Below are 144,179 nucleotides of genomic sequence, written 5' to 3' on the forward strand. Positions count from 1 at the left end.
AACTAATGTCTCTGTCTGCTTAATCAGATCAAATAAAAGATAATTTATATTTCTAAGCTCTATCAGGTGCTTCCCAGACTGCTTATATTTAGAAATGCCTCTTCCTGACAGGGCTTTTTTATAAGACTCAGCAAGTAAAATACTCACCTAATCATTTACTTTGAGGATTAGTAATTTGTTAGTTTCATCATAACAGGTTTTGTGAACCAGAAGCTTCAGAATCACTTGAGGCCTTGAAAACATTTTTGTAGCCATTGAGAGCAAAATCTCGATTACTTGGGAGTATTTTAATTTAAATAAATAAATAAATAATTAGGAAGTTGCAAAACATAAATTTCAATCAGTAAAATAATAATAAATATTGGGACTGGGCTAATTATTCAGAAGGGTGTTTTTAAACCCACTGCTTGATGCACGTTCTCTTGTTTAAGGCTCAGCCTGGCTTCTGTTGAAGGCCCAGCGTGGGCTTGCATTCCTTTGTTTCAGTAACAACCCTAGAATTGCTATCTGTGCACATACACATGCTCTGAAATGGTGTGAATGCCCAGAAGAAGGCCCTACTGAGTTATTGACAGGATATGGCCCTAGTGTTACAGTAAGAGTCAAATTTAAATGTTTCTTATATCCTCAGAAGTGGTCAGAAGTCATTCTTTATATCAATATTTTTTTCTTTTTAATATATCTTTCTGCACTTCCCCCCTTCTTTATTTTTCTCTCTGATTGTTAACAATAAACATCAGTTTCTGGCAAAAATGTAAATTGCAGTCACGTGACCATAGAAAGCTACAAACAGCTGTAAATGTGGGCCGGTTGCCAAGCGCCCAAGATGCAGTCACATGACTGCTAGGGAAGGGGAATGTCACAACTTTGAATCCAGGTTGTAAGTCTCCTTTTTCAGGGTCCATCGTAAGTTTGTACGATCACTAAGCCACTGGTCATAAGCCTAGGACAAGGGTAGGCAACCTTGGCTCTTTTATGACTTGTGGACTTTATGACTTGTGACTCAGGAATTCTGGGAGTTGAAGTCCACAAGTCATAAAAGAGCCAAGGTTGCCTACCCCTGGCCTAGGACTACTTGTATATTCTGTAAAAAAGTATTAAAGTGATTAATAATAGGATATGACCCCATGAAGCTTCAGTCAGAGGGTTTAAAAGGTCTTCAGTCCCCTGGAAAGCCTTACAGGACCCTAAGAGATTCAAAAACAAAGAAACAGAATCTGTTTTCTAGTATTTAAAATAAGAAATATATAGTATGGGATTTCTATTTTAAGCCTTTAAAAGAATTTTTGGAAAATAAAATAAAATCCAAAGACTACCCTACCCACTGCCACCAAAAAGGGGGGAAAACCCCTCCACACACAAAAACAAAAACATAAAGTTCTAGTTCCATTCACTTTACATTATTTTTAAAGAATGATTTCACAGGTGTCTTGGAGGTTGTAATTTGCAATATAACAGTTGTTTGTAAATAATAACATACCATTTTAACAGACTGAAAATCACTAGTAAACTTTTAAAATAAATATAACAACCGTGCAAGAGTAAAATCAATACATAAAATTATAACCTATAATAATTTCAAGATCTATTAGTAAAAATCTGATCTGCTTTTGATATTCTGTGAAATTAAAATACAGACTCTGAACCTAGAGGAACATAAATTGTAATGCGGAACAAATCCATATCATAAATTGTAATTTAGAAATGTTTTCCATTTTGAATTGAATTCTATGTCAGGTTTGCTGTTATGATATGAAGCTATTCTAGAGGTTGATATGATATTCCCACAACTCAACTATTCCGTTATTAAGAGAATCAAACAACCTTTGTATTATTGCTTAGCTAGCTACAGCTAACTCCCTTCAAAATGTTAAACATTGTATGCCCCCAGCCACCAAAAGGTCACCCATTCCTGCTTTAGGAAGTGAAGATACAATAACTAGTTGTTGGTGTTCATCAAAATCATGTCACAATAATATATTTTGATGTATTCTGGAATATGAACTCTACCCGGAAGCAGAGACTGAAATTTTCATCAGAATATGGGAATCCCAAAGATGCTTTTTCATGAGGCAACTGGACTTTCTTTTTTATTTTTTCAAGACGTTTAGCTTCTCATCCAAGAAGCTTCTTCAGCTCTAACTGGATGGTAGAGAATGGAAGGATTTATACTCCTTGCAGACAGCTGGTCATTTGCATTCTTCTGGAGAGTCATTGAGACCACCTGGAGGTTTATCTGTGTTGTCAAGGTCACCTGAGTAGTGCAAATGGAATTTCTTGGAACTGTGTTGTAGACTGAAGATAGATGATGTTATATTCCTCCTCTCTGTCGAGAGAGGGCTGTTCAATTTTGACATAGATGGCGTCTTTGACTCTTCTTTCAAAGCAGCAATCCTCTCTGTCCAAAATGTGGACTTTGCTGTTTACAAAAGAGTGGCCTTTCTCTTTTAAATGCAGATGGACTGCTGAATCGTTTTCCTGATGGGTTTGTTCTGCTATGTTGTGCCATGCATTTATGACATGGTTGTTTTGTTTCCCCAATGTATAGATCTGCACATGGCTCACTGCATTGTCTATCTCCAGTCTACAACACAGTCCTTTCAAAGTTCCAAGAAGGCTCCACACCCATTTGCACTACTCAGGTGACCCTGATGACACAGATAAACCTCCAGGTGCCCTCAACGACTCTCTAAAAGAATGCAAATGACCAGCCATCTGCAAGGAATATAAATCCTTCCATTCCCCACCATCCATTTAGAGCTGAAGAAGCTTCATGGATGAGAAGCTAAAAAAAAATCCATTTGCCTCGTGAAAAAGCATCTTTGGACAACTATGACCTGGATGTTTAAGAATCTCCATAGACAGAATATGGGAACCACATTCTAATCCCCATTCCATTATGAAGCTCATCAAGTGATAATGGTCAAATTAATTGGCTGGTACACATAGTCACCCATTTCCTTCACATGACATGGTGACTCAGTTCACTGTATTCCTTAACAAGGCAGATTATACACAAAGTTATCCATTATTGTGACAATGAGCAAAATATAGTAACATAATGCTTATAAAAGGGTTGTTGTTCCTGGAACCACTATGGCAAAAATGAAACTCTGAAGTTTATGGAACCTTATTCCTTAAGAAAGCTAATTACTGTCTTCCTAGTATTTGAATTAAACATGATTTTACTGCCCTCTTTTGGAAAAGATTTACACAGCAAAGGAACTGGCAGGTTGCTAGATGCCTCTGGACTGGAAGGCATTAAATATCTAATTCCACAATGATGACAAATGAGAAAATGCTGATGACTAGAACAATAGAGGAAAACGTTTAAGGTGACCATGCTAAGTTTAAGGTGACTACTGCTAAGCTTGTAAGCCACCCTGAGTCTTCGGAGAAGGGCGGGATATAAATGGAATTAAAATAAAAAAATAAAAAATAAATGATGAATGCAGAAATTCTGTAGGAACAATTAGATCTAAGAAACATGATTCTTCTCCTCTGTTGTACTGTAGCAGTAGCCTTGATTAACATTAATAGATTTCTTTACTAGTCTAAGGACAAGATCTTTATAAGAAATACACAAAAATAAAAACATTTTTATAAAACCTAGATGGAGTCGTAAAATTAGCTAGAATTAGGGATAGTATTTTGTTAATTTCCTTGGGACTTTTTAAAAAAAAAATCGGGGACAAATAATATTTGAGAATAATTTTCAGAATGAAAACACTTACTGTGCCTGCCAGAGTTCCTATTCTTGTGCAAATACCACCCAACCCACTTTGTGTTCAAATTCTCAGCTCTTACAAAAAGAGCCCAGGGCTTTTTCTGTCAGGCTAGTTAGGAAACTCAGCTATGCTTATCTGGATTCTGAGCATGTACCAGGAAAAAAAAATCAAAGCCCATATTCCTGTTAACTACCATGGGGCCAAAAGAGGATAATATTTTCAAAAACCTGTAAATGAATAGATATGCTAAACACCTTAGAAATCCATGTGGGAGATTCAGAACAACTTTTGGAGCTGTATATATGTTAACATTTGAATCTTATTTTAGCTTTTGACTAGAATGGAACATTTGTAGGCAAGTTTGACTGCTATTAAGAGATGATGAATAAGACCTTTTACAGATCATCCTCACCTTACAACTATTCATTTAGAAACTGTTCGAAGTTATATTACTGAAAAGAGTGACTTACAATTGGTCCTCACACTTATAACCAGTGGTGGGATTCAGCCCGTTCACACCAGTTGGACAGAACCAGTAGCTATTTTTTTGTTGCCCAGGCCCAGAATGGACTTCCGGAAGTGGCATCCACACAGAGAACCAGTTGTTCACATATTTGAATCCCACCACCGCTTATACCCATTGCAGCATCTCCATGGCCTTGTAATCAGAATTCGGATGCTTGGCAACTGGCATGTATTTACAACAGTTGCAGCTTGTGATTGTTAGGATGCCGCAATAGTCAGAAATGTGAAAAATGGTCGTAAGTCACTTTTTTCAGTGCTATTGTAACTTTGAATGGTCACTAAATAAACCAGGGCTTTTTTTCCTCATAGGAAACACTCAGAACGGAGTTCCGGCACCTTTTTTGGGGTGGAACCTTGTAGGGTAGGCAAGGTGGGTTGTATGACATGTGTGAGTTCCGGCACCTTTTTCTTTTACAAAAAAAGCACTGAAATAAACTGTTGTAAGTCGTAGACTACCTGTACTTTCAGATGTTGCAAAAGAAGGGTCAGTGTTGTTTGTTTCAAACAACATATGGAAATTTGAGCTCTTGTTCCTTTTTTACCCTCCTCCCAAAAAAATTTGCATGCTGAGGAGTTTTGAGCATCAACTGATTATAGCATGTTCCCTCATATTGAGTGTCTCACACTTTTCCCCCACCAAATAGATCAGGGTTAAGGTTATCAATTCATAGTTAATAGTTTCCTCTGCAAATTTATGTACTCATGCTACCATCGTAACATTAATATTGCACCAATAGATTCTTTTGCAGCAGACCAAAACTTTTGGGGCATGAAATTGTCACCCCAGTGGTGGACTATACAAGAACAAAAGCCAAATTGGCAAGGAATCCTACAGTTAGCAGTATCTGTAACAAATTCCAGGAAATAGAATTACAGCTTTTTATGCATAGGGAAAGTTAGTCACAAAGAATAATTATGCAGCGCACTTCCTGAAGATAATTCAGCTGACTGTGAGGGATGGAGGGAGGGGAGAAGCATAAATAATATTTAACTAGGTCATACATCTGTATCTTACAGTACTTTAGGCTGCCAAGTATAACATCTGACTTCAGTCCTGAAACATTATTTTAGTGCATATCTTTTATAGGTCACTCCCTCCCTTAACAGCTAACTTGCAACTTGGTAATTTTATGAAGTTGTGTCATTAAATTCATATTAAGATCCTTCTAAAATTAGCAGGGCGCTGTGCCTGCAGTATAATAAAGACTTTACTTAGCTGTCTTGAAATGATCTAATCAGCAGAGGAACCTGGGAGTTGGGGGAGGTTGTCTTGCAAACCTCCTTCCTTATTTTCTTATGAATGATGAATGGCTAAAATATACAGAGTTCATTACTAAATCAGAAAAGGTGTAAGTCAGAGCGCTGCCTGGGGACTTTCTAGGGTAAGAAGCAGTCAGTTACTTTGTCTTATCTGAAGAACTAATAACATGGCAATATTCAGCGTTTGAGTTTCTCACTGCACGTAAAAGAAAAAGAAAAGAAAATCCATAGCTGGCAGTTTTTCCTGCCTATCTCTGCATTGAGAGTGTGTTCCAGAGGCAGGAGAATAAGAGCTGAACAGAAGACATGCCAGCTTCAGAACAACACAGGTATTTTGTAAGTTTCCACAGGGGTACTGAAAAAAGTGACTTATGACCATTTTTCACACTTAGGACTGTTGCAGCATCCCCATGGTCATGGCCAAGCCTTATTATAAAAAACGTTATGCCCTCTCAGAAAGAGGAGGTCACAGGGTTGCTAGGCTATCTGAGAAGCCACCTTGTTCTGCCTGATGGAGTATTAACCTTGTTGGAATTAGGTGCCAATAGGAAGAGAATTCTCTGTTTCTCAACAGTCTCTGTTGGGAAGGAGATTTTTAGTACATACCTGTGTTGATTTTTAATTCCACCTTTAATTTCAGTCAAGATTTTTAGTACATACCTGTGTTGATTTATTAGTTTATATGTTAATTCCACCTTTAATTTCGGTCAGCTCAAGGCAATATACATATCTAAGGCTCTTTTCTCCACAACAAACCTGTGAGGTGGGATGGGCTGAGACAGAGAGAGGGAATGGTCCAAACTCACCCAGCCAACTTTCCCTACTAAAGGAAGATTAGAACTCAGTCTTCCACTTCGTAGCCCAACACCTTACTAAGATAAGCTGAAACTACCAAGATAAAGTGAACCTTTTTTTCTTCCACAATTGCCCTATTGTTATCTAATTTTTACTGAAAACTGACCAAGCCAATGAATTAATTCTACCAATCTTGTCTTCCAGAAATATAGCTGTAATACTGTTAAGAGGTTTTTTTTTAAAGCTCATTGAGGGGATGGGGCAGGCAGACAGGACCAAAGTGAGAATTAGATTCCTTGATTCTTGCAGACAACTTTTAAAAGTTGCTGTTTTCCTTTAGTTTATAAATCAGTTTATTTTTAACACCATGGCAATGGCCTTGGATATTGCAGTTATTACCATAGTAACTAGGGTAAGAACAAAGGGTTTGCTTCAGGATTAATAGAGCATGACTTATAATTCATTGTTTAAATAAATGATAATAAAAGTCTAAGTGGTCCAGTAACTACGGCAGCAGCATAGAAAATCTCAAAATCAATTTATTCCCAATAGCAGGTTTGTTGTTGTGGGGAAAATAGGAGGAGGACGGTATATTATGTGTGTCCACTGCCTTGATATACTTATAAAGTAAATAAAGGCAGGATAAAGATCTAATAAATCAATTGATCAATTAAACTTGCAGTGTTGACATAAAGCTAATTATATTTTAAATATTTTAATATTGATTAAAAATGCACACGTCTGCCTCATACGTTGTGCACTGACAACCTATCTGTTACGAAATGTTTCTAAATGAAGGTGGGATACTAATTTATTTAATAAGTAAGCAAATATTGCCTATTCTCCCTTGTCTTAAGGCAGATGATCAGCCTGTACATCTCTTAAGGCAGAGACGGAAATCAGACTCCGAATGACCACTAGACGGCAGAATAGAATTACTGTAGAAATTTATGTACATTTTTCTCTACAAACTCCTTCAGCCTCAAATGGTAGTTTCTAATTTTGCACCTCGGTGCTAATTTTTGTATAATTTCACATTTCCCTGTAAAAATACTAGAAAGAACATACAGGTGGATTTCAAAATTGTGTTTTAGCATCATGAAGCTCCCTTGGGATCAATACATATCTCTATCAATTTTAACCGTTACTCATATCTTGTTTGACCCAGAAGGATGCAGCTCTTATATATATATAGAAAGAGTAAACTTTATCAGAAAAGAAAATTCATATATGCACTTTTATTTTGAATACTAGTTTGAGTTGAAGAAACTAGAAGTTTTCCTAATATGTACATTTCATATGTTAATGTCAGCACAAAGTCCAGGTAGACCCACAAATAGAAAATTTAAACATATCTGACTTTAGAACTCAAAGTATATTTGGTATGATGGAGGGGATTGTGTCATCTTACAAAAGCTTACATGGCAGTAAATATGTTAGTCTTTGTCACGAGATGCAATTTTTGCATTACCCACACTATTTTGAGTTACCATTAGAGTTATAAAACTTCAACAAAAAACTTCAAAGGAAGACACTGGCAGTTTAACTAAATCTATTTAGCCAAGGTGATTTCATTTCCATTTAAAATTGAGGTTAGTTTCAAACTGACAATAGCTATTCTTGAGCTGTTAATTAAAGCTATTTTTCATGCTAATTAATTGGTATAACTATTTCTTCCCCCCTGAGGAAGGGGGGTGCATTAGGATTCCAGGAGTCAACATCTTGGCTACCTTTCTTGTCAGTTATAGATGAGAAGCAGTGGTGACTTTTTTTTTTTACATTGTGACATCTTGTGAATTTGAGGATTCCTCCACCTCTAATGTGCTTCATTAGGGCTGCACATCTCCCTAGTAAACAGTAGGATGCCTCAACTGTTTGTCAGGGCTTTGAAAATGATTTTTGACTGATCATCAAGGACAATCCAGGTCTAACCCACCGATAATGAGCTTGGCCTTGTAAAAGGGATCCACTGACAAGCCAGTGGCTTTTTCTTTCACAGAAAATGTGCCAGTAGACATTTATAAAATGAGCAGCTGTTGTGTATTTTCAGACACTTGGCAAAAAACTATGAAAGAATTACAAATAGGTTGGCTGCAATTCACCTTGTGACTAAATTAATGCTCAGTATGTTTTTAAAGTACACCGAACTGTTTCTTCTAGCTGTCTTAGAGCAAGATAAAGATTTTGAAATAGAAATGAGAAACAACAAAAATCTAATATAAGATACTTTCTATCTTTTGTCTCCCTTTTCCACATTTTTTATTATTATTTTCTTTCTTTAATTTGCATCCTGCTTTTATTATTTTTAGAAATAACTCAAGAAGGCAAACATATATAAACACATGTTCCTCCTCCTACTTTCCCTACAACAACAGCCCTGTGAGGTGAGTTGGGCTGAGAGAGTAACTGGCCCAAAGTCACCCAGCCAAGTTTCAAGGATTAGGTGGGACTTGAACTCATAGTCTCCTGCTTTCTAGTCTGGTGCCTCAACCACTAGACCAAACTCGCTTTATTTATAAAAACCTGTCTGTTTCCATTAAGTAGGTATGAGGACTATTTATTAAACCTTGTAGGTTTTATGCTCCAGGTATTATTGTATTTATTTTCTTTTTCTGCTGTTTACAAAAAAAAGCCCCTTGAGTCTTGGGCAGCATATAAAGTGTTGCAATAAATAAATACATGAAAATCTCACTTTTCATACCAAAAAAATCTTTCCTTGATTCTATCCTTTGGCATTCCATGGTGGTGCAGTGAACCACAGCAAGGAGTTCGTTCCTGACCAGCTCAGGATTGACTCAGCCTTCCATCCTTCCAAGGTCGGTAAAATGAGGACCCACATTGTTGGGAGGGGAGGAGAATATGCTGACTCTGTAAACTGCTTAGAGAGTGTTGTAAAGCACTATGAAGCAGTATATAAGTCTAAGCGCTATTGCTAATACTTGGAACCTGGAATCTGCCTCTCCTAATAGACAAATAGATGTAATTGGGGAGATGTAGTTGCTCAAATAAACTGGTTCCACAGCATGAAGGGCTTTCTAGGTCATTATCAGCACCTTAAATTGAACTTGTAAGCATACTATAACCAATACAGCTTACAGAACAAAGGTAGAATAGGCGCTGATCAAGGAGTGTACATGACTGCCCACACTGTTGCATTCTGTACCAGCAGTTGCTTATAAATGTTCTTTAACGGCAGCTCCACATGAAGTATAGTACAATAATTTGGGAGATGACAAAAGCATCAGTGACTACGAGTAGAGCCTGACACATAACACAAAATTGTGCAAAGATCCTCCTGGCTTCGGCTACTATCTGCTCTTTGAACAGGATCCAGGAGAAAACCCAAATTGTACACAGGTAGTCCTTGTCTCATTTAGTGGTAGTCTGAAGTTACAATGGCACTAAAAAAGTGACATGATCGTTTTTTAAACTTACAACCGTTGTAGCATCCCCATAGTTACATGATCAAAATGTTTGGACAGATGCTTGACAACTGTCATGTATATATGATTATTGTAACTGTTAAGCATTTATGATGCAGATGGTCACCTTTTGCGACCTTCTGACAAAAAAGTTAACTGGGAACCCAGATTCACTTAACAACCATGTTACTAACTTCACAGCTGCAGTAATTCACTTGACTGTATCTTCACTTTTGCTACAACTATGGCAAGAAAGGTGGTAAAATGGAGTGAAACTCACTTAACAACTGTCTTGCTTAGCAACAGAAATTTTGGGCTCAGTTGTGGACATAAGTCAAGGACTACATTTACAGGTTCTTTTGGGGGTAGTGCAATGCCATCCAAAAGAGATGGAACGATCCCAGAACCAGGGGACCTCAATACCCAAAACCACTTGTATATTTTTAACTATAGTTTATTCAGTATACTATGGCCAAATAAGTGACAATGTTGCATATTACACTGTCATTGTTTAGAAACTTTTTATAAGCTACAGTGCCTCTGTTCATCCAGTACACAAAACTAAGGCTACTTCATAAAAATTTGGACTACAGCTAGAAGGCAGCAGAGATAATGAAAACTGTAGTAGGTCAAAATCAAACAAACAAACAAATTATGGGTTGGCGCAAGATACGATTCAAGCATATTTCTTAAAAAGTAGGGTGGCACTTGAGAGCAAGAAATCTGAAGAACTTTCACTTATCCCAAACACATACAAAGAAAATCTAACTGAAAAGGATTGCATTTCTAGTCGATGTGCATTTCCACATCAAGCTTTTTAAAATCAATATTCAAATAATTCTTGAAATGGAGAGCTGCAGCGACACCTGAAAAATGAATAGAGATATGAGAATCTGTGGGTGAAATTGAGGACAACCCAATATGGAGGGTGAGAAAAACCAACTTTGTCTCTATACCAGGGGTAGGCAACCTCGGCTCTTTTATGACTCATGGACTTCAACTCCCAGAATTCCTGAGCCAGCTGTGCTGGCTCAGGAATTCTGGGAGTTGAAGTCCATGAGTCATAAAAGAGCCGAGGCTGCCTACCCCTGGTCTATACTTTTAAACCCCGTCTTCTTCCACATTAAGAAAGGCAAAGAGGAACTCTCATACGAAACCCAGAAGCAACATACTCTGCACTACTCTAAGCAATTGGTCCTGAAAAGAGACCGATGAACGGTCCCAAAGATCTTCCCTTTTGCCATTGGCTGAAGCTCGCTATTGGTAAGCTAAACGTTGCAGGGCAGCCAATCCCGGCAGAAAGGGCGGGCCAAAGGAAGCCTGCTGTTTTCCCGCAGCCAGAGACTGAGTATGGACGTGAGCCGCGGGCTGGAGCCTCTGCCAGTATCCGTGCAGCCGCGGCTGGAGGAACTCCCGGCGTTCCAGGTGAGAGAGATGCTGAGCAAACCCAGCAGCTGCCTGGGGGCAGGGACTGATAGAAAGCTATGCTTTGTGCGCACCCGCCGACGGGAATGTAGGGCTTTTTAAAACTGCGTCGGTTTCATCGCAAGGGACGCTGGGAATTAGAGTTTTCTGTGGGGGCGGTTCCTAGCTGCAGCGGAAAGCTTAAGCTTCTGAGAACTGCAGTGTCTAGTATTCAGTGGTCCTGAGGCGGGGCCGTAGAATGGAACGGAAGCGCTATGCTCAGAGTGGGATGGTGTAAACCAGGGGTCTTCAAACTTGGCCCTTTATGACTTGTGGACTTCAACTCCCAGAATTCCTCAGCCAGCAAAGCTGGCTGAGGAATTCTGGGAATTGAAGTCCACAAGTCATAAGAGGGCCAAGTTTGAAGACCCCTGGTGTAAACAGAAAGCAGACCGTGTTTCAAAAAAATAATAATCCTCTAGGACAGGGGGTAGGCAACCTTGGCTCTTTTATGACTCGTGGACTTCAACTCCCAGAATTCCTGAGCCAGCATGACTCCATATAGAAACCTCTCCCTTTCCCCTCAGCATGGCTGGCTGAGGAATTCTGGGAGTTGAAGTTCACAAGTCATAAGAGGGCCAAGTTTGAAGACCCCTGGTGTAAACAGAAAGCAGACCGTGTTTCAAAAAAATAATAATCCTCTAGGACAGGGGGTAGGCAACCTTTGCTCTTTTATGACTCGTGGACTTCAACTCCCAGAATTCCTGAGCCAGCATGACTCCATATAGAAGCCTCTCCCTTTCCCCTCAGCATGGCTGGCTCAGGAATTCTGGGAGTTGAAGTCCATGAGTCATAAAAGAGCCGAGGTTGCCTACCCTTGGTCTAGGACATGGTTTCATTTTGGATGAAACACTCCCACCGCCACACCCCCCGTTTACGTTTCCGAGGTTCGGTTATCCACGTTTTCCCCTTGCTCCAATTATCACTCCTATGCAGAAAACGTAAGATATATGTGTGTGTGTTTCAAATATCGATCCGTATGACGAACAGGAAGAAACAGGACTGGTTTTCACACTTCTGGATACTATTGGAGAAATGCATAGGTTTTGGGAAACCGGCACTTGGCAAAAAAACCCCATCTTTTAAAAACTATCAGTTGATGAGGTGGTTCTGAAACTTCTTTCTAAGCAGCTTGATCCTGATGGATCAAACCCCATTAATATCAGTAGATTTCTGATGTCCGTTGGTCAAGTGTAGATTGGGTTACATGTATCTATAGAGCTTAGATTATTTTTTTTCTTGGATTAAAATATTTTTAAAATGTTTGAAAACACTTTTAAAGAAAGCCTATACTCAAAATAATTACCTCAGCTTTTTTTTTAAAAAAATCCCATTTATATCCCGCCCTTCTCTGAAGACTCAGGGCGGCTTACAATCTAAGCACAAATCAATGTGCTTAGCAATAGCCTTCATTCTAGGTATATGCCTGCTTATTAGGGCTTTCGCCCCCCCCCCAAGCGGCATTATTACAAAGTCAGCTTATTGCCCCCAACAATCTGGGTCCTCATTTTACCTACCTCGGAAGGATGGAAGGCTGAGTCAACCTTGAGCCTGATGGGACTCGAACCTGCACTAATTGCAGGCAGCTGGTGTTACTTAAGGAGGCATTAGCCCACTGCTCCACCAAGGCTTTAATCCTTAAATGTGCAGTTCAGTTCCATTCTTCAGTTTTTTATTAATTAGATCTATGATTTGCTTTTTGTACAGAGTTTTTTCTCCCAACAACAACCCTGTGAGGTGTTAGGGTTGAGAGTGAGTGAGTGAGTGACTGGTTCAACCAGCTTTCATGCCTAAAGTGAACTGGAAGGCATCTGTCTTATTTCTAACCTAGTGCTTTAACTACAGATTGAACTGGTTGTCTTAATGGTCGTATGAGAGACATAAATTCATTATATCTCTAGTTTAATGTATACTTTTGATGCAGATGATAGACTTTATACCACCCTTTGTGAAAAAAGTCAGTTTTGCTTTCCTTCAAGTTAGCCTAAGTTGAGGAATCAGTAATGTCCATTAGAGGTCACTCTTGTTCTGGCAAAAGTATGCTATTACTTCAAGAAATGGTTTTTTTTTAAAGATCATTGCAAGTTTCTATTTTTTGAAATAAATACTGTACAAAGTATTTTAACATAAGATTTTTAATGTGACTAAATGTTCTTAATATAAAAGAAAAAAAAACCCTTGATTTTGCAGTTGTGTAGCTGACCATGACTGGGCTGAAACTAATAAAGGCATAGTCTGTATTTGGATGAGAGAAATATTACAACTGAGTATTGAGTATCATCAGCGTATTGATGATGTCTGACCATATCTCATCAGATGATCTCACACAGCATCTTCATGTCAGGGTTAAAAAGGAAGGGGAAAGTGTTGAACACCAAGGAACCCTAGTGCAGTGCCCTAGAATTATATATTGCCTCCACTTGACTCCTAACACTGGATGGAACTAGTCCCAGGAAAGGGAGCAATATCTCCAATTTTCAGTATCTACAGCTGGTTAGAAAAGAGATTATTCCAGGTAGTTTTGAAAAAGGCAAAGAGGTCAAGGGTACCACTCTCATTCTGGATCTACCAGAAGTAATCCACAAGTGTCATCATCACTGCTATCTCAATTCTACAAGGGCAATTTGGAAATAAACCTCCGTTTGAGCATGTGCGAGAAATAGGCGAGGATAGCGACGCCCGTCCTATGGCGCCATGTACAGTAGTTCAATAGGCAGTGAGGAGTGGAAGGAGAAGGCTGTGTTTTAGTTAACTTGTCTGCTAGATCAGTTGAAAATGAACCCTGCCATAGAAAATCCCTCCAAATGTGAAGTGTGTTCAGTAATACAATTCTGTGTGCGAAAAAAAAACTTTTGGCAGCTGTGATTCATTGCGAACTGTGTAATGTTTATGGACCAAACATGATGAGTGAAGGTGTTGTACGTCAATGGTGTCACATGTTTGACGTCCATGATGAGGGAAGAAGTGGCCGCCCATCTGTAGTCAGCGATAAACTCATGCAGGAAATTGACAAAAAGGTCTGTGAACTCCGTCACTTCACGATAACTGCACTTTCTTTACACTTTCCCCAAATTTCTTGGACGGTTTTGTACAAGGTAGTGACAGAAAATTTGGGATACCATAAGTTCTGTGCTCGTTGGGTACCATAACTCCTTTCTGAGGAGCACAAAACACACCAAATGTGTTCTCGATGCCGTTACAGGGTGGCTTCATACCCTGCTCACTTTTTCAATACTTATAGGGTCAAGTTCTTCTAGAAAACAGAAGATCTGCCCAGATAGCATCCAATTGAGAACAGATGCGGTAGGAGCACTTTTGTCCCTTGATTGCTTAGAATGGTTTTTACAATATTCAAGTTCAACGTCAAGTGTTCTTCTGACCCTTGCCTCCTAAACATGACTGCTGGTTAACATGGATGCAAACAAAGCCAATTTAGGCTTCTCTTATTGTCACAACATAGTCCTTAGTGCAGGCTTTTATATGTGTTGGGTTGGCCTCATCTTTCTGTAGCAGGTACTTTAGGTGTGTCTTCTGATATTTCATCTACCAGAGCTCCTTTGTGCATCAAGAAAGCCCCTAGGATAGACGTATAAGGGAGAGGATATAAAGTGCAACTAATTAAAGTCTCATTCCAGGTGGCGACTACAGCTTCAGTTGATCAGAGTCTTGGAATGTACCAAAGCTGCTTTTGAAACCTAACTGGACTCATCAGGTGTCAAATGAATAGATCCTTACATATCATAAAATGCTGGGCACTTTTTAATCTTTATTTCTTTCTGTGACAGCAGAAAGAGTTTAGTTTTTGGAAACTAAGATTCACTATATCACAAACGTAACTTCTTCCTTTAATGTCCTTGATTGTTATTTTCAATCCATCACCTAGTCTAAATGCACAGGACTGCTTTAATGTTCACTTCAGTTATAGTAGATCAGGAGTGTCAAACTGCTGGCCCACAGGCGGGTGGCATCACGCGGAGGCCGTGCCCTCTCCAGCTCTGGCAACGAAAAAAAAGTCACGCTACATCGTAACATGTCATGTGATGCGGCGAGTTTGACATCCGTGCAGTAGATCAGGGGGAGGTCCTTCTCTGTGGGCGCCCCGGAGCTATGGAATCGGTTGCCGGTTGAGCTCCGGATGGCGCCCGACCTTCGCTCCTTCCGTCGCGATCTGAAGACACATTTATTTGAACAAGCCGGCTTGGGGGATGGGTTGGGTTTTTATTGTCATTTTTAATATATGTATTTACTGTTTTTAGCTTGGGCATATGTTTAATTCTTTTTAACTTTTGTATTTTTTTATTTTTTATATGTCTGCCCTGTTCACCGCCCTGAGTCCTTCGGGAGAAGGGCGGTATATAAATAAAATTATTATTATTATCATTTAGAATCCTTCATTGAAGAAATGGTCAGTTAGTGGAAGCCTGATAAAACAGTGCATTCTTGGATTACTGTTTTCATGCACATTAAATCAGACGTAATTTTGTCTTATATCTCCCCATTTGTGGTTTCATTTCAATATGTGGAATAACAACTTTTTCCAAGTTTTCCTTTCTGTAATTAAAGGATATATTTGTTATCTAAAATGTTCCAAACCAGGGCTTGTCCCATCAGATAAAATTAGAAACGAGATTTGGTAGACTGGCAAGATAATGTTATTCTTGCTTCAGCTAATAAGCTGCTTTAGAGGAATTAAATTATGAGTGCATCCTCAATTGAGCCCTGTGGGTAAACATCTGAGGAAAAATGGTAAAATGACAATTATTTAGTTTTCCTTATATCACTGCTATCTAGATTTTCAAGTAGCAAGCTGATATTGGTTCAAAAAGATGAACATTTTCTTCTATGATTACTGAACATAATTTGTTATTTTTTAAAAAATAAAATACTGTTCCTCTCTGATTAATGTTTCTTTACAACCCCCTCTTATTCCTCATGTTTTTCTGTCTTTTATACATGTTCATTCAGAAAATAAAACTATTGCAAGATGTAATTCATTTGTAAACTAGAAATTGAAAGCATGAATCAGCCTTTTAAAAGGAGTATACGCTGACCCCTTTTGTGGCCTCACGTGAATTATTTCCCAGAGTCTGAATGAAAGTACTGGTGCAGTTGAATCATGAATATCACCAAAAATTTGTTCTCAACGTAGACACGTACTCAGTTTCTCCATATAAGTTGCCCTAATAAAGTAGATAGCATTGTATATAAGCACAACAGAGATGTTGATAGACTATCTAGCAACAGATGTTCTCTTAAAATATTTCATTTCTAATTAAATCTTTTTTTTTCATGTATATGTTTTCATCCTTTTCGAACAATGCATGTAAATTGCCAAAGTACATTACAGTACATGGCATTTTATACGAGTAAAACAGACGCTCATAGGTCTAATAGGGATAGATGGTCCCTTAAGACATTTCTGTTTTTTCCACTTTTTAAATCAAATGTATATAATCACTAATCCTAAACAGCGGCACGTGCTGATAGGTATTTCAGCAAAGGAAGGGACAATCTTTGTAGGCATTAATGAAAACAAGAACTAGGGGTGACATCATAGCAGTGCTCCAACATTAAAGGGACTGCCATAAAGAAGAAGGTGTCAACCTATTTTCCAAAGTACTAGAAAGCAAGACAAGAAGCAACTGGTGGAAACTAATTAAGGAGAATAGCAGCCTAGAACTAAGAATTTTTTTAACAGTGAGAACAATCAACTAGGAGAACGGCTTGCTTTGAGAAGTTGTGGATGCTTCATCACCAGAGGCTTTTAAGAAGAAATTGGACAGCCACTTTTTCTGAAATGGTATAGGGCAGGGGTAGGCAACCTCGGCTCTTTTATGACTCATGGACTTCAACTCCCAGAATTCCTGAGTCAGCTATGCTGACTCAGGAATTCTGGGAGTTGAAGTCCATGAGTCATAAAAGAGCCGAGGTTGCCTACCCCTGGTATAGGATGTCCTGCTTGAGCAAGGGGTTGAACTATAAGACCTCCAAGGTCCCTTCCAACTCTAGTATTCTGTCTTCTTTTGCGTTTTTACACAATATTATTATGCCAACCTCTTCAGCTATGAGTATATAGCCCTCAAGATTATTTCTGGTTTTTTTGTTTTTTTTCCAGTATAGTCCCGATCACGTGCCTGGACCTGGAGGCAAACCAGACCCGTCTGAGATCTCCTTCTCTGGCTGCAGCTGTCACTCTGCTTCCTGTCTGGCCCCAACATGTTCATGTCTTCACTATGGAGAAAATTATAGGAACATGTCCATTGAGACGGATGGATGTGAACTGGGATTTTCAAAGCCTATTTTTGAATGCAACACTATGTGCCACTGTGGAGAGAGGTGTCAAAATAGAGTAGTTCAGCGGGGCTTACAATTCCAACTTGAAGTATTCAAGACCGCTGAAAAAGGGTGGGGTCTTCGTACCCTGGAATTCATACCCAAAGGACGATTTGTGTGTGAATATGCTGGGGAAGTTATAGACGTTCAGGAAGCGCGGAAAAGGATTCAGTTGCAGACATCGTGCGATTCAAATTACATGATAGCAATTAGGGAACACTTGTACGATGGGACGACAATAGAGACTTTTGTAGACCCCACATATATTGGCAATGTTGGTAGATTCCTGAACCACTCCTGTGAGCCCAATCTCTTTATGGTGCCCATCCGAATAGATTCAATGGTGCCTAAGTTAGCACTTTTTGCTGACCGTGATATCTGTGCCGATGAAGAGCTTACATACGATTATTCCGGAAGATACCATAATTTTCTGCCCATAGAAGAGGAAAGCAGCAAGCGAGAAGGGGAAGAATCAAAGAAACCTTGCTTTTGCCGAACTAAATCATGTGCAGGTTTCTTGCCTTACGACAGTTCTTTATTCCAGGAAGATGCTAAGAGAGAGTAATCCTGAAGAAAAAGTCTGAAAATGGGAGACAGCAGCCATGTGCCTTTTTTAAAGCTGCTTGTAGGAATGTCCAGAGGTGATAAAATTAGCCACACACACACACACACACACACACACACACACGGTCAAAACACAGTGATGCTTGTTAAGGTGGCTGAATGTATTTAATTATGCACAGAAGAAGTGTCTTTCCATTCAGAACATCAGTTGTAACATGAAAGATGTCAGGGTCAGAGTTGTAAATACCATATCAAGCAGATTGAAATCTTGCCCTGAAGAAAAGTCCAAGAAGTGATAATGGAATATCAAAAGATATTACAATGGGACAAGGGTGAGCTGCCTTTTTCCTTTCAAGCCATATTCGCTACCTTGTGGTGGGTCGTGATCATTAAATCGACCTGTACCAATTCTTCCTGGGATACTGCTAAGGAGGATCCATCCTCATGTGTTCTTTTTCTCAGTAGGATGATGTTCCCAGTCTTCACCAAATAATTTCAGGACAAGGCAATATCGTACTAGGCTACATTTGTGCTTTTTTGTCCCACAATATAATTCCACAATACAGAGAGGGAATGATTTTTATGTGGGGAGGGGGAAGGAGAGCCAATATAGACTTTCTAGTTGCCCATTTCTTTTCTTGATATTTACGGTTATGCACAAGCATTGTTAATTAATAAAAGTTATTGGCTGCATATGGTTCCTTTTTTTGTATTGGCATTAAAAATTAACAAAGGAAAAGGGTCAGATTAGTGAATGAATGTACAGTAACAGTTTGCTAGATTGTTTACTGGGGAAAAAATACTATATGGACTAACATACATCAATGGCCACCTGGTATGGTCTTTTACTCTGTGTTTAAAAATATTTTCCCTCTAATGTTTCTCTGGATCAAAAATTCAGTTATTACCCTGTAAATTTTTAAAAAGAGAAGAAGGTAGGATTCTTCCATGCTCTGTCTGCCATTTCATGCTTTCATTAGTTGTGATGTTTGACAGCTCTATATTGACCTACCGTACTCATCTTCAGTGCCTTATAAACTGGAAAAAATAGTGTTGCTAAGCATAAAAATTTAAACAAGTATTTATTTTTATAAGTTAAATGTTCCTAATATGTGCAAACACTATTTCTATGACCATTCAATCTTATCTTCAATATCAAGAGGTGGTTCTGTTTGTTGTTGTTTTTTGGGGATGGGGTGGGGTGGTTGGTGTGTATGTGTATTTTGTGTCGAATTGAAAGCAGCATAAATCAAAGTTTGTTCCATCCCAAATATGAATGTTTCCAGCATTTTATAATAGTATTTTTTCTCTTATTCATGATCAAACAGATCAATTTGTATTCTTTTGTTTTACAAAGTATTCTGGCAGTATTCATTTTTAAGTTTATATTAAGATATTGTCGTAAGGCCTGATCCTCTGGCTGACAAAGTGCACAAATACACTTTGTACATTTAACTTCCCATTTCTTTTATTGACTCTCTACATCTGACTCACTTCTGCATCCATATGTTCATCGTCCCATTCTATTTTTTTAAGCCTTCAGCAACTCTTCTTACTATCTTGGCCAGATTGTTCTATAGCTACTTTTAATCAAGTAAAATTCTTTTTTTTTAAATTCAGTAGTGTTACATTGTCTATAGCTTCTTCATCTATTAGTTTAATGTTCATATTTTTAATTCATCTATTCCCCCTATAAATGTAATCAAATCTCTCTAAAAAGATACATTTCTTTTTTCTCTTTAGTTTATAATCCAGAAAAATGGAACTAAAAGAGTGGCTTCCCCAGTTCTCTGAGATGTGAGGAATGTAATTATATAATGATATCTATATTACAGTTGTCATTGGGAATTAGGTGGCATACAAGTTTAATAAGTTGTTTGAAAAAAAATGGTACAATTAATAACTTGAAACCAAGTTTATATCCATAATTAGACTAGTGAGTTCATAAAATTTAAATTATTTCTTTCAAATTCCAAATATGAATTAATAGCCATTGCTCTCCATCAAGCCTCAGAAGTCAATCCATCTTTTTTCTGGTATGGAATAGCAGATATTTGAAATACAATATCAGATTCTGAAAAAGCTTGATGTCATATTTATGCAACAATTAAGAGGAAAAGAACCAAGTATTTATCCTTCAATTTGTGGCTGTGAAAATAGTATTGACTTTGTTTCTGTTCAACTGTATCATGGTTAAACGCTTAAAATTTAAAGGGCATTTGATACTGTAAAGCAGAAAATATTAAACCACATAGGATACAGAATTTAAAAATGCAGTGCAAATTCAGATATTGCCACCACCTGTAATAAGAGATAAGCATAAAGTTTCATTTAGAAGAATATGACTCTTAATTATAAAGGGACGTGAGCAAAAGTTCATATTCTACTTCTGAACTTTCCATAAACTTCCATTACGGATTATATATTTTGCCATTCTCTAGTATATTCTTTACTAAAGAATATCAACTGAAACTGAGCCAAAACAACTAAGTGTTTGTATGCTTGAGGAATCCTAAAACAGATGGCAAAATATGAAATATTTGAGAAAATTGCCTCAAAGCTGAATGTGTTCAATTATCACTAAATTACCTACTTAGAAACTTGGCAAAGACAAATGTTAAGGTAGGAGGATTTGTTGCAAGTCCTACGTATGTAGTTTGTGACATCTATGCAACAGATAGGCAGATAGTATTGATAGGATAAATCTTTGAAGTGCTTTTCTCACTCTGAGCAAACTGATTGCCATCTGTATTTTATTTTCTCTTTTAGCCGTGTTTCACATTTTTGCTTGGGAAAAAATGTGTTTGCCCAGCAGCAGAATTTTAAAATGTCATTTACATCTCCTGCAAAATATTTACAAAGCCACCCATTCCAAGTTGAAAAGGAAAGGCCCATAAGAGAGAATTTCAGTTTGTACAAATAAAATCATTGATAGATGAGAATACAAGGATATCCACGATGCCAGGATTTCCTGGATGTCGCTCTTACTTTCAGGGCTCGTGATTTGATCATTTTACCTAGCACTCTCTTGGCAAAGCAGGTCTGGGAAAGCCACCAACTGTAACTTAACAGATGAAGACATAAGCTAATCCTATCATCAGTGCTGCCACCATTGCCTTTTCAGGCTTCATGCGACTGCCTTGGAGTTCCATACCCTATAACAGGGGTAGGCAACCTCGGCTCTTTTATGACTCGTGGACTTCAACTCCCAGAATTCCTGAGTCAGCTATGCTGACTCAGGAATTCTGGGAGTTGAAGTCCACGAGTCATAAAAGAGCCGAGGTTGCCTACCCCTGCCCTATAAGGTGTTTTCCTTTCCCTCACAGTCTTGCAGTTGGCAAAAGGATGGAACGCTGGGTCCCCATTTTTCCCTTTTTCTCAAGATTTCTGACCATGTAGATACTTAATTAGCACTTCTTGCCTTGCCTTTCCTTGCCTTTCCCTTCACCTGAGACTAGTGAGAGCTGAAGAGTTCATCAAGCAACTTTCTCTACAAATATGGAAGCGTACAGTGTTTTCCAAAGCATAAGTTCTTTACCCAAAATGCATTCTTTTCCTGCACAAGAGTGCCCCTTGCCTCCCCACCACAATCAAATTTCAATTTAAATTCCTCTTATCAGTCAACACGTACAAACTTGACTAGCTAAAGTTTGCATGCTTATTGGTGGGTTGGGGTTTGTCAAGGGAAACGCCTTTAGAGATCATAGTATTGCTTGACTATTTTTCTGTGTAGCGCAGGAGTCCCCAACCCCCAGTCCGTGGACCAGTACCGGGCCACGGCATGCCAGCAACCGGTCTGCACAAACAAGCAAAGCCCAATCCATGGGAGGCAGGCAGCATACAAAACCACACACTTTCCAGTCCGTGGAAAAGCCTTTCTCCACCATGGAACCAGTCCCTGGTGCCCAAAAGATTGGGGACCTCTGGTGTAGTGTGAAGATTATCTGTGCCTCTTTCAAGAGCTTTAAACATTCATCGATAAAATTCCAGGTCTTCTCTCATAGTGAGGATTTGCTGTTGGCAAACTATTACTCTATTTTAAAAACCCCTGCTTTCATTGCTTTGAGATAAAGTTTAGGTGAGCTTACCGGTACTTCTAAAACTGTTTTGGTCTGGGGGATGTCAATAGCTAGTTCACAGAATAAGATTAGGGGCATGGAAACGCAGCCAGAGTTACCACATAACACATAAAATCAAGTATCTAAATACTGTAAAAATTTGTTTATTTTGGTCATGGATGTGACATACATGTCGATAATGAATCATTTGTTTTTAAATGACATTGAAGTATTTGGAAAGCTGATTATGTTTGGATGTAAAACCCGATATTTAATGCAAAAACAATAAGCTTGGGTAAGTTTTAATCATTGACCTTTTCCCCAGTTAGACACATAAATTTTGCTCTGCTTTCACTTAAGCTGAAAGTTAAAGTCTGAAGCTGGTTGGCTGCCTGAAAACCCTAGGGTGATTGATTCACCCAATTGATTAATCAAAAACTAACAAAGGCAGTTGAATTTCTCTTAGGATTGTTCCAGAGAAGGAATGGAAGTTTGTACAAACTGCTTAGTTTTGTGCAATGCAATGTCCAGGTGTAGCCATTCTATTACAGAACAGAAACTACAGCACAGTGCTGTACTGGATTTTTCTCCTCATAAATATTCTTTAAACTGGAAGTAACATTTAATGTTTTCAGAAAGAGGGAGACTAATTGGGAGTGTTTAATATTATTCAAAATAAATAGGCCCTGTCCTATTTTAAACTATGAAATCAGCGAATAGTCCTAACACTACTCAATTATGATAAATATTGTTTCATCTAAATCTGTATTCTGAATTTCTGCTTCTTTCATTTCCTAGACTTATGAACATAATTTACCAAACATTTTTTTAAATGAGTCATCTGTAGTAATCTTGAATACTAATCTCTGATTTAGCACTGTAGAATTGGATTTAATCTAAGATACTAATTAACTAATAATTAAAAAGTGATTGAACTTTCCTAATAGCATTATGACTCTGGCTAAGTCACGTAAATATGACATAGGCATATAACTAAGCTGTATAAATATGACTCAAATAGAGAAAATATAAATCATGCATATATGTTAGGTTACATATATTGGGGGCTCTCGCAATGGAAGTGGCATTGCTCCGTGATTTCTACCAATCTGTTTGAGATGATTAGTGAATATTCTCTAGCAAATTTGACAGAAATGCAAAGAGAGAGGAAGAAAAAGAAGGCTGTTATGTTCTGTGAAACCATTTTTTTCTCAGCACCTGGAAAACAAGGAAATAAATCTTCACTGGGGTTAGGAGGATTATGGGACTCTGCTCCATCTTTTTTTGAGCAACTTTAATAGATTATTTCCCCAAATAAGATCTCTTTTCAGGTCTTTTTCTGACATTTCCTTCTTCCCCGTCTTTTAAAAGAACAATACATTTTACACTGAACTCTACTATTGCTAATAATTCATAAGGTGCACAAGAGAGGATTCAGAAAGATGGAAATGGATTGGGCTTAAAGATGTTTGTACATGATGAATTTGTGAACAGAAATATATACTAGCTGCCAAAATTGCTTTGAGTCAATATGGACATCTGTTTTTATTTTTTATCAATCTTCTTTCTAAGGAAGAATGTTCTAATTGCAAAGTGGGACTGTCTTGTGAAACACTGGAGTGCTGCATAGGTGAAAAATATTTATTCCATGTCTCATATATTCCATTAAGCCAAGGAGGTAAAAATTATAATCAAAGAAGTAGCTGTGAAGATACACAAAGTTTTACATCTAAATCCAGATAATTTTTCCATCTGCGAATTAGACACCCATTCTGCCATGTTTTCTAGTAATAAAATAAAATGCTTCCAGTATTAGAAACTGACCCTCTGATTTTAGGAAGCAACTTACTTACTTTATTTACAATTTTGGTTGATTAAATATAAATTTGTGCAAGAGACCAGCATCTAATTTATCATCCTAATATACTTTTAAGACAAAAGTCCAACTATCTCATTAAGCTGTGACATGATCTAATATTTACCAATATTGTACACTATAATGCAATTGCAATGGTCAAGTGTACCATCATGAGACTGGCTGTGCTGGGATTTGCAGATGTGTCGTTGGACTGGAAAGCAAAGTATTCAGAACTGTTGAATATATTTGAACTTCAGCCCCACTGAAGAGATTTATTCAATCCTCTTAAGAAACTTGAACATTTTGTCACATATGGATGGAATATTAAATAGCAAAATCACCAGGAAGCCAGTATTTTCAGCTGCCCGCAAATGTTCTGGAAAGAAATAGTGGCAATTGAAGTAAACCCTCCTGCCTCCCTGTAATCTAAAGATTTCGTTCAGACTGCCTAGGCCAGACATGTCAAACACAAGGCCCGGGGGCCAGATCCGGCCTGTGAAGTGGTTTCATGTGGCCCACGAAGCCATCCTGGAAACAAGGAGGGAACGGCCCCCACTGCCTTGGCCCTGGCCCAGAGACCCTCCTTCTGCCAGAGACCCTCATATCTGTCCCACTCCTGCCCAGGCCGCCATAGGCACCCTTGATGCGAACGATGTAGAGCTGGCCATGCCCACCCAGTAGGCCGTATGCACTCTAGCCACGCCCACCCAGTAGGCCACGCCCACCAAGGCCATACCCACCCGGCCCCCTGAGGGCAACCGCAATGCTGATGCGGCCCTCAATGAAATTGAGTTTGACACCCCTGGCCTAGGCTGATAAAAAGTCAGCATTTATTCTTAATGGTTCATAATATGAGATATATGTGGTACAGTATTTACTGTTGTGTAGATATTGATTAACTAGCAATGCAAACATTGCAGGCTGAATATGAACGAGCCATGTGGTGTGGCCGCAGTCTGATGCTACACGGAAGAACTATTATCTCCAAATTACTGAAAGAGCAATTCCATTATTGCACTAGAGACAGGCCACATTCTCCAGTACTGTGCTCGATTCCAATTAATTGAAGGGAGGATTCACATAAAATGGAACTACTGAGAGAGGAACTCTTATAGAGGAGGAGGAAGAAAAGCAGCATGATGTCACTTATTATGTATCAGAGGGATTGCTTACAGTTGGTATTGGTTTTGTACCATGCCAGCTGGTGTCAAAGACAATAACAGCTAAGTTTCAGGAAAGCAAATTTAAGTAAATTGTATACCGGGGGGGGGGGGAAAGTTTTCAGTGCTGCGAGTAGTTTAATAGTGGAACATAACTGGATGGGAAAATGGTCAGCTCTTCTTGCTGGATGGGTTGAAACAAATGGATGTTCCCCACTATGGCAAGTACAGCAAGGATCTGCTGCTGTTCAGTTGACTGCTGTTCAAATCTAGATATCCCAAATTCAGACGTGAACTGGACGGGGAACAATATGAAGACTTCTAATTGATTATTATATGCCATCATTATATGACCACACAGAGATTTCCTCCAGGGGGATTTGTTCCCAATCTGATCTTTCGGTAGCGATGAAAGATTTTACAATCTGCAGAAATGCCATACTACCAGTACTATGTCTCACACTCACGTCCTGAAACCTTACAATTTTTCAACTCTAAAAATTGGGATGGGAGGATTGTTTTTTTTTTTCAGTCAGACATTCATTTGCATATAGATGTGCAGCATTAGCTGTCTATGTTTCTTCTCCTATTTCACACGTAGCTTAGTGTCAGTCAACAGAAATATCAGTTAAAGCTACAAATTTAAGCAGGTTTCAGATATACAGATGAACAATGTAAATAACTGAAATTGCGGCATTTCAGTTGTTTTTGTAAAACCTTCTCTTCCCTGCAGTATCCTGAGATAGGAGAAGAAGAATGCTTTGATAATAACTTCACAGTGCAAAGAAAAACCACAATATTTGTATTATAATAATAACAGAAGATGTCAACCACAGCTGTTGGTGAAACATCAGGACAAAAAACACTAGCCCTTGGCATACAACATGAGAGCTCATTGCTGCTTCAAAGAGCATAATATCCTTTCTGCATTAAGATTCTGATTACTTGTGACATAAACTAATACAGATTTTGTAGGAGAAGTTGTAATTTACTTAGTTCCCATCAAAAAATTTTTGGATGAGCAGGCAGTTAAGAATTACACAAATTACACAGAGCTTCTAATGGGCCTGTATTCAAAGGCCAAGCAGTTAGAGTACATATTTTTTAATGTGGAAACATTAATGAATAGATTGGTTTCATTTTGATGAATTAAAAGACAGAAAGTTCACCACATAATTAAATGAGAAGCCTTCAGTGGGCCAGTTGTTATTCCTGACAAATGTTTACTTTCAGATAATTAGAGAGCTTCAAGTAGCTCTGGTATTCACTAGAATTTTACAAAAATCTATTGGAGGAATAGGGCAAACATCCACTCTCATTCATTCCTAACTTGAAATTCCAGCATCAAAAGTGATCCATGTTCAGGAATGGCTCTATGAATCTGCCCATAGGAGGCATCATTTAAGCTTCTTATATTCAAGTCAGTTTCTCAAAAGCTTTGCAGGGCCAGTGTGAGCTTTTCCTTCCCTTTGTTTTCTTCCCTTTAAGGCAGCCTGAAGAGCACTGCACCATACCTAGTTTTCAATTATAAAAGGAAAACAGGGATAAGCGCCTGAGTGTGTGTTGAAGGATGGCTTGTGTTGTCAGAGACAGCAGAGTGGAAGAATGTGCAGTTGAGGGAGTGGAGCAGCCATTAGCTCAAATGGGTTACATTCAGTGGTGGGATTCAAATATGTAAACAACCGGTTCTCTGTGTGGATGCTGCTTCCAAAAGTCCATTCTGGGCCTGGGCAACAAAAAAATTAGCTACCGGTTTTGCCGAACTGGCTGAATGCCACCACTGGTTACGTTCATTTGTTCAAAACTGCTTAGTATCATGATGGCAGTGAAAATAATGGAGTTAAAGACTAGTCCTCAAAAATTCTGGCTGTCCCAGCATTCCTGGGATCAGCCCAAATTTGACTAGCCTGCTGCTGCTGTCCATGTGCCCTGGGGCCCGCTTGTGCTCTCTAGCATCCCCCTGCAGGACTCACTCTCCTATGGCACCTAGCGTTCCCCCCCTTCACACACACACAATAGGTTTCACTCACTGGCTTGCTTGCATGGGACTCCCGTCTCTTCCCACTTAAAGACCCACATAGTCATGGAGATATGACAGCAGCTACCACTGCTAGGATTATTGTTGCTAAGTGAAGCAATCATATGACATCATGCTTTATGACCATATTGCTTAGCAATGGAAATCTCAAGTGCCGTTATAACACGAGAACTAGCTATACACCAAACTGCCCCCCAAGTGTTAAGGGAGGAGTTTGGAAAATAAGTAAATTTGTTAAATTGTATAAAATGAAAGCTTCCCTGGAAACACTGGAAAGTTAACAGCCTATAAGTTGGCAATTTGTAGTATTTCCCAAAGGACTTCCTACATACTTGAAACAGAAATTTTCCTTTTGGTGCCAAGAAGGTTACCTAAACTCTTTATCTGTCAAGAGCTATGAGACAAATACATCTACACAGTTCACAATATTAACGCTTTCTAGTATTCATTTTCTCCCAGCTCAAAATACCTTTTGTTTTGTGGTGTAGAAAAATGTTACAATCTGAAAAGGTAGGTAACTGGAGAGAGCTTCTTAAAAAGTAAAGTTCAAAAGTTGTATTCAATGAAAGAATTATATAGATGTTTTTCTCTAGGGAAAGGCTAAATGGCTCTTTGTCTATATCCGTGGTGGCGAACCTATGGCACGGGTGCCACAGGGGGGGCACGCAGAGCCCTCTCTGTGGGCACATGAGCCGTCGCCCCAGTCCTAGACCTTCAGCTGGGTTTTATAAAACCTTTTTGCTTTAGGCCTCTGCCGAGTGCAAAAACAGGAAAAAAGGTTCAATCAATCAATTTCAACTTCTCACAGGGAAAAAAAGTTCTTGCAAAGTTGGAATTGATTGATTGAACTTTTTAGTCCCACCCAGTCTGCTGTTACCGTTGCAGCCACACCAACCCAATTGGCCACACCCACCCAATGGGCCACACCCACCTGGCACCCGATGATACATAAGTGGGTTTTGGGTTGCAGTTTGGGCACTCGGTCTCTAAAAGGTTCGCCATCACTGGTCTATATGTTTCTAGCGTGTGTTCCTAGTCCTAGTCGAAGATGAGGGGGGCAAACTATTTTCCAAAACACCTGAAGGCAGGACAAGAACTAATGGATGGAAGAGAAGCAACCTAGAACTAAGGAAAAATTTCAGAATGGTGAGAACAACTAACCAGTGGAACAGCTTGCCTTCACAAGTTGTGAGCGCCCTATCACCGGAGGCTTTCCAGAACAGACTGGCAACCAGTTGTCTGAAATGGTAGACTCTCCTACTTGAACTGGGGGTTGGACTAGATGACCTCCAAGGTCCCTTCCAACTCTATTATTCTATTTTAAATATGTTAAAAAACATATTCATTATGTCCTCAAGGAAATGGAGAAAAGTTTGAAAGCAGCATTTGCTGAAAGTTCTCAAAACATTAAGCCAGGATTTGGGCTGCATCATATTATTTACTATACATACTGCTTGCTTCATTTTGTCATCCAATGTTTTATATGTCCTTTCAAGTAACCACATTTAGCCAAAGTGTTCCAAAATTTTATTAGCTATCTCCCACAGCTCTACAAGGGTCTGCTGAAAAATGTCAACAGCACACTTCCCTAATAAGGGGTGTAAGAAAAAGTCATTCAAATATAACCTGAAATGTCTACCTTTATGCACATTTTCCATATTTGCATAATACAGATAATTTATCTCAGGATTGTCATAGTGTTTCCTTGAAAAGTTATTGGCAGCTATTTCCATTTATAACCCGCAAGTTCTTTCAATACAGAATCACACACTGTAGTTAAAAGGAGCCATTTAGGGGGTGGGAATACATTTTTCCTTACATCAGCTGGTAAAAAAATAAAAATCCATTGTATGGAATGAGACACCTGCAGCATAGAGGACCCTAAAATAACTGTCCTCTGCCAATGAGAGAGACAAGATGGGATTCAGTGACAAGGAGTCAGAAGTAACTTGTCCCCAGAGGTTGTTCACTGGAAGTTTTCGGAGAAGCAAAGATTTGAAGAGTCTATTTCCTGATTGAGCCTGGGATTTAGCTCCAGAGCATCATGACTATTGGAACTAATCGAATCAAGGTGGCAGGTATAGGCAAGCCACACCAGGGTTGCTGTCCCTTTCCTTTTACATACACATCTAGCCTCCTGGTACAACTTCCTTATTCCCCAAGGATTTATTTCCCATGTCAGTGGCCTCCAAAACTCCAGAGAGCCAGCACAACCACAGGCCTCTAGGCCAGGGGTCCTCAACCTTGGCAACTGGAAGACTTGTGGACTTCAATTTTCAGAATTCTAAGAGTTGAAGTCCACAAGTCTTAAAGATGCCAAGGTTGGAGACCCCTGCTCTAGGCAACACACACCCAGGCACTCAAAGCTAGTACTACCTGTTTATTCTACCACTTTCCCCCAATTCTATACAACTCCAGTTCTTCCATTACTTTTCTTTGTGAGCTCTACTTCTGAGGAACAGTAACTCTTCTATTTGCCATAGGCTGCTTCAGACGTCCGCAATTCCTCAAACACAAACCAGGTCACCCTCTCATACCAATATTGGCACTAGCTGACTCTCTGCTCAGCTTTTATAGCCACAAGTTGCCGGGCTATCTAGGGAGAGGCCTTAAAGGGGCAGGGCAACAGCAGCCCAGGTGCTGGCTATTTTGCAGGCAGCCTGTCCTGCAGATTTATTTTATGTTAAATAAAAATCATTTATTTTCTATTATTTCTGGTAGGGAAGGAGATAAGGTTCAACTGTTTGGGCCCTATAATCTGATTAAAAGAGAAAAATGGAGGCCATCTAATACAAATCTTAATCCTTGTGAAGAGGGAGCTTTTTTGCTGCCCCACATACATTCCAGGTGCCCACAGGAGGCAGTTGCCTATAAAAAAACAACACTTACTGTAAATATTTGCCCCATGGAAGTCTTTCAGTGGGGAGGGGGGCAAGAAAAGGTGACCCTCAAAATTTGGATACTGAGGCATGAAAAATGGAGGTCCTTGGAAGTTATCTGTAAAGACTTGGATCAGGAACGTTTTCTCCTATAGCTGCCGAACAAATTATTAATTATCAAAAAATAATCTTCATGAAAAGCAAAAATAAATCATACTAATTCAAACATAAATTACATCAGTATATTACAGAAAACAGGGACGCGGTGGCTCAGTGGGTTAGGACGCTGAACTTGTTGATCGGAAGGTCGGCAGTTTGGCGGGTCGAATCCCGAGTGCCGCGTAGCAGAGTGAGCGCCTGTTACTCGTCCCAGCTTCTGCCCACCTAGCAGTTCGAAAGCACGTAAAAATGCAAGTAGAAAAATAGGGACCACTACGGTGGGAAGGTAACAGCGTTCCGTGCGCCTTTGGCGTCTAGTCATGCCGGCCACATGACCACGGAGACGTCCTCGGACAAGCACTGGCTCTTCAGCTATGAAACGGAGATGAGCACCGGCCCCTAGAGTCGGAAACGACTAGCACGCATGTGCGGGGGAACCTTTACCTTTACCTTTATTACAGAAAACAGGATAATGGCTTATTTTTAAAATTACTGATCTTGAACATAAATTGGATTGAAAACCCACTGAAACCAATGGAACAAGAAAGACAGTTGCAACATAAATATGTTGCAAATATGATTACAAACAGCTTTGAAATTTCTTTGGATCACAGTAATTGTGTTTTTTTTTCTCTCCCTACAACCACTGTGTGCTATTCCATCTTAATTAGATATATTATTAAATTAAATATAATATACTTAATTACTTCTGTAAATTGATCTATCATTTGAATGATAGTAATGTCTTTTGTTAAAAACACAAAACCATGACTGATATGATTTAGTTCTTCATTTAAATTTAAAGTAGTTCAATAATCAAATGTACAGTGGCGTAGCGTGGGTTGTCAGCACCCGGGGCAAGGCAACCGGAAGCGGAAATAGAGGGGCGGGCGGGCGGTGACGTCACGGCACTGCTGAAAAGACGCGCCCCGCAGCGGCGTAGACTTTCCAAGAAGAGTCGCGCGCATGCGGGATGCTTCCGGGTCCCTCTCGAGGGTGGCTGGGCGGGGCTCCGACCTGCAAGAGCCGCTGCATTCAAGCTCGCACATGAGCCCCGCTAAATAAAGCCACGCATGCGCACGAAACTAGGCCGGCCGGCCAGCGGGTCCGTCTTCACTCGGCCAAACCTGCCAGGGCGCCTGCGGGGCGCTTGCGGTTGGCCTGAGCCTGGGCGGAGAGTTGGCCGCTTCTATTTATTTTATTCAGTTTATGTGGCCGCCCATCTCACCTGCCGGACTCATTTCGCTTTGCAAGAAAGAGCAGCTCGAGAGCGGAGCCAAGCCAAATCTGTGCAGCCCTTGGGGCTCCCTGAGCAGCTCAGTGCGAGCGCGCCCCCCCCAAATGTTGCGCCCGGTGCGGCTGGCCCCCCCTGCACCCCCCACGCTACGCCACTGCAAATGTATTTCACATTACGCGCATTAAATGGAAATGCAACCTAGGTTCTTTACAAACCGGGGATCAAAGAAAACAAAAGCTGCTGGCTGAAATACTCAGAATTTCCAGAGTCTTCTGTTTTGGCAAGACAAATGTAGAATCTTCGGGCTGCATCCTTTTTTTTTTTGCAAAACCTGGTGAGATCTCTCTGTCCTCCCGAGCTGTCAAGCTTTGTCACTTTAAGTAGTCTGGCAGACTGTCAGCAGCGCAGCGGAACCCCAGATTGGAAGCTGAGCTGTCAGGCGTATTTTGGCTTCGGGCTGCACATCTATATCTATAGCAATAGGACTAGGAAGGAGAATGAGTGGATTATCACAAGTGTTCCCATGGATGAAACGTATCATAGCAGCTTTGCCAAGATGGCAATGCAATAGCTGCCAGGAGGACTGTTAGTCTTTGAAGGGAGTCATTTTCTTTCTAGATTTCACTGAACAGGAAGAGGTCTCCAGAATGGTGCTTCCCATCGTGACAGAAACAGGTGGCAGCCAAAGATAATTTGATTCTTACCAGTTGGAAAATACAGGTTAATTTCTTTTTAACTTCCTCCCCACTTTTTAAACACTTCTTTTAATTTTATTCCATGACTCCTCGTGCCCTCCCAGTAACCACTTTAGTTTCCTTGGAAAAAGAAACCACTTTGTTATTCGAGAATTGCAGCTGTAGGCAAATAAGAAGATCTTTGTTGCCATAGTGATTTCAGTGTCTTGTCACAGTGAAGTGTCACAGTGTCTATGCCAGACAGGGAGTATATTAGTGGTGATATACTGAGATGAAAAAAATGATAGAGAAATGTATTCTGTCTCCATTCTTAAGGCCTCCAATCTCCAAGTTAATCATAATCCTGGGGTTATTGGGCTAATGAATCATACGGAATCATTGCTTCTTAAAACAGCAGCTTTTTATAGGGACTAGCTATATATTTTATTTATTTATTTATTTATTTATTTATTTATTTATTTATTTATTTATTATATTTTTATACCGCCCTTCTCCCGAAGGACTCAGGGCACTGTACAGGGCAATAAATATAAAAAACAGAATACAAAAAACATATTGAAACCCCAACCCTAACCCATCAGACCAGGTCAGATTGCTCAAATAAATACGTTTTTAGATCGCGCCGGAAGGAGCGAAGGTCGGGGGCCATCCGGAGCTCAACCGGCAAGCGGTTCCACAGGTCTGGCGCGCCCACAGAGAACGCCCTCCCCCTGGGGGCCACCAATCGGCATTCTTTCATCGGAGGCACCCTGAGGAGGCCCTCTCTGTGGGAGCGCACTGGACGGAGGGAAGTTGACGCCGGCCGCAGGTGTTGCCATAGGTAATCCGGACCCATGCCATGTAGGGCTTTGTAAGTCATTACCAACACCTTGAATTTCACCCGGAGGGCAACCGGCAGCCAATGCAGCTCGTGGAGCAAAGGTGTAACATGGGAGTATCGGGAAACTCCCAGTACAACTCGCACGGCTGCATTCTGCACCAGTTGAAGCCTCTGAGTGGACTTCAAGGGCAGCCCCATGTAGAGAGCATTACAGTAGTCCAGACGAGAGGTCACGAGCATAAGTGACTGTATGTAAGGCATCCCGGTCCAGATAGGGTCGCAACTGGCGCACCAGGCGAACCTGGGTAAAGGCCCCCCTAGTCACAGCTCCAATATGCTCTTTGCCAGGAATTTTTCCTGGTGCCAGGAATACAAACTGTTTGCAGTGTCAAAAAACTTCTGATTTGAGTGTTGCCTAGGGACATAAAGTTTTAGTGTATATGTATGTGTGTGTGTATGTATGTATGTATGTGTGTGTATGTATGTATCTATTTCAGTGGGTAGACATTTATTACTTATTATTTACAAGTTTACATATTAAAATTCATATGTGAACTTTATCTAAAAAGTGCTGTACTATCCTACACTGCGTACACATTTTTTGAATTTTTATAATTTAGATTTTAAAGGTTCCCAAAGTATACCTTCTTGTGCCATTCTTTTCCCCCAAAGAAATGTAAGGTTTCTGATATGGCTTACCAGAAATTTGCCTGTAATGAATCACAAGTTATTTTTGTTATTTTTTTTATATATGATACATTTCTCTATTGCAGTGAAGTTATAAATAATGGGCACAATCAGCAAAAAAAAAACAACACTTTATATATGTTCTTCTGTGTAATATTTGTATCTTTTATAACATCATTTTGACAAAGAAAACCTATGCTTATACCCAATACTTGTCCCAATAAAATAATTTAATCTTATGTCATATAAACATAAAGAAAAATGTAGCTTTAAATTTATATAATTTTGCATTTCATACATTTGGGTTTCTTTTTTCAATTCTCAAGAGAGAATTTCAAATGGCTGCATATTTGGGGTTGGTGAAAATATAGGAAACTTCAGAGAAAAAGGAATATTGTGTTTGTATGATGACTGTGGAATCCAAAAATGAAGCGGAAATGGCTTTTCATCATACCAATACTATGCAGCCAATAAATATGTTTTTTAAAGAAACCTCTTGCCTTGGACTTCTGCTTTGCTAGTCTCATCTATCAGAACAATGACAGCCTGCTTCTCTTAAGCAGAACATTTTAATGCAAATATGAAATACATACATTTGTACAGCACAAAATGATTTTTTTGTATAAATGTTTCCTTAAATAATACTTTGCCACAGTTTGTCTGACTGAGGTTCTATTTTCACAATAAGCATTTGCTGGCAGGCAACATAACAAAAATAAGCCAGCATTTAATAACTCTGAATTTAGAAGTTTTACTTTATCTCTCATCAACTGTTCTTAAAGTGTTATATAAAATAAATTAGAATATGATCAAAACCTTTTTTTAAAAAAAATTCTAACAAAATTTATGTATTTGTGCTTTTCTGATAAAATAGTATAGTAAAAAGAGCAAATTGCAGGAACTTATTACAACTAAAAAAACAGGGAAAAGATTCACGGATTTTCCTTTTTATATTTAAGGAAAAATGATTCACATAATTGTAATGCAGATAAGAAATATTGACTATCTTTGATTTGTATTTAGCTTTATTATGTCTATGCACTCAAAATGGCGGAGACTGGGGACCAATCATTTCTCATAAATATTATGTACTATTTAACTATGCTTTCAAGTTTTGAAAGTAGCAGGAACTTTTAGCAGCCTTAATAAAGAAAATTTATCTTGTATATTATAGACTAAAATGGGCCATATTACTTATCTCTAAAGAAAAAAATTTTCCTGTTAATTTAATCAAATCTGCTAATTAATGTGTGACATTAATTTCACCTCCAAATAAGATCAAGTAGAATATTTGATCTCAGAGTAGAAAATGGCAGCTCTTTTACGCAGGTTTTTTAAATGATTATTAAATAAGTTTTTTAAACACTACAGAAGAAAAAGTACATTATTTTTAATTAGAATAAATTATCAGGGAACATTATTTTGCTTTGCATGGGATTTTTCAAAAACTTTGGCAATCATTGCATGGGGAATTAGCCAAATGGGTGAATAGGCACATGGATACCTTCCCATTTATAAAATTTGTTTAGGACATTTTTTAAATCAGTTTCTTAGTGCTAAGAGTAAATACTTTCAAAATAGATTTATCCCCAATTTTCAAAGTGTTCTCTTTTTAGGCAACACTTTCACGACTTTCTATATGCTGATAAATACACTATAAGAGGAACTGCCTTCAGTGCAATTCTTTCCCTTTTGTGCACCATGGGAGATGTGTGTGCCCTTTGAGGGAGGCGTGAGGGCTGCAGCCCAAGAAATGAGCAAGACAAAGAAAAGGGCAAGGCCAGGACAACAATTGGACTAGATTCAATTTGAATTATATTTTAAAGAGATGCATCATTTTCACTGAAACCAATTTAATGTAATTAAATGCAATTAAAATGATTACCTGTCATATTTTTGATTCATTTTCCCTTACGTCATTTTAAAAATTACAATTTGGCAGGAACTGTTGGAGGGACAGATGGCAACTATAATGAGCAAACCTTTGCACAGTTCATCCTGTGCTCAAGTTGTACCCCTTCCTGGCCTGGGGAGGGAAGAGTCCTTCAGATGCCCTAGTCATCTAACAACTGGACTACTGCAACATGTACTACCAGACTGCCCTTGTAGGCCCTCTGGAATCTACCATTACTGATTGTCATCTATAAAGCCCTTCATGGCAAAGAGCCTAGTTATCTGAGGGACTGCCTGTCTCCATTGGTTCCAGCCTGTCTCATAGGATCAGGTAGAGTGAGATGCTCCAAATTCACTCAAACAATTAAATACATTGCCTGGAAATTCATCTGCCTCTGACTCTATAAGAGTCCTACAAGATTTTAAAACATGGTTTTACTAAGCTTGTAAGCCGCCCTGAGTCTTCGGAGAAAAATGGAATTAAAATAAAATAAATAAAATTTCCAGATCTGGAATAAGATTGTTTGTTGAGCCCCAGACAAATTTTGTATAGTATGTTTTTTGTTTTGCTTTTTTTGCTGGTTTGGTGATTATTTTTATTCAAGCATATATATTGGTGATGTGGTGGCGCAGTGGTTAGAATGCAGTACGGCAGGCTACTTCTGCTGACTCCTGGCTGCCAGCAATTCGTCAGTTCGAGACTCACTGGCTCAAGATTGACTCCATCCTTCTGAGGTTGGTAAAATGAGGACCCAGACTGTTGGGGGGAGGGCAATATGCTGACTCTGTAAACCACTTAGAGACGGCTGTAAAGCACTGTGAAGCGGTATATAAGTCTAAGTGCTATTGCTATTGTTTTTTCTTTTTTTTTCTTTTCAACTTTGTAAGTTGCCCAGAGTATAAGCGGACATCTTTCTAAATCTACTACAACAAGCAAGCAAGCAAAATGTTTGTGACAATCTTGTGACTGCCAAAGATGCAGCTTTGGGGCCTCAATTAAATGAAGCCTCCAAAGGGCTGAATGGCTAGTTCAGTTCTAAAGAATTCTACATGGGTTGCCTGAGATCCTATTATTCTAATTGTTTGTGGCTAAAGGTAGTAGGGATGTGAAGAGCCAAATTGATCCTCAGCGATAGAACTCACTGGAATGACTTTGGAGCAGTCACCATTTTTCTATCCTGCCAATTCCATAGGGTTATTGTGGAGAAAAATCAGAGTAGTATTCAATAACAGATAGCAAAATGAAAGCAGAGCTTAGCTTCTTCATTTTCTCTTAGGCTAAATTGATTTTAACATGCTGTTAGCTGTGACCCAAAGCAGGGACCACTAAGATGCCATTCAATTATATTGCTCTTGCAGTATCTGCCTTCATCTTTTATATCACACAGTAATGATTCTGGAAATCTAAGAAGAATAGCATCCCTGGACTGAGTAATGGAAAGCCCTGGAGACAAAAACTAGATGAAAAATCAGTCTGCAACCCTAGAGCTCCACCGAAAATTAGCTTGTGGTCCAATGTTTGTTATATTTGTGATGGCCATAATGTTTTTTCTTTGTCTCAAAAAGGCACTTTGATGTTCTTTAAAAACTCTAAACCCACAAGCTAGCAGTTTTACAGGTTGGTTGCTGAAGCAAAAAGAAGATTGCCAAGTTCATTGTTGTCTTAAGAAGGTGTGACAGCTAAATTGCCATCAAGCTAAAATTAGAGGACAATTGACATTTTATCTCAGCTCAAATAAACTCCCAACTAGACCTTGCTTATTCATCGAGTTATTTCTATTTGACGTACCACTTCCAATAGGCTTCTGTCTTCAAATATTCACAATTTATTTTGTATTAGCTTTTCGTGGATACACAAATAAAAACTGCAGATACTATCAAGCAAATAATGTAGGCTTTTTATCATTACCTTATGGCACATATAGGATCCACCTTTCTTCACTCGGTCAGACCCATCTGAAGGTCCTTTCTGGAGACAAAGGGATATTTATTATTGTTGATCTATGCATGACTAACTGTAAGTAACAGTCAAAGAAATTCAGAGAGATTTTTTGGAGGTCTGAGTGTGTCATTGTTTGCAAGCAACTATAGCTAGTTTTTATAGCAAGAAATAACAATTACATTGTTTCAGGAAGGATGACTGAAAGATAATTTGGTATAATTGCTCTAGCCTCAATACAACAGCTATTTCAGTTTTAAACAGTAGTTCTTGTGTCAAGTCTGCATGTAGCATTCTATTTTAGTTTAGCGTGTAATGCATAGCTAGAACTTGATGACAAGATTGAACCTGTGATGATGGATGGAAAAGGAAAAGAGATTAACAAAAATTTATCCCCTTTTTATGAAGTTGTACTATTTATGCTGATTTAAGAGCTGAAGATCACTGGTTAATTTGTCTATTACTGAAAACTAGTCCAATGATGGATTTGATCAACATTCTGGTACAGTATGTTTCTTGAAGCTCAGCATTATGGAAGTCTCATTCTTCACACTAGTTTAGAAGACAAATTCCCTAAGTCTAACATTCCATAATTAGATTATTTCTGCTGGGAATTTGTTTTTTTGTTTTTCAAATAAATGGATAGCAAATTAATTAATTAATTAATTAATTAATTAATTAATTAAAACTCCTGGACAGTCCCCATCTCTTCCCCTGCAAAATCCTATGAGCTACTTGGCCTCACCTATTCAGTGTAATTAGGAACAGTGGCTAAGTTTGTAATGTTTCAATTACCTCATATCGAAAATTTTCTGGGCAAATAGGTGCTTTGAACCTGTTTGCCCCTTTCTAACATACATTTAAAACACCCAAACATCTCTCTATATGGAAAAGTAACAGAGCAAGGTTGATATCTGACAACAATTCTGAATTTGTTACTGAGATTTTAGCATGTTCATGGTTGGTGTAAACAACAGAGTTAAGTAAAAAATTAACTACTTTTAGTTCTCCTTATATGCATATGTTATTTAAAAACTGCTCTAAGAACTCTTCTTGGCCACACAAAAGCAAACATTAATTTAAAATCCCATAATTCTTAACATATCAGGATGGTACACTTTTATGCTCCATGTATAGGATTTTATATGAAGTCTACCCTTTCTGTTTGGAACAGACAGGATATTTGTTTAGAGCGAGTACGTCCCTTCTAGGTAAGGCAGGGCCTGGAGAAGGGACCCTTGCACGACCACCGTAAGGAATTTTCTAGGCTTTTGTTGGATACAGGTAGTCCTTGTTTTGTGACTGCAATTGCCACCAAGTGACAGGATCACTGAGTGAAACGTATGACAAAGAGAGATGATGTGAAGCTTGCTGATTGTTGTAGAGCAGGGGTCCCCAACCCCTGGTCCGTGGACCGGTACTAGGCCGCAGCATGCCAGCAACCAGGCCGTAGAAACAAGCAAAGCCCCATGTGTGGGATGCAGGCAGCACACAAAACCACGCTCTCCCCAATCCCTGGAAAAACCTCTCTCCATGGGACTGGTCCCTAGTGCCCAAAAGGCTGGAGACCTCTGTTGTAGAGAACTCATTCAGATAAAGTTTTCTCAAGCAGTGGCCTATGCTGGATCCATTTCCTTCCCCCCCCCTTTTTTTTTTTGTCCACGCACAGGGTGGAGAGATGCTTAAACAAGCGATCTCTTCTTGAGCTGCTTTTCTCCTCAGTGCAAAAAAAATACAAGCTGCAAGTGACCCTGGTGACAATGTTCTCACCAGCTGGAAGCTGCTGCCTGAAACTCACCAGACCTTAATCAGTTTTACACTGAAGGCTTTTGTTGTTGTAAATGCGTGCATTAGTCAGCAAATTTATTTTTTTATTACCATTATTACCATCATATTTGTGAAAGTTTGCTATCTAAAGCAATTGTTATATAAGGGCTACATGTACATTGGGATTTGCTCAGAATTGGCTTCTGTCTATGCAGGTCTCATGTAGTTGACTGAGACATAGTTTGTGCTTGGCCATCTTGGAAAAACTCAAGTCAGTTAGTCCTGAGGTTGTGAAAGGTTTGTTGGGATTCTAAGTTCTACTCTTGTGTTCCAACTGGCTAATGGAGGATGTTACATGGTCATACTCCATGTATAGGATTTTACATGAAGTCTACCTTTTCTCTTTGGAGCAGAGGGGATCTTTCTCTATTTTACGTGATCTATATTAGGGGTGTCAAATTTGCAACGTCACATGACATGTCGTGATGTATCGGGGATTTTTTGCCATTGCCAGCAATGGGGTGGGCGCGGTTTCGCTATGATGCATCCGGCCTGCAGGCCGGCAGTTTGACACCCCTGATCTATATCCTGTGTGGTGCTTTCAGTTAGATTGGTACTATATGACTGGAATCACCCTATTTTTCACCTTGTTAGACATGGGTAGCCAGATGTTATTCTATGGAATTTCTCTCTGTTTTGAGAGCTTATGTAAAGGTGGATTACAGATGCCATTCTCACAGATTCTATATATATATCTCTTCTGGGAATCACAGAGGACCAGGACTTGGTTAGCTCCTGAAAAATAATCGCATACATGAGTTCAATTCCCAGTAAAGGTTTGAATCCCATAGAATAACATCTCACTATAACCGCTTGATGAGTGCGAAATAGGATGGAACAGGTCATATTATGTTCCAGGTGGTGATTGTAACTTCTTCCTCCAAGGACAGCTCTACTCGGTGTTGGTAAAAAGGGAGAGGTCTGGCCCTAGATCCCTGGATTGTTAAATAATTTAGGGACTGACTTATCTATTTTAATATCTACATAAGCTTCTGGCACCAATTTTCTATTTGCATGGAATGAATTAAGCAGCTGTAGCTTTCTGTTCTCAGCTGCCCAGTTGATGCCATGGTAGTTTACAGTGCCTGGAGGCTATGGGAATCTGGCTGGGGAAGACTTTGACTCAACCACAGCAAGACTGAATAGCTGGGTTTTACAGCTCCCTGATCCCAGAGATTTTCCATGACTGAGTCTGGTAGGATTGCACTTCGTCAGAAAAGTACAGTTTGGGAATCCTTCTGGACTTATGGTTGGAGATCAGGTGGCACCCCTGCTCATTAGGACTTTTGTACAAATCCATCTTGCACATCAGTTGTGCCTGTTCGCATAAGAGGAGGTTCTCCTCCTGATAACTTATGTCTTTGTCACTTCTTGGTTGGTCAAAAGTCATACTCACCATCACACCCCCATCCCCACAAGCAAGACCAGAGCAAAAAGATATATATCAAGATGTAGTTGACTGTCAAATAAGCTAACCCACTTGTAAAATTGATTTCCCATCTGCACATACCAATGTTTTTCTTCAGCAAACTCAAATGCCTTTCACAGAGAAACATAGAGGCATGCCTATGGATACAGTTTTCATCTTACGATCTAAATCTTAAGGCCTAAATCTTGATTGTTGCGCAAAATGGTTAAGAGTAACACCTTCACTCAACAACTGCAATCCTAGCATTCCTGGTTGCAGTCATTAAGTGATCGAGTGAATGGAGTCTCAGGGAAGTAGTGCAGGATGCCTGGGAAGATACTGCCTGGGAGGCTCAACTTTGAAGCTGGAAATCCTCCGTGCTGAAATCCAAGGAGGATTTTCAGCCCCTAAAGGAGAGACATTTGCGCACAGCCTCATCGGGCCTCTTCGGGTCTCCCCCCATCCATCTGAGGCACCCAATAAGTACCTTATTACACTGTCTCTCTACTCTCTGCTTGCATTTTGGCTCCCTCTCATTTCTAGGGGATGGCTGAAAGAGCTACCTGTCAAAGGATATCATCTCTCCCCGTTGCATGGAGTAACCCCAGCAAAGGAATTGGCAAGCAGCTCTTTCAGCCAATCCCCAAAGATGAGAGGGAGGCAGTCAGCTGCAGCTTGCAATCTTCCCTGCCAGTTTCCCTTCTGACTTTCTTTGGAAGCCGGCAGAGAAAATTGCAAATGGCGATCACAGTATCATGGGGTGCTTGGCAACTGATCAGAAGTCCGAACAGGTTGCCAAGCACCCAGATTGTGATCATGTGACTGCAGGGGGGGGAGGGGGAGCAAAAGGCAGAGAAGCACAATTCTCCTTACAGCATCTGTAAAAGCTTGTTGTCCAGCTTTTTTTCTTTAAAAAAAATTAAATAACCTACACATCATTTAAACTCGTAGAACAATTGAAAATGATTCTAAACGATTCTAAACTTCCGTTTGTAAAAAAGGAGCTGTGATGCATAGACTGAAATAGATACTGAATAGATCTGTTCAGCAACCATCTATTTTCAAAAGCAGAAAGGCTAAAATTACAGCCATCTCTAAGTTAAGGAGGAGCACTTATCATATTCATGCTTGAATGCATCTTGACAACCTGATAATTTTCAGTTAACAAAACACCATCATTCATCAGGTCATCATTCTCTTCTTCTTTTTCACATACATTCAGACATAATGGCACCATTAACCATTTTTCATTACTATTCGCAGCAAAATCTTATTGGCTTTCTACTAGTAACTGAAAGAAACGCTGTTAATAGAACAAGTTGCCAACATGATTAAGAAAATTAAACAGAACAATATTACATCAAAAACTAGTATATGTGTGTGTGTGTGTGTGTGTGTATCTATACATATACGTATGTATATGTATATTATGAAGACAAATTATTACTAAGTTAACCATCATCTAATTTGAATTTAATTGTAACACAGTTTTGAAAAGAATACAAGAAACAGCCTGGCTAGATAAATAAAAAATGCTTTTCCAATTGCCCACAAGCAGCCAACGCTCGGTAATATATTATTCTCATAACCAGCAGTCTTTAATAATTTCACCCCTCACATAACTTTGTCTACATCACAGCCACCCATATTTTATCCTGCTAAATTTATGCACTGTGAGAAAGAGTATTAACTATTATCTACCTTGAATGCCCAGAGCATTGTGGTAGACCAGACCCTGAGTTTGGAAGGCTCCATAGAAGAAAAATGGATAAAAAATCCTAAAGCTGTCATAGATGATGACTCTTACTACAGATAGAATTCCAAGCATGTATGAATAATTCAAACAGATTTATTCAATTCAATAAATCAACATTAGTCTTAGTAGACTATCACTTAAATGAGAGCCAGCAGTGTGCTACAGCTGCCAAAAAAGCCAACACAGGCCTTGGCTGCATTAACAGAGGAATAGAATCAACACCATGTGAAATGTTAGTACCACTTTATAATGTCTTGGTAAATCCACACGTGGAATATATTGCATCCATTTCTGATCACCATTGTATAAAAAAAAGATGTTGAGACTCTAGAAAAAGAGCAGAGAAGAGCAACAAAGTTGATTAGGGGACTGGAGGCTAAAACCTACGAAGATCAGTTGCAGGAATTGGGCATATGTAGTTTAATAAAAAGAAGGACTAGGGGTGACATGAGAGCAGTGTTCCAATATTTGAGGGGCTGCCACAAACAATAGGAGGGCAACCTGTTCTCCAAAGCACCTGAAGGCAGGACAAGAAACAATGGATGGAAAGTAATCAAGGAGAGAACCAATCTAGAACTAAGGAGAACAACAGATGCCTCATTAGGCAAGGGAAATATTTCCTAATACGATGCTGAAGCATTGCCAAGTATCCTGAAGGGAGCATGGTGGTTTAGGAAAGCCTCAGATAGAAGGAAATGCAAAAAAAAGTTGCAAAAGGAATAGTATTAATGAGAAATTAATTATCTACAAGGAGAAGATATCTTTGAATGTACATTTGGAAAGATATGCCTGCATTTGCATAGTCCCACATTTATTATACTTACACATCTGCATAAAGGCAAAGTGTCTGTTTCAGAAAATGCAAACGGACACAAGTACTTTAAATTCTAATCTCAAATTGATACACCAACTATAGCATAAAAATAGAAGCTATTACAAAAAAAAGAAATCTTACTTAACAGAAGCCTTAGTTGCAGTAACAAAGCATTCTGCTTGTTTGTTTGTGCAATCTGGAAGAATTTGTATTTATTGCCTCAGAAGAATTGATTTATTTTATATCCTGCCTTAATTATGTTTATAAATGATTCAGAGCAGCAAACACACACAATACTCCTTCCTCTTCTTATCCTCCCCAGAGCAACAACACAGTGAGGTGACTTGGGCTGAGAGAAAGTGACTGGCACAAAATTATGATGCTTTGGAGGTCTAAACAACAAATGCAAAATAAACAGTGACTGCATTTTTCATTCAATACCTAATTAAACAAGCAGCCCCATTTTGCCAGTTACTTAAGCTTGCTGTTTTGAAATGCCCCCTTACATGGTTAATAGAATCCTGGAGAGAGAAAAAGACTCTTATTTCACTGAATAAAATTGGCAATGGTTTATTTCATCATGTTTTATTGAGTAAATCACAAAATTTCCAAAACAGCATGCAAACCAAAACCTTACCATTCAAATCTGAGAGAAGAGCATGAAAAAAAATATCACATGAGTTTTGAGCCAGAGAAGGCGGTTTGTCAAAACAAACCAAAGGCCTAGCTATAGCAACCTCATGCACAGTGATTAACCATCTGCCTCCTGGAAAACCCATAAAAGATATGTGGGCAACTTACGACAATCTTCCTAAGCCTGCTGCCCTGCAACTTATATTGAATGGTGTTGTTTGAGATTATGAGCTGGAGTTCTAAAATGATTTAGCTTGAAAGAATAATGAACCCTCTTTCAAATTTAGCCCTTGGAAGTAACGGGCAGGGAGTTCCTTCCAGAGAGACAGTCATTCTATTTTACAGGAAGGGTTTTTTTGTTGTTGTTTTTTTGAGGCAGAGAGAGAGGGAGGGAGGGAGAGAAGAGGGCTTCAGATCTAACAAGCACTCAACAATTGTAAGCCGCCCAGAGTCACCTGGTTGAGTTGGGTGGTTATAGAAGTTGAGTAAATACATCACAGTCATCCTGAACAGATGACCTCAAGGCCAAGGTGATCAGTCTTCGGAAGGACACTGCTAGTATGAGATTGCTGACAGAGATCCCACCAGCAGTTACAAGAAAGAGGTCATTGATTTCTTGCGACAACTACTGAAGGACAATGCCATTGACAAGCCACAACACTACCGTCTTTACCCTGGGGAAGCCACCCCATGCATATATAGATTCCCCAAAATCCACAAAGAGGGAACACCATTCAGACCAATTGTCAGCAGCATCAGCTCTGTCACCTACAACACTGCAAAACATCGAACCACCTTATTAACTCCTCTAGTTGGCAACACCACCCATCACATCAACAATTCACAGGACTTTGCCAGCAAGGTTTGGAAACTAAAACTGGACCCAGATGACACCATGGTTTCCTATGATGTGACTTTCCTCTTCACCTGCATTCCAACAACAGAAGCTGTCACGGTAGTGAAGAAACAACTGCGATTAAGACAGCACTTTAGGTGACAGAACCAACTCAGCCCAGAGCACACGTATCTGCCATGCTGAACCTCTGCCTGACCACTACCTATTTTAAATACAATAAAGGTTTCTACAGACAAAAACACAGCTGCGCCATGAGTACACCCATGTCCCCCTCGTGGCCAATCTCTACATGGAAGAGATAGAAACCTAAGCCCTAAACTCCTTCACAGAAATTCACCAGTATAGGTATTTGGATGACACTTGGGTCAAGATCAAAACCCAGGAATTGGAAGCGTTCACCAAACATATCAACTCTATGGACAGATAAATCAAATTCACATGGGATGATGTTAAGGAAAATAGTCTAACCGTCCTGGACTGTGCAGTACACATCAAGGAAGACAGAAGTCTTAACACTGAAGCTTACAGAAACCTCCCATACACACACACACAAACATAGATCATTTACATTTCCATTCTCACCTCTCACTGGAGCACAAAATGGGAGTTATCAGAAGACTAGACCACCAAACTGAAGACTTCCCTACCAGCAAAAATGGGAAAGAAAAAAACCCTAAAACACATTAACAAAGCCCTGAGAATGTTGTGGCTATCCTAAGTGTCCTTCATCAAATCCCCAAAAAGACCCAGCAGGAGCTCCTTCGTAACAGACAAAGAAGAGAACAATAAAGAAAGCAATGTTATCATTCCATATGTTGCAGGAGTATCTGAAAAGCTCAAGAGAATCTTCAGCCAACACAACATACGTGCATACTTTAAACCCAAGAATGCACTAAGGCAGAAGCTTGTCCACCACAAGGATAAAACACCCAGACACAAACTGAGCAATGTGTTATATGCAGTACAATGCAGTGAGCCATGTGCAGATTTATACATTGGCGAAACAAAACAACCACTTCATAAACACATGGAACAACGTAGGAGAACAAAACCCATCAGGACCAGATTCAGCAGTCCATCTGCATTTAAAACACAAAGGTCACTCTTTCAAAGACAGAAAAATCCACATTTTAGACAGAGAGGACCGATGGTTTGAAAGAGAGGTCAAAGAGGCCATCTATGTCAAAACTGAACAGCCCTCTCTCAACAGAGAGGGAGGGATATGACATCATCTATCTTCAGTCTACAACAGTCCTTTCAGCAATTTTAAGAAGGCTTCACACCCAATTGCACTACTCAGGTGACCCTGACAACACAGATAAACTTCCAGGGGGCTTCAGTGACTCTCTAAAAGAATGCAAATGACCAGCTGTCTGCATGAAGCATGAATCCTTCCATTCCCCACCACCCAGGCAGAGCTGTAAAGGCTTCTTGGATGAGAACTGAAATGTCTTCAAAGAAAAACAAGGAAGTCCAATTGCCTCTTGAAAAAGCACCTTTGGGACAGCCATGACCTGGATGACTGAGAAACTCCACAGACAATAAATACATCAATTAAAAAAGAGATAGAAAGCCCACAATAACAACGGTCAGTTGAAATTTTTCCACCTTGATAAAAAGCCAGCAAGGAGAATTAATGGAGACAGTGAACCACTGGAAAATTAAAGCTTAAGCCAGTAAGAGAGTTGGCAAACACAAACTCCTGCCTCCATCAGAATCATACTAGTTTCTGATTCATTTGAAAAACAACATCTGTAACTGCTCTAAGAATGGCCATAGCACAACTGTCAGGATTGCCATGCTGTTGCGCCAGCCATGCTTCGCCAGATGCCAATCTGCCATACACAACAATGGGAGGGAGCTGCAGTGGGGGATGTGGGGGAGGAGGCATCATAAGGGGAATCGAAACTGTTCGTCCCGTGAGAGCCATTGACCGTTTCATGGTCACACCTTCTAGCCTACAAGTCAGGGACCGTTACTAGTAACAGTCTGGTAAATTAAGTTAGCTTCCTCTATTTTAAGTTACTGTGTAGGTTGGACCCAGGAGCAATTCATAGCTGATGAGTAATCAGGATTTAGAGAGGGCAGTGTGCCATCTTAAAATTACTAATAAAAATAGATACAGGGACAAAACTACCCTTTATGTATTGCCTTGACTGACTGAAAATCAACCCTTGAACTATTAGTTATGAAAATATTTGTACTTGACAAAGAGGAAGTAATTTATATATACATATATAGTATATTCCTTTTATTCTTTTACACATTTTTCTTCCTTTTTTTCTCTTCCTCTGTATTTTCTTCGTTTGTGTTAGTTTATCATCTTAGTATTTTTAAATTTCAATAAACATTACGAAAAAGTAATAATCACCACAATTGTTCTCTTAAAGTTGTCATTCTTTGCATGCCTATTTGGTAATAAGCTGAATTGAGCTCTTTTCAAGCATATATGCAGGATTTATAGTATTATATTTATAACTGCTGGGTTCATAACACCTTTCAATATCTTCTAGACAGCAATGATGAAAAAGGTGTGTTATTTTTGGGGAAAAATAACAGTTTTCTCAGTACCTTCTCTGATGAACAATTCAGATAAACTCATAGATTTGTAAAGTAGACTGAGATTTATATCCTTCTTATCATTTGTTCTAAATAAATGGAGAGATTTTCTGATAGACATCTTAGAAAAACAGTGATGTAGGTAAAATAGTTTGAGGGTCTTGAACTTTAAGTAAAGGTTATCTACTTATGTTCCTGTTCAATGTTTCATTTTCCAAATTCCAGCCTTATTTTTCATTTTCCTTTATTTTTTCTTGATCCCAGATTCTACTTTTTTTATTACTTCTCAGAAACACACAAACAATAAAGTTCCTTGCATATTACAATATACATATAAGTCCCCTAGGCCAATTCATCTGCCCATGTAATTTCTTTACGTAGCTCACCCTCCAACTTCGGACTCCTCAGTTAACAGGTGATAATTCTATACTGGAGACTTGATTATACATGGCTTAAGTCCCCAATCCCCAGTCCATGGACTGGTACTGCACCGCAGTATGCCAGAAACCAGGCTGTGCAAACAAGCCCCATCCATGGGATGCAGGCAACATACAAAACCACACCCCCTCCGGTCCACGAAAAAATCTCTCCCTGGTGCCTGGTCCCTGGTGCCTAAAAGGTTGGGGGCTTCTGGCTCAATGTGTTTAAGAGCATTTGACAAACAAACCCCACCCCTCGCATTCAAACAGGTTTTGATTTTATTCTGGAGACTGAAAAATTGTAATCAGATTAGGCATCATTGCAGTATCTAGCCACTATATGAACCAACCATCTTTTTTTACCACAAAACAGCTTCATATATTTAAAAAAAATCTTCAACTTGCCTGGCCCAGAGATACTCAAATCAGGGATTGCAAAAGCTAAATAATTGAAGAATAATTTTGTGGTACTTATATTTAACCTCACAAAGGTAACATACATGAACACAAACAAGTTAAAGGAAGTACAAAGTTGAATGGCGTTTGACTGCAGTAGGTATTTTATATTTTTTCTTTTCAAAAATAGAAACTGGGCACATGAGCCCTGGCGGCATAGTGGTTAGAATACAGTATTGCAGGCTAATTCTGATGACTGCCAGAAGTTTGATCCTGACCGGCTCAAGGTTGACTCAGCCTTCCATCCTTCCGAGGTCGATAAAATGAGGACCCAGATTGTTGGGGGCAATAGGCTGACTCTGTAAACTGCTTAGAGAGGGCTGTAAAGCATTTGGAAGTGGTATATAACTCTAAGTGCTATTGCTATTGGTATCTCAAGTCTAAAGCAAAGACATGGTGATTTGCTATTAATGGTTTTACAGAGTGTACATAGCATTCACTCAGCTTCGCCTCAAAATACATAAAAGTAGTTTGTGAATACAGCTACATTTCTGTTGGAAAATGGGTACCCCTCTTGCAAGTCTAAGTCAATAACAGCTTAGCTGGAAAATACCTTTAATAAAGCTGCTTTGTATCAACCATGCAGTGTATCAAATTCTATAATGTGAACTAGGAATTTAGTTAGAAAAAGAGCAGGTCAGCAGATGAAGATACTCACCGGGCTGTATGTTTCATCTGCAGAATGATTAATTTCCCACCAATCTGATGTCCACTCCCAGGCATTTCCCACAATGTTGTACAGGCCATAACCATTTGGAGGAAATGCTGTTACCTGCCTCAGAGGGAAAAAAAGTGGTTAATGCTGCAGAAAAGTTACATTATTTATCCTATTACTAACCAGTGGATTTACTGAAAGAAGAATTCATCTGTACCATATTGCTTTGTAATTGTTCTGTTCTTAATGATGATGATGATGATCTATGTTGCAGTTTTCTCATTACTAGGGAAAAAAATCTTCCCTTAACATATTTTCTAAATTCTCATGTTTTACAGACAGACCCCTCACCCAGATCTTTAGGTACTCTGGCCACAGAAGAATACCTAGTTGTATAACTAATAATCTAAGCAGCATGGGATGCACAGGCTGTTACAGTTCAAAACAATTTGGTTAAAAACTCTATCCCTGTGTGAATTTCCTTCTGATTTTCCTGGTATTGTATAATCTACTTCTCTACATATCATCCAAGCACTGTGTGAGATGAAATATTTCTCTTATATACAGTATACCCATCACCATTTTGTAGGATCCTTCTACCTTTCATTTTAAATGGTTTTAAGGTTCCTAGCTTAGGGGCAACACTATTATATACTTCCATGCAAATTTACTCTGGCCTATAAGGAGGGTAAATGATCTACATTTCCCTTCACTTTAAAGACACTTTGTACAAAACCTTCATACTTCACCTTCCTATCATTTCCTAGGCATCATTTCCTAGAAAGGACGACTATGCCTAAAAATGGCATCCAATTTTCTCAAATAGTTAATAGTGATTGTCATAGAAATCAAAAAGAATTACAAAAAGCTTTTCTTTTTTGGGGGTGGGGGTGGGGGGGAGAGAAGATTCTGATGTAGACTCAACATACAGTGAACACAGCTATCATAGTTCTTTTTGCCCAAATGGGATCCGTCTTTACTGATATACCTGATGCTTTACATGAACCTGGCTCAACTGAGACAGGGATCTTGGAAGCCAAGTGGACAATCACTTAAATGTGAGCCAGCAGTGTGCTGCAGCTGCCAAAAAAACCCAACTAGAAACCTAGGCTGCATTAACAGAGGGATAGAATCAAGATCATATGAAGTGTTAATACCACTTCATAATGCCTTGGTAAGGCCACATTTGGAATACTGCATCCAGTTTTGGTCACCAGAATCTAAAGAAGATGCCAAGGCTCTAGAAAGGGTACAGAGAATAGCAACAAAGATGGTTAGGGGACTGGAGGCTAAAACATATAAAGAAGAGAGGGAGGGAGGGAGGAAGAAAGGGAGGGAGGGAGGGAAAAGGAGGAAGGAAGAGAGGGTGGGAGGGAGAGAAAAAGGGAGGAAAGAAGGAACAAATGAATGAATGGGGGAGAGAAAAGAAGGAATGGAGGGAGGGAGGGAGGGAGGGAGGGAGGGAAGGAAGGAAGGAAGGAAGGAAGGAAGGAAGGAAGGAAGGAAGGAAGGAAGGAAGGAAGGAAGGAAGGAAGGAAGATTGGAGATGCCCCAGTTCATGCAGTTCTGCTTCAATCCTGGATCCATTAAGACTTGGGCTCAAAGGAGAAAGCAATTTTGTATTCTCTTTTGTCACAGACAGGGCTTTATTGTCAATCCAAGTTAACATTGGTATTCTTGAATTGTGAACTCTTAGGAAAGTATCCCCTCCTTGTGTGTTGCAAACAGCCATTTCCAGTGGTGAAAACAGGACAAAACAGAGTGGGGGAAAATATTTTCCTTTGCTATATTTCCAGTCTGAATTAGATCACAGCAGGGTCCCTGCAGAAGAGCTCTTTTAAGGATTATGTATTAATAGAAAAGCAACTAACTTACCTCTGTTCCGAAATGCTAAAGCTGTTGCACATAAAAAACAGAGGAGCTCTGATCAACCATCACAGCCACCATTTTGACAGTTTTGCTGTACTGTTGTCTGTGGATGCCCCCACTAAATTCAAGCACGGGATAAACTGAGCCTGGTTTGGTCTCAGTCTTTTAAACGATCACAAGGCAAGGAGGCATCGAGAAATGTTTCCCCTTTTGAATTTGAGCATCCAAGAAGGGACAGTAAAGGAGACAGGGAAAGAGGAAAGACAAACAAAAAGAAGGAAAGAGGGGAAGGAAGAAGAAGGGAAGGAGAATGAAGAGGGAAGGAAAAAGAAGAAAAGGGGGGGAAGGGAGAGAGGAAGATTAGAATGAGAGGAAGGAATGGTCTGAGGGAAGTCTTGCCTTAACACTTGGCCACAAGCAGCCCTGCTGCCCTTTCGCCATCCCCTTGTCCCCTCCTTCTGACCTCTCCTGGTGGTCTTCCATCCTATTGCTTTGGTTACAAAGCTGGGTCTCCTAGCAGGGAGAGGGAGTGGGCCTCCCTCTGACCCACACACTTTGTCCTCCCGCACACACCATGAGCAACTTGTCCAAGGAGAGTGAGCCAATCAGCAGCAGCCTTGAGGAGGAGGTAAGTGCAGCAGGGCACCCCCTTGGGAAAGGCTGAACTGGGCGCTTGCCCTCCACTGCCCAGGGCAACGGACAGCCTGCATCACTGGGGGTCCTCTGCATGTCTTGAGAGGGACAGCAAGACTCCTCTGGTGGACAAGGATATAGTGCTCGTCCTGGTCTCACCTTCCTCAGCTGAGACAATGGATCCCCTCCTTGTCCCGCCTGACACGAGTGATGTTGAGTTAGCCACACCCACCCACACTATACCCACCTCAGCCCGCCCTGCCTCCCCCAAGGTCAACCACAACTCTGATGCGGCCCTCAATGAAATTGAGTTTGACAGCCCTGTGTTATCACATCACTAACTTACAGGTGCGGTGCCTTTGTAGCCATCTTCCTCTGTATTGCTTCTAGGGAATTCTCCCTGCCAAATATTTGCATAGTGCTGACCATTTGGATGAAGTTTGTTTCCCCAGGGAAAAAGTCTGTCAAAACAAGCAAAGGCAAAAAGTTAAGGAATGCAGTTGTGCAATTGTAATATTTAATAATATTACTATTAAAAAATGAAATTACTAATGGGATATCAAGAGAGAGAGAAGGCTGACCTACACACTTAAGATATAAATATTAGCAGCTTGCACTTCTACAGTAGTTTTATAAGGTAAAGGTAAAGGTTCCCCCGCACATGCGTGCTAGTCGTTTCCGACTCTAGGGGCCGGTGCTCATCTCCGTTTCAAAGCCGAAGAGCCAGTGCTTGTCCGAGGACGTCTCCGTGGTCATGTGGCCGGCATGACTAGACGCCAAAGGCGCATGGAACGCTGTTACCTTCCCACCGTAGTGGTCCCTATTTTTCTACTTGCGTTTTTACGTGCTTTCGAACTGCTAGGTTGGCAAAAGCTGGGACGAGTAACAGGCGCTCACTCTGTTACGCGGCACTCGGGATTCGACCCGCCAAACTGCCAACCTTCTGATCGACAAGCTCAGCGTCCCAACCCACTGAGCCACCGTAGTTTTATAACACAGCATTAAATTCAATACCATTGATTCTGCATTAACTTAAATAGGCTCTGTGGAAAAGTGGTTTTTCAGTTTAGAAACTAGGTAGAAGATATACTTAGTTTTCTTTGCTTAATTTATTTATCTGGAAAATTACAAAATAATGATGAGTACCTGTTTTCAAGACCTCCCCGGCAGCTATATTCCCATTCGGCTTCAGTTGGTAACCGTTTTCCTGCCCAAGCGCAAAAGGCCACAGCATCATTCCAAGAAACATGAAGAACTGGATGGTCCAGCCTGAGAGATAAACAAACAAAGCAAATGGTAAAACAAGGAAAACAAAAGAGGTTTGGCAACTTTTTAAGATCCTGCGTAAGGAAGGAGTTAGCATGTCTTACCAAACCTCAGAATTGTTTGACACAATGTGTGCCGGTAACAAAACAAATAAAGGCACAACACGGGTATTTACTCTTAGAGTTAGCCTCAATCCAATTAATGGATACAACTTTAAAAACAAAACTCAGAGATGATGAAAGCAAAAGAAAGGAAAGAGGGAAGTTCGGCTTAGAAAAAGCATGTGACAAAAAGAGACCAGAAATAACAAATGAAAAGATAGTATCAATTGTATGCATTTGCAAAGAAAATGAAATTAATTGGCTACCAAATGTCATACAGAATTAGCAATACACGCGGTGCCTTTAATAGCGTGATTCAGGCTTTTGAGAAGCCTGCTTACGTCTTGCCTGCAAAAGTGCTCTGACATTGGAGTGTTTTGTATTTTTTAAAAAAAGAGATTGGACAACATTCTGTCTGAAATGGTATAGGGTTTCTTGACTGAGGCAGGGCGTTGGACTAGAAGACCTCCAAGGTCCCTCCCAACTGTTTTTGTTCTTCTTTTGCACAACATCACAACTAAAGATGGCATAAAACATTGCAAATAAAACTGGAGTGTGGTGGCAGAAGATTGAAATGAGGAAGTGTAGCTTCTGATCAATTTTCCAAACTTGACCAGTGCTATATCTTTCAGTATATAGAATGACATATGAACCTGTCAGCAATCCTCTCATCCTTTCTCTAGCTAGCCAAGGACACATGTCCCTTTCCACTCCAGTTAATATTGGTGGAAAGGGAATGTACTCCAGGAGAGAATTTATTCTGTATGCCTCTACCAGAGTGCCAATATGCTATTGCGTAACTTGGCTGACAACGTTATGAACAATGACCACAAAGAATTATAAAAATCCCTCAGAATTTCTCTAGCACTTCGTTACCTTAAAATCAAGCACACTGACATATGCATGTTCACACACACATATTTTTGGTCAGCAACAAAGATGAAACAAAATATGATATGAAAGAAATATGAACTCATGCTCTTTGAATGACAGCGTCACATTTATTTTTCTCTTGTGAAATACCAGTGCTTTTATTCGAGTATAGATAATGTTATTAATACAAAGCATGGACAAATATGGCCCAATCACATGTGTTTTGCTTGTGGCACAGCTAGTCCTACCCAAATCATTAAATGAAGCGCTGCACAATAATTTCTCATATGACAAATAGCAACTGCATTTTCATAATTAGCAAACCTAGCAACACGTATTTTACAAGGACACTGTAAACTAATATTTTCTCAATTAGGCAACTCTGAGGCCCGATGAAAGGTTTTCATGATTCCTCCTATTTTGTGGCGTAGCAATAGCCTTTCCTGTCTTGTTTTTATGCTGTCCCTCTCTATTTACATTGATGTCTAGGTTTTCTATCCACAGGATACTCAAAACTAAACTACTATATACCAATAAAAATCACTAAAGTTATGAGAATGGACCTTAGCAAAAAGAAGATAAAGAGTTTCCACTCACTAATAAATGTGTTTGTTGTCTTCTCTCTAATCAAACAAGTAAACGTTGCCATTTCTGCAAGTTTCATCACCTTCATGAACCATTCCTCCATTGTGGGAATTTCAGAAAGTTTCCATCTTTGTGCATATAACAGGCTCGCTGCAAACAGTTTTTTAAATTCTTAAAGAAAGCTATCAAAGCTCCACACAGCATTCTCTTCTCTAGGTTGAACACCCTACTCATTCAATTGTTCTTCATACGTTTTTCTTTCTAAACTCATCATCCTAGACGCTCTTTTCTGGATGTATTCTAATTTATCACTATCCCTCCTATAATGGATTGCTTAGAATCAGACACAATAGTTTAGGGTTCAATCTATTGCTAAACTTAATAAATTAAGAGATTATGCTGCCTATTAAATCTTAACGGGGTACAAGTGCATAGGTAGATTACTACATTCTGGAGAGTCTTCAGTTATTGGGGCTGTTGCAAGGGCTTCTGTGCCTTACAAAGTATTACTGTATCTCTAAGATGAGACTGCAGACAATTACTACGGTGCTGCAAGAAGTCTTTATTCAGTTGTAATTTTAACTATTGAAAGGGGGTAATGCTGAGAAAGCTTTTCAGAAATCATGTTCATAGTGTACTTTATTAATCAGAAATGAACATCTGGTTCACATATTTAGAAGGTTTTGGGCATGGCCTTGAAGACTGGAGGAAAGATGGTAAACATAAGGGTAAGGATAAGGATACAGATACGGATACGGATACGGATAAGAGTTAAGGTTGAGCAGGACCATGTAGTAGTTCTGACTACACAGCATTGGTTTTTTGGTCTAGTCACTAGTGTACCTTGTTGGACTAACACATATACCATTCTTAACCATCATTTAACCTTGCCCCTTTTTGTCTTAGTTTCAGCGTTTGACTCTGATCAGTCTAAAGTGCATTTGTCCACTACCTACGAAAGAGACACCTATAATTTAATGTCTTATTTGATCCCATTCAAGCAAGACATTACCCAGGGTATATCTGATACACTGAATTCTGCCATGTCTGTGCTTAGCATAGAATCATTTCCTTTGCAGGGAATCAAGCTGCAATAACCAGTCAACCAATGATAACCAAAGATGGAATGAGCATCTCAGTAAATCACACTAAATCCAAGTATCTAATTAAGAGACCCAGACTTAGCATTAACCTGCTTTAGTAATGTAAAAAGGCATAAAAATGCACAGACATTTTAGGCATTTTTTTTCAATTTACTACAGTACACATGTTCCCATAACCCCAGTGACTGTACATGCCCAGATGGCAACAAGAAGTTACTATAGAATACAAGGCCCTGAAAAATTGTGCCCTAATGAAGAACGAAGAGCTGATGAATCAACTCTTAACAAAAAGTTGAAAAGAGAAGAAAATACATAGTTAATTTTTGATATTACTCCATCACGGGAACTGTTTTTTGAATGTCCAAATAGATGCTGGAATGCTCTTCAAATCTAAGATGAACTTCAGGGTCATCGTTTCACTCATATATGAAAGCTACAAAACAAATCATCCTAACAATACCAAAGTCTTGACACTGGTCAAGTCAAACACATACAACTCTTCCCTATAGTCTAGCTATAATTGACAACTACTGTAGACCCAAAGTTAGCGGTTTTCTTTCAAAAAGCAACTATACTTTTTTTTTCCCTTTGAAAACATTTCGCTTCTCATCCAAGTAGCTTCTTCCGTTCTAAGTGACTGGTGGGGAATGGAAGGTTTTATATTCTTTGCAATTCTCTGGTGTCCTTCCGTTCGCCACCAGTCAGTTGGAACTGAAGAAGCTTCTTGGATGAGAAGCGAAATGTTTTCTAGGAAAAAAAAAAAGCAAGACAGTCTACTTGCCTTTTGAAAACAGTTGCGTTTAGGGACAACCATGACCCAGATGACCGAGAATCTACATAGACATCGAGTTACTGTAGTGTTGTTTTCTCTAATGCCCATATTCTTCTTTCTCACCTCTCTCCAAAGTTCTGCTTCTCACAACCTTCTTTCCCATCTGCCTTCTCCAGCCCTGGACCCAGACCCCTTGTTTCATCCCCACATTTGTATGAAATGAGAATTCATGGCTCTAAGCACAGTAGAATATACTCTCTTCTTCTTCTTAAGTGTCATCATTTCAGAATGCCAGTCTGGAACACTTAAGATTAATAAGTCGGTGTCATGACCTAGATCAGGAAGATAAACTTTCACATAGCATTAAGGTTAAAGAGAGCAGATATCTAGAACGCTTATTTAGAACTGATTTTGCCCTTCCTTTCTTTCCCCTTTAATTCCCTGATGACAATGGATACTTCTATTTTTGTAATCAGTTCATTCTCCTTCTTTCCCATTGGAGACTAAATAAGGGAAGTACACTGGAAATGGTATTATCATGATATGGTTCTTGTCATAAAAGATTTGCGGGGGGGGGGGGGGGGAAGCCAAATGCTTTTATCAGCCCTGAGGAGCAGAAACTGATTAATATTATATAATGATAGAGTATGAAGGCCATTTCACTACTTTTAGTTTTCTCCAAAATAAATCCAGGGGGTGAAAATGAGGGTTTCACATTAAAGGTTCTGCTTTAATAAAAAGGGGTACAGGGTGGGATACTGAAGTTGGGGAGCAAATCAATTTTCATAAACAAATGCACACATACAGTTGCAAGAAAAAGTATGTGAACCCTTTGGGATTTAATAATGATAATAATAATGATAATGATAATGATAATGATAATGATAATGATAATAATAATAATAATAATAATAATAATAATAATAATAATAATAAGAAGAAGAAGAAGAAGAAGAAGAAGAAGAAGAAGAAGAAGAAGAAGAAGAAGAAGAAGAAGAAGAAGAAGAAGAAGTTGTTGAAAGGTACCTTGGAGGTCATCTAGTCCAACCCCCTGCTCAGGCAGGAAACCCTATACCATTTCAGGCAAATGGCTGTCCAGTCTCTTCTTAAAAACCTCCAGTGTTGGAGCATTCACCACCTCTGGAGGCAGGTTGTTCCACTGGTTAATTGTTCTAACTGTCAGGAAGTTTCTCCTTAGTTCTAGGTTGCTTCTCTCCTTGACTAGTTTCCATCTGTTGCTTCTTGTCCTGCTTTCAGGTGCTTTGGAGAATAGCTTGACTCCCTCTTCTTTGTGGCAGCCCCTAAGATACTGAAACACTGCTATCATGTCACCCCTCACCTTCTCTTCATTAAACTACACATACCCAATTCCAGCAACCGTTCCCGATATGTTTTAACCTCCAGTCCCCCAATCATCTTTGTTGCTCTTCTCTGTACCCTTTCTAGAGTCTCGACATCTTTTTTACATCATGGTGACCAAAACTGGATGCAGTATTCCAGGTATGGCCTTACGTGGAGTTTTGCATGAATTGGCCATAAAATGCACTCTAAATGTCATGTAAGTCACAACAATAAAAAAAAACAGTCTGCTTAAAATAATACTACACAAACATTAGCTGTTGTCATGTTTTAATTGAACATAAGATGGAAACATTCACAGTGCAGGGTGGAAAAAGTATGTGAACCCCTAGCCTAATGACTTCTCCAAGAGCTAATTGGAGCCAGGAGTGAGCCAACCTTGACTCCAACCAGTGTGATGATATTGGATGTGTTGCTGACAGCTGTCCTGCCCTTTAAAAACACGCACCTGTTTTGGGTTTACTGGTCTCAAGAAGCACTGTCTGATGTGAACCATGCCTTGCAGAAAAGAGTTCTCAGAAGACCTACGATCAAGAATTGTTGACTTGCATGAAGCTGGAAAGGGTTACAAAAGTATCTCCAAAAGCCTTGATGTTCATGTGTCCACGGTAAGACAGACTGTCTACAAATGGAGAAAGTTTAGTACTGTTGCTACTCTCCCTAGGCGTGGTCATCCTGTAAAAATGACTGCAAGAGCACAGCGCATAATGCTTAATGAGGTAAAGAAGAATCCTAGAGTGTCAGCTAAAGACCTACAGAAATCTCTGGCACATGCTAACATTTTTGTTGACACATCTACAATAAGGAAAACATTAAACAAGAATGGAGTACATGGGAGGACACCACGGAGGAAGCCATTGCTGTCCAAAAAAAATATTGCAGCACGTTTGAAGTTTGCAAAAGAGCACCTGAATGTTCCACAGCACTACTGGCAAAATATACTGTGGACAGATGAAACCAAAATTGAGTTGTTTGGGAAAAACACACAACACTATATGTGGAGAAAAAAAGGCACAGCACACCAACATCAAAACCTCATCCCCACTGTAAAACATGGCGGAGGGAGCATCATGGTTTGGGGCTGCTTTGCTGCCTCAGGGCCTGGACGGATTGTTGTCATTGATGGGAAAATGAATTCCAGAGTTTATCAGGACATTTTGCAGGAAAACGTACGACCATCTGTCCGCCAACTGAAGCTCCGCAGAGGATGGGTGATGCAACAGGACAATGACCCAAAGCATACAAGTAATTCAACAAAACAATGGCTTCAACAGAACAGAATACGCCTTCTGGAGTGGCCCAGTCAGAGTCCTGACCTCAACCCGATTGAAATGCTGTGGCATGACCTTAAGAGAGCGATTCACACCAGACATCCCAAGAATATTGCTACACTGAAACAGTTTTGTGCAGAGGAGTGGTCCAAAATTACTCCAGATCGTTGTGCAGGTCTGATCTGCAACTACAGGAAACGTTTGGTTGAGGTTATTGCTGCCAAAGGAGGGTCAACCAGTATTAAGTCCAAAGGTTCACATACTTTTTCCACCCTGCACTGTGAATGTTTCCATCGTATGTTCAATTAAAACATGACAACAGCTAATGTTTGTGTAGTATTATTTTAAGCCGACTGCGTTTTTCTATTGTTGTGACTTACATGACATTTAGAGCGCATTTTATGGCCAATTCATGCAAAACTCCATGTAATCCCAAAGGGTTCACATACTTTTTCTTGCAACTGTATTTGTAACCTTTCAACCTTTTTATTTTTTTTACAAAATAGTTTTAGTTATATACTGTGGTTTTTTGTGGTTTGATAATATAACTGAAATCAAATTTATACTTGAGATGTGATCACATAATTCATTAGAAACAAGGTATAAACAATAGCTAACATTTAACTTAAAATTGTAACGAAAGAGGGGGAAAACAACCTTCCCAAAATATGAAATGTGCATACAGGTGTTCCTTGGGTTATGACCACTCTTTCAGTGACTGTTCAAATTTGTGATGACACTGAATGGGGATAGTTATGACCAGTCTTTGGGAGTTTGGGCTGTCACAGTGTCCCTACAATCATATGATCCAGGCATCCAATGGCTGCCTTGCAATTATGATGTCACATCAAGTGATGGTCACACGACTGTGATTTCCAACATTTGCTGCAGTCAAAGGGAAAGACAGCCAGTACTTGGAAATTGCAATCATGTGAGGTCCTTGCTTAATGACACATGCGGTCCTTGCCTAATGATAGCAATTGGGACTTCAGGAACTGTGGTCACTAAGAGGTGCAGTCATGTGATGTCGTGCTTTACAATCATGTCGCTTAGCAATGGCAACTCTGATCCCAAGTGCTGTCATAAACCAATGGCTACCTGTATCCTTGCAACCATATTAATCAATACATGCGTATGTTTTGTATTTAGTTACTGAAGCTGTCATGCGAAGCAAGCAAGCAAAAACACAATTCTCAGAAATAGGACAGAAATGTATGAGTAGATACATTTACATATGAATAGACACTTAATACATCTTCCAACACCAAAACATTCATCTTCTTAGTGATTAGCAAGTTACAGAGCCTCCCCTTTCATATAAAATGTACCAAGGATGTAGCATATCTCAAGAAATCAAAGACTTTTAAAAAGTCAGCTGGTATTTGTCCCAGTCAATGATAAGCTTTGGGGTTCTCATATAGAATAACAGAGTTGGAAGGGACTTGGAGGTCTTCTAGTCCAGCCCTCTGCTCAAGCAGGAGACCCCATACCATTTGAGACAAATGGCTGTCTAGTCTCTTCTTAATAGCCTCCAGTGATGGAGCACCCACATTTTCTGAAGACAAGCCATTCACTGGTTAATTGTTTTCACTGTTAGGAAATTTTTCCTTGGTTCTAGGTAGCTTCTCTCCTTGTTTAGTTTCATCCACTGTTTCTTGTCTTGCCTTCTGGTGCTTTGAAAAACCCTAACCCTAACCCCTCATCTTTGTGGCAGCCTTTCAAATACTGTAACACTGCTATCATGTCTCCCCTAGTCCTTCATCTTCTAGTCTCCAGTCCCCTAATCATTCTTGTTGCTCTTCTCCACACTCTTTCCAGAATCTCAGCATCTTTATTTATATTGTGGTATCAAAACTGAATGCAATATTCCAGGTCTTACTAAGGCTTTACAAAGTGGTACTAATACTTGATTCTATCCCTCTATTAATGTCGCCTAGGACTGCACTGGCAAGAAATCTTTCTTGCTACCAATAAATCTCCCCCACCCCACCCCCAAATAAAATCTGATCTGTGATAGGTTCCTTTATTCTGACAACATCAAGTTATTTGTACTTATTTGTCCGGTGATGCTTAATTCAGAGTAATAAAATATCTCTCAGTGATTCTGGTGCATTTTCAGCAAAATACCCATCGGAGCTTGGTACCATTTGGGGCTCACCTCTTTAAGATATCAGAATCAGGGCCTTCTGGGTGCTTCCAGTTTGCTCCTTTAACTGGCAGCCACCAAGGAGCAACTGCAACCTAAAAAAACAGGCAAAGAAAATATTGGCTTTCTTCGGAAAAGCCTACCCATCCAGCTAATTATATCAGGCAGCTGCCATTAGCAGTAAGAAAACAGAGACAGACACACATGACTCTGTGCCTTCAGTGATGATCTTTGGATGATCATATGTCCATTTACATACAACATTTGCCATATATCCAGGTTTTTTTTAGCAGTGCAAGCAATTAAATCAAAGCCAACCAAAATGACCACCAACCAACCCCACCCTTCAAATTAACTATAGTTTCAATGTTACCCAAATTAGGAAAGTGTAATTACTTCTTTCTGAAAAAGCCAGTGTCTTAATGTTATTTCAAACAGTAGTTCAAACCTTTCATAGGTGAAACCTAGCTTTCCAATTTGGAGTAGGTTATGAAATCAATTTCTTTATGCTATTGGATATCAGTCATTACATCGCTACAGGATGTCCTTGAGTTACCACCCTTAGTTTAGCGAATGGTTCGAAATGAAAAGTGCACTGAAAAAGCGACTTGCAACCAGTCCTCGCAGGTATGACTGTGGCGGCATCCCCACAGTCACGTGATCGAAATTTGGGTGCTTGGCAAATGTATCTGCAATGGTTGCAGCATCCCAAAGTCATGTGGCGACCATTTGCAACCTTCTCAGCCAGCTTCCCACAAGCAAGGGCCAATGGGGAAGCTGGATTTGCATAATGACCACATGATTCACCTGCAGTGATTTGCTTAACAACTGTGCCAAAAAAATCACACAACTGGGTGTGACTCACTTAACAGCCATCTTAGTTAGCAACAGAAATTCTAGTCCCAATTGTGGTTGTCAATCAAGGACTACCTGTATGTTATCTCACTAGTTGCTGCTGCACCCACTATGGTTAATGCGCATGGATGTTTGTGACCAAGTACCATAATCTAATAATCATTCATTTAGGAGCTTCCAAAACCAATAGTGGAGCGGCTGAAGAAATCCATGCTCAGCACCAATATAATAACAATAATAATAATAAAAGTTGGAAGGGACCTTGGAGGTCTTCTAGTCCAACCCCCTGCTCAGGCAGGAAACCCTATACTATTTCAGGCAAATGGCTGTCCAGTCTCTTCTTAAAAACCTCCAGTGTTGGAGCATTCACCACCTCTGGAGGCAGGTTGTTCCACTGATTAACTGTTCTAACTGTCATAAAATTTCTCCTTAGTTCTAGATTGCTTCTGTCCTTGACCATATTAATTTTAAATAAGTAAATACCATAATAAGGGACACGGTGGCTCAGTGGGTTAGGACACTGAGCTTGTCAATCAGATTGACAAGATTAACAGCGTTCCATGCGCCTTTGGCGTCTAGTCATGCTGGCCACATGACCACGGAGACATCCTTGGACAAACGCTGGCTCTTCGGCTTTGAAACGGATATGAGCACCGGCCCCTAGAGTTGGAAACGACTAGCACGCATGTGCGGGGGAACCTTTACCTTTACCTTTACCTTTAAATACCATAATTCTTTGGACCGTCAGTTCCAAAGATCACAGGGGGAGAATATGATATACAGTTTATACTCTGTGCTGCAATACATAGAGCGTGGATATCATCTCCTGTAAATAACAAAATCCTCACGTAATTTATCAATACGTTTAACAGACACTTGCTTCTAAACTTCAAGTGACTGTTATTGACATCATCTATGTTTCAAGTTGCTAAGATAAATGTACAACTCCCAATTTTTTCCCCAGAATGTTGAAAAGCTTTTAATTAGCTTTTGTGCTAATTAGGGAAAAGATTAAAAACAAGATCATGTAACAGCACAACCCTTATCTTACAATCAAGGAATTTAATTGCTTTCCTAATGCACAGCATTTTTTAAAGTCTCATGGTGTTACCTAAACAGAGCATGCAGATGAGCTGCAAATTAACTTAAGCAGCATTAGCCATCAATAGAAAAAAAGTACTTATTTATGACATTTACATCTTGTCTTCCTCTCCAAAATGAAACCTTAAGCAGCTAGCCTTTCCCTACCACTGGGGGAAATTAGAATTCGCTTCATGTAAGTTATTTTTTTTATTTTTATTTTTATTTTTTAATTCCATTTATATCCCGCCCTTCTCCGAAGACTCAGGGCGGCTTACAAGCTTAGCAGTAGCCTTTTCTGCAGTTTATGACACATTAGATGCTTGATATCAGATTTTAGAATTTGAATATATTCTTTAGCAATTGCCTTGATCTCTGATTAACAAGAAAGAGCATAGGTTCTAATTTCTCAAGATCATGCCCATGTATCTTGGTAGACCTGTTATACAGACACCAGAATTATCAGAATTGATAGATCTCTGAGAGGTCCTTGGTGGTCTCTGAGCTTGGTTGTTTTCTTGCAGATGTTTCATTACCCAAACTAAATAACATCATCAGTGCTAGAGTAGCATGATGTTACCTAGTTTGGGTAATGCAAGAAAACAACCAAGTTCAGAGAGCACCAAGGACCCCTCATTTCTGGGGTGGTGCAGTGGTTAGAATGCAGTACTGCAGGCTAATTCTGCTGACTGCCAGAAGTTTGATCCTGACAGGCTCAAGGTTGACTCTGTCTTCCATCCTTCCGAGGTCGGTAAAATGAGGAGCCAAATTGTTGGGGGCAATATGTTGACTCTGTAAACTGCTTAGAGACAGCTGTAAAGCACTGTGAAGCAGTATATAAATCTAAGTGTTATTGCTATTGCTATTTCAACAAGCTACAAATATTCTCATTTATTGATAGACCTCTCCTTTGACATTATTTTATCTTTTTTATTATCATTAAATCTTTAGCCAAGCAGAAAGTGGAGTGAATTCCAAACTCTGTCAAGTGTTTTTCATTAAACACACAAATTCCAATGCTACTCTTTAGAAGAGTTACCAGATTTGGGTTGCAGAAATCCAGATGACCAGAAATTGGCAGAGAAGTTACTGTTTTATATATCTCTTTTCTGGCATCTACTGGATTCCTAAAACAAAAATTTGATAGAGATGTAGAATTTATAGAATTTATATAAATTTATAGATTTATATACCAGTACTTTCAAACTGAGAAGCAGAACTGTAGAAGCTCCTTCAAGTTTTTGATTTAACTTCTGGCCTTCCCAGATTTGACTAAGAAACATTCCGGTCTGACTATCTGAATAGCTATATGGACAAGTATCTGATCTGTTATCAAGCAGTCTTCCCTGTTGCTTTTTTAGAACATGAGATCCTTTTCCTGACAAATAATATAAAGTTGTCAAATAGACAAAATGCAGGTGATATTGCCTCCTCCAGTTACTATGTCCAATCAAAAAAACAGATAAAAGGTATTGTTTTCTATAGAGTCAAAGGTTCATCAAGCTAGCTTGTTAACTGTAGATTTTCTGGAGGGAAAAAGAATCAGAAACAGCTGCATACAAAGCAGCTGCATGATTTAAAAGCTATTATTCCCTCTCCAAATTCCAAAGCATTGCAATTCCCCAAGCATAGGTTTAAAAAAATAATCTAGGACTTCTTATGTACCCCAAAGTAAGAATCACCTTATACTGAAGAAACCAGAAGAATCTTTTCATTGTAATGGATGCCTTTCAAATATACATATCCCATCATCACTACCACCAGCCGCCTTTAAATAATTACAGCCTATCTAAAGCAAGTCATTTAAGAGCAGAATACTTTGATCATCCTAGACAGAGGAGATAATCAGTCTTGAAAGTAACAGATACATCCTCAAAGAAAATGCCCACTAATATATGGGAGTATAGGCCAGCCAGGAAGTCATGTCAGTCAATTAAATAAAGGCAGCGATCCACATTGTACGTGTTTTTATGCCTCCAAGATTACATTTCAGGGCTGAAATTTAGCATTAAAAATATACTCTGTTACTCAAGGTAGTTCTTGGCATACTTTTGTATCATTTGATTTTTTGCATTTTATTTTATTTTATTTGTAATATATTTTATTGATTTTTTTAAAACATAAATCACTTAATAATTGGTGAACAGTGTGTTGTCTGGGTTTACATTTATAAAACAATCACTAACAATTGATTTCTATAATCCATAATCCACATAATGGTTTTAGTTGATTTCATTCCCCCCAAAATATCTTCTTTTCCAAACATTGAGTTAATACAATTCTTATTGTTTTGATAAATAACAATTAAATATGTAATTTTTTCCCAATGTTCCTAAAAATAATAATTAATTCAATATAATATTTCTTTTCTATCCAATAATTCTGGTCACCTTATCATAGATCCTGTTACAGTCCTTATTTAAATTTGTTTATCCCACCAAATTCTAAGTATTCTTACTGGTTAAGATTTTCTCAAAAATTAATTACATTTAAAAATTTAAGTCTATTTTTTCCATATGGACCATCTCAACACTTTTACATTTCTTAATGAATAGATAAAACAGTAAAGAAAAAGAAAGGAGAGCAAGAGTAAAGAAACATAAAAAATAACATATATATCTTTCCTAATGAAGCAGTAGGCGTGAGCTTAAATGGACTCCAGAAGATGGTAGAGGACCGCAAGGCCTGGAGGAACGTTGTCCATAGGGTCGAGATGGGTCGGACACAACTTCGCAGCTAACAACAACAATCCCTCCTAAGCTAATATATTACTCATATCAAGAAATAGAATAAAAAGGGGGGGAAGCATACTATGTTATTTAGGGGAACTCATCCCTCTTAAAATGACATATATATTCCAAATCTTTTCTATTTCTTTAACCACATTCAAACAAATGTTTCTTTTTAAAGTATTCTCTCTGGTAAGTCCCATCATCTATTTCAGGGGTGTCAAACTCAATTTCATTGAGGGCCGCATCAGCATTGCGGTTGCCCTCAGGGGGCCGGGTGGGTGTGGCCTGGGTGGGTGTGGCCTACGGGGTGGGCGTGGCTAGAGTGCATATGACCTACTGGGTTGGCGTGGCCAGCTCTACATAGTTCGCATCAAGGGTGCCTATGGGGGCCTGGGACAGATCTGAGGGTCTCTGGCAGGAGGAGGGTCTCTGGGCCAGGGCCAAGGCAGTGGGGGCCGTTCCCTCACTGTTTCCAGCATGGCTTCGCGGGCCGCATGAAACCACTTTACGGGCCGGATCTGGCCCCCGGGCCTTGTGTTTGACATGTCTGATCTATTTTCTTGATTTCCACTTTGATCTTTTTCCTTTGCCCAGTATCTTTCTTAATCAATGTATTTTGCTGAGTCGAAAGGTTTTTCCATATGTTCGTAAATGTTACTGTAGATATAAAAAGTAAATCCAATGAAGTGTCTTTGTATGAAGCTTCTGCCTTTTCATGTTTGTTGAAAATCTTTTTCTTTTTCTTTCTCCGCTTCTCTTACTCATTTCCTTTCTCTACGATGTTCCTGACATCTCTATAGTCCATTTTATCCAGTTTTCTTGTCTTCAGATTTATTTTGTAATCTTAAGGAATAAGTTGGGGTTTTTTTTCAATTCTTGTGAATTTTTTTCCACTAGGATTAAGTCATGTTTCCTTGTTTTGTTAAGTTCCATCTTTAAATCTCTATTCTCAATTTTGTATCTATTTTTCCGTTTTATCTACTCCTTCTCTGTTGTTGTTTTCTGGTGGTTTTTTGGTTGTAGAGTTAACTTGGGAATAGATTGGTTTATATTTTCAAAGTTATTTTGGATTTCTTTGTGGTTTAAAATCATTGTTGTTTGAAGTATACTATATATCTCCTCCTGTGGAGTATTTATATTTTCTTGATATGTTCTTTCTACATGTCTCTGATCCATGATGGCCAAGAATTTGAGTTTTTCTCTTCTTTTCTTTTCTCTGCAAATAGCTTTAGAATCCCGATTAAATAGTTATTTGTAATCCAAATAGTTCAAAAAAAAAAATTCTGAAATTTATAATTCTCTTTGTCTACAGCCTAGATTGTCTTTTTTTAAATCACAGCTGTTTGTTGTTAAAGCTTTGAAGGTCACACACAGAGATTAGCTTTTCCCAGGTTTTGCCAAATCTTAAAGACATAGCTGTCAGTCTTCATCCACCACTAGGTGTCAGCATCTATTTGTTTTTCAATTTCCAAAATGAACAATTATCTTTAGAATAAGAGTCTTAACCATTCAACAATTTTAGATTTATCCAGATTTAAGTTTTAAATTTCAGGTTTTATATTTATTTCACTTGCATATATTTTGATTGTCCATAAAAAGATTAATTCGCTGCTTCCGTTAGTATAAGGGTAGGACGGAAATACCCCTCCTTCCCTTTTGGAGGTATTTTGCTTCTTGGGGATCTTTTCCAGGAAATTAAATATAGAATATAAAAAAGATCAAACTCCTCACCCAGTTTCAAGCACACTGTTCATAGTTGTGCTGGTTAGTACTTTTGGACTTCGGTTGCAAGTAGCTTGGGCTGGTCGATGAAATACGGCCAGCCTTTCTCCTGTCAGGTTAGAAGGCTTTCTCTAAGTTGAACAGAATGACCACTGCCATTCCAGAATCGCTGGGGCACCCTTTCTTCGTCGCCTCTCTGGGGTGACTTAGAACCATCTAAGATCCCCTAGCAGGGTGAAATTAGCTGCAGGGGTGTGGAGAATCTGCAAGCCCGCAACTGGTCACTACCGTGCAAAACCGTAAGTCTGATTCTTTGCATTTTAACTGATTTATCATTTATTAAAGGGCACAAGATCTTGGAGGAAAATGCTTGCATAATTGCCAAAATATTTTGTCATGTTTTAATTTTCAAAGATAGAAAATTGTTGTTGGCATCAATATGACTAAATGGCATTCTTGAGGAAAGCTGCATCACTAAACACTGCAAGGAACTCTGTCATTGATATTAGGACATTATCAACCTTCCCTTAAAACTTTAGAGGGGTTTTTTTTTAACTTTCCTGGCTTTTCACATAAGTATCGCTCTTCCATTAAGTAAAATAAAAGATTACATGGTAAAAAGTGCACCTCTGAGAGATAAAAGGGGAGAGAAAAGGAAGTAGAAAGATTCACAAAATGTAGCATTTAAAAAACACTTTGCAAGAATGTACGGAAGACAAATTAAACTGGTGTGATGATGCTAAGCATGTTCTTCTTACACTGAGAACTGTCTGCCTCTCACCTGTCCCATTCATCTTCTCAAGACTTCCTTGAATTCCTTGGCCATTTATAAGTAGGCAAGAAATGACAAGAAAAGAGCCTTTTTATTATAGTACCAGTTCTATGGAAGATACCCTGGCTGAGATTTTCTCAAGCCACAAGGTAATTTTAGTTATTTTTGCAATATCTGATTCTTCCAATAAACTTATAATATCCCATTATTAACCTGTTAAGTTGTCTCACCAACATGTTCATTTGCTTTGGGGATTTTGTAAGTTGTTATTACTACTGATCTCTAGATAGGGCTTTTTTTGTCTTGTTTTCCTTTTATGGAGTTGGTATCTTCCCACACTTGTCAAATATGTTAAATGGAATTCATTTTATTGTAGATTTTACTGTTGAGAGCTATTTGATTTGTTTTATAAAAGCAGGAGTAATATAACTGAATGATTGAACCAGAATAATTAAGGGCTATGAAATAATCCTATGGAACAAATTTAGATAATTCATTATAGGGCATATTTGTTCAAGGCTTTGATTGAAAACTCTACATCTAAAAGTTTATGGTAGAAATTATGGATGCTACCCACCCCCCAAAAATATCACTAGACTACCTACAATTCAAAGTAGGTTGTAATCCTGGACAAAAAGTAATTAGCAAGGATAACAGATTAGTCTAACACGGGGTCGGCAACCTGAAATGGTGAAAGAGCCACTCAGAACCAGTTCCCTCACAAAAGAAAAAAGTGGGAGCTGCAAAATGTGCACGTGCGCACATGCGCAGAACAGGCTTCATTGAAGAGTGGAGCCTAAGGCGAGACATGCACTGGCCCTGCCCCCCCTGCAGCTCTCTGCAGCTCAATCCGAGGGGCGCCTCTGGCTTCGCATCTTCTGTGACTTCACATGCGCAACCACTTGCTCTTTCACGCCCTGCCACCACCCAGCAACTGCGGCAACCAAGATGGGAATCTCCCTGGAGTTCTGGCGCTCTCCCGCCTCCCCTCCTCACCTGCAAACTCCTGCTGCCCTCTCTGCCAGGCAACACCTGCCAGCTCCCAGATGCCTCGTGAGTTGCCCTCCAGACTTGGTCCGCTCAGGAACGGCACAAACCCGCCACCCCTCCCTCAGTCCCCTTTTCGCTGCTGTCCTCCTGGCCATTGCTTCGGCACGTACCCAGCCCACCGAGCTCCCTTTTCCACAGTGCTCCCTTTGTTCCCCACTGAACTTCTAATTCCCACCCACGCCTGGCTCTTGGGGCACCGCTCACAGCTGAGCAGCCGCCCAGCACCTCTTGCCACATGTTGCCTCCCGTGGACAGCCCCATCCTCTTTCCTCCGGCTGGGCAGACTGCCAGTCACCAACTGAGCGGTTTCCCAGGGTCACCACCTTTCATTAGCACATGGCAGAAGGAGGTGCAAGCTGTAAAGAAAAACACCTCGCACTCTGATTCTTCCCAGAGAAAGTCCCAGAGAGGGACTTTCATTACTTCAGAGATGTTGTTTTTATTCGGGAATTAAATTTCACATTCGTTCGGCAATATTCATGCCCAAGCAGGACACGCGTGTGCGGTACCATAATCGAAGCCACGCAAGGAGCCGAGCTTAGCAAAAGCACCTCCGATGCCTTTTCCTCCGCCTGAGAAGCAAAATAAAGGGCGCCTGGGTGCCCAGGGCGCGTGCGTACGCTCAGTTGTATGTTTGGAACCCATGCGCTCCATTTGTAGTTGCGGCATCCCTGACTCTACTCGGGCAGGCTCTTTATCACTTGGCCCACCTGCCTTGCGGTAACCCACCCTTTCCTCTCCTTCCCCCGCACTAATACCCTTCTGCCCCGCACTTGGTTGGAGCCACCATGATAGAATCTCTCGGAAGAGGCCCCGGAGATCCACCACCTGCGGGACGGCCGAAAGGCGGGGACCAAGAGGGGAAGCTTCCAAGAACCCCAGCGACCCCCCCAGGCTTGCAGAGGTGGCAGTGGAGCATGGTGAGGGGAGACCCGTGGGGCAGGGAAGAGCGCCACTCACCGACTGAGCAGTATCCCAGGATCACCTTTTGGTAGCACACAAATGGCATTGCCCAGCAACGGCTCCATGGCCAACCGAGCGCAGGGGGAGAAGGGTAGTAGTGGGGGGGGGAGGAAAGGGTGGGTTACCGCAAGGCAGGTGGGCCGAGCGATAAAAGCCCGCCCGAGCCAGGGACGCTGCAACTACAAATGGAGCCCGTGGGTTCCAAACATACAACTGAGTGTAAGCATGCGCCTGGGGCGCCCGGGGGCCCTTTATTTTGCTTCTTGAGTGGAGGAAAAGGCATTGGAGGTGCTTTTGCTAAGCTTGGCTCCTCGTGTGGCTTCGATTACGGTACCGCACACGCGTGTCCTATTTGGACGTGAACATTGCCGAACGTATGTGAAATTTAATTCCCGAATAAAAACAACATCTCTGAAGTAATGAGAGTCCCTCTCTGGGACTTTCTCTGGGAAGAATCAGAGTGCGAGGAGTTTTTCTTCACTGCTTGTACCTCCTTCTTCTGCTGCCGGCAGCATCGCCCACACCCGCTTGCCAAGTACTGCCTGCCCCGTCACCATTTGTGCAGGGACCCGGAGGCATCCCCACCCCCGTATGGGGATCCACCTGCCCGGGGCTCGGCAGCAACAGAGGTGGCGGTTCCTCTCGCTGCGTCCTGTCGGAGGGGGCAATGTTTACTCCTCCCCTCCCTCATGGCGATGCAGCACCTCCAGATTCTGCTGCAACGTCGCCTCCACTGCCCCCTTCTCTCCACTGCCTGGCCCGAATGAAGAGGAGGCGAAGGCAGCAGCTCTGCCAGCCTCCGCCTCCCCCTTCTGTCTACTGCCTGGGCCGAAGGAAGAGGAGGCAAAGGCAGCAGCTCCGCCAGCCTCTGCCACCCCCTTCTCTCCACCGCCTCTTTGTTAGGGCCAGGCAGCGGAAAGAAGGGGGCGTTGGAGGCTGGTGGAGCTGCTGCCTTTGGCTCTCTTTGTTCGGGCCAGGCAGCGGAGAGAAGGGGGTGGCGGAGGCTGGCAAAACTGTGGCAGCAGCTCCTCTTCATTTGGGCCAGGCAGCGGAGAGAAGGGGGCAGAGTCGGCTGGCGGAGCTGCTACCTTCGCCTCCTCTTTGTTTGGGCCAGGCAGCAGAGAGAAGGGGGAGGCAGAGGCTGGCAGAGCTGCTGCCTTCGGCTCCTCTTCATTCGGGCCAGGCAGCGGAGAGAAGGGAACGGCGGAGGCAATGTCGCAGCAGAATCTGTAGACTGAAGGAACTGCCACCTCTGCTGCCACCTAGCCCCAGGCAGGCAGATCCCCATGAGTGATGACCTCATAGAGAAAATTCAAATTTTAAGCATCGCTGTATTTGAAGACCAGGGTTTACATTCTTAGTGTACATCTGCAATTGACAGAAATTACGCCTTGCCTATTTAACTTATATGCAGAACACATCATGAGAAAGGCAGGGCTAGATGAATCAAAAGTTGGAATTAAGATTGCCGGAAGAAACATCAACAACCTAAGATATGCAGATGATACCACTCTAATGGCAGAAAGTGAAGAGGAACTAAAGAGCCTCTTGTTGCGAGTGAAGAAGGAGAGTGCAAAACTTGGCTTGAAACTAAACATTAAGAAAACCAAGATCATGGCATCTGGCCCTCTCAATTCCTGGAAAACAGATGGGGAAGAAATGGAGGTAGTGACAGATTTTATTTTCCTGGGTTCCAAGATCACTGCAGATGGGGACTGTAGCCAAGAAATTAAAAGACGCTTGCTCCTGGGGAGGAAAGCCATGGCAAATCTAGACAGCACACTAAAAAGCAGAGACATCACCCTGCCAACAAAAGTGTGAATAGTCAAGGCTATTGTCTTCCCAGTTGCAATGTATGGCAGTGAAAGCTAGACCATAAGAAAGGCCGAGCGCCAAAGAATTGAAGCCTTTGAACTATGGTGCTGGAGAAGACTCTTGCGAGTCCCTTGGACTGCAAGGCGATCAAACTGGTCAGTCCTAGAGGAGACCAACCCTGACTGCTCTTTATAAGGCCAGATCCTGAAGCTAAAACTCAAATACTTTGGCCACCTAATGAGAAGGAAGGACTCACTGGAGAAGAGCCTAATGCTGGGAAAGATTGAGGGCAAGAGAAGAAGGGGACGACAGAGAATGAGGTGGCTGGATGGAGTCACTGAAGCAGTAGGCGTGAGCTTAAATGGACTCCAGAAGATGGTAGAGGACAGGAAGGCCTGGAGGAACATTGTCCATAGGGTCGCGATGGGTCGGACACGACTTCGCAACTTACAACAACAACTGGCAGACAGACAATTATAAATATAAAATGTAAATTTCTCCCACTTGTTTACAACAATAAGTCAGGGCCCAAAACTATTTGTTCATAACTTATAGCATTACCTATATAAACCTATATATGTTTTCAGATGAATACCTAAAACATCTAGCATAAAAATACAAACAGAACAAATGGGTCATATACTGACTTATGATCAGAGCCACAGATTTGTCTACACGCCCAGAGAATTCTCTAAACCCAGGTTTGCTCCATTGTCATGTTTGTCATTGTCATAATGACATTTAATGTACATGTAAATATATACTTGAGAATTAAGGTTCTACATTTAGGCAAGAAAAAACAAATGTACAGGTATAGCATAGGGGGGTACCTTGCTCAATAGTAGTAACTGTGAGAGAGATCTCAGAGTCCTAGTGGACAATCACTTAATATGAGCCAGCACCGTGCTGTAGCTGCCAAAAAAGCCAACAAAGTGCTAGGCTGCATTAACAGAGGGATAGAATCAAGATCACATGCAGTATTAATACCACTTTTCAATGCCTTGGTAAGGCCACACTTGGAATACTGCATCCAGTTTGGGTCACCACGATGTAAAAAAGATGTTGAGACTCTGGAAAGAGTACAGAGAAGAGCAACAAAGATGATTAGAGGTCTGGAGGCTAAAACATATAAGGAACGTGCTGCTGGAATTGGGTATGTCTAGTTTAATGAAGAGAAGGACTAGGGGTGACATGATAGCAGTGTTCCAATATCTCAGGGGCTGCCACAAAGAAGAGGGAGTCAAGCTATTCTCCAAAGCATCCGAAGGCAGGAGAAGAAGAAATGGATGGAAACTAAGCAAGGAGAGAAGCAACCTAGAACTAAGGAGAAACTTCCTGACAGTTAGAACAATTAACCAGTGGAACAACCTGCCTCCAGAAGCTGTGAATGCTCCAACACTGAAGTTTTTAAGAAGAGACTGGTCAGCCATTTGTCTGAAATGGTATAGGGTTTCCTGCCTGAGCAGGGGGTTGGGCTAGATGACCTCCCAGGTCCCTTCTAACTTTACTATTATGATTATTATTATGATTGCATTCTCTTGGTTTCTCTGCACCTATTCTCATAATGTTCTCAGGTGAACAATATATCCTTTTTTACTGCTTGTACAACTTTGCTCTTTTCAAAAGTGTGTAATTTAAATCTAAGGCTTTATTATAAATAAGATACATGGCACAGCTTTTTGTGCCTTTACCAGCAAAAAGGTCAGTTTATAAATGTCATGAGATGTTCCATCATTATCATATCAGCCTAATCAAAGGTTGTCATGGTATTACATTAAAAAAGGAATGAATATTGCTGTGGCATATTTGTTCTGAAGTTGACTGTTCACTTTGCTAGTTGTTTACAAATTCATGGAAATACTTCTAGTTCTTTTTGGTTAACTGACATGTGTCTCCAAGTTGAAAATGTCTTTTTTAAAGGGAATTGTTTGTTTTATCTCATTACACTTAATTCACAAAAATACCAGGAATAGCTAGCAGTTGAAAACTGAAAAGAGAGAAATTGAAGAATTGACTGTACTTAACCCAACTCTCCTTTTCAAAACAAGGGTCAATCACAACAAGAAAACTCAAGAACTCACTGCCTTCAGATCCCAGAAAAAGGCAGGATTTAAATATAGGAAACATGTTTAAAATTGCAGCTAAAGTTACCATGACTTTATATAACAGATTTTTATATTTAGCCAAGTCAGAGAAGCTCATGATAAATTACACTATTGACACTACTGAAGTCAAATAAATCTTGGGTGAATCTCTGGTTCTGGACTTCTCAGGGACCTCCCCCTGACTCCTTTGGAAACAGAACGTTGAAATAGATGGATGTTTGGCTTGAGCAATGTATCCATAAGTACACAGCTATTGGTATCTGGCGATTAATATTCACTCAATATGCTAGATCAGACATGTCAAACACAAGGCCCGGGGGCCGGATCCGGCCCGTGAAGTGGTTTCATGCGGCCCGCGAAACCATCCTGGAAACAGTGAGGGAACGGCCCCCACTGCCTTGGCCCTGGCCCAGAGACCCTCCTTCTGCCAGAGACCCTCAGATCTGTCCCACTCCTGCCCAGGCCCCCATAGGAAACCTTGATGCGAACGATGTAGAGCTGGCCACGCCCACCCAGTATGCCATATGCACTCTAACCACGCCCACCCAGTAGGCCACGCCCACCCAGACCATACCCACCTGGCCCCAAGGGCAACCGCAATGCTGATGCGGCCCTCAATGAAATTGAGTTTGACACCCCTGTGCTAGATGTTCTTTCCTCTAAAGCAGAAACACTAAGGACGCTCTCAGCTGATTTTGAAGTTGTTGAACATCAGCCCCGAAACACTTAAAATGCCTAATCCTAGTTAGTAAAACAGGATACAGTGATCAGCAGCACAAATTTTACTCCGTATAATTCATGCTCTCTGAAATAACTCGTAAGATTGCCAGGTTTGAGTGGTGGCACGCAAAATTAGACAAAGAATACTTGATAGCAACTGAACTTGCTTGAGTAGGGAATAGCTTTCCCTCAGCACTAGCCACTGATCATTTTTCTATATCAGCAGCTGTACTGTATCTTCCTCAGACTTGTCAGAGACTATAACTTTATATTTTAGGTTAGTTTTAACTAATAAGAAGCTTTTTGGCATATTTTTTATGCATCATTTCTGTTTATTTACATTTGGATGTTCTAGAGACTTGAAAACTATCTCTTTTCTTTCTTCTTTCTTTCCACCGGCTAATGACTGCAACAAAGTCATTTGATTTGAATATCACACTTACACTGAGAGAAAGAAGAAGAAAATAAATCATAGTCTGGTTATGTTTCCAGACAAGCTTTGCTCTTAGGTAGCTAAGATAGTGGAGGCACAATGTAGATCTCTTTTTATTTATTGGTCAAAACGCACTTGCTTCTAGGAGTAAGAAGACATTTTTTTGGCAATTTATACCTAGATGACTTTCTTCAATGTTTATTTTAAGGAGCTACCATCAAAGAGATGGTATTAAAAATGTTTTCAGGCTACTGGTGAAAAAGGCAGTCCCTTCGTAGAAATAGGACACAGGAAATATAAATTCTCTATCATTTGGTAGACAACACTTCATTTTCCAAGAGCCTGAACAGATTCAAGGCAATACAAAGTTAATCATCACTTTTGTGCTTTAAAACACCCTGATATTTAAGGTATAACTAGTCTGCTATTTTCACTCCCAGTTCTCTAAAGGAAATAAGGCAACCTTTCAATCCTGCTTATGTCATTGTGGGTGCCTTGCTTACAAGGACAAATGTATCTTTGTCATTCCAAATCAGAAAGGCACAGTCGTAAAAGTTGGCTGAAATGAAAGTGAGTGTTTGCAAGATGAAGTGTCTTAGGTGTTCACTTTTCCGCAGTTTTCCCCAGCTAGGCTTTCCAAAGCACATCCAAAATTACACTGAAATGACCTACTTCTGTTCAGCATTTCGCCGCCATGGCAACTGCATTGGATATCCAGTGAAGATCATCTGCTGCCTGTACAAGCATCTCACCCACAAACAGTGCCAAAGGCGACAAAGCACTCAAGGTTAAAGGAAAAAAAGAAAGACTGGACAGGTGACAAGCTCTCAGATTCTACATACAATACAGCAGAGGTCCCCAACCTTTTGGGCACCAGGAACCAGTTACATGGAGAGAGATTTTTCCATGGACCGGAGGGGGCGTGATTTTGTGTGCTGCCTGCATCTTGTGGATGGGGCTTTCCTTGTTTGTGCAGACCGGTTGCTGGCATGCCGTGGCCCAGTACTGGTCCACGGATTGGAAGTTGGGGACCCCTGCAATAGAGGCATTTTCAGGTGATATTTCACAGTAATCCACAACATGAATTAGCACGTCTGTGTATGTGTGTGGTGTAACAGATACAATGCCTCAAGTGGTGTATCATAACTCAGTGTGAAACGGGTAGTATATCTCTGATTTATTTTTTAAAAAAACTGCACAGAAACAATGGCCATATCTACAGAAATAGACACGCTAAATCAGGGATAGTGTTAGCATGACTGATTTCTCACGCTCTATAAGTGCCACTTTATGCTTCCCCATCACACTCCCAAAACATGGAGTGGATATTAGAAAGAATCAGAAAATGACTGCAGGCCTAATTAAGAAAGTGAAATCTTAGTTTAGACACACAATTAACAATACCAATCCAGACACAAGATTGCATTTCTTGGCAACCATCTATCATAAAAAAATGGGTTGTTCAATATAAAGTCAGGGGCACATGAACCTATGCACACATAAACCTTGCAATCATCCATCCATTCTTCCTTCCTTCCTTCCTTCCTTCCTTCCTTCCTTCCTTCCTTCCTTCCTTCCTTCCTTCCTTCCTTCCTTCCTTCCCTATAGCTGCCCATCTCAACCAAGTGAGGCTAGAGGCTTACAATTCTATAACTATACAACAGTTAAAACAATTAAAAACAATAAAAATATCCAGAAAACAAAAGGCAATGATACATAGTCTAGAATAATAAAATCCATTATTCTTGAACAAGAGTTGTCTCACACTATGATTTATGCAGGATCATAAATTCTCAATATTCCTAGATTCTACAGTTCTACCATGGATAAATCCAGTGCTAAACAAAATTAATTTTGCATGCCTTTTGGGCTTTGCCATTTTGTGCATGGACTGAGCTCCTGGTGTGTAAATCAATCTTTCAAGTTTTATCCTTAATAAACCCCTAGATGATGTCAAAAGCTACTGTATGTCTGTAATGCTTGAATATGATGCTAAGAAATCAGTCTTCTGGCTTATTGGCTTTTACGCTGTATATAGCTTGAAAGGGACAGGTCAAGAACAACATATAGCTAAGGCTTTTAACTTTAAAAACCATAATTAATATCATTTTAACACTTTAAAGTTCTTTTAAAAAGAAAAAAAGAAATAAATGTTATCTCTTCAAGTTTACTTTTATATTTTATAGCCTGCATACTTACAAGAGGAACTACATTTGGCTAAGCTAAAATGTTAAATTTAAGAAAAGCAAGTCCCCTGTCTTGCTAGGCTGCTGGCCAAAATAATCAGAATAATGTCATTTTTCCATGCCTACTAGATGAGGTTCTGCATGCCAAAATGTCCTAATAATACATATTGGAAAAACAAGGCAAAAGAAAAGTCCTCTAAAAAGTACTCTAACCAAATAGGGGAAATCTTTCAAAGGAAGCAGCAGAGCTCAACAATTTGGGCTAGGTGCCAGTCCCAACTTGCCTCTGATGCAAACATCAGGGAGAGGAATTCCCAGTTCAGGCAAGGATCATAATACCCCGAGTAGCTGCTCTGAGGATTGACATTTGACTCACAGTAGTAAAGCAGAACACACACACACACACACACACACACACACACACACACACATATACAAAAAAATAAAAATAAAATAAAAGACTGCCTTTCCTGCATAACATCCTGCAGGAGGAGGTAGGTTGTCATTCTCAGTCTCCAAACATCCACTGCAAGGGTTTTATGTGCATTTGTTGAATTCTCCTGTCTTCATGCTTTTGAGGCTTGCCAATAAGTCCTATTCCAATTTAGATCTTTTCTTTTTCTAAGACAAGCACCATAATTTCTTTGAAGGGAAACAGTAGCAGAGTGCAAAGCGAATCCTTGTAGCAAAGGCACACCTTTCTCCTCTGCCTAGATGAGAGAGATCAATCTAAGGGTGGACTTGCTGTCCTACTTTGTATCTGGATGGACAAGCACTATCGGTACTCAAGGAACAGGTCTGCAACCTAGGTTTTCTTCCAAACTCACGATTCTTACCTGGAGGCTATGGCCAGAGGGACCTTTATGCTGCACCAATTGCAAATTTACCTGGTGCAGAAGAAACCTAATTACTGCAATTCAAGCCTCCATCATCACCCAGCTGGAGTACTGCAATGTATTTTATGTGGGGCTCCCACGTAGAAACTACTCAGGGACTGCCACTGGTTCAGAATGCAGTGGCTCGCTGATTTTAGTTTTGGCAGTATATATGTCAGTTCTGTGGGTTCTGCATTTGATGATTTCTTTCCGGGTGCAATTTAAGATGCTGGGATTAACTTATTTACAAGCAGCCATGGAGATTACTCTGCACCGACGATGTAGGGGGATGTGTAAAAATATGCTTTGAGCCCAGGAAACTGGGAAAATATTAGAAAGAGACTCAGACTGGCTCCTCCCAGTGCAATAAAAATTTACTTTGAAAATGACCGCAGTATAGGCATGAAGATAGAGAGGGCTTCATCAGTGATGCTGGAAAGACCTACTCAGAGAAGAGTAATCAGAGAATTTCTGGGCAGAGAGCCAAGGTTGCCAAGACAATTTCATTTAGGATCACTGGCTGTAAGCTAAAAAGCAGAAATCTGCCCACCAATTCAGACTGTATAAAAACCAGAACTCTGAAGGGGCTAAGGTTGCATCAGTTCCATCTGGAGAGACGGCAAGTGTTTCATTTCCCATCTGTCCTTCCTGTGTCCATCATACTCCCTTTTGTGTCCAAGTGCTTTATTCTGTCTCCAGATCTGATTGTTCTGATTCCGCCTTATTGCCTGGTCAACCTGGTGTAAGCTGAATATTAAATGACAGAACAGAGCTCTATTTAATTTTGTTAACTAATCTGGACCATTTTTGTATTTCCCCATCCTAAAAGAACCTGTTCCCATTGAATGTTTGAGTGGTTTGTTCTCTTATCAGTCCCCTCTGCAGACAGGATTGTGCATCATTCCTGCTCCAGCTTCCACGAGTCACAGGCTGGGAGTATAATACTATGACCCTGTGGATTTGGATAGTGAGAATAAGTGTGGCACACGTGTCCCTAAAAATAGTAAGAGAAATATGATTGTTACTAAGCAGGGCAGCATGTGTGAATGTTTGAATAAATGACCTCAGAGGGAGGGGAGGGAAAACCCAGTCAGGTTGCAAGATTCTGCTGTAAAAGTCTTTCTTGGTAAAGAATAATTCTAGTCTTCTTGTGGAATCTGTTTCCTGATCTGGTCAGCCTCAAAGGGCTAATGTCAGTCTTGCTCGATGGTTGAAACAAGGTGATGGAAGGCCAAAAGCATTCTATACATTGCTCATCCCTGCCCTTTATTGATTAACTTATGCAAGTTATTACTTGTTAATTAATGTTGTCATTAACTTATGCAAGTTTATTAGTACAAATGCTTTCCTACACAGGTAGCCCTCGATTTACGATCACAATTGAGACCAAATTTTCTGTTGCTAAAGGAGACAATAGTTAAGTGAATTTTGCCCCATTTCACAACCTTTCTTGCCACAGTTGTAATCACTGTAGTTGTTAAATTAGTAACATGGTTGTTAAGTGAATCTGGCTTCCCCATTGACTTTACTTGTCAGGTCGCAAAAGATATTACATCACCCCGGGATACTGCACCTGTCATAAATATGTGTCAGTTGCCAAGTGTCTGAATTTTGACCACATGAACATGGGGATGCTGCAATGGTCATAAGTGTGAAAAACAGTCATAAGACACTTTTTCCAATGCTGTTGTGACTTTGAACAGTCACCAAATGAATGGTTGTAAGTTGATGACTACTTGTACCTAAAACTGAATTTTCTGTAGTTACTAGTAATTCCATGATTAGTTTTAGACTACATCGAGAAAGACATTTAATACTGTTTTTCAGGTTTCTGAGCGTGGTGATTCCCAACTATTCAAACATGAAGAAATCAATACATACATGAAAGGAATCAAACAGTTCTAAAGTAAATTAGCATTTTCTCCAACCACAAAGCTGAATTTAAAATAAACCAATACATATTGCCCTATACAGGAAAGTTGTATAACTTCACACAATATCAACAGTCTTTTCCGAAGACACAGATAGAATTTGTCACATATACCATGTTATAGCCAAACATCCCATCAACTGTGGGCTATATTGTGGCTTAAAAGAGTTTTCAAGTTTTCTTCCTTCTCTTTTTATTGAAAAATTATATGTCTTCAACAAAGCATAGAGACTGCAGGATGTAATTACTTTAAAAAACCCCACATGGTGCTTTAATGTGTTATTTTTACTCCCTTGCATAACATTTTCATTTGGGTGCATAAAAGGAACATGTTAAGATGAAGCACTCAAGTGAAATTTCAACTAATCATCTGCCACAATACTAAATCACCTGGAACCTTTCAACACACTGCCAAAATGCAGTTGAAAAACCACAAGTGGTTTCCAACATATGTTGGAAGTTATTATGTTACTGCCCTACTGAACAGATAAAAAAATCAAATCCCCTTCAAATTAAGATTGACTTCTGAAGATCTGATTGATTTTTAGGGGCTAGCCCTTGATTTTTGGAAATAATTCAGGAGGTTATCCAGTGATGCTGACAATACCAGAAGATGCGTAGCATACTTGTTCTACTATGTTCTTAAAGAACAAATGGAGCAGGAGGCATTCAATGATACGTACTGTTTCAGTTTTTAAAGACTCCAAATCCACAAAAACCTGGTTTTGGAATCCTACTGCTTTCAGATTTTGTGGATTTTGTTACATTTTGTTATATTTAATACTTATATAGACACATATACATTGTTGTTGTTGTTAGCTGCGAAGTCGTGTCCGACCCATCGCGACCCCATGGACAACATTCCTCCAGGCCTTCCTGTCCTCCACCATCTTCTGGAGTCCGTTTAAGCTCACGCCTACTGCTTCAGTGACTCCATCCAGCCACCTCATTCTCTGTCGTCCCCTTCTTCTATTGCCCTCGATCTTTCCCAGCATTAGGCTCTTCTCCAGTGAGTCCTTCCTTCTCATTAGGTGGCCAAAGTACTTGAGTTTTAGCTTCAGGATCTGGCCTTCTAAAGAGCAGTCAGGATTGATCTCCTCTAGGACTGACCGGTTTGATCGCCTTGCGGTCCAAGGGACTCGCAGGAGTCTTCTCCAGCACCACAGTTCAAAAGCCTCAATTCTTTGGCGCTCAGCCTTTCTTATGGTCCAACTTTCACTGCCATACATTGCAACTGGGAAGACCATAGCCTTGACTATACGCACTTTTGTTGACAGGGTGATGTCTCTGCTTTTTAGTGTGCTGTCTAGATTTGCCATGGCTTTCCTCCCAAGGAGCAAGCGTCTTTTAATTTCTTGGCTACAGTCCCCATCTGCAGTGATCTTGGAGCCCAGGAAAATAAAATCTGTCACTACCTCCATTTCTTCCCCATCTATTTGCCAGGAATTGAGAGGGCCAGATGCCATGATCTTGGTTTTCTTAATGTTAAGTTTCAACCCAACTTTTGCACTCTCCTTCTTCACCTGCAACAAGAGGCTCTTTAGTTCTTCTTCACTTTCTGCCATTAGAGTGGTATCATCTGCGTATCTTAGGTTGTTGATATTTCTTCCGGCAATCTTAATTCCAACTTTTGATTCATCTAGCCCTGCCTTTCTCATGATGTGCTCTGCATATAAGTTAAATAGGCAGGGTGACAGTATACAGCCTTGCCGGACTCCTTTCCCAATTTTGAACCAATCAGTGGTTCCGTGTCCAGTTCTCACTGTTGCTTCTTGACCCGCATATAGGTTTCTCAAGAGACAAATAAGATGGTCTGGTACTCCCATCTCTTTAAGAACTTGCCACAGTTTGTTATGATCCACACAATCAAAGGCTTTAGCATAGTCAATGAAGCAGAAGTAGATGTTTTTCTGGAACTCCCTAGCTTTCTCCATGATCCAGCGTATGTTGGCAATTTGATCTCTAGTTCCTCTGCCTCTTCGAAATCCTGCCTGTACTTCTGGTAGTTCTCGATCCACATACTGCTGAAGTCTAGCTTGTAGGATTTTAAGCATGACTTTACTAGCATGAGAAATGAGTGCAATGGTGCGATAGTTTGAACATTCTTTGGCACTGCCTTTCTTTGGAATTGGAATGTAAACTGATCTTTTCCAATCCTGTGGCCATTGTTGAGTTTTCCAAATTTGCTGGCAAATTGAGTGTAGCACTTTTACTGCATTGTCTTTTAAGATTTTGAATAGCTCAGCTGGAATACTGTCACTTCCACTAGCTTTGTTGTTGCTCAGCTTTTCTAAGGCCCACTTCACTTCACATTCTAGGATGTCTGGCTCGAGGTCAGTGACCACCTCATTGTGATTATCAGGGACGTTAAGCTCATTCTTGTATAGTTCTTCTGTGTAATTTTGCCACCTCTTCTTAATCTCTTCTGCCTCTGTTAGGTCCCTGCCATTTTGGTCCTTTATCATGCCCATTTTTGCATTAAACGTTCCCTTCATTTCTCCAATTTTCTTAAAAAGATCTCTGGTCCTCCCTATTCTATTGTTTTCTTCTATTTCTTTGCACTGTTCATTTAAGAAGGCATTCTTATCTCTTCTAGCTATTCTCTGGAATTCTGCATTCAATTGGGTGTATCTTTCTTTTTCTCCCTTGCCTTTCGCTTCCCTCAGCTATTTGCAAAGCTTCCTCAGACAGCCATTTTGCTTTCTTGCATTTCTTTTTCTTTGGGATGGTTTTGGTTGCTACCTGTTGTACAATGTCGCGAACCTCTGTCCATAGTTCTTCAGGCACTCTGTCTATCAGATCTAATTCCTTAAATCTATTTGTCACCTCTACTGTATATTCAACAGGGATATGATTTAATTCATACCTGAGTGGCCTAGTGCTTTTCCCTACTTTCTTCAGTTTAAGCCTAAACTTTGCAAGGAGAAGCTCATGGTCTGAGCCACAGTCAGCTCCTGGTCTTGTTTTTACTGACTTTATAGAGCTTCTCCATCTTTGGCTGCAGAGCATATAGTCAATCTGATTTCTGTGTTGACCATCTGGTGATGTCCATGTGTAGAGCCGTCTCTTGGGTTGTTGGAAAAGAGTGTTTGCTATGACCATCGTATTCTCTTGACAGAATTCTATCAGCCTGTGCCCTGCTTCATTTTGTACTCCAAGGCCAAACTTGCCTGTTATTCCAGTTATCTTTTGGCTTCCTACTTTAGCATTCCAATCCCCCATGATGATAAGAACATCATTTTTTGGTGTTAGTTCTATAAGGTGCTGTAGTGCTTCATAGAACTGGTCAATTTCATCCTCTTCAGCACTGGTGGTTGGGGCATAGACTTGGACTACTGTGATATTGAATGGTTTGCCTTGGATTCGAACTGAGATCATTCTGTCATTTTGAGGATTGTATCCCAGTATTGCTTTTCCTACTCTTTTATTGACTATGAAGGCTACTCCATTTCTTCTGAAGGATTCTTGCCCACAGTAGTATACCTGATGGTCATCTGAATTAAATTCACCCATTCCTGTCCATTTTAGTTCGCTGATACCTAAGATGTCAATGTTCAGTCTTGTCATCTCTTGTTTGACCACGTCCAGTTTTCCTTGATTCATTTTGTTATATTTAATACTTATATAGACACATATACATACACACTTGTAATGATCATCTCTGAAAGGGTCATTTTAATATTTTGAATTAAGATCTGTTCTTTCATGCCATATTTGTACATACAAGTTTCATTTTTCAAGGATGTTTGTGAATTTTATCTACTTCCCATAAATTATCTCTGCCTCTATCTCTCTCTATATATAGATGACTCTAGGGGCCGGTGCTCATCTCCGTTTCGAAGCCGAAGAGCCAGCACTTGTCCGAGGACGTCTCCGTGGTCATGTGGCCGGCATGACTAGACGCCAAAGGCGCACAGAATGCTGTTACCTTCCCACCCTAGTGGTCCCTATTTTTCGACTTGCATTTTTACGTGCTTTCGAACTGCTAGGTTGGCAGAAGCTGGGACGAGTAACAGGCGTTTACTCTGTTACGCGGCACTCGGGATTTGACCCGCCAAACTGCCGACCTTCTGATCGACAAGCTCAGCGTCCTAACCCACTGAGCCACCGCATCCCATCCATATATATATATACACCCATCCATATATACACACACACACACACACACACATAAAGAACATGATATCTATTATCAATAAAAGCAACAATACAATAGTTCCTACCTTATAAAAATACATTATCCTACCTTTTAAAAATATATATTCTCTCTCTTCTCTCTCTGTGAGATAGAGAGATTTGCAATAAGAGTGGAGATATACAGGAATACAGATAAAGATAGAGATATAGAGAGATATCTAACTCTCTATCTCCATCTTTATCTCTATTTCTGTATATCTCCATTCTTATTGCATCTGCTGATAATCTCTCAGTGATCCTGTTTTGAGTGATTTCATCCCTCCTTGGGGAAAGAAATTCTGAAGTTCACCTAAAGGGTCAGTTTTGGATACTGAACAAGAGTGGTTTTTTTACACAACAAATAAAATAGAATAAAATAAAATAATAAAATAAAATAAAATCCAGATCTGTGCTTCTATTTGCATATGTCATACACTCTTCTGAGCAACATGTGTATTAGCACAAGATTTCACACAATCCTGCAATGTCTTTTCAAATGTGGGTTCTCTGAAAGCTTTTTTTGAGTCAGTTTCCAGGCCATTTGTCAGCTGATTAGCACCATATTTTGGGAAGCAATTATTACAATTAAACATAGCAGGTTTAAGGCTGGGTAAGGAGAAAAAGGAAGGAATCAAAATGAATGTACAGAACAGACTCGTTTTATTCTGTGCAGACCTTGTTGTAACTGCACATCTTTGGATGTAAACCAGCACTGGTACTGTGGGCATACATACCTATGACCTCTGAACATTGAGTCTGTGAAGACTGTCAAACAAAGATGACAACACTTACTATTTATAAGGAAGAATATAGCTTTGTAGTGATTGCAGATCACATGGGTCACCACAACATGCCAAAAAAGGACAGAAAGTCACCCTGTTTACTTCTGAGGTTTTACATTGCTATCTCCTCTTAGAACGCACAATTTCACAACACTAACGCTGTTCTCAAAATTAGTCAAAAGCTTACTACTGCAGTCTCACACAGCATAGTAATGAGTTTTTAAAACCAAATATATTATTGGGTTACAACAGTAACTTTGAATCATTGGAATAGGTACAAACATATTAATATATGACTCACAGCTTGATGAATCCCCTTCTTCATTTCTTCACTCAACATGCCTTCAAATACAAAGGAATCACCAAATTTTTCTGCCTGAGGAAGGGAAAAAGGGAGGGAGGGAGGGAGGGAGGGAGGGAGAGAGAAAGAAAGAAAGAAAGAAAAAGAAAGAAGGAAAGAAAGAAAGAAAGAAAGAAAGAAAGAAAGAAAGAAAGAAAGAAAGAAATCAAATCAAGCAGTTAAGTTGCAATTACCTTCCCAATAGCACATTGGAATAATACACATTATTTCCCACCTGAATACTCTTCAAATAGTATATTTTCCTTCTCCTCCAACCCTGAAAACCAACAGTTATAATTTTACAGCACACTCCTTTGGGATAAAAACATTACATTATTCAAAGACATTGCTCCTCACTGAACTAAAATGTAAACTCCTGAAACAGAAACAGTCAGTGGCTGTTCTATAAACATTTCCACTGCCATTTCTACTAACTGGGTCACATTCTGATGTAGGAAAGAACAAAAACTATGAAATATATGCACTTTTCTTATCTAGTAACATATTTATTATTGAATAACTCAAACTGGCATAAGTTAGGAAGCAGCATGATTCAATCAGCTTTTCACTAAAATGGGATTTGAAACATAGAGATGTATATATACACAGTATGTTTCTATCATGTCAACTCCATATTTGCTTCTTGTTTTTATCACTTGCGTTTACTTTTAACTAATAATTGTATTTCAAGTGGAACAGCACCCAAATAATGTGCTTGTAACCATATCATAAATACACATGATAAAACAATGAGAACATATTGCATTATCAGCATGTGTATTTTTGGAAGGTAGAGCAAAGACCAGTGAGTTCTGACATTACTGGAATATCAGGAAACTCGTGAGTTCTGATTCTGACATACTCTGAGACAGCAAATCTAAAATAACTACATTGGGAACCTGCTCTGTCCTCAACCTTGAGAAATTATGTACTACAAGAGATGTAGATAATACAAGACCAAATGATCCAATAGCATGACAGCTTTATGTGTTTGAAATTGTAGCAGAGACATGCAATTTGTGGCTTTCTATTTTCTGAACTACAATTTCCATTTGTCTATATTATTCCTTGCAATCATCGTTGTACATAATTCTGCTTGTTACTAAATTATCAATAATGTCCATCATCCCATCCTTTGCCCACAGACTCAGGCTACTAAGATTATATCAGTTCTAGGGAGGAAGGCAGCACCATTGTAACGTTGTTGTTTTAAAAAAAATTGTTCTGTTTGGAATTCTAACTCAAAATTTCCACAGACACAATTGTCAAAGGAAGTTTAAGTAAAAAAAAGTCTATTAAAAGTTGGATAATTTAAAGTGTAGATCATCTACCACATACTGAAATGACAAAGCAGTCAATGTGTGCAAAAGCAGCTTAATTGCTTGATGTGTGTTTGGGTGTGTGATGGTGGAAGTAAAAGATACAGAGGGAAGGTTAACCTTGTCATATGTGTTCTGAACTAATAAAAGTATAGGTAATTTTAGAAGTGGGTTTTTTCCCCACCAGTAAAAGCAAAAATGTCTGATCAATTGAGTCATAAATTTGTTCTATCCATATACTGCAATAGCAGAGGATGCAGGAACAGATAAGTAATAATATATACATTTGAAATAAACATACCCTAACTAGTGATGATGTCTTTCACATTGCTAGAAAGCAGTAGTATTTTAAGACTGCTATAAAAGAAGTTTATCCACTTCTCTGGAACTGCCTAATTTTTGTCTGGCAATACTATTTTGAAGTGTCTATCTCTGTGGCAACATATAACAGAAAGATATTCAATCTACCGACATTAGGAATTCTGAATTCTCAGCATCTATAGTATTTCAAAGATAACTGCAGCATAATCCTTCCAGCTTTAGTGAAATACCACGGTCTGTTCTGCACTGAAATGTACATAGCAGTGAATTTCTCAGCTGAATGTATTTCAAACATGCTAAACCTAAGAAAACAGAGCTTATGATGGATGCGTAAACCCAGGCATGCATTCCTAAGCTGAAACTTTACCCAGCAGTTTCTCCATTAAAAAATATGGCAGCACTTGTTAATGTAACTAAATTTCATTAGCCATAATTATATTAGGCACTGATTCCTACTGATCACCAAATCCAAGCCCATTCTTAATTTCCAAAAGCTTAAAAATTAAGTAAAGTTTAGAAACCCCTTTTACTTCAATATACTCTCCAAGTAATTTAACAGCATTCAGTATTCAATATTGAGGTTTTTTTTTAAAAAACCCCACATTGGGACAAATTTTGCTATTAAATATTATAGGCAGGTGAATCAATATTGTAACTATTTTTGGCTGATACATATTTTAAATGTCAACATATCCCAGGATTTTGCCTTCCAGGGGTATACAAATTTAGTTCCCATTCCAGCACACTGGCTTGGGATGCCAGACACAGTATCCCATATTTGAACATCATTATATTGAAATAATGTAAAATAGGGCTTGGCATTTTGCTTCAGTATCCTGCCTCCTGAGAATCTTCATTCTCTGCTGATTCCTCTTGACTGTTGAAAACACCGTGGACAGCATTTGCTAACATCATAAGAGACAAATTAGAAGAGTGATATGTCACAGATTAGCAAGCCTGAATGCCACATTGCTGGAGTATAAAAATTCTGCAATCGCAAATTTATATTTATCTAACTCATCCTAGAACTTGGTCCCTAATTAATTTTGACTTTAAGAGCTAGAATTATATGCACACTGATCTTTTTTTCATCTCCTTTCCTGAGCTCTTTATTTAGGTTCTCTAGCTTTTCTTCTTTATTAATGCTTTTAATAAACAATAAAGTTTTGAACTTTTGTACCGCTAGCCGGAGACTGTAAGAATATGAATGGGGAAAAACAAGCCCAGAATGACCCAAAAAAGTTTTTTCAAAAGGAAAAACAAATGTCTTTTGGGGGAAAAAAAACCACCTTTGTGACAACCATGACCTGAATGACTGAGAATCTCCATTGACAAGCCCAGATTAAATCCCACCAAATCAGACTTGCTACCTGTTAACAGACTTCAAGCCAAGTTAATAACATGGGTTCCCCTGAAGGAGTTGGCTTGAGATTTTGGGGTTTCCTTCACTCTCAGTTTCTACTTAAACAATAGACCTTTCCTCATATTGTAATAACTTAGCTGTGGGAACCCAAGGACATTGGGCCCAGAGCGGATAGTGTTTTGGCGGGCTGGAGAGCTGGGGAGAAAGCCCACACTTCAAGCAAATTGGGGAATGTGATTTATGACTGTTTATTGGAGGAGGGAATTGTACTTTGCTACTTTGTATCCAGGGAAATGGAATTTAGTTTTTGGTTTCAACTATGTAGTGCCAATACTTTGTTTCTCGCATAAAAGATTATTTAAGGTAAACAATGCCTCGAAGTTCTTTTGAAGAGTTTCATCTGTCGGAACCATGACACAAGGTTGACTCAGCCTTCCATCCTTCTGAAGTTGGTAAAATGAGGACCCAGATTGTTCAGGGCAGTATGTTGACATTGTAAAATGCCCAGAGGGTGCTGAAAGATACTATAAAGTGGTATATAAGTTTAAGTACTATTGCTATTGATAAAGATCCAATAAATAGAAAGCTTACAAAAAAGGCATGCTTATCACTGCTTTTTTGATAGCTTTTTTGGTCTTCTCATGGAACATCACCCACTCACAACTGCAGAGTTAAACAATTATACCTACAGACAGCATAGCTAACGACTGCACTGCATGTAAATATCAGAAGTTGCAGTCTAAGTCATCTAGAGGAATATGCACTGGGGAAGGCAGATCATTAAGCAGCAACCTTGCAGTACTGACTGAATGGGAAAGACACCGACATCCTGACAGACACTAATGAAACATTTCCATATGCTACTTTTCTGCCAAAATTATGTAGCACTTGCTAAGAGTTTAAGACCTGTTGCTTACCAAAGGCTAACTTATTGGCCCTAGATAAAGGTGGACAATTGAGGAATAAATGGACCCAAAGAGGTGGTTTCATCCACACAGTAAACTTGATGAAATCTTCTATCATCCTGGATTGATACTGTATCCTGAATCTGAACCAAATTGTCATCTATCATATACAATAAGAGCAGTTTCCCAAGTCATGATTTCTCCCATAGCTCTATAATGGTGACCTGAAGATAGACTGTAACCTGTTGAAGATGAAGGAGGATATACCCTTTCTGATATGTCCAACATTTGTCTGGCATGGTCCTATAACAAGCAATAGTGGTGCTTGTTGCTATTGCTTGTTATAGGACTGTGGCAGATAAATGTTGACATATCAAAAAGGATCTCCTTAATCTTCAATAGTGCACCTCCTGCTTTACAAATTGGTGCACTTTACAAGTTCTACAGCAGTGTATCTCCTGCTTTACAAGTTGGTACACTGTTCAGCAAGCTCCTCTAAGCTGCTATTGATAACTAACTAAGGTTGCCTTTATTGCCCTTTCTTTTGTTGGGTGGGGCAAAAGTATTTTTCTTCTGTGCGGATTTTAAATCTTCCCTCCAGAAACACAGTGTTCATTTCTAACATGCCAACTTTCAGTAAGTTATGTGGATGTCTTTGTGTGGGTTTTTCCTTTTCCTTTGTACAGTGTGCTCCAAAACATCTTTAGGGGATACAGATTCCAAATGAAGAACTTCGGGACTTGTTTGTGGCAGGGTCCTTTCTTATTCTACAATTAGAGTAATTGTTATAAGAGAGATATATCCAGGGAATTGGTTTTATCATTCTGAAAAGACCAAGTCCCTCTAATGTATTGACAATACGAAGTAAATTTCTGGCACTGCTAGGTTTTACTAGTATGTCCAAGGATACCAAAGACTTTTGCCAATTTTATAACATTTGGGGATTTTTGTGGATGAATATCTTTTCTTTTTCTCAGGCCAACCAGATGCCTAAGAGGAAAGCCACTCCTCTGATGCAGCAACATTTATCTCCAACTCCCAAGCTCCATTTGGACACAAACCAGACTGCTTTGCAAAAAGACCAATTTCTTTCACTTACCTCTGTAAGATAGCCAGTGGCATTCACAAACTTCTCAAACTCTGCATTGCTGACTTCGTAGCGATCCATGAAAAAACGACCAATGTGGACTCTCCTTCCAGGCCCTTCTCCATCTTGTTTTATAATGGGCTCATCAGTTCCCATTGTAAACACCCCAGCTGGAATATGGACCATCTACAAATTGAAGAAGACCCTTTCAGATATGTTTAAATCTTCAAATGCCTCCTTTATCTATCGCCCAGTTCGCTCCCACAGAGTCGGCCTCCTCAGGGTGCCATCGGCCAGGCAATGCCGGCTGGCGACCCCCAGGGGGAGAGCCTTCTCTGTGGGCACGCCGACCCTCTGGAATGAACTGCCTCCGGAGCTGCAGATGGCCCCTGACCTTCGGTCCTTCCATCGTGACCTGAAGACCTGGTTATTTCAACAAGCGGGTCTGGACTGATTATGGTTTTAAATTAGGCTTTTATTGGGTTAAATTGTCATGTATTTATCATATTTATTAATTCTTTTTTAACTTTTGTACTTTATGTTTCTTAATTTCTTATTGTTGTGAGCCGCCCTGAGTCCTTAGGGAGAAGGGCGGCATATAAATTTAATCAATCAATCAATCTCAGCTAAGCTACCCAAGAAAGCAGAACTCTTGAAACAAGCATTGTCTCAAAAGGAAACTTTTGTTAGGGGCTTGTGACAGCAGGGAATCAAGGCGGGATCCGAGAGAAAAACCTGCAAAGCGATATATTAAAAACAGCATTCAATACTCCTCCCCCCCCCCCAGTGTCCCAGTGTTCATTTGAATCCCAGCCAACCCACAGGTGGCATCGTGTTTTAGTAACCAGTCTTTTCGGCAGGCTCTTCAAGGTCCCTCTCACTTTCGAGATCTTCTGGCTCAAAGCACAACCCGTTTCTCAGATAAGGGTGAGATATTCCATCCCCTTGGGGAAGGGCAACAAGGCAACAAAGCAGACAGTGCAAAGCATCCTCAAAGGCTCTCCCCTCCCAACAAAATGGCAGGCAACAAAGAAAGCTACAAAATTAAAATAACTGAGGATACATTTTGGGGGGGCCTGACGCTATCTTTTCTTACAGGATGTAAAAATAACTATTGGACAATATCTTCAAAGTCTAGAATGTCATCAGCCAACGAATGGCCATCACATAAATTTAATAAATAAATAAATAAATAAATAAATAAATAAATAAATAAATAAATAAGAAAGAAAGATACCGGGTGAAACATACTTCAATTTACTGCGACAACTCAGTGAACTGCAGTAACAAAACATAAAAAAACCAACAACCCCATGTCCAGAAAACCTGTGTGATTAGGCAGAAAGAGCAGGGGTACAAAAAGTAAGAGATGATGAAGAAAGTCCAAATGACTGGTCAGGAATTTCAGCTGTGAGATCTGCAAATTCAACATATGTCTCATAACTGCAATTGCAAATCATATGTAGTGGCTAATGACAGATAGTGTCAGACATTCTGACATTCTGACAGTTCCTGTTTCATAGCTCCTGTTTCATGGTTGGTGTCTGTTTTATGTTAATAAATTTGGCAGGCTTTATTCCAGCCTCTTGCCATTTGTAAAGGGGTTGTCCCTGCCTTTTCTGCAGGGCCGGTAGCAGGCTGGTACAGAACATAAATATAACCAAGTTATATAAGCAGGAGTAAATTTCTAAGCAAATGTGACCACGTGCATTCCTTTTAAAGGCAGATATTATTGATAAGACAGGGACTCCCAACTTTGGAGGGTCCAGTGGATCAATGTGGAATTCTTACAAAAGAGCTACCTGCCTCCCTCTCCTCGTGAGATCAAGAAAGCTATCTCCCAGATGAACTCAAAACAACAGGACAGAATGCCATTCCTTCTGAGATCAACAATTCACTAGACCAAAATGCCTTGCAGCCTTTCCAAGACATCTTGGAAGACATTTTGTTGATAGGGGAGATGCTGGAGGACTTCCATGATATCCTCATTGTGGCTCTGTGTAAAAAAAAAGGAAGCAAATCAGATTGCAGAAACTACAGTGGTGTCTCACTGCTGTTCATTGCAGGCAAACTCTTTGCCCACATTCTCCTGAACAGACTTGTCACTGTCTTGGAGAAGAACCTGCTGGAGGCGCATTGTGGCTTTTGGCCAGAATGGAGTATAGCAGATATGATATTGAGTCTCTCCTACTGAGATTCGGCCCAGGGGCGCAGTTGGGTCTGCTGCTGGCGTACCTACCACCTAATCGTGCAGCGGCGGCCCTACCCGAGCTACTCGATGTCCTCTCAGGGTTGGTGGTTGAATTCCCAAGACTCATGGTCTTGGGCGACTTTAATCTACCGTCCCTGGGAGGATCGTCCGAACTGGCTCGGGAGTTCATGGCTTCCATGACGGCCATGGACCTGTTGCAAATAATTTCTGGGCCGACTCATGAGAGAGGCCACAACCCAGACTTGGTGTTCTTGTCTGGACGGTGGCGTGATGATGTCGGTGGGGGTGCCACAACTGTTACACCCCTGTCATGGACCGATCACCACCTCCTGCGGCTAGACTTCCCCCTTGCCACCCCCCACCGTGGGTGCACGGTGCCAGTCAGATGGTACCGCCCTAGGCGCCTAATGGACCCTGATAAGTTCCAGGCAGCGCTTAGGGACTCGCATGCACCCCCTGCTCACAGCTCGGCGGATGCCTTAGTGGAAGCCTGGGAAAAGGCAGCCACGGAGGCTCTGGACCGAGTTGTACCCTTGCGGCCTCTGACCCGGCGCAGATCCCAGCGAGCCCCATGGTTCACCGAGGAGCTCCGGGAGATGAAGCGTCGGAGACGGGGCCTAGAGAGCCGTTGGAGGTCCAGTCGATCCGAATCCGACCGATTGCGACTAAGAATCCTCACCAGGTCTTATCTCGCTGCGATAAGGGTGGCAAAATCCAACTACTTTTCCACCCTCATCGCGTCCGCAGATAATCGCCCGGCTGCCTTGTTCAGGGTGACTCGCTCCCTATTAAACCAAGAGGTGAGGGAGGAACCCTTGCAGGGTCGAGCCGAGGAATTTGGTCAATATCTGCTGGATAAAATCGCTCGGATTCGAACTGGTCTGGACTCCAACTGGGCTGAGATGGAAGAACAAGACATGGACAGTCTTGTCGACGTCATCTGGGAAGAATTTGATCCTGTAACTCCTAAGGAAGTGGACAGGATTATGAGAAGGTTGAGCTCCTCCACATGCTTACTGGACCCGTGCCCTTCCTGGCTGGCCTATGCAGCTCGAGAGGCGACACGAGGCTGGTTCCTAGCGGTCATCTCTGCTTCTCTGAGTGAGGGTCACTTCCCCACCGCCTTGAAGGAGGCGGTGGTGAGACCTCTCCTCAAGAAGCCCACCTTGGACCCATCCTCTTTGAATAACTTTCGTCCAGTCTCCAATCTTCGCTTCCTTGCGAAGGTTGTTGAGAGCGTGGTGGCGCACCAACTTCCTCAGATCCTGGATGAAGCGGTTTATCTAGACCCGTACCAATCGGGTTTCAGGCCGGGCTACAGCACGGAGACGGCATTGGTCGCTCTGATGAATGATCTCTGGAGAGCCCGGGACAGGGGCCATTCCTCTGTCCTAGTCTTATTAGACCTCTCGGCGGCTTTCGATACCATCGACCATGGTATCTTGCTGCGACGCCTCAGGGGACTGGGAGTGGGAGGCACGGTTCTGCGTTGGTTCTCCTCCTTTCTCCAGGGTCGCTCGCAGTCGGTGCTGACAGGGGGACAGAGGTCGACCCCGAGGCCTCTCGCTTGCGGAGTCCCTCAGGGGTCGGTCCTCTCGCCTCTCCTGTTCAACATCTACATGAAACCACTGGGTGAGATCATTCGCAGTTTTGGAGTAGGGTACCATCAGTATGCTGATGACACCCAGCTTTTTATCTCAACTCCAAACAATATCAGTGATGCCCTAGACGTGATGTCCCGCTGCCTGAAAGCGGTCCGGGAATGGATGGGGAGAAACAGGCTTCAACTGAACCCGGACAAGACTGAATGGCTGTACGTACCGGCAAGTCAGGAGATTCAGAACGTCCCACTGCTTAACATTGGGGACAAGTTACTTCCCCCTGTTGATAGGGCCCGCAACCTGGGTGTCCTCCTAGACTCGCAGCTCTCCCTGGAAGACCACATTGGAGCTGTGACCAAGGGGGCCTTCTCCCGGGTTCGACTAGTGCGCCAACTACGGCCTTATCTGGACCTGGATGCCTTACGTACAGTCACCCATGCCCTTGTGACCTCTCGCCTAGACTATTGTAACGCTCTCTACATGGGGCTGCCCTTGAGATCCACTCGGAAGCTTCAACTGGTGCAAAGTGCGGCGGCACGGACACTCTTGGGAGCCTCCCGATACTCCCATATCACACCTCTCCTCCGTGCGCTGCACTGGCTTCCGGTTGCCTTCCGTGTGAAGTTCAAGGTGCTAACAATGACATACAAAGCCCTACATGGCATGGGTCCGGACTACCTACGGGAGCACCTTCTGCCAATGTCAGCACCCCACCGTCCTGTGCGCTCCCACAGAGAGGGCCTCCTCAGGGTGCCACCGCTCAAGGAATGTCGGCTGGTGGCCCCCAGGGGGAGGGCATTCTCAGTGGGTGCGCCAGCCCTCTGGAACAGCTTACCAACCGAGATCCGGATGGCCCCTGACCTCCGTACCTTCCGTCGCGACTTAAAAACTTTCCTGTTCCAGCAGGCCGGCCTGGCATGATAGCGTTAATTGGGGTCCCAGTTTGTGTTCATTAGTGTTTCTTATTATTTTTATTGTTCGATCTGTGTACCTTCCTTCCTCTGTACACCGCCCCGAGTCCCTCGGGAGAAGGGCGGTTTATAAAAACTAATAAATAAATAAAATAAATAAATAAATATTTGCCATGAGGGAAGTCCAGGAGAAGGGCATTGAGCAGAACAAGCTTCTTTACTCTGTCTTCATTGAACTGACAAAGGCATTTGACACTATAAACAGAGAGGCTCTCTGGATCATCCTGAGATGTCATGGAAGCCTGGGTAAATTCATCCAGTTGATTCAACTAGTCCACAATGGTATGACAGGACAGGTTCTTTACAACAGTGATACACAGGCTGCATTTGCTATTTCCCATTGGGTAAAACACGGTTGTGAGCTAGACCTGGTCCCGTTCAATTTGTTCTTGCATGTTGCATGTTGTCATGTGCTGTCCAGGGATTGAAAGAGGGTGTGTACATCAGATACTGATTGGATATCTCTGTCTTTGACCTTTGCTGTTTGAATGCACAGACAAAATGCCTCCATACAGTCTTTCAAGAAACCCTCTTTGCTAATGACTGTGCACTTCTGGCCCACAAAGACAATGATCTATAGTTGATGCTGAACAAATTCACAGACACTGCTACGCTCTTTGGTTTGATTATCAGCCTGAACAAGACTGAAGTACTTTATTAGTCCGTGCTAAATATCAAGCCTGTGGAAGCAAAAATCACTGTTGACGACATCCAGCTAAGAAATGTAACCAGCTTCAAGTATATAAAAGAACTATCTAGGTCTTTGGGCAAAGAAATTGCAATATACTGATGTAAGCCACTCAGAGAGTGCTGTAAAGCACTATGGAGCACTATGTAAGTCTTAAGTGCTATTGCTATATTCAACAGGACTCTTATGCCTTTAAATGGCACCTTAACAAGAAATTTAATAAGCAGAGTTCTCCTCAACATAGACAAGAAGTTACAGCAGTTTTCTTATGTAAAGCTATTTTAAAAAGATGCACAAGAAAGTGAACTGTTATGCCCAAAGCTTGGAACAGAAAATAAAAAAAATATACACTTGCACAAGCACTTTCAGTGAGAGTCTATTTATTCCTAAAGATTGGAGTAGATATGAGATTAGCCATGTTTCCACTTTGCTAATGAGCAGCAGGTGTTTAAGTACACAGAAATCAGTGTTAACATAATCCAACATCTGGGAAGGGCAAAATTTTCTAAATTTAATTTCTTAACTTTACTTAATTAATTCCTTAATATTTTTTTCTGTGCCTATTTTTCTTTCTTTTGATCTAAACAAAACACATTACAATGGAGCAGATATGCAGTCTGTCAGGATAATAATTTAATAACTAAACAACTTATGTAATGATGCAATGTAAGGTGGATGATGCAATGATAGGAATGACTCAGCAGGGTCTGTGTCTGTATCCCTTTAAGAGCCTGAGTATAAAAGGGAAAGCTTTTACTGCTGTGGTCTCTCTCTCCTCAGTTTCCTGCTGTAACTGCTGTGTTTTGGAGTTTGCTGTATTACCACGTGTATGTATTTTGTTTAAAGATAGTGTAATATAAACCACTATTTAATACAAACCACTGTTTACTGTATTTACTCCTGGGTTATCTCAGCGCAGTAAGACTGTGCATGCTCTGACATCTTTAACTTTTTTCCTGACAGGTGACAATTGAAGTCCTTGTTCCAAGCTGAGCAGGTATCCAAAAATTAATAGCTCACCTTTAGTTGCTTTTGGAAAACACAAGAAAGCAGAATTTCAAATCTTTGGGGATTAAATCAACCTAGAGTGAAGAATCAGTGCAGAGTCTTGCTTAATATTGTCAACATGCAGAAAAGAGAAGGAAGAGGATAAGGAAGAGGAAGGAAAAAGAAGAGGAAGAGTCAGGAGAAGAAAGAGGGAGGAGGAGGAGGAGGAGGAGGAGGAGGAGGAGGAGGAGGAGGAGGAGAAGGAATTGGATGTGACATGGCTCAACATTGCCTTAGAATTCTATTGTAGTAAGCTTTCATCATGTATCCAAACAGGCTATTTTAGATATAAACGTAAATCTATGTTTTTCAACCCCTGGCATCTTTAAGATATGGGCACTTCAATTCCCAGAATACTCCACTGGTATAAATCTAATACAGGGCTTTTCAACATTTTCACCCATTGTACCAGTTTTAGGACAAGGCAATGTCCGAGTACCACCAGTCGCCCAGCAAGGTGTCAAAAGAGTGACCAAAAAAAAAAGGAAAAAAATGATAAAGTACAGGTAGTCCTCGACTTACAACAATTCACTTAGGGACTGTTCAAAGTTACGATGCCACTGAAAAAAGTGACTTATGACCATTTTTCACACTTATGACCATTGCAGCATCCCCAGGGTCATGTGATTTACATTCAGATGCTTGGTAATCGATTCATATTTATGATGGTCACATTGTTCCAGGGTCATGTGATCTCCTTTTGCAATCTTCTGACAAGCAAAGATAGTGGGGAAACCAGATTCACTTAACAATCATGTTACTAATTTAATTTTTCTCCCTCTCTTTCTCTCCCTCTCTCTCCCCCTCTTTCTCTTTCTCTCCCTATTTCTTTCCCTCTCTCTATTTCTCCCTCTTTCTCTCTCTCCCTCTATTTCCCTCTCTTTCTTTCTCCTTCTCTTTCCCTCTTTCTCCCTCTCTCTCTTTCCCTCTCTCTTTCTCCCTCTCTCTCCCTCTATTTCCCTCCCTTTCTTTCTCCTTCTCTCTCCCTCTCTCCCTCTTTATTTTCTCTCTCTCCCTCTATTTCTTTTTCTCCCTCCCTATCTTTCTCCTTCTCTCTCCCTCTCTTTCGCTCTCTCTTCCTTTCTCTCCATTTCTCTTTCTCTCCCTCTATATTTTTCTCTCCCTCCCTCCCTCTCTCCCAACGTCCCTTCCTTCTTTTCTTCCTTTCTTCCTTTCCTTCCTCTTTGTCCTTTCCTCCTTCCCTCCCTCCCATTGTCATTTCTTTCTTTCCTTCCTTCCAAATCCATTTTTACCAAGAAACCTGATGCCCACTTAACTCTTTATGAAGCACCGGAGGAAAGTTGGGGAAGATCTATCAATGATACTTGGTGGTTGCTAGCTCATTTAATAAGCTTTATTCCAGCAACAGAAACACCTCGTATTCGCTCAGAGTCAATCCACACATGCCAACAATGCTGCTGTGGACCGCGGGGCAGGAAGGCGCCCTTCACACGGGAGAGATGGAAGACGCACCAAAGCACCCTTCGCCCCGCTCGCCTTCTGCAGACACGGCCGGAGTCCCTGGTGGGGGGAGATCCGGGGATGAGGCGCACTCAGGGAAGCGCACACTAGCAACTCACAACCAGCTGCTCTTGGGGGATGGAGGCACAAAGCCAGCCAGCCAGGGCTCAGAGTGGTTGACCGTCCCGGACTACAGCTGCGCTTCCACCTTTCCCAGGGCGGGCCCCGCAGCGCCGACAGGCCCTCATCCCGGAGCCTCCCGCTGCTGGAAACCTGCAGCAGCGGCATAGCAGGGCTTGCAAAAAGCAGGGCGGGTGGCAGTGGCTGCTCCCGGTGCCAACTAAGGGCAAGCAGGGCAAGGCTGCTCCTGCTCGAAAGCCAGGATTCGGCAGCTGGCGAGCCACTCGCACGGGGCTCTCTCGGGGCTGGCAGGCCGAATGGGGACTGGCCTCTCCCTCTCCGCACTAGAGCAGCACCCCTGCAGCCTGGCTTTCTCTTGCAGAAAGCAAGCGAAACCGAGCGAGAGAGATTGCCAGGAACACAAATCGGCACATGCTGAGAAACACCGATCTCGCACTGCTGCAATCTCCCTCACTCAGTTTCAGCTTGCCTTGCTGCAACAGAAAGCAAGCTGAAACGGAGCGAGGGAAATTGCAGCAGCACGAGATTGGCCGATTCACATTCATCTCCCTCGCTGCGTTTCAGCTTGCTTTCTCTTGCAGCAAGGCAAGCTGAAACCAAGTGAGGGAGATTGCAGCAGCGCGAGATCGGCCAATTCGTGTTCCTAGCAATCTCCTTCGCTGCGTTTCAACTTGCTTTCTCTTGCAGCAAGGCAAGCTGAAACCGAGTGAGGGAGATTGCAGCAGCGCAAGATCAGCCAATTCGTGTTCCTGACAATCTCCTTCGCTCCATTTCAGCTTGCTTTCTCTTGCAGCAAGGCAAGCTGAAACGGAGCGAGGGAGATTGCAGCAGCACAAGATCGGCGTTTCTCAGCACGTGCCAATTCGTGCTCTTGGCAATCTCCCTTGCTTTCCACTTGCAGAGGTCGGGCCTGGCCATACAGATCAGCTGGCGATTCCATACAGCTGGCCTAGACCTCCGCCAATGGGCTCCAGTCGGCGGAGGTCAGGGCCAGCTGTACGGAGTTGCCAAGAGTGGGGGGGGGGGAGGGAGTCAGGCATGTTTTTCTCTCCACACCCGCGTTCTGATGGCTTCACCTGCCCTGGCGCGCATCAGGAAAACAAACATGGGCCTCGATTCCCACCTGCTGCCACAGGATGAATCCTCAGGGAGGGTGTGCGCCATCTGGCCGCTTTGCTTTCCCCTTTGCATTGCACATCAGGAAGAGGAGAGGGGAAAATCTCTTGAGCCCTAGGAGGAAAGCAATGTGAGGGCTGTGAGGGGTATCACAAGCTCGCGGGGGGGGAGGAAAAGAAGATGGACGTGAGTGGATGCAAACACCTACCTGCCGAGAGAGTGGATGGCTCTGTCCTGTTCAGGCTCGCGCTTGCTTCTGGGGGAAGGACAACATGGTTGCTGCACAATGAGTCCCAGGGGAGGGCGGGGCCTCACTCTGCGCCTGCGCTCTTCGCGCTGCCTGGTAGGTTCCTGCAGCAGCATGTTTCCCGGCAGCAAGTAAGCTGGGAAGGAGTAGGGGGGAGGTGGAGGGAGGTAGGGAGGGAAGGCGATGCCACGTACCACCAGCCAGGTGCTCGCATACCACCAGTGGTACACGTACCACTGGTTGAAAAGCCCTGATCTAATAGTTCCAATATTTATAGTTATTAATATTACTATTGAACATGAAGGTTGGTTAATTCTCCACTCAAAATAAAGACACTCACCAAACTTTTGATCTCCCCTCCTCCCATCTTCCATGAGTATATTTCAGTATCTTGGTCCAGTGGTTAAGGCACCAGCTAAAAAACAGGAGATTGTGAATTCTAGTCCCACCTCAGCATGAAAGCCAGCTAGGTGACTTTGGGCCAATTACTCTCTCTCTCAGTTGAAATCACCTCACAGGGCTGTTGTGATGGAGGAAGGAGGAGTATTAGGTATGTTTGCTGTCTTGAGTTACTTATATAAATAATAAATGTGGGCGATAATTAACTAAAATCTGGTTTGAAAGACACTTTCAGAAGGCAGGTTAGAGACTTCTTGAGATTATACCTTGCTCTATTTTTTCTGAAGCAGAGATGATGGCCCCATCTGTTACAAATAGCTGGCCCTGCAAGCTTGTAAGGCAGAAGGCTGGGAGTAGGAGGAAATCAAAGATGGAAAGAACTGCAATGTGACAAAAGTACACACAAAGCTTCCTTCCTGTCTGTCTGCCTGCCTTTACAATTAGAAGATATGCTAATTTTAATATAATTATGGGAGGAAGGAGGAAAATTCTTCTTTTTAGATTAAATTAAATTTGTCACCCATCTTGCCACAAGGCAATTAGAGATAGACCAGAATGGCTATTCCTAAACAAATTTGATTAATACATAAATTTGCTTATTATAATTTTGGAGTAAATCTGACTTGATGCTACTGTGTCATAGTAATAACAAACACAATGTATAAAAAATGTTTTTATTTATCTTGGTGTAAGAATTCCCAGTTGATAATTTCTTGGTTTCAAATCATCTGAGTTTATCCTCTGTGTCGATACCAATTAAACTAGGAGACAGAATTCCTAATATTTGTGATAATAAAAACGTGATCAAAATAAATTTAATTCCAAAGCTGATTTATATTTTGAAAGGTCTTTTATTTATTATATCATATTAATCAAATCAAATCAAATCAAATCTTTATTATGCTCAAAGACCATCTTAAGAAGGGTGGGATACTGTGATGACCCAGAGCATGGCACAGAGGCAATGCAATCAGCTGGCAATTCAAATCACCCTTTAATTGCTCCAAATTTTCCCCAAATGCTCCCACGTTTCTGGCAAGCCCCAGAACAAAGTAAGACACACACACCTTCAGCAGCCTCTGGCTGCAAGTAGTTTCACATTCAGTCAGATTAGAAGAGTAATTTACTCAAGGCCACGTAGATAACAAGGAATGAAACATACATCCAAAATCTAACGAGTCTGTAGAAATACAAGCTTGCCTGAGCAGTTTCAGAGGAGAAGCCAAAATACAATCTTTGAACACAAATTAAGTTTGTCAGCCAGTCCAAAGGTCAGAGTTTCGGGTTTCCAAGCAGAAATCACAACACCGAACAAGAGATCAGAGAGCTGTTTCCAAGATCAGCAACACCACACAAACCTACAAGAATTCAGCGTTTATTCCCGACAAATGCCCCTCGCCACAGCGGCTCCTTAAGTCTCAGTCTCCAGGTGTGCCTTGTGGAGAGGGGCAGGGCACTCTCCTCCCAAGTAGTTGAGCCTGCCTGCGTTGTTCCTTCCTTCTCTCCACTCTGCGTGCTCTAGGATCAGGTGGGGGTGGCCCTTGCTTATCACCTCAGCTCTGTCTCTCATGTTTATCCTGTCCCAATCCTGAAGGGCCCTAGCCTGCCTCAACCTGCTCTTCCCCACATTCCTCTGAAGACACAGACACCTCTCCCTCTACCTCCATTGGCTCCAGTTCCAGCTCATTTTCCTCAGCAGATTCAGGCTCTGACGGAGGCATGACAGATACAATTTAAAAAAAAACAACTAAAAATACACCAGAATCTAAAAAATAATAATGCTACAAGATATAAAACAGAAGGATATATTTAAAAGGAATCTAAGAAAAGGAACGGGAGTATTAAATGGATGTAGAGCAACATAAAGGTAGTATATGGCAGGCTATCACAATACAGAGCACTCTAGATCAGGAGTCCCCAACCCCCAGTCTGTGGACCGGTACCGGGCTGCAGCATGCCAGCAATCGGTCCGCACAAATAAGCAAAGCCCTTTCTGCGAGATGCAGGCAGCACACAAAACCACACACTCTCCAGTCCATGGAAAAACCTTTCTCCATGTAACTGGTCCCTGTGCCCAAAAGATTCAATCTGCTCTGCTAATGCCCATCAAGACTAGTTTATGGCACTGGTCATCTGAGGAATTCTGGAAGTTGAAGTCCATGAGTCATAAAAGAGCCGAGGTTGCCTACCTCTGACCTAGGCCAAGCCTAGATCATTAAAACAAAATCCGGGAAAAAAAGAATGGAAAATAACCTCCATCATGGTGCCAGAAAAATTGCAAGGATGTAATCAATAAAAGCTCAGTTTGATTTGATGATATGTTTATGATATATGTTCAAATAAATTACATTCACTGTGTTTTGTTCTTGATTAAATAGTGCAAAGGGGAGGAATTACACTTGGAAAGCTGTTAAATATCACAGTTACATAGGTGAAAACAGAATGAATATACATGTTCCAGATGTGAACTAAATATATAATCCATCTCCTGATCAAAAATATTCCATAGGATTAAGGGGAAAACACTCTTCCCTATTTTATGTAATATGCAAGGATAATTTCATATCTCTGAGCCTACTGATCCTCAAGCAGGAAGAGAAAATAGCATTCTCCGCTTGGTACTGAAGGGATTAAAGTTCTTCCTTGAAGGATCAACCAGAGCACTATTTGAATTTGAATTTTATTGAATTTATATACCGCCCTTTCCCGTAGGACTCAGGGAGGTTTACAGGGTACTTAAAACAACGATACAAAAATTAAAACAATTTAAAAAGATTAAATTAAATCCCTGAAGAAATATGTCTATGTCTTCCAAGAAACTCTGAGCTATAGCAGTGGGGGTGAAGACTTTGATCTCTGCCCGCTGCTGAACAGGGAGGGGCAAAATACTGACTCTGACCTCCCTTCACATCACAGCACAAATTGCCAGGAAGCAAATGGAAGCCCTCAAGTGATCTTTGATCCTCAGATCAGTCCTCCACCATATCCCTTTCCTGATCTATTAGTACTTATGCTGGGTTTATACACTATGCCATGTCTTGCTTAACTATGGTTAGCTGATTAATCCACAGTTTGCTGAATACACACACAGTAACTCCAAAATTTAAAAGTATATATTTTGCAATGTTTCCATTTCCACATTGGCTGAGGAGAAGCATCAATTTATAAATAAATAGTGCATATCTTGATTTATAAAATTATATTTAAAAATCTCCAGATGTTTCATGTAATAAAAGCACACATACATGAAAGTTAAAATATTTTTACAGTATTTTCTGATTAATGTTTTGGAATTAGATGCTAGAATATCCAGTGACCAGACCAGTCTAAGTCAGCATTCTCCAACATAATACCTTACAGATGTTTTGCAATTCAACTCCCATATGTGGCGTTGGTTGCTTTTGGAGAGTAGCGATTGATGGTGATGAGACATCACAACTCATATAGAAAAAGGAAGGGGCTGCTCATGGGAACACTATTACTTTACCCCATGCATAGAATGTTACATGCTGCAACATATCAAAAAATCCATCCCACATGGCTGCTTTTGGCTGGGTCCCACTGCAGCCATCCTATTCCAACTTCTACCAACTTGCTCTCACTTGAATTTAACAGATGCAGACTTCCTTTTAACTCTCAATCCAAGAAGAGTACTTCATTACCACTCTGTCACAAATTGTTCTCATCATAAATTTTCGCATCTGTTCTTCCTCCAATCCAATCTACTGTAATATCTGTCAGAACTAGCTTATGGCATTCACTTTTATGCCTCTTCCACTTTTACCAACTTTCTAGAACATACTTTCAACTACTCTTCAGCCCTTGCTTTTGGCATTTGGACTGCTCATCTGCATGATAAACTGTAACAGCAACTATCACATTGTCCACAATTCTTCAAACATTGTAGATATGAAAGTTTTTCTTTTCATGGATCCCACTCCTGCCACTGCAAATGATGTTCCTTAGTAGCACAATACCTATCTAGGGCCTTAACAGATTAATGGTTTTCTGCACAGCTGCTTCCACCCAAACCTCACAAACACCAGCAACTTCCATATCTTCCATGCCATATATGCAAGGGCCAGATTATTGGCTTCTCTTGTAATGGGTAGTTTCAGGATCCCTTATACTTCTTTTGCTCAGGTAACCCAGTTTTCCAACTCTCTCGTCCTCCTCTGTCACCATTCTATTGCAGTACTTTTCTCACTTACACATTTTCAATTCTCTAATCCATATGACCCAACAGAAAAAAAAACCATCTTCCCTTGCTTTCCTCAACCTGAATGTATAATCTCACCCCCACTCAGTGTCACCTTGGCTAAGATACAAAGCAGAAATAATGCCAATTTATGTGATTTTTTTTTAAATGTATTAGGGCGCAACTGTGTAACAGCTCGTGTTTCTTTTACATTATCATCTCTAAAAGCTGAAAAAAGACACAGCATATTTTCAGCTGAAAGTATTCCTACTGCAAATAGGATTTTTCAAGGTAACTGATTTGGCTAAGCATATTGGTTTGACCTGGATCCTTGCCAAGTTGGTACTCAGGCATGCCTTTCTTATTTTCAATTATCCTTTTGTTATAATGCCTTTTTAATATGAGTTAGCATAAAACTTCACATAGTTTAGAGCTTCAGCGTGTCTTAATCTAGACCTGGGTGAAATCCAACAGAGTTGGATAATGCCAGGTTACAGAAGGCTGGAAAGCAGAAACCTCTGGGCATGAGGCTTGAGCTATAAACTGGCTTGCAGGTGCTACACGTGACTGAGATGGGTGTTCTTTATTTTTTTTCTTATCGCACATACGATAAGAAACACTGAACTGAAAGATACATCTAGCAATCATGTTTAAAGTTATGTCACACGCTCTAGCAACGCTGTTACACCCGCTGTTCGCCATCCCATCATTACATCTTCATTCCTCATTAAAACCACCAACCTAACGTCTCGTTTACTTACCTTCATACCCTCGTTTTTCGAGCGGTCATCTCCACGGCGATTATTTGGCTGCTGGGAAACATTCGCCTCCAGAGAGTATTTCCGTGCAGCTCCTTCCGCGCCGCTTGCCCGACTGTTGCTGCAACCACAGGCTCCTTGATCCTCCTCTTCCCCGGGCTTTTCTTTTCCTTCGCTGCCGTCTAAGCACTCTGCGGACCGTAGCCACAGGAGCCAGCAAGCGTAAACCACCCAAAGTAAATTATGCCTGGGCGCAGCCATATTGTGAGGAAAATCACGTGAAAGAGAAGATGTCAGCTGACCACTTTCGTCCCCCCTACCGGTTCTTCTCCGGAAAAAAAGTGTATTCCCAATTACTGGGGATTTTCCTTCCAGCGCGCGGTGCTGCACGACGGCAGGAAAATCTGAATACTTGTTTGCTTTGACTAAATTAGTTTCCTCTTTATAAACTGAAACTGAAGGCTAAAACATATAGGGAACGGTTGCTGGAATTGGATATGCCTAGTTTAATGAAGAGAAGGACTAGGGGTGACATGATAACAGTGTTCCAATATCTCAGGGGCTGCCACAAAGAAGAGGGAGTCAAGCTATTCTCCAAAGCACCTGAAAGCAGGACAAGAAGCAACGGATGGAAACTAGTCGAGGAGAGAAGCCACCTAGAACTAAGGAGAAACTTCCTGAAAGTGAAGAACAATTAATCAGTGGAACAACCTGCCTCCAGAAGTGGTGAATGCTCCAACACTGGAAGTTTTTAAGAAGAGACTGGACAGCCATTTGTCTGAAATGGTATAGGGTTTCCTGCCTGAGCAGGGGGTTGGACTACATGACCTCCAAGGTCCCTTCCAACTACTACTTCTTCTTCTTCTTCTTCTTCTTCTTCTTCTTCTTCTTCTTCTTCTTCTTCTTCTTCTTCTTCTTCTTCTTCTTCTTCTTATTATTATTATTATTATTATTATTATTATTATTATGGATTAATTCTATTTTGGAGAAATCTGCTTCTGTTGCCAGCCTTTAGTAAGTGAAAGGAATGTAAGGCAGAAAATACAGGTGTTTGAATGAGTTACTAGGTATTTAGTGCTACTGGGATTAGGAGCTACCGGAATATGATTTTTTTAATCGTATTTCAATAAACGGAGGGGTTTATCTTCCACTGCATCTGGTCAGTGACAACATCATTCCCAGAACTCAAGAACCTATAACATGAAATAAAGGTCAAGGATGATGTTCCCACAGGAGATAGGGAGAATTTTCTGAACTACTTACAAAATCATAAAAGCTGAAAATAAATACTTGCAAATCAGTGGAAATCACACACTGGCTATCTTGTGTGAGAAGTCAGCCCCCCAGAGAAGGAAATATTAAAAGGGCAGAAAAATATATTTCCTCAAAGGATCTTAAAGAGGCAGAATGGCATGCCCAGCTGTCTTAATAGCCCCAAGTCTCCCTCCCCCAAGCAGAAACCAGCTCTGTACAAATGCAGATGTAAACCATCCAGGAAGGTTGCGGCCCAGCTAGAAGCTTAGGAAGACAAAGATGCCTAAAATCTACATACCCTACCCCAGGGGTAGGCAATCTTGGCTCTTTTATGACTCGTGGACTTCAACTCCCAGAATTCCTGAGCCAGCCGTGCTAAGGGGAAAGGGAGAGGTTTCCAAGCTGAGCCATGCTGGCTCAGGAATTCTGGGAGTTGAAGTCCACGAGTCATAAAAGAGCCAAGGTTGCCTAACCCTGCCCTACCCAAACTCTAAGACAGGACATAATGGGATTAACCCACAGATACCAAAGGGCAAACCCAGACTCAGGTCAGAATACATAACACAGGAAATACAAAGCCTCAAACAGGAACAGAAAACAACTCCAAACAAAAGCCCCAGAGGGTATAAAAACCCACTCCCTACATGTGCTTACTCTTTTCTTCCAGAGCCATCTTTCTGTCTGGCTCTCCTCTTCAATACACTGCAACCTTCCTTTTAAAGCAGTCACCATTTTGTTTATTCCCAGCTTGGACTGAAGACTTTTCCTTCAACACTTTAATGTTGTAATGTTAAATAATATAAACTGTCCAGCATCTTTTTGGAATAGGGTGGCCTTGAAACCCAATAAATAAATACATTGAAGTGAAAAGATTTTAAAACTGAATGCAGTAGGCCAAACTCTCATCTGTGACTTTTTGAGATTTTGCTGACTAAGTTCTTATGAAATGAAAGCATACACTTCTTTTGCTCAGCCATACCTTTCCCTAAGAGCTTCTGAACTGATGCAATTCAAAGAAGCATTTGCTTTAATTTAATCCAATTTTGGAATGCAGTATTAAATGCCATTGCATACATTCATATGAGCCAAATTTTGGAACACTTCCTATGTAAGGGGTAAAAACAGTGTGGCATTTTCAAATATTTATTTAAACCTCAAGATTTCCTGAAACCTAGAAAAATCCCGTAGCTAAATAATGTACACATTTTAAAAAAAATTGCATCCCAGCTTCCTCCTTGTATTGTAGTCCTAAGAATAAGTATATGCAGATCACACTGAGCCAAAAAGATGCCATTTGTCTCTGTCACATGTGATTGATTGATTATGTGCTATCAAGTCAGTGTGGACTCTTAAAGAATCACCGTGCTGCTTCATTCTGGTGGAGGAAGGGAGGGGTGAATGAAGAATTCTAGGACTGTATATCAAGAGTATATATTCCTATCATGGTTACCCAAAGATCATCCCAGTTGACCAGATAAAGCAATATAGGTCCCCAAACTGGTGAATGCATGTAGGTATTGAAAAGTAGGGGAGAGAAAATAGAATCTGTGGGCATGTCACTGTAGGAAGACACTCCACTCCCCCAAAGAAAAATATTTTGGGGATATTAAAAATAGCAGAATATATTTCCGCAAAGGAATAATAGAAAATCTTAGGCAGAAACTCCCCCACCCCAAGTCTCTGCCCCAAGCAGAAACCAGGTCTGTAGAAATGCAGTTTTGATAATCCTTTCAGAAAGACTGGAGCCAGGAAGATTGGAGCTGAGGGGATTAGAAAGACAAAGATCCCTAGAACCAACAACCCCTCACTCAAAAATCCAACACAGGACATAGTCCTCAGCCACAGCCCCAGGGAAGCAGGACATGACATTTAGTACATAATAGGATTAACTCACCACCATTAGAATATCAGAAGGACACATTGAACCTCAGGTCAAAGTTCATGCCACAGGAACAACTCCAAACACAAAAGCCCAAGGAGGTATAAAAATCCACCACTCCCAACAACATGTGGTCAGCTGCTCCAGAGCCACATGTCTTGTGCTTCTGCTCTTTAATAAACTACAACCTTCTTTCTAAGGCAGTCTCCATTTTGTTTATTCCCAGCTTGGACTGAACTCTGATGAAGATTTTTTCTTTCAACATCACAATGAGGGATCTACCAACACCAGTTGTATCCTGCCCTTGAGAAAAGAAGAGAACCACTATAACACAAAACCTCCAATCCCCAACCCATGGAGCTGGCTCAAAAGGATACTATGGTCAATGGTATCTAAAGCCACTAAGAGACTAAAAAGAACAAGGACCACCATCTCAGCTCTGCAGGTGATCAACAAGGGTGATCAAAGCTGTCACAATACTAAATTCTAGTCTGAAACCTAACTGAAGCAAGGTGCTCATCAGCTACAATTAAAGCATCAGATGCATACAGTAGCTAGATAGCATGTGTAAATTTTCAAATACAAGCCTTATTATATATACTTGTACTCATCAGAGTTAACATAAGGCTGATGTTATTCATAACGCTAAATTATTGTAAAGGTTGAGGCTGGTGAGGCTGAAATCTCCAATTCTTACGCCAGAGAAAGTTGTTTTATAAACAAAGAACAGATGGCAGAAACTTTTAAAGACAGGAAATGGGCAGCCATATAACTGTTGACTCTAGAAGGCAGGAGAAAGAGATAATGGGTTGAAATATTGGGATGAACATATTGGCCTCTGGCTATTCTTAGAGGGAGAACATATATACCACATACATCTTCCTAACTCTCAGCAATAAATTTTGGAGCAAAAGAACATGGAAAAGAGAACATCTAATAACTATACTAGGTATAAAATCTTTCCAGTATTGATATTTATCCATATTTACTGAATTATATTTGTCTGGATTCATACAATATGCTAAACTCCACACAAGCAAATCACATGCTTTAATGATTTTGTGAATCTAAACTACAATGGACCAAACACTTTCAGTGGCATATAAATAATATGAAAGAAAATCACTGCTTTTACCTTAGATATTAAAAAGCAATAGCACTTAAACTTATATACCGCTTCACGGTGCTTTACAGCCCTCTCTAAGTGGTTTACAAAGTCAGCATATTTCCCCCAACAATCTGGATCCTCATTTTACAGACCTCAGAAGGATGGAAGGCTGAGTCAACCTTGAGCGAGTGACATTCGAACTGCCGAACTGTTGGAAGCCAGCAGTCAGCAGAAGTAGCTTGCAGTACTGCATTCTAACCACTATGCTACCATGGCTAAGCCTAAAATTTGGTGAATGGGTCCCTTGGAAACTGAACTATAAATGTGTTCCAAATAAAATTGCTCAGTTTACTGACAGATTTAAATATCAAGCATGTTGTAGAAATCTTTAAATCTATACTATGTTTAAGATCAGCCAGTTTTCTTCAGACAAATTCTTTTAATTAAAAATATATAAGATCTGTATCAGTATAATGGTAGTGTGCCCTGTGAATAATTTTTGATAATAAAAATAGTGGATGGCTGCAACTTAGTGCTTTATTTATTAATTTATTTGCTACACCCAAGAATTCTGGGTAGTTTTATTTGAATGGTGTCTCTACCTGCCTAGACTGAAGACAAAGTTATGTAAAACAGATTCATGGGAGGCACAAGATAAATACAAATTTATGACCTATCAAATACTTAGCTTCTTGTAACAGTAGTTTTATGAGAACAGCTAGCTTATTTCTCTAAAATTTCATATGTGTTCACAGACTTTAAAAGTTGCCTATCCCTCTTCTGTGTGTATAATAAACACATGGTAAAGGAGAACAAAGTGAGATTACACATCTCTCTGAAGAGAGGAGAAAAACAATCCTCACGTTACTGAAGATAAGATACCATGACGAAATGCAATTTTATGGCTATGTACCTATTCACTCACTATGCAAAAGTATTGGGAACTGCACCAGGAAATATTTTTTTCCTTGCTGCAATTCCATCTCTTGCTGCAATTGCAGACGAACTTGAATGTTTCAATTGATACATAGGACACGGCTGAGCCTGTGTCAGGCTCCATCTTGCAAATGACCTTTTGCAGCTCGACCTGAAGTTGAAATTTCAGCTTAATGGGACAGCGAGCTCCTGTGCGGCAAATGCTTCTGCGGCTGGAGCAAAACCCTATGCTAAACTGCCCCAGGGCCCTGGTACCTTTCCTGACTGAAATATCCGACTGGCGGTTCGATTTCCGGTCCTTCTGGCGACCTGTGCAGACAGACACGATGTGGCTGGTCTTTCCGCAGGCTCGGCACGTGGCTGTCCAGAACCTACAGTCCATGCGTTGGTGGCGGCCACCACACCCTGGGCACCTAAGGAAGGGACCTGCCTTGTAAGTAATCCCATGCTGACTGTCGCTTCGACGTTGTTGGTCATTGTGCCTTTGGAGCTTGTCAACTTCTGTGTTGTCGTCTGAGTCTTCGGCGTCCTCATGGTGGACGGTCTCCTCATGCTGTGTGGTTTTGGTGGGCTACATGGCTTTTACAGCTCTGCCGGTGGCTTTGTCCACCATGCTCTCCTTCAACATGTCTGGAAACAACAGAGTCTCTTTGGTGAAGAGTTTTTGTTGCAACTCTTGATTTCAGAAGCCACATATGAGCCAGTCCCGAAGTCTCTCCTCTACGTCGGAAAACTGGCACAGGTGTGCAGCCTGCCTCAACGCTGCGATAAATTCAGACGCTGTTTCACGCGGCTGTTGAACCCTCTGTTCGAACACGTACCGCCAAGCTATTACCGACAGCTTGGGCTGGAAATGGTCACTGAGACATTTCTTCAAGTCCGTGAATGTTACGGACTCCAGCGGTGTCGGAGCAAACAAATTCTCCGCAATGTCGAACGTGGCTGTGCCGCAAATGCACAGGAGCGTTGCAGCCTTCAGGCTGTCTTCGGCGACTTGATTGGCACAGAGATAGTTCTCGACCCTGGATAAATACGAAGACCATCTTTCTGGGTGAGCTATGTCAAATTCTTCCAGCTTTCCGACCTTTGCCATTTTGTGATGTCTTCATGGCTGGGGCTCGTCTTCTTATCCTGTTCCTCCGTATACCCAGGGACTGATCCTCAGGGCTCGTGGTTGCTAGCGTGGCTGTGCTAGGCCGACCATAAGGGGGGGAATTGCTTTCCTGCCAGGCGCATTCTGGCCTCACCCCTAGTGACTCTCAGCTCTGTGGAAGAGCAGGATCCCACCCTCATCGCAAGTGTTGTGTACTGGGTTTGTTGCTTGAGAGAAGAGACGAGGTGAGCGAGTTCAGTCAGGAACATTATTTGCTTGCAGAAACTGAACTGGGGAACAGGGCTGCAAATGCAGCTATTTATACCCTGGCCTCTAGGTGGCAGCCAATAGGTTTGAAGCAACCTATTGCCACCCTAGAGCAGCCAATGGCAGTGCTGGAGACGGGTTGTCTGAGGAGCTGGGAGCCATTAGCCAGCTCCCTGCTTAAGCAACCTTCCAGCATTCAAACCCCACGTGGTACACTCAGTAAAGCAAGGCCCAATACATTACACAGACCATTGGGGCTAACAGCCAAAATTTAAATTGCTTCTTATCAAGCATTCTCAGAGATATTTTACGTATATGGACATGATTTCCACTGGTTCACAGAAACAGTGTTCAGGCTTGTTATTCTAGGATAGGATAGGGTAGGGTGTCAGGGAAATAAATTAATACTTCCCTATCAGAGGGCGATGAACCGTGGTTCATTTGACGCATGGTAAACATCAGGTAAAATTAAAGAAACCCGAGGCATATTCTACTGTATATGTTGTGATTCAGGGTCAGCCTGTGGGTTCGGCAGTTGGGTCGGACGACGACTCAGAGAAGGAGGGGGGTGTTGAAGATCTTGCTGATGATAGCCCTCAGGCAGGCCCCTCCCACTTGGTCACCATGGAGACCCAGCTGTGTGAGCCTGACAGTGTGGATGAAGATGACCCACAGCTGGCCCTGTTCAAGGACGCCCGACGCAGGAGGCAGTCAAGTAGGAGCAAACAGAGGAAGGCTGTGGGGCTTCTCAGAAGGAGGCAAAGAGAGGCCACGCCCTGAACTCTTTATAAAGGGAATGTTTGGGGAGGGCTGGTTTGCTGAAAGCAACCGCTCAGATAGTGTTTCAAAGCTCCGGTATCTTGGTTCGTGTCTTGTTTGTTTGTTTTTGTAATAAATTTGGCAGACGTATTCCAGCCTCTTGCCGTCTGTAAAGGGGTTGCCTTTTCTGCAAGGCCGGTAGCAGGCTGGTACAGAACAGTATATAAAACTTTAATTGGAAAGAACTTAACTGACTACATCCTCTCATCAGACAGAATACAAAGAGAAAGAGAAAAAGTAAAGTGAGAAAACTTTTGTAGACATGCGCACTTAACAGCAGTGCTAGGCATGAAACCATAACATGGCTGGACATGTGACAATCACCTTGGTTACATTGATAAGATTACTATGCGGCTGGCAGAAAAACAAAGTGAGACATGCTGAGCTGACAAAACAGAAAAAATGCAGTGACATAGGGTAGGGTAGGGTAAGGTAGGATTTGGCCATGTGTGATTAACACACAAGGAATTTGTCTCCAGTCTAGTTCAAATTAATTATTATTATTATTAATAATTTTATTTGTATACCGCCCCTCTCCCGGAGGACTCAGGGCGGTGAACAGGGCAATACATATTAAAAAACAAGATACAAAAATTAAAAACGATTAAACAAATGCCCATGAATAAGTTAAAACACATTAAAAATAGATTAAAACAGATTAATACAACCCAACCCCATCCCATCAGGCCAGGCCAGCTTGTTCAAAAAGGTAGGTTTTGAGATCGCGCCGGAAGGAGCGGAGGTCAGGCGCCATCCGGAGCTCGACCGGAAGATGGTTCCATAAATCCAGTGCACCCACAGAGAACGCCCTCCCCCTGGGGGCCACCAGTTGACATTCTTAATTAATTAATAACAATTTAACCAACTTTTAGAAGTTGGTTACTAGTTTAGGGGGCTCAATTAATGCCTATAAAAATTGTGAGGCTACAGAAGCAGCAGTGGCATTAGAACTAACCCTTCAAAAATTCTTTAGGTTGAATATAGTGGCAAGAAGCACTTATGGATCAATTTTTACATACTGCAGAAGTTTTCAAAAACTTACATCATAACTAAGGTAGTTCAAATCGATGTTGTGAAAACTAGTCTTTAAGATAATTTATCATTTATTTTTTTAAAAACAGGAATTATCTAAAATTGCAAACTTTTCAGAAATAAAGGAATTGTATGCATAGGTGTAAAGGGACGTGGTGGCTCAGTGGGTTAGGACACTGAGCTTGTCAATCAGAAGGTCGGCAGTTTGGCGGGTCGAATCCCGAGTGCCGCGTAACAGAGTGAGTGCCTGTTACTCGTCCCAGCTTCTGCCAACCTAGCAGTTCGAAAGCACATAAAAATGCAAGTAGAAAAATAGGGACCACTACGGTAACAGTGTTCCGTGCGCCTTTGGTGTCTAGTCATGCCGGCCACATGACCACGGAGACATCCTCAGACAAGCGCTGGCTCTTCGGCTTTGAAATGGAGATGAGCACCGGCCCCTAGAGTTGGAAACAACTAGCATGCATGTGCGGTGGAACCTTTACCTTTACTTTTTATGCATAGGTGTGTCTGAAATATGAACAATATAAACTCCAAACAAGAATTTCAACGCTTTTCAGAATTTTACTGTGGATACATACAAGGTTTTAAGTTCAGGCTAAAAAAATACAATAATAGAGTTGGAAGGAACCATGTAGGTCATCTAGTCCTTGCCCAAGCAGGAATCCCTACACCATTTCTGACAGAAAGTAGTCTCTTCTTGAAAGCTTCCAGTGATGAAGCACCAACAACATCTGAAGGCAGCCTGTTCCATTGAATGATTGTTCTTACTATCAGGAAATTTCTCCCAATTTCCAGGTTGAATCTCTCCCCCTCCTCTCTGTGATAGCTCTATCATGTCTTCCCTGGTCCTTCTCTTCACTAGACTAGCCATGCCCAGTTCTTGTAACCATTCTTCATATGTTTTAGCCTCCAGTCCCCTAATCATCCTTGTTGCTCTTCTCTGCACTCTCTACAGAGTAAATTCTTTTTTTTATTGAAAAGTTTTAAAATACATTTTATCTTTAACAATCCCCCCTCCCCCTCCCCTACCTATCCCTCCCTACCCCTCCCCCCCTCTCCCCCCCCCCGACTTCCCAGAGCTAAGTACAGGTTATAAAAACAAAAAACAATCATAAACATCCATATGCTACCAACAATAAGTTCTTAAATCTATCACTCTCTAGCTCATATAAGATAACTACAAACAATACTAATATTTCATATAGAAAAAAAAGAAAGAAAATAGAAAGGAAGACTTATTCAAATGCTAAATGAAACTTTTTAGTCCCATATTTCTTCTGGATATATTCAATCCATTTTTTCCACTCCATAATATAGCGTTCTTGCGAATGATCTTTCAAATAAGCCGAGATCTTTGCCATTTCTGCCAGGTCAGAAACCTTTAAAGTCCATTCCTCTATAGTCGGCAATTCCTCCTTCTTCCAATACTGACCTATTAAAAGTCTTGCTGCTGTAATTAAATTCAACATCAACTTAGTGTCCACAACAGTAGCTTCTGTAATTATACCCAGCAAAAAGAATTGCGGACAAAACTTTATCTTTTGCTTGAAGATCTTCTGCATATTCCACCAAATTTTTATCCAAAAAGCCTTAACCTTTTTACAAGTCCACCATATGTGAAAATATGTTGCATCTTCGTCACCGCACCTCCAGCATTTGGGCTGATAATTCGGATACATACTTGCAAGCTTTTTAGGATCTAAATGCCATCTATAAAACATTTTATAAAAGTTCTCTCTTAAATTTTGAGCTTGTGTAAATTTTACGTTCCTCACCCAAATCTTTTCCCACGTGTCCATTGTAATAACTTCTTGGATATTTTGGGCCCATTTTATCATACAATCTTTAACAAGTTCTGTTTCTGAGTCAATTTCTATCAATGCAAGATATATCCGTTTGATATGTGCTGGACCCTGATTTCTAATTTGCTTTATCAGATTTTCATCAGTCATTGTAAAACCAGTTTTCTGATCTTCTTTCCACCTGGCCCGTAGCTGGATATATTGAAACCAAGTTTGAATAATCTTCTCATCTCACAAGAGGCTGTACGGTTTCAGACACCAGACATTTCTTTCCAGACTTAAAATCTCATTATACGTAGTCACATCATGTTTAAAACCAACATTTATATTTTCTATTACGTGTTTTGGGATTGCCCACAATGGTATCTTACAATCTCTACAGAGTAAATTCTTTACTCCAACTAATAATTGAAGCTAAAATAAACATCCAATGAAAAATGTGAAAATTCAATCCACCTTTCCCTACATGTATTTGTGATTTATACAGGAAGAATATTGAATGATACCTGTCAGAGAAAGGTATTTAATATCCTACACATTTTCTTAAAGAAGTGTGAAGGGTTAGAAAGATTTCTTAGAATGTAAATAAATGTTAGAGTTAAATGTGGTAGAAATGTAGACTTTTAAGTGGGTGGAGAATCTGCTATCTTTAAAAAGGCAGAAACTTCTTCCTCCCACCAGCCAGAAAATTCAGCCGAAGCCAGCTTTTAGAAATGCAGATGTGATAATCTATTCAGGAACTTTGGAGCCAGGAAGCTAGAAGCTGATGAGATTAGAAAGACAAAGACCCCTAAAATCTACATACCCCACCCAAACTCTAATAACCTTTAGGACATAATAGGATTAACCCACCAATACCAAAAGGGCATACTCAGACTCAGGTCAAAGTACATGACACAGGAAATACAAAGCCTCAAACAGGAACAGGAAAAACCTCAAAAGCCCCAGAAGGTACAAAAACCCACCACTCCCAGCTACATGTGTTCAGTTTTCCCAGCCCTGTATCTGGTTTTGCTCTTTAATAAACTACAACCTTCTTTCTAAAGCAGTCTCCATTTTGTTTATTTCTGGCTTGGACTGGACCCTGATGAAGACTTTCTAACAATAGGATAAATGCCACGAAATTATAAAGTGAAAGCTTCAGTATAACAAAGCAAGGTCCATAGAGCAGCTTCTTGTTTGCAGTCAAATCCCCCTAGAGAGCTAAAGTAAAATTCCCAGGTTACAAAGCTCTACTGCTGTTCCCTCAATTGATATTCATAATCAAGTGGGATATCCATGAAAGTCTGCTGCAGTGAAAACAATTCATCTTGGAACTTTTTAAAACGACACAGGTTTTGTGTCTTGAAAATGGGAGGGGGAGGTATCTTAAAGAATGAAGTCAAAAAGAAATTAAGTCTAGAAAGTGCCCATAGTTCGGTAGTTCTGTGTTTTCCTGTTTTTACTATCTGTTTACAGTATATTTTATTCTATAAAAGGGCATACTCAGACTCAGGTCAAAGTACATGACACAGGAAATACAAAGCCTCAAACAGGAACAGGAAAAATTTCTATAAATTTCCAAGAATTGTGTTCTGAGACCGGCAACATAGAAACACAACAAACAATTTTTCATGGCATGAGAATCAGATTCCTTTCTGAATGCATATACTTATGCAGAAAGCAGAAGAGGAGTGCATAGAAGGTGATAATGTATGCTATGTCTGGCCGTTACATTCCTTAGTGGAACAGGTATGGCTTGGACTCGGTAGCCCATACTCTATTAAATTTCCATTGAGGAAGAAAGTTATAGATCTGCCCTGAAGAAGACTCAGAAGCTACAGTCTCAACCAAGAATAATACTGATTTTAATAAGGAATATTAATGCAAGAATTAAGCAGGAAGCACTGGACAGAATCTTGGCAACTGGTAGGAACCTCCAACCTTTATTTATTAGGGAATTCTTTGAGGTTCTTGGAATCACTTGGAATCAATTCTTCCCTGCCATTTTGCAGCCTGAACTGAACTGCCAGCAATGAGATAATCTACTAACAAAATCCTCTTCTACATGTTGGTTATGTCTAACATTCCTCCTGGTACTTTCCCAAATCCTTCTTACATTAGGTGGTGAGTATATAGCAATGAGACTATTCTTTGATATATGCTTTAGAGACCACATATCAGCCTCTAAAGAAAGTACGCCAGTTCCTGCATATTAGCAATCGGACTTCAAAGTTTTAGCATTGAATTTTAAGGCTGTTAATTGTTGGGATACAGATACTGAAGAATTACCTTCTTTATTATTAGGATCTGTAAGGTTAAGCTCCTCAAAATCCCACAACTGAGAGATTGCATTATGTGGGTAGAAAGAGACAGTTTTTTCTGTTGGGGCAACCTAATTTTGTGATGTCTTTTTACGGGAAGCCAGATAGGTAGACATGCTGTCTGACTTTCTGAAGCATGTGAAAGTCTGGCTTTTTCTTTGACATTCAGAATCTAAGTGACCAAAGCTTCAACAAGATTTTTTGTCCCTTTATTGTCTTTTTTTGCTTTTTTTTAATTACTTGTTTTACTTGATTTTGGATTATAACCTACCATAGGATGCTTGATAATGTGGAAAGTATAAATATTTTTTAAGAAATCAGTCTATTATTTTAGAAGATGGGGTTTTATGTAGTAAATGCTGTTTGAATTTTATTATTAGGTCTTAGAGTAGGCATGTAATAGATGTAGTCTTGCAATAGTCTTGGAGCCATCCCTCAGAGATCTCAGGATGCCTGAGTTTTGCAGCTCTTTTCGATAATGAAAAATTAAACAGTGATATGTGAAAACAAAATCAGGTGCCCTCTAGGAGATATTCTGTTAGAAGTGGCCCTGTGGTATTCTGAAAGTGTCATCTGCAGTGTATGCCTCCCAGCATACACAAAGGGACAGCACAGCAGGAGGCTGATGGTGCAGATCAGCAGAGGGGCTGGACAGCTCCAGGCGATAACTGCTCACTCAGGATAAGCCTAAGGACTTAAGCTGTTGACAGCCCCAGGCATGGTCAGCCTGGTGGGAAGCCAGGATCTACACCCATTGTCACCTGCACTGGCAGGAAGCCCAGGTTTGAACTGATTGGATGCCATCCACCTGGGCAGGTACAAATAGATGCCAGGCTTCCCTGTTTCCCCAGTTCGTTCTGTTCAGAATAAACTCATCTTCACCCCAGCTCTGTGTCCGTCTCTATGTGAAGCACGCGACCTTAGGAGGTATTCTGTTAGAAGTGGCCCTGTGGTATTCTGAAAGTGTCATCCACTTCAGGTGAAGAAGATAAACTTCTGTAAAACATATGAATAAACTTCTGGAAAGCATATGAAGTAGCCTCAGAATGATCAGATTGGTATATTCCAGAATTCTTTCATTCCCTGGAATGGTAGATTTTGCACGTCCATGTAAATATGTTTACTTATCAAGAGATTTCTGCTTACAGTATCTGCATACTATGAAATCTGTTCACTATGAATATTTTCGCAAGAGGTGTCTATCTCCTGGTTTTAATTATTTGTAATGAAGTAATATCGATGAAGGTGAATATTTGTAGCTCAGGTCTGAAATGAGGGGTCATTGGTGCTGTCTGAGCTTGGTTGTTTTCTTGCAGACGTTTCATTACCCATTCCAGGTAACATCATCAGCGCTAGTGGAGCTTTGCTCTCAAGTTATAGTCTAATGCAGGGGTGTTAAACTGCCAGTCCATCAGCCAGATGCGTCACGTGGAAGCTGCGCCCACCCCAACTCCAGCAAGGGGAAAAAAGTGTTGTGACACATCATGTGACACAGCGAGTTTCACACCTCTGGTCTAGTGGCTTGTCCTGCCAGTGTTAGAAATAGTAGTAATTTGGTTCCCCTTTAAAATTAGTACTTTCAGGCAACTGTATGATGGACTAAATTCATAGAACTTGCTAAGCTGTAATGTCACTTTCTAGTTTGAACCCAGCGAGATTAGTTTGTTTATAATTAGCTTGGAGATTATATCATACACATTCTCTCAGTTTTCTTAACTGTTCAAATAGTGTGCTCCAAAGACTAATATTTATGTTGCCAACCACATTTCCTATTAGTGTTGTTCTGTATTGTACATATTCTTCAAAATGCCATGACTAGCCAGATAAATAAATAAATGGCTCTTCAGGCAAATCAACCCAGAGTCCTCATCTGAGGCACAAATGGCCAGGCTCAAATTATTGTACTACAACACATTATATCAGGGGTGTCAAACTCCATTTCACTGAGGGCCGCATCAGCATTGTGGTTGCCCTCAGGGGGCCGGGTGGGTTTGGCCTGGGTGGGCGTGGCCAGAGTGCATATGGCCTACTGGGTGGGCGTGGCCAGCTCTACATTGTTCGCATCAAGGGTGCCTATGGGGCCCTGGGCAGGAGTGGGACAGATCTGAGGGTCTCTGGCAGAAGGAGGGTCTCTCGGCCAGGGCCAAGGCAGTGGGGGCTGTTCCCTCACTGTTTCCAGGATGGCTTCACGGGCCACATGAAACCACTTTGCGGGCCGGATCTGGCCCCCGGGCCTTGTGTTTGACATGTCTGGATTATATGAAGACCTTGCTCTCTGAAAATGCCAGTAATGCAGGGAAAGGAGGAGGAGGAGGAGGAGGAGGAGGAGGAGGAGGAGGAGGAGGAGGAGGAGGAGGAGGAGGAAGAGAAATAGGAAGAACAAGGAGGAGGACCAGCAACTAATGCACTTGTTACAGTGGCAATTGCCATGCTGTTGGAAGACCTGAAGTGCCAGGTTAGGAGCAGATCATCATGAAGAAAATCTATTAATGTATTCAACAAAAGTCAATACCAACTTAATGCCTCATTTTTCAAAAAAAACCAAAACAAAACATTATACTGTACTTTTAATTTTTCTAGAAGTTCCTTAAGACCTAGTTGTGTGTCCCAAGGCTTGGGGGTCCCAGGGAAGTGGTGCCATCCCAAGACGTCCAGTGAGTCTCGGCAGCTTACAACAATCATGTAACCACCATTGGGGTTGATATTCTTCCTTTCTCCATGCTTTGCGGTCTGCATATTTTAATTTTACTTTTTTTTTTTAATAATGGCTGCTTATATTTTTTTGTAATTACTATATTTTATACTGTTTGGACTATTGTATGCTGCCCAATGTAACTTGTGAGATGGACGGCCATATCAAGTTGATAAAATAAAACCTGAAGTAAAATAAAAATCCATCTGCTTCACTGAATTCTGTTATGCTTTTATCACCGTCTTTCCTGACGCCGCAGGTGGTCAGAATTCTTGGCTTGTTCCAGGAAGTTCAGTAAAGAGTTGACAAGTTGCAAAAACACCGGGGTGGGGGCTGGAGAGCAACCGCTCCCCACAAAATTTCCTCCACTCCTTCTTATAGCGGGACCGGGTGGGAAATATTTCTGAACCGAAGACTTGGTTAGTGGCAGATGGCAGAGAAAGGCGGGAAAAAAAAGGATATCAACCAATGGCCGTAAAGGGAGAACTTTCGCTTCCCCCGTCCGCTCGCCGAACATTCTTTTCGATTTGACAGAGAAACATTGCTCTGTTTGCCTAGCGCAGGGGTCGGCAACCTCGGCTCTTTTATGACTCGTGGACTTCAACTCCCAGAATTCCTGAGCCAGCTATGCTGGCTCAGGAATTCTGGGAGTTGAAGTCCACGAGTCATAAAAGAGCCGAGGTTGCCGACCCCTGGCCTAGCGCCTCTTGAGCGGCCCATCCTTCCAGCCGGGAGCATGCTGGGAGTGGTAGTCCTTTTATGAGCCTCCGTCGGCTGTCAGAGGGCGGTATAATTCGTTCGGCGGGAACTACATTGCCCATGAAACCAGTCGGGAGTATATAATCAGCCGCGCCGCGCTCGAGAAGTGCAGTAACCATGTGGCTGTGCTGTTGAGCTCTCTCTTTCTCTCTTCCCCGCTGAGATTTTAAGCTGGAGCGGGAGCTGCTGAGCCTGCATCCCTAACGGAATTCGGCAAATTCAGGGACATGGGATTACCAAGCTGCTAATAACCCTTTTTTCTCGCTCCAGCTCCGGGCCGAGCCGAGCCCCCAATGCAATCAGGTAAAGGCAAAAAAAGAGGGTGGTGGAGATGACAGCCCAGCTAAAGTCCGTCCGTCCGTCCGTTCCCCCACCCCATCCCGCCCCGCAACACTTTGGCTTTGCAAGCTTCTTTAAACCTTTGAAAGCGGTTTCCTCCTTCCTCACCGGGCTTCCCCCGATCCCCTTCCTAGCGAAGGGACGGTGGCTTTGGCGGTGGTGTGGAAAGAAGCAAACCGTTCGAAGGGCGCTGCTTTCCGCCCGCCGCTCTCTTCTTCCCACCCGCAAAGTTTGCAGCAGCCCTGGCCACCTGAAAAAAGGAAAAAAAAAAAAAGAGCGTTTGGGCGCTGCAAGGAGAAGAAACAAACCTGGTTGAAAAGGCGCGGTCTGTGAGAAGAAAGTCTCCTCGGTTTAGTTCAAACAAAACAAAACAAAACAAAACACCCTGCCTGGCCGCCGGTGTAGCAAACCGTTATAAGGGTGCGGATAGTTGAGAGAGATGTGAACGAGGCTTGTGCGTGCAGTAGCTAGCTGGTGCTCGGCGAACGAAACGCAGGAAGCCTGCGGGGTTTCCCAGGCGTCTTTAAAACTCGCTTGTGGCTCCGCATCCGCTGCCTTTCCCCTTTAAAACGGGTCTTAATTTAATTTAATTTAATAATTTGATTTCTATACCGCCCTTCTCCCGAAGGACTCAGGGCGGTGAACAGGGCAATACACAATAAAAATATTATACAAAAATTAAAAAGCCATTAAACATTATGCCCTTAAAATTAATACATATTACAATTAAAACTATTTATAAAAACCCAACCCCATCCCATCAGACCAGGCCAGCTTGTTTCGTGCAAATCCCGTTCTTAGGTCCCGGGTTGCTTCTTTTGGGGCGGGAGAAGCCGAGAGGCTTAGTCCGGCCCGACTGGGTTTGGGGCAGGAAACTTTTGCCTTTCTGAGGAGCGGCGGGACTTCCTAAGTTTCGATCGCGTTTCTTTCGAGAAGAAGCGGAAGAAAGCTGACCCCGATTGGCTGAAGTTAAGAGTGAAAAGTTGCCTTGGAGAGATGCTCCAACCTTCTTAGCCTGGAGATGTGACTTCGGAGAGTTAATTAAAGCGATTGAGACGTAATGTACAAACTTACTAGCCTGTATTTCCTGGAGAGACAGAAAAGATAAACCAAGATAGTCATAAAAGCAATAGCAAACTCGGCTGTGGAAATCCTGGGCATTTGGGTGTTTCAATCCTGCCTGTGTAGAAACCTGTGTGGATAAAAACCATTAAAAAGAGTCATGTTTTTATGGCTCCTAGTATGGTGATACTTTGTGTTTATTTAAAGATAACATAAGCAGTTAAAATGTCAGTCCCTTTCCTGATCTGTAGTATGGGATTAACTTTTTTCTATTCTGCTGCATATTGAAAGGGCATTCTTTTTTGTTGTTATGCTTTCCACCATGGTCCAATTCCTATGATTGTTTATACTGACGATGTCCAGTTTTTGCGTGAAGCCATAACTTTACATTTAATTCAGTAAACATAAATTGCTGAATCTATAAGATGCTAAGCTGTACAACAAAACACAAGAATTAAGTTTACACATTGTAATAAATTAATGATGAGAGACCACTTTACAGCTTTCCATGATGTGTGAATAGTGGCAAAAAAGTTGTTCAACTTAAAATAATTGGTCCACTTACAACCACCTTGTGCCACGTGCCCTGTTGTGATATTTAGGGATTTAAAACATTGTGTCACCTGCAAACGTGGTCTCTTGTTTGCTTATTCTCACTGAGATGTGTACAGCCTCTGCTTCCTGCCTTTGCAAAAAACAAGAGGCCTTAGTTGTGTTGCTTACTTTTTTTAGCAATCAGTGCTTCCATACTGTTTACTTGAATTGCTTACTTGTGATTAACTGTTTATACAATTCACTCTGTTTTCTGAGTGTGCACAGCATGCTTGTCTAAAGTATCATTGTGTTGAGTAAGCCAAGCTAATAGATTTGCTAGCAATGCCTTAAGTTATATGAAATGAACCAATTGTGGTTTATTCACTAAACTGGGTTTGAACAAACCAAGGCTTATATTGTATGAACAGAACCTAACCTTAATTGTTCTGCCCCAGGCAGAAGTCTTATAGATTTCTCTTTAGCATGACTCATGATTTCTCTTCTGTCTTTTTTTTCATATAGATATTATGTTAGTTGCTCTGTCATTTCCTGGTTTCTCTCTGGATTCCTTTTACAAAATTAATTTTGTAGTTAGTAGCTTCTAATCCCAGGTAAGGAGGCTGGTTTAATGAGCAAAGTTATTTATGAAGATATTTCTTTTGCACTTTACATAGCTCAAAGTGCTTATAATAACCAAACTATTTGCAGAACAGCCAATCACGCATTGCATGTGGTCTCCAGACTGTACTTGGTGTAATCTTCCAATATCTCCAGTTTTCCTTTGAAGCCCACAGAGTGAATGAAGTCAAAAGTTGTTTTTGCAGTTTGGAAGACTTGAAAGGGAAAAATGAGTGTCTTTAAGGCTAGCACACTGTTATGGAACCCAGTTCACTCTAAATTATAATAATAATAATAAAGTTGGAAGGGATCTTGGAGGTCATCTAGTCCAACCCCCTGCTCAGAAGGAAAACCCTATACCATTTCAGACAAATGGCTGTCCAGTCTCTTCTTAAAAACTTCCAGTGTTGGAGCATTCACCACTTCTGGAGACAGGTTGTTCCACTGGTTAGTTGTTCTAACTGTCAGGAAGTTTCTCCTTAGTTCTAGGTTGCTTCTCTCCTTGACTAGTTTCCATCTGTTGCTGCTTGTCCTGCCTTCAGGTGCTTTGGAGAATAGCTTGACTCCCTCTTCTTTGTGGCAGCCCCTGAGATATTGGAACACTGCTATCATGTCACCCCTCACCCTTCTCTTCATTAAACTACACATACCCAATTCCAGCAACCGTTCCCTATATGTTTTAGCCTCCAGTCTCCTAATCATCTTTGTTGCTCTTCTCTGTACTCTTTCTAGAGCAGGCATGTCAAACTCGCGACGTCACATGATGTTGCGTGACCTATCATGACTTTTCCCCCATTGCCGGCAATAGGGAGGGCGCAGTTTCGTTGTGGGCTGGCAGTTTGACATGCCTGTTCTAGAGTCTCAATATCTTTTTTACATTGTGGTGACCAAAACTGGATGCAGTATTCCAGATGTGGCCTTACCAAGGCATTGTAAAGTGGTGTTAATATTTCACATGATCTTGATTCTATTCCTCTGTTAATGCAGCCTAGCACTGTGTTGGCTTTTTTGGCAGCTGCAGCACACTGCTGGCTCATATTGAAGTGATTGTCCAGTAGGACTCCGAGATCCCTCTCACAGTTACTACTATTGAGCAAGGTACCACCTATACTATACCTGTGCATTTGGTTTTTCCTGCCTAAATGTAGAACACAGCTTCAAAATGGGATCTTTTCCCACTCACCTTTGGAGACATGCATCATAAAGATTATGGTTGCCCTTGGGTTAGCAGAAATGGCTCCCTTTTCCTTGACATCTGTGGTTTGTTTGGTTTTGGTTTAGCAGGAAGGTTGTATGAAAACAGCTATTGTGGCTTTGCAAGCCATAATTGAAGAAGACAGTAGGTTACTGCTGGGGGCTTTAGTATTCTCATTTTATTAAAGGAAATGGAGTAGTTGTTACATTAGTTACTAATAAGGTCCCAGGTACAGTTTCAAAGGCTAGTTTGAACTGGACAGCCATTTTATGCCTTGACCTTAGCAGATCTGCTTCCCTGATAGAAGTGACCCTGCCAGGACAAAGGTTCTTGAGAACCTCCCATTCTCAGCAGCGACCTACAGACATTGTTGTGCTCAGTTGTGACCCCAATGTCCTGGAATAGCCTCCTACTTAGGCTAAGGTCGCCCACCCTTATTGATGGCCTTCCAGAATGCCTTTGAAGATTGAAGAGGGGTTGAATTGTGCATTCATATTTACTTGTGCTTATTTAGTATTTGATCCTTATTGACATTGTGGCTCTGTACTGGTGTTTTTATCTACAATTTTACTTCATGACTCTGTGCCCCTCCTTTCACAATTGGTGTAAATTACATGATTTGCCTGACAATATCACAATATGCCTGTCTTGGTTCTCTCCCCTCTTTGGCCATCCAACTGTTATAAATGCAGAGTGTCTAATTTTAACCAAAGATTGAACTCTGGGGCACATGTCAGATGGAACTACAGTTTTCTTGGACTGAGTATATATATATATTTGTGTTTAACTATTATTTGCCAAGTTCATGCAATTCATTAAGCCATGAATCATATTTTATAAATGGAAGTGGCTGAGTTTATATAAAATGCTATCATGCTAGAAAATCATAGTGCATGAATGAAAATATTTGAGTTTATACAACATAATAAACCAGTACATACAAACCATACAACCTAGCACAATGTTTAAATCTACCCCACTATACGTAATCTTCACCATATCCCTGCAAGGTAGGTCTTGTCTCCTTTTAAGGCAGATTAGATTACCTTTGTCATAAGATGACAATTAAGAGCTCATCAGTCATTTATCTCAGTCTTAGGCTGCATTCTGTATATACACAGGTCCTCTAACATTTTCCCATGTCCAAAAAGAACTCCCTTTAATATTACAAATATAATTGTAAATGTGAAAGATTCTTTTCTAAAGCAGATAAATTGCATATTTTCTTGTCTAAAAGTATTCCACTGCCATTAAATGTTTGTGATATATATATATATATTAGAATAGAATGAGTGCATGCTGGCTGTTGCTTCTATCAAGCTTTTAAAAATATTTGCTGTATAAGTTGAAGGATGTGCTATATAAACATAAGCATGAACGTTGTTTCAGATTTGGCTATGAATGGTCTTAAATGGTCAAAAGATGGGTGACCAGTTGCCTAATTCTTAAAGTCTTGGTAACTAATAATGTACAATAATTGGACCTTTTAAATAAAAAGTTCTTACATACTTCCTAATGAGTGTTTTGTGACTTCCTGTTGATATTCTACTGCCATTAAAAGAATGTATGTGATACATATTAGAATGGTGGTAATTTGAGTGCACGCTGGTTCTTGCTTCCTTCCAGCCCTATGATTGTATGATTCTTATTAAAGACTAATAATCAGACATTGCTCAAAATAACTGAAGCAGAAAATGCAATTAATATCTCCAATATGCGTATAATAGAAAAGAAATGTAATAGTAATAAAATAATTATTTGATATTACTCATTACACCAACATGGTAAATTTTACCCTGAGTTGTTGTGTGCTAATAGGTTAAATTAGTGTCTCGAAGTTAGGATGTAGGAAATTGCCTTGTATTGAAAGAGACTATTGATTATGCTAATCCACTGATGGACACCCAGCATCTGGAGCTCTTGCAGTTCAGCAGTTTTTGAAGGCGATAGATTCTCTATTCCTGGTGTAGACTTTGCTAGATTTAGCTACCATGTTAAATCTTGACTTATTTAACCTTGATTTATTTGTTTTATATAGCTGCCCATCAAATATACAAGATTCCAGGCTGCTTACAATATGCTTACTTAGTTTATCTGTCACATTACACATGATGTATAGAATGGTTTGATTTATAGCTGGTTTACTGAACAAACTATAGTAGCCTGCCTCAATATAATGCTAAATAGATGATATTATGGCTTAGCAGTCTGTTTGAATTCAGTTAATGGTGATTGATATGGCTTGCTTCAAGAGACAACAGTTATTGTAAATCATTATGGATTTAACGTTAAACTATAACTCATCTAAGACTGGAATGGAACTTTTCAGTCTTCTCAAGGGAGAAGGTGGAACTATATAGTATCTTCATTACTAGGAATAAACCTAAGTGGTTTTTTTTAGTCTTGAAATGTTAAGGAAGCTCTAATGAGCAAATATTTGTAGCATAGGAAAAACAGCTGTGCAATAGCTGTGATGAAAAATCTAAATAAGTCAATGCACTGTATGGAAGCCTAGAAATAGATATTTATTAAAACAATTAATGATCAACAGTACATCAAGTGTTCTATGTGCTGCGTAGTGGGGTAAAAAGTGATTGTGTCACAGTCATATACAATCAAGAAATAGGGTGAGAAGATTTTGAGAAGAATGGAGTTTTGTAGCCCACCTCTGCTTCCCTGCTAATCTTAAATAAGGCTAGAGAATTTTAAATGGAAATAAAAGCAACAGACATCCAGATAGTCTGAAACAGAGTGACTTATTACCAGAACCTCTTTAAAAGAAAATGCTGTCATAACTCTCTGCCAACACATATTAGGATGCTGGTTTTATTAAATGTGGTCAAGGTCACAAAATATTTATTTATTTATTTATTTATTTATTTATTTATTTATTTATTTATTTATTTATTTATTTATTTAATATACCGCCCTTCTCCCGAAGGACTCAGGGCGGTGTACAGGGCAATACAATAAAATACAATATATAAAAGTTAAAAAAATATTAAATACTACAGCCCAGTTCAATAAATTAATACAATAGCGTTAAAATACCCCTAAATAGCTTGCAACCTTTTAAGTTCTAGAGAACTGTTTTTCTGGGAAGATGCTAAATGATCATCAAATCAGCAAATGAGTCATCAAAACCAAGGGTCTTACTTCCAGGTAGGGATACATCAATATTATCATCTGAAATTCAAACATCTTTTTCCCCCACAGATATAACATCACTTTCCAGTGTCAGTGCTAGATCCAGAAGAAACCCCAGCCTAAAAAAACCTTTAAGGGGGAATGCCCTTTTATTCTGAAGTTCAGCTGCCAGAGTCATTTTTAACATCTCAGTTCTTTCTTCAGTATCCAGCCTTTTGTAGCCTGAAGATGCACAGAGGCCCTGGAGATGATCAGCTCTGAACTAGTTGGGTATTAGGATAATTCCTGACAATTAGTTCAAGACCTGCAAATGATCTTGGGGTTCATTAGGGTGTGATTCATTTAGATGGTTAATGAAATGGAAGACAAGACAGTTCTAATGATCTGAGCAGAAATTTCCTTTTAGATAGAAGGGAAAGATGGATCCAAACTCCCAACCATTCCCAAGCTCTTCAGCAAGATATTGTGATGGATGGTATCATAAACCATCAAGGGTTCCCTTGGTGTCAACAGGATCGCAGTTCTTCTGCCTCTCCTAATATTGATCGTTCTTCAGAGCCATCTTTTGAACCCAAACTGGAAAGGATTGGCATAATCATTTCATCTAAGAGCCTATGGAGCCACATATGATTTATATGCAGTACTGTCTTGATAAATTGGGTCGCTCTGTATAGCTTGAGCTGAAATCTGATAGAGCAACACATTTGTTATGAAAAATTGAGTTTCCTTGGAGATAGCTTGTATATGACACATTCTCTCTCAATATAGACTGGTGGGGTGGAGAAAATGGCTAGAGATGTATGTTTAAAATCCATCCCTGATACTAATATATACCATGTTTGTACAACATGTTCAGTAGGCTTTAGAATCAGTCTCTCTTTTGGTTGGTGATTTCTGGACAGATAGAACTATCATGTGTAGGGAGAGCTGTGCGTAATATTTTCCAATATTTTCTCTTTATTTTCAGAATAAAACCTCACCATGTTTTTGCTAGGAAAATTGAAAAACAAAGTGGGAACAATAAGAGCAGGGCTTTCTTTTCTCTTCACATCATTTTACTTTGCTTACATGAGACTTAAGTGAAGCTAGCTAACGACAAATTTACAGGTCAGTAACTTATAATTTGGCCCGTGGTTCAGAAGATATGCTAAGATATGCAATATAACTTAATGTATCGTGTGAGCTAGGTCACAATAAGTTGTGTGTTTATTTGTACAAGTTGGGAAACTTCTTGAGAGTTTAATGCTAAACTCTGGGATCACGTTGCATTCAGCCATTGTTGGTTTTAACTGTGATTCCTTACATATAGCTAGGTGACTGGATTTACTCAGTGCAGTAAAATATTTCCAGTTGAGATATTTGAGCCACCTCCTGGTGCCATACTAAGTCCCTGGCCTGTTTTGTTTGAATGGGTTTGCAGTTCCTGTCCACTCATGTTTGTCCAAAACTCGAAAAAGTGTGATGCAAACTATGTTTATGGACATAAACGGTATATTTGGTGGCATGCTACTATTTGCACATTCCAGTGAATGTGGGAAACAGTGAAGGTTGGCTTATGTGGCATTTCAAAACTAATGACAAATGAGGCTTGGAGTCAAAATATATTTTTCAGTGTTTGGGGAATGATAACAGTGATGTAAAAATGCCTTAAACCAATACGCTACAACAATCCACACGTACCCACAATTGCATATGTTGAGGCTTAGACCCTTGTGATCCTAGCAGCACATTTAATTGTGGCAGGAAATATTTCACTTTCCCAAAGTATTTCTTAGAATATAACAATGAAGGATGCTACTGACATGCAGTGGCTATCCCAACCACACATCAGTTATCAGACTGAAACAGGCTGGTTTAGCAGGCAACAAGCTCCACTTTTCTCAAGGCTGTAATGCAGCATTTGAGGATTTGACAAATATTTTACATTTTTGACAAAATGAGTTGATTTATGTAATTCATTGGAATAAAGGAACAAGTATTCTAGCTGTTGGTTCTTGGTCTGATATATTGTGAGAAGTGCCATTTCTATCTTCTCAGAGCTAATTTTGGACCTTGACAGGCTTTCAAGTTCTAAATAAGGAATTATTTCTGTGAATATAAAACACCAGTGTGCATTAGCTTGACTCCTGTTTCTGCTGATTCTTTGGTGCCTCTGCCTGAAACTCACAGTCCTGACAATTAGTGTTGGAGTCCATGCTAAAAATAATCACCATGGCAAGGTGTTCTTCATGCTGAACCTTTTGACAGAAAAAGATGATTAACTATAGAAGCAAGATGGGGGAGGAAAGGGAAAATGTGGAGTAATGAGAGGGAAACAAATATACCGGTAGTTCATTTTTTGTTAGTCCAATCACTTAGATAAAACCAGTATTCTGCATTACCTTTGGTGGGATTGGATGGGAATAGGGCATCCATCCTGGCTCAGGACCTCTCGGTGGCCTTTACCATCAGTCACGGTATCCAACTGTAGCAGCTCTGGAGACTGGGAGTGGGTGACATTATATTGTGCTGGTTCTCCTCTATCCTCCATGACCAGTTCTAGTTGGTGTTGATGAGGTACAACCCACTTCTGGGGTATGGGCTGTACATAGGGTGCCCCAAGGCTTTGGGCTCTCTCCCCTCTTAACATAATATGGTTGAGTTCATCTGACTGTTTGGGGTGAGATATCACAAGTATGCCTATGTCACTTGTTTTTATTTCATCACCCCAAGCTATCTGAGTGATTCCATGGACATCCTGTCTCAATGCCCGGAGGCTGTGGACGCCTGGATGGGGTGCAGCCGGCTTCAGTTCAGCCCAAGTAGGACCAAATGACTTTGGAAATCCAATGCCAGGGATCTTACATCTTTTGTCCAGTGTGCAATCTTGTGGTCTCTAGATTTGCAGCTTTTAGTTAAAGAGCATAACCTCAGGTTGTGTGGCAGTTTGTATACCTTCAGCTTGTGTGGCAGTTGGTACTGTTTCTGGACTGTTCGTGGTTACACAAACTCTTGTAACCTGTCTGGACTTCTGCAATACACTCTACATGGGGCTGCCCTTGAAGAATATTTAGAAACTTCAACTGGTGCAGAATGCAGCTATATGGCTAGTCAGTGGCACTGGTTATTCAGCCTATGGGTCCCCACTACTTTGTGAGCTTCATTGGTGTCAGTTTGTTCCCAGTGTAGTTCAGGTTTTAAAGCGCTTCATGGCTTGATTATTCAAGATAATTCAAGAAATATTATTTCTATCCATCTTGTCCAATCCAGCAAGATGGGCAAGCTCTAGATCCCATTGGCTAAAGAATGTCAGCTGGTGGGGCCTAGAAGAAGAGCCTTTTCTGCTGTAGCATCTGCCCTCTGGAACATTCTCCCTCCAGAGATCAGTTTGGCCCCAACTCTGCTGACCCTTTTGTAAGACCTTAAAGACTGTGCTCAGGGTGAATGAAGAGACTTGTTAACTGGCTAGGTTGATGACTGTTAGTTTTCTGTGTATTTTAATGTTTGTGTACTGTATGCATATCTGTATGTACTTTCTATCACTCTTTGTGCGCAGAGTCATGGTTGAGATGGGTGACTATATAAATTGATTAAATACAGGTAGCCCTTGACTTACAACAGTTAGTGATCATTTAAAGTTATAACATTACCAAAAAGTGATTTATGACCATTTTTCACACTTACAACCATTGCAGCATCCCTATGGTCACGTGATCAAGGTTCAGACTCTTGGCAACTGTCTCACATTTATGACTGTGCAGTGTCCTGGGATCATGTGACCACCCTTTGTGACCTAACAAGCAAAGTCAATGGATAGATCAGATTCACTTAACAATTGTGTTACTAACTTAACAACTGCAACGATTCACTTAGCAGCTGTACCAAGAAAGGTTGTAAAATGGCGCAAAACTCACCTAACAAATATCTCACTTAAGAACATAAATTTTGGGTTCGGCTCTGGTTGTAAGTTGAGCATTCTCTGTAAATGAATAACATTTAAAATCGAAGTATTCACTCAGAGAACCAAAAATGTAGTGAGGCCAGAGCAACTGCTTCCCTCAGACTGAAGACAGGGATCATCATGAAGACCCAAGATTGTGTATGATCACAATTTTCAAGCTGTAAGAAAATCCAGAAGCTACACTGGATCCCTTTAGAGCAATGTTTCTCAACTGTGACAACTTTAGGACTTATTTCTCAAAGGTGCTTTTTCAAGAGGCAACTGGACTTTCTTGATTTTCTTTGAAGATATTTCACTTCTCATCCTAGAAGCTCTATAGAAATGCAGATGTAAACCATCCAGGAAGGTTGGAGGCCCCAGTTGGAAGATTAAGAAGACAGACACCTAAAATCTACACACCCCACCCAAACTCTTAAGACAGGACATAATAGGATTAACCCATAGATACCAAAGGGCAAACCCAGACTCAGGTCAGAATACATGACACAGGAAATAGCCTCAAAAGAGGAACAGGAAGCAGCTCCAAACAAAAGGCTCCAGAGAGTATAAAAACCCACTTCCTACATGTGCGTTCTCTTTTCTGCCAGAACATCTTCCTGTCTGGCTCTCCTCTTCAATAAACCGCAACCTTCTTCCTAAAGCAGTTGCCATGTTTATTCCCAGCTGGGACTGAACCACGATGAAGACTTTTCTTCCAACATTAGAACACAGTTTTAGGGTGGCTTGGTGAGCAGTCTCCCTCCATGCATAAAAATATGTGATTATCAATAGAAGAGAATATCTATAGCTCAGGACTGAACTGGAGATTCCCTGGTGCTCTCAGAGCTTAATTATTTACAGACATTTCATTACTTGACCAGAAGAATAGTGGGGTTTGTTCCTTGTTTTGTTTGTTACTCAGCTTCTTGGATGAGAAGCGAAACATCTTCAAAGAAAAACAAAGTCCAGTTGCCTCTTGAAAAAGTACCTTTGAGACAACCATGAACTGGATGACTGAGAATCTTCATTTAAGACTTACGGGCTTCAACTTTCTGAATTCTGGAGTTGAAGCCCATACATCTTAGTTGTGAAGGTTGAGGAATACTGTAGGGGACTACTGGAAACTTGATGATTTAATTATTTATTGTGCAAATTTGGCTTAAGTAGGATGTTAGGATTTTATATCAGCCCATTCAGGCTGCACCAGACTGGAGAAGATAAGTCTTTTATCACTTTCTTCTCTTAACGACTCTTCTCTTTGCAACTCTTCTACCTTTCTTCCTTTGAAATTCTCAGAGATCCCCAGTTACTTTGAGTTGTTAATTCTCTATTTGGGGAAATAATTAGTATTTTTAGTGACCACTAGCAAATCATTCTGTGAAAGGTGTGTGTTCCAGAAATGTAAAGCATGTGGGTAGCCCATTTGTTGGGCAGGTTAAAGTGGCTTATTTTGTATCTGTGGCATTGCATTAAGTCCCAGTTGCAGGCTTATAGGTTTACACTGCACAACATCATGCTCTCAACTGTCATGCTCCATAATGCATTCTCCGAGGTGCTAATGACTGCAGAATTCAAAATTCAAAGAAATGTAAATATTTATAGTGCAGAATAGTTTTACTGTTTGGGAGAGGGATGTGTTTTCATTTTGTTTTGTTTTTGACGATTCTTTGAAAATGATATCCCAAGGAGATGATGACCCAAACTAGAGTCAATTAAGTTAGTGTTGGCAGAGGAAGATTCTAGTTTTTGGGACAACACTACCAGAGTAATTATCTCTTCCCATAACTGAGCAAATTTCCACATGCAAAACCAGGACTTCAGACTCTATACCCATCTTCTCTTTTGTTTGTTGCTGAGCTTGTCTAACCTAGATTGGATCAATGTGGGAAGAGAGAAGCTGCATAAGGACTTTGTTTAGATGAGCCCAAACACACTGCAGCAACCTGGAACAGCAGAAAAAGGAAACAGAGCATTTATGCAACATACTGTATTCCAACAAAATGGATATCCACGCAACATTATCAAAAAGTCACTGATTACTCAACCCCATACAGCACAACCAATACAAACCCTAAAAAGAATTACACTGCCATACATCAAGAATATCTTAGAAACCATCCACAGACTACTACAACCACATGGAATCAGCATAGGACACAAGCCAACTAAAGCCTTTCAAAACCTCATAAGTAGAGCAAAAGACCCCAGAAGAACAAACAGGAGTCATCTACAACATACAATGCAAAGACTACAACAACTACTATGTAGGACAAACAGGCATAAGATTGGCAGAACACATCTACATACACTAACTAGCAGTCAGAAGACATGATGAAAACTTTTTAATTTCACAATGTATAGCTGGATGTAACCACAATTTCAATTAGGAACATGTGACCAACCTAGACCAAGTCCAAAATTGCCAGAGAATTTCTAGAAGCCTGGCACTGACAAATCAGCCATCAATAGACACATAGACATTAACAACATCTATAGACTATGCAAAAGGGACGATCACCTAGCCCAAAAAGGAACAAAAAGACCCAGGCGCCTCTCCACCAGCTATCAGCACCCACATCAGACAGTTTAACTCCAAGGTTCACTTTAGACCAACAATCAAGTAAACAATACCCTAATCAAGAAACTGTCAAAGAAGCCAACAGCAAACAACCCAATCAAAGCATCTCTAAGACCACCCCCACCAACTCTGATAGGCAAGCCACCAGAATATAAACTGAAGGCAGACTGCACTCCTTACTAGCACTGATGATGTTACCTAGTTTGGGCAACGAAACATCTGCAAGACAACAAGCTCAGAGAGCACCAAGGACTTTAGATGTAAAATTATTTGTAAGTATTGGAGAAGCCTTTATGCAGGACAAACTTTCATTTCTCACTTGCTGGCTTCTTTAGATTTTGGAGACATCTCTGATTTATTGTGAGAACTTGTGAGAACTTAGGGATGAAGAGAAGAATATCTCTGAATATATGTATTGGCTTCTAAAGATCTATCTTTTCTCTTCCCCACATTGATGAAAGATGATGTTTGTCCTCTCTTGTTGATTGGTTGTACTTGTTAGATCTGTTGATGTAATGTCTCTGAATGAATTAAGAGTGGACATAGTTTTACCTTTGGAAATAGGAATGCAAGTGTGTCCCACATGTTTTGCTTAGCTACTGCAGTGATTAAGATGAAATTGGCACTGATCTCTTGTTCATTTTGTTTTTTGAATGTCACTGCTGCTGGTCCAGTAAGATTGAGAAGTGGTGATGTGGAACTTTTCTAAAAGATTACTGACCTTTGTAGTAGTAATCTGAAAAATGCCATAGGAGGAGAATATAACAGGCTGTGTTGAAATCAATGTTTCCTTTGCCTTTTGGTCCCCTCATTCTTGCTCCCAATGTCTGCTGCTGTATGTTTCATATACCTAAAATGGAAGTTTTCCTTTCAACAGGATTTGCAGAGCAGGTCATATTTTAGAAAAGGTTTTGGAATGCAGGCAAACGGTTTATATCAGTACAAGTTTTCTAGTTGGCAATTTCTTGTCTGACTTATACTGTATTTCTTTTTCTACCTGTTGAAGAATGGCAGTTTTTTTATTTTTCTTCTAAGAATTGGAGACTGAGGTATGGATCTAAGAAACAGAATCAATGCTGATATATAATTAGGACTTTAAGGCTGCTTTGGAATCAGCTCTGTTTCCAATTGAAAGATCTGTCCAATGGAGCTAAATACTGTAAATAGACTGTATTTTCTCTGCTAATAGGTGAGGTTATTTCCTCAGTACTAGTTACCTAAAAATGTTTGTATAGAATAGTTTTCAAAAACTTAGTTACTGCTAAGGATATTCTGCCCACTTGTACAAAAATATGAGATTTTGAAATTGGCTTGTACTTAGGAACCTCAGAAAAACCAAAGTTAATAATATAGGCAGTTCTCGACTTACAGCTGTTCATTTAACAACAGTTTGAAGTTACAACAAAAGTGACTTACATCCTGTTCCAAAGTTATAACAATCACGCCACCCCTGCAATCACATGATCACAATTTGGGTGCTTAGCATTTATGACAGTTGCAAAATCTTACGTTGTGTGATTGCGATTTGCAACCTCAACCTGTGGCCTACAAACAAAGTCAGTTGATGAAGCTGAATTCATTTAATATCATGGTAAAATGGTCATAAAATTGAGTCTGCTTATGTCATGACTCACTCTATGACTGCATGACTCACTCTATGACTGCACTGAGTTATGATGGAAATTCCAATCCAAATCATAGATCAAGGACTACCTGTGCCTTGTTTCTTTTTGAGAAGCTATTTTTTTTCTTTACTAGCACTCTCCATATGCTTTGATTGCTATCCATTCTCTCCAAACAATATCTCTACAGTATATGTAATTAAATGCTGGACTAAAATAATACCCACAATATAGACTAATGTAAGAAATTTCTGTTCCAGGGACCTTCCTGGGTCGCCAACAGCCTAGTGTGCAAATTAGTATGTTGATATATTAGCTCTGCTTCTAAGATATTGCTTTTAGGAAATAGATAGGTACCACCTTATCAGACTCTTGTCTTGACCTATCCACCAATAAGTCATAGCTCTTCTGAAGACATCCTTGTAATTTCTTTAATCCATTGAATTTATTCATTATCTACCCTTCTGTAGCTTCCCTCAATCTTGCCCAGCATAGTAGCTTTTTCTAATCATCATCCATTGGCCATGTCTTCCTTTCCAGAATTCATCTCTTCTTTGCTGTTCCAACATACTGTCAATCTATTTTTCAGCCCATATTCACCTCTTCTCTATCAATTGTAAGTACGCTGAGATTTTGACTGATGTTATTTTTTCTATTCTCAATAATTAACATTAACCACATCAAATGGAATGTTTTTTCTCATTTCATTTTAGTTTTCATAATAGGCTTTGAGGCAAGATTGTCACCAGTGATTTGTACTGCCTTCTACAAGTTGAGACTGTAGAAGGCTTGTCGTCTTTATGTTATTCTGGCACAGTCATGGTTGGCTGACTGTTCAAGACTGTCGTGATGTCATCTACTTATTTCAATTTGTGACTTTCAGTTTTGATACCAGCTGCCCACTCTCACATTCATGTCCATCTTCATAAATATATTCATAAATATATTCTATTAGCATATGCAGTGATGGTAGGCCTCCTTGTCTGTATTCTTTCCCTATTCAGGGAAAGAGAAACACCCACTCTGCTTCTCCACTTTCACTTCTTACAGTAGTTTCTTGTTAACCATAAAGGTTTCTGAAAGGAATAATTAGGTATTCTGGCAGTCTTGCTAGCCTTAATATATTCCCTATTCAAGTTTTATCTATAGTCAGTAATGCAAAAATAATCCTCCTTGTATTCTTCTGTTCATGCCATTATCCTCATTTTAATTTTCCTGTTATTTCCCCCTATTTCTTGATATTCTCAGTTGAACCATTTTTCCCTTGTCCATTTTTGTTTGGCACTAGAAGTTGTTGTGTTCAGTTGTTATGTTCTTATTATTCAGCATTTTTATCCTCTGTAGTTTTTTTTTTACTATCGTGAGAGTTTGATCTGAAAACCGAGGAGTTTAGTCATCATCTGGCGGACAAAATCGCTCGGATCCGGACCGGCCTGGACTCTGACTGGGCAGAGTCTGATGTGGAGGAATCAGGCGGTCTTCAGCACGTTATCTGGACTGAGTTCGACCCTGTTTCCCCTGATGATGTGGACAGGATCATGGGGAGACTGAGCACCACCACCTGTTTGTTGGATCCGTGCCCCTCCTGGCTAGCTTATGCGGCTCGGGAGGGAACACGAGGCTGGTTCCATGCAGTAATAACTGCTTCTTTGAAGGAGGGTGTCTTCCCTGCCGCCTTGAAGGAGGCGGTGGTGAGACCCCTTCTCAAGAAGCCTGCTTTGGACCCGGCTGCTTTAGACAACTACCGTCCAGTCTCCAACCTTCGCTTTCTGGCGAAGGTTGTTGAGAGTGTGGTGGCGCATCAGCTCCCTCTGTTCCTGGAGGAAACTGATTATCTGGACCTGTACCAATCGGGTTTCAGGCCCGGACACAGCACGGAGACGGCATTGGTCGCGCTGGTGAATGATCTCTGGAGGGCAAGGGACAGGGGTTGCTCCTCTGTCCTGGTCCTATTAGATCTCTTAGCGGCTTTCGATACCATCGACCATGGTATCCTGCTGCGGCGTCTCAGGGGGTTGGGAGTGGGAGGCACCGTTCTACGGTGGTTCTCCTCCTACCTCCGGGGCCGCTCGCAGTCGGTGTTGGCAGGAGGGCAGAGGTCCGCCCCGAGGTCTCTCATTTGTGGAGTTCCTCAGGGGTCGGTCCTCTCGCCTCTCCTGTTCAACATCTATATGAAGCCGCTGGGCGAGATCATTCGTGGTTTTGGGGTGGGGTATCACCAGTACGCTGATGATACCCAACTTTTTCTTTCCACCCCGAACCAACCCAGTGATGCCCTCTCCGTGATGTCCCGGTGCCTGGAGGCGGTTCAGGTCTGGATGGGGAGAAACAGGCTTCGTCTCAATCCCGCCAAGACTGAGTGGCTGTGCATATCGGCATCTCGGGTTAACCAAGTTATTCCACCTCTAACGATGGGGGGTGAGGTGTTACCCCCCGTTGATAGGGCTCGCAACCTGGGCGTCCTCCTGGACTCACGACTCACTTTTGAAGACCACATAGGAGCCGTGACCAGGGGGGCTTTTGCACAGGTTCGCCTGGTGCGCCAGTTGTGTCCCTATCTGGACCGAGACGCCCTACGCACAGTTACTCATGCGCTTGTGACCTCCCGTTTGGACTACTGTAACGCTCTCTACATGGGGCTGCCCTTGAAGACCACTCGGAGGCTTCAACTGGTGCAGAATGCGGCCGCGCGAGTTGTAATGGGGGTCTCCCGATACTCCCATGTAACACCTCTACTCCGTGAGCTGCATTGGCTTCCGGTTGCCCTCCGGGTGAAATTCAAGGTGCTGGTTATTACCTATAAAGCCCTACATGGCCTGGGTCCGGGCTATTTGAGGGAACACCTGCCGCCGGCATCAAACGCCCTTCGCCCAGTGCGCTCCCACAGGGAGGGTCTGCTCAGGGTCCCGCCGGTAAGAGATTGCCGGCGGGTGACACCCAGGGATAGGGCCTTCTCAGTGGGAGCGCCTGCCCTCTGGAACCAGCTGCCGGTGGAGCTGAGAACTGCCCCCGACCTCCGATCATTCCGCCGGGGCCTGAAGACCTGGCTCTTTGAGCTCTCGGGCCCAGGCTGAGGAGAAATTTTTAATTGGGGTTTTAAGTGTACAGGGTCAATTTAATATTTTTTAATTTGGTTTTTTAACTTTTGTATGGTGGATTTTTTAATTCCCTGTAAACCGCCCTGAGTCCTCAGGGAAAGGGCGGTATATAAATGTAACTAACTAAATAAATAAATAAATAAAACCACTTGAATTTTTCCCTTTTTGAAATATTGGATTTTTGGCAGCCGAATATTCTAATTCTGTGAAATTCAGATTGTTGCAACTAAATAGATTGCAGTGGTTATGTTAATAGGCATAGCTAATTGGGTGCATTTTTTAGCATCCATAGACAGTAGTTATGAAATAGCAATTAACACTGTCACCCCATCGTATTTAGAAGCATAACTTCAACCAAGCTTACAGATTAATGTTATACTAACATTTGTTTGTTTTTTGCCATGAGGGATATTAATAAATCTTCCTTTTCCTTTTCTTCTTTTTACCCAAACACTCCATGAAATAAATTTTGCAGATGTATTATGTGTGGAAATGATGTTATTGTTTCATTAGGGTTGATTGAATTCAGGACACTATGTATTTTTACTTAAAGCATTCTTTTTGCCTGATGCATTTTTCTAGTTGCTGTATCACAAATACAGAAAACCTGCTGAAACACAACTATTTATAGCCAATAAAAGTGCTGTTGAATTTATAGGCACATTTTCTCTTTAGAAGTTGAATCATGGTTTGCTCAAACTTTGCTCATTCCCCTCTACCTCACAAAACCTTTGGAGCCTATGAAGTATAACAATTTTTTAATTCCATTAGGTAAGCTGATATTTATTAATTGGGTCTATTCTGTCCCTGAAGGATTCCGCTCGGCTTGAGGCCATCTGTGATTTGCCACTTGCACTGTTTGTTTGTTTCTTTTGCATAAGGTAAAGAATGACACAAATGTAACATGTGTGATAATTTCTAGAAGATATTTTGCCCCTTTTCCCCACTACTAGATAGAAGCTGAAGAAGGAATCTCCTATTTTTGTCCTTTATTGCCCTGGTTCACATTCTTAAAAAGAGTGCTTTCATATTAAAATGCTTTTTACCATGCTTTGAAATATGTGGATCAAAATCTCTCTTTTATTTCAGTGATTTGAAATTATAAACGTTCTAGCAAATTGTTCCAGTGGAGCAGGGATTATTCTGAGTTACAATTTGCACTTCAGTTAACAACCCAGTAGTGAAGTTGAGTCTTTTATAGAGACAAAGGAAGTTTCCTTTGTATGTGGTGGTCAGTGAGAAGATTGCTCTAGCTGGAGAACTTCATGCTGGTGTGTTGTTATAAATCCTTTTACCTTTATATAAACCTTCTCAGGTGCCATTTTTGAGAGTGGCACATTACATGTTCTCAGGTGCTACATAAAACTTTTTTTAACCTATGATACAAACCGTGTTTCTTTTCCCTGTTAATTTCCAATATTTAATTTCTTTTGGCTACCAATGATCCTAAATATTGCCTGCATGACAGCACTTAAACTGAACATCAAAAACATTTTTGATTTTGGCAAACAAAACTTAACTAGGCAAGTGCACCAACAATGTTTTCTCTCTTCTTTCCTAGTGTCTGATTTGGAAGCAAAGACAGTAAACTCTTATCTGCCACAATTGTAGTCACAGCTGCTGCTGGTGAAGATTAGCTCTGTCCTTTCCTGAAGTTCCATTCAATAAATACTGTATATGAAATGTAGTAAATGTCTATATTATTTTCCTTACACTTTGGAGGAGTTTCGATAGTGATCTTAATGCAGGATAAGAGGAGAAATTTATTATTTCTCAGATTACAATAGATAACATTTTTTGAAACATTTGGAATATTCAAAGTATGCCATGACCACTCCTTGGGGAAAGTTTGCCAGCTGACAAAATGGCTGCCATAATAGGCATGGACTTACAGGTGACAGAATAATAAGATTGGCCTGTGTCTCTCCCTCTGTAACTTCCCGGAATGTGTCCTAGATTTTTGGGAATAACAATAGTACTGGAGATTACCATAGTATGACCATTTTAAATAAAGTTAGATCCACAAAATTAAACTGTAATACATTGGTTAAACTAATTGCCACAAGATTTCCCTTTGCTAATATACAATATAGGGATTTGATTGTAGTCAAGCAGTTCCCAGCCAGATGTAACTCTTGACAGCTGACATTCATAAGAGGTGAACTGTAAGGATTCCTACTGTTATCTGTAAAATAGTTATGAAGAATGAGGTTAAATTATTGCTCTTTAAAGATGCCTCTAATAACTCTTTAAAGATTAGCAAGGCTTAGAATGTATGTTCATCTTTGCTTAGATACAGGGGTTTTATGAAACATACAGGTTGTAAAAAAGTATTGCTTCTTTACATGCTATGATTTATATAAATTTGCCTTTTTTCATAGAGCAGAAAGCTATTTTGATGCAATAGAGTATGTTTAAAAAGGTTTCTTTTTATTTGGCATATGTTTTATTAAAATTTGGACTAAACAACATGGCTGCAGTTTGCCCATAATTGTAGTGTAACCTGGGTTTTAACAGAAAACTTGACAAATGAAATACTGATGAGGTAGGTTTTGTGTTTTAGATTCTGTTGCTTGGCTAAGATTTTAAGATTGGGTTCAAGGATTCCTTGGAAATGGATCTTCTTGCAACCTTTAAGCACTTGATTGCTGTAGAACCAGGGCTTTTTTTCTCATAGAACGCTCAGAACGGAGTGCCGGCACCTTTTTTGGATGGAACCTTGTAGGGTAGGCAAGGCGGGTTGTATGACATGTGTAAGTTCCGGCACCTTTTTCTTTTACAAAAAAGCACTGTGTAGAACAGTAAATGTTCTGCGCACTATGTTGTAGAGATTTTTTTAAAGGAACTGACATGCACAGTTTAACAAACATAACTTATAATTCACTTTTCTAATTCATTTCTGATTCAGTCCTTTCAGGGACAAATCCAAGTTCTTCAGATGTTGAAAAGCAAATTCAGTTGCAGCTCTATGACTTACATTCTTCTTAACATGTGTTCGGGTAGTATGGAAAAGCTAGACTTATGTGGGCCAAAACAAGAAACTGGAACTTCATTTTAAAAAAGAATCCCACTGGGATTCTTCCTATTCCTTCCTATTTTGAAAGTAGGTCTCCTGGCCACTTATGACTCTCTACATAAAGCACCTGCCACACTGCTTCAGGGATGCTGTACATCTGTCTTGCACAGCCATCCAGAGACTTTTATTACTGTTACAGACCTTGGATGTTTGTACAAACCATTGTAAAGGAGGAGAGATTTCCCTTGCAGTAAAGGACATCTTCATTTTCTACCAAGCGAAACAGATACAGCAGAGGAAAAAAAATACCTACCACCTGCAGAAGTTTGAGAAATTTGGAAGAGCCAGTAGCAATTTTCCAGGTTTCTTCCCAGAAAATTGAAACTGAAGAAGGTCCATGGCGGCATTTAAAATGAGGTGCTTTGGGGAAGGCAAAGGGGATTGGGTATTGTTGGGCAAAGTGAAGGGGGCATTGTAGATTGGAAAATAATGTTGAGTAACACTGCTTGTGATCACTTTTTCCTCTGATTTTTAACAATCAGAAATTTTTAACTAGAATTAGTTTTATTTCGTAAGTAGAAAATAAATGTGGGCAATCTTACATTAGATGTAGGTTAAAATTTCTCTGAGAGAAAGCAAGCATAGTAAAATGCTAGTCTTTAGTTAAAAGTGAAGGTCAAGAGCTGATTGTACTGGTTTATATGGAGATGAATGCATAGGTTGTGCTGTTCTTGGTTTGTTTTTTTTCCAAACTTCTTGGCATGTCTTTTCTTTTTAATATCATTAAAACCTTTTTGGCAGGATTGCTTCCTCAGCAGTTTGCTATTTTTCTCCGTCATACTGCTCTTTAACTCACCTGCTCTTTTTCATTTTTCTTCAGCAATATGAGCAAGTGCTTTCTATATTTAATTCAGCTTTATGGCAGCTTTCAGAGATACCGGACTGCAGTCCCCATAACCTCTGCTGGCATGGGCAAGTTGATCGTAGGTAATGGAAATTGTATCCCATTCAACATTGGGAGACTGTCATGTTGGAAAGTATTGCTTTAATGGAGTTAATGACATTCCAGATCATAATTCCCTGAATTACAACATGACATAGAACCTTATTTACTATCCTCATTTAGTTTCAATAAAGCAAGATCCTATTGTGCATTGGATCCTAGCCTACCTCTTATATCCTGAACTACATCACTATCAATAGATAATATATTACTGCTCTTTGAAGTCATAGTTTATGGTGAACTATTACAGATAAGAAAACCAATGATTTAATTAGGAGCTCTACTGTTTTCAGTGAAATGATATAGAGGTACTTAAAACTGCAATTACTGTATGTCCTCGTTTATCTGGAAAAAATTGTTTGTAATTTTGTTATGTTAAATTAATGGAAGAAAAGTATACATAGATACAGTGGTGTTTACAAAATAATATACCTTCAAAAAGGAAAAAAAGGACCCTGAAAAAATTATGTCAAGAGAATAGCTGCAACTTTTTTATTTTATTTCTTGAAAATTATCCTCCGTGATATTTTGTTTACTTCCTTCCTCCCAATTCAGACATTTATAGATAACTCATACCAACTGTTGTATAGAGTATTGTTAAAAGAAAAGTACTGTATTTCCATTATATCCACAAATTACCATTTTTCCTTCTGTAGGCCTTTTAATTCCATCATTAATTTTAAATAATGTATTCATAATTGCTATAAGCATGTTTTTTTTAAAAAATGATGAAATTCATTCATTCATTCATTCATTCATTCATTCATTCTGTCATGAAGTGCTTTATAGGAAGAAAGGAGCCCCTTGAATTGGAGTCAGAAATTGCATGACAACTGGTGCAGCTTCTGTAATGTTG

General features: G+C 40.6%; 3 protein-coding genes across 3 annotated transcripts in view; 2 read left to right on the forward strand and 1 right to left on the reverse strand.

The window, feature by feature from the left end:
* The first annotated feature begins 11,058 nt into the window (after positions 1 to 11,058).
* On the forward strand, positions 11,059 to 18,784 carry LOC310635643 (histone-lysine N-methyltransferase SETMAR). Its single transcript, XM_083354822.1, has 2 exons — positions 11,059 to 11,155; positions 17,310 to 18,784. The coding sequence occupies exons 1-2, from the start codon at positions 11,081 to 11,083 to the stop codon at positions 18,090 to 18,092; spliced, it is 858 nt and encodes a 285-aa protein (XP_083210948.1). The 5' UTR covers positions 11,059 to 11,080; the 3' UTR covers positions 18,093 to 18,784.
* Positions 18,785 to 31,662: 12,878 nt separating this feature from the next.
* On the reverse strand, positions 31,663 to 105,506 carry SUMF1 (sulfatase modifying factor 1; the record flags this gene model as incomplete). The annotated part of the gene is made up of 9 exons (XM_083354086.1): positions 31,663 to 31,965; positions 37,485 to 37,544; positions 48,901 to 49,014; positions 51,746 to 51,860; positions 52,546 to 52,668; positions 60,888 to 60,970; positions 85,373 to 85,447; positions 90,419 to 90,592; positions 105,249 to 105,506. The coding sequence occupies 9 exons, from the start codon at positions 105,504 to 105,506 to the stop codon at positions 31,852 to 31,854; spliced, it is 1,116 nt and encodes a 371-aa protein (XP_083210212.1). The 3' UTR covers positions 31,663 to 31,851.
* Positions 105,507 to 121,408: 15,902 nt separating this feature from the next.
* ITPR1 (inositol 1,4,5-trisphosphate receptor type 1) overlaps positions 121,409 to 144,179 on the forward strand; it is a 248,806-nt gene continuing 226,035 nt past the window's right edge. Inside the window, exon 1 of the mRNA XM_083354087.1 lies at positions 121,409 to 121,495. The gene's annotated coding sequence lies outside the window, so the exon portion shown is untranslated. The remainder of the gene's footprint in view (positions 121,496 to 144,179) is intronic.

Source organism: Vipera ursinii, assembly GCF_947247035.1.
Source record: "Vipera ursinii genome assembly, chromosome: 2".
NCBI classification, from domain to species: Eukaryota; Metazoa; Chordata; class Lepidosauria; order Squamata; family Viperidae; genus Vipera; species Vipera ursinii.

What these genes read in the sequence shown, in the direction of transcription:
- LOC310635643 (XM_083354822.1), top strand. Translation starts at nt 11,081, where the DNA reads ATGGACGTGAGCCGCGGGCTGGAGCCTCTGCCAGTATCCGTGCAGCCG. An exon ending in AGGAACTCCCGGCGTTCCAG is followed by an intron (nt 11,156 to 17,309) that starts GTGAGAGAGATG and finishes TTTTTTTTCCAG; the next exon opens with TATAGTCCCGATCACGTGCC.